Here is a 144,179-nt window from a genome sequence, read left to right on the forward strand (position 1 = left end):
ATAATTCAGAGAGCCCGAGATAGTCCCGTGTAAACATAGTTTAAGGTGTCCCGTACTGCGCCCCGCTGGCCCCTAACAGAGACGTGGCCGAGGGGGCCTTGTACCGGGATATTCATGGTCCTCCAGACCGAGAACATTCGGGTTCTGAGTCGGAATGAGTGAAATCCGATCGGCCATCTTCCAAATACGGCTGGAACTAAGGCTCAGCCCCGAGAGGGATATGTGTTGCCGGCGTGGAGTTATTGACACGATCTGCAGAGTAGCGAAATCTCGTAAAGTTCGGTACATGTAGACACTGTATAAGGAGATCGGTTTTTGTCCCAATCAAGAGCCTTAACAAAGACAAACTGGGACAGTTCGACAGACACTAAAATTGCGCAGAACTGTAGAAAGATAAAGTACCGCCAAATGGTGTATCGATATTAACACAAATTTATTTAATGTACAATACATATTAAAGTAATCATGATTACAAAAATATAGATGTGTACTCATTATATTTACGATTACACCTAAATATTTTCGGATAAAATTTATGTAATATTAAAAAGTACTAAACTATTCAAAATTTTGCTGGTTTATAAATTTAGCATGCCAATATTTCAGATAATGTATTTATCAATTTCATTACATTGGGATAAAATTAAACTTCAAACTATTAAATATTTTACACAAATCTTTCTGACAAATTCAGCTTGTGAAAAATTGTAAAACCTCTAATTCAATATAGATAGCAAAAACTTAATTAGTCACAATTAAAAAAACTAAGAACTGAAAAAATTATATGACAGTAAATTTATTAAAATACTCACATACAAATTACTGTCCAAATTATAGTTTGGTCACCCCTTATGTTCCATGCTGGCAAGTGAGCCCGTATTGACAAACATTTTGAAAACTCTTTCGAGTTTCCTCATGTAAGAACGGATATTTCGTCTGAAGAAATATCCAAAATATATTTTGTTTTTGTCACAGCCACAGTACTTTATCCTGTTTGTAAGAATAATAAAGTAAAGATTGTGATGTTTTGTTTATCGCAGCTTAGTAATAAGCATCTCAGCATATAATATTGAGGATCAGTTTCGTATCCCGTTTCAGCCAGTGCAATTTGAAAAACTAGTAGTTATGTAAACAGTAACTAAATAACTGAACATTGTAGCATAGGTTTTAATAAATTGTAGAATGTTTTACCAGTGCTCAAGCCACACAAAAGCGGCTCAAAAAAGGTGAAATCTCCGGCGCCCGTGCAAGAGAGAGTGGGGGGATTTGCCGCTTAAATGAGTACTTTCCGTTTGCAAAGAACGAAATATATTATAATATAGAATTAGGAGTAAAATTTCAGATTTTTATCAATGCCTTAATGAGAGTTTTTATTATTTATTCAAAGTCCATGGGGACGTAGAAACTCTTAATATTGTGAAATAGAGAGTTACTCTGATCGGCAGAAAAGTAAAAATATAAAAGCTAAGCATTATTTGGAGTCGGAAGACCTAGAGACACATCCAATGACAGCAGTGCGCGAGTCCCGCGCCAGCCTACGCTCTCTAACGTTGAATGATCTTGAAATTTTATCAGTTGGGTCGAAATTGGTTAGAAGCATTAGATTTAAGTCTACAATTATTCAAAAATTTGCCGAAGAAGAAAGAACAGCGTTGGTTTAACTCTAGTCTGCTAATGATATGTTAGCCTCTAGTTAGCTTAGTAGGAACATCAGTTTTGCCTTTCTGCACTCAAAGTGTTTCTAGGTTTGCCATGATAAAAATAATAAAAATTACTATTCATTAAAAATAAATTTAAAACCATGCCAAATTACGAATTAAGATTTAAGCAAACAAAGATATCTACTAGGTCATAAGTAACAATATACTAATGTGCATTTAACTTATCGTTGTTTCCAAAATCTATGCCCAATGTTTTTCACATCGTAATGGTAAAAGTTCCTACACTTTTGTATGTTACGCATACTGTACTGCATAACAGGTTAATTGTACAGTAATTTTATCGTAGTTTTGTAATGTTCATTTTTGTGTTTCACACTTTTACAAACCTTAATACGATGTTAAAGGAAGTTGTAAGTAAACATGTGTGCTACTCTCGGATCAAAAAGTATTAGTATCCGAGTTCTAAAATTAACTTTAAAATAAATAGTAAAGCTAAAATTAGGGAGGTACATTAACGTTTATCCTGTTTATTTCTGCCATGCCTATAAAGCAAATAATTTACAAATAATAACTTCAGGTGTTTTCGTCGGTAAAAGTGAAATAAGGTACCAGTTTTTGAAGCTTCTCGTCCAAACTGCAGCTTTGAAAATTCGTAACTCTGAAACTTTTGATTCTATTAACACCATATTTTTATACAAGATAATATGCTAGTGCAATGTTTTAGCATGTATTTTTTTAAATATATGAACAAATGTTTTTACAAATTACCATTTTTACTTTAATTCTCAACCGAATTGTTAAAAAATTCGATATTGGTCACGTTATGGAACTGTTTTCGAAAGTCGTTATCTTGGACGTATAATTATGCAAACTGCAATTAATATTTTAATTTTTAATATATGTTTAATTGAACAGGCCGATGCCTGTTTGTTGGAAAGCGCACACCACAAGACTACCAAATGTAGTGTTGCCCCGATCGTGTACTCACCCTCTCCCCCCTGTAATACCTGCAAGAACAAGCCTTATTAAGAATTTAATAATAATGAATTTTTCTCAAATGCCACACCAACAAATTGTTTAATATGGAAACTGTAGCAGTTACCAATGAAATTACGGTTCTTTACCAACGGTTTAGGACCTAATTACAAAGTACACTTATTTTAGTAGAACATGAAGAGTTGGTAGATAACAATAGATTTACAATAAAGTGGGGGACATTTGCCGGTGTTTTGCGCCGGAATCCACCCTGACTTTCCGTGGCGTTACAGATGCGTCTTCAAAAGAAGTAGAAAAGTCAAGGCAAATTTCATTTAATTCAAAATTAATTAAAATATTGTAATGTTTATGTCAGAATTTAGGTTTTGGAAATATTGCCTATAACTTTGGACCACAGATAGAACATTCACAAAAATGTATTCAAATTAATGTAATATCACAAACAAGTTTTACAGTTTTACCTAAATGTTTAGAGAACAACAATTTTTGATCCCAGACTATCTGAAAAATATAGTATTGATATTATACCATCCATAGTGCAACATTTGGACTTTTTAAATATTTTTCTTAAAAGTAAACTCAACACGCATTCCAAACTTAGTAATTCGCCTACGTTCTCGGCAGTTTGAAAATTACTCAAACCAATCACATTGTTTTTTATTGAATTTTCGTAAATGAGTGTGTATTTAACATTCAAAAAAAAAAATTATTTCTCATGAACATTTACACGTATCAAGAATAGCCAATACCGTTATACATCAAGGAACTAAATTCTAAACGTAATCTATAAAAATGTTTATATTATTAGTATAATATTAAACTTGACTGTCTAATTTCAAATTAAGTAACAGGTTAAAGCACTGTGGCAAATAATTTACTGGTATTGGTCAGTGGGGTTAAACATTCTACATAATCTAAAAAACTGTTTTTAAATCATCTGGAAATTTATTATAAGTATTAGGTCCTAGATATTCTACTAACCAACTCTAAATAATCACGGTCGCAGACGTTTGGGGGGGGGGGGGGTTAATAGTGTCTTCAGAAAGTCCGTAAGGGCCTCAGTAGACCCCTGATAGTCTCTCTCTAAGTCCTCTGATACAGAGTAGAATAAAAGTGAAGGGAATGGTTAGGATACGTTCTCGGAAAATTACCTGCTGACAGATTTCCTGACCACCCAGGCCAAGCACTAGACGAATAGCCCTCTTTTGCAATTTATTTATTTATTTATATACGGCATACACCATTTTACAACAAATGTTAAATCCGATTCAACAAGAGATAAATTATCTTATAATACAGTACAACAAGCAATAATATATTTAAAGATAACAAGTAACAAATAAATAACACCAACTATATGAACAATTAAAAAATTATGGCAATAATCACAGCAACGATTTATGTGTGTGTGGGTGGAGGGTGCGTGCGAAGGGGGTGTGAGGTGTGTGTGTGCGTATAATATATGTATGCGTGTATAATTAAATATAACCTGCAGTAGAATATGAAGTTTCGACAAGTAATAAAGTATCTTATAATATATAATAACAAGCAATAAATGCATTTATAATATTTAACAAGCAATAAAAAACAAGATAACAAGCAATTATAAAACTTCTTATTACAGTACAATCACGATGCCAGAATGTGTAGAGAAGAATCACTCATGCACTCAACTTTTGTCATCACACTGATATGTGACCCTCTAAAGGCGTCACCAATCACTCATCACTAACTCCATCATTTGCAGTAAGAAGGCGCACAGCTTGGCTACGAAATCGAGCCACACCAGGAGAGAAAAAGTCCACAGATCCACTTATCTCATTGCCGAGTTGTAAAAGGCGTGGGAGCGTACTGCGTTGCTGGTATAACGTAGAGTACTGAAGCCTCTCAAACAAATCCTGGGATCTTGTACGACCAGGAATGTGAAAAGGAAGCTCCTGTAACAGCTCAGGGCAGCCCACAACACCATTGATCAACTTCATGAGGAGAACTGAGTCTTGAATCCTTCTGCGAATGTCTAAGTCATGAAGACGGAAGTGAGACTTCAGTAGTGGTACAGGGACTTCAAGGTAGTTGTATCCCATTCGGCAGCCAACAACTCTGATGAATCGGACCTGGACTCTCTCAATATCCGATATGAGAGTAGATTGATACGGAGCCCACACAGAAGAGTTGTACTCCAGGAGCGGACGCACTAGTGTCTTATACAATGTTACTAGAGAGTCAACATGCAGCCCCCCAGAGAAACGAAAGACGAAGCCAAGCGTGGAGTTGGCTCTCCTGCAAATGAACCGCACATGCTCATCGGGATGGAGAGTTGAAGTAGTTATGACACCAAGGTCCTTCATCTTCCAGACTCTATGGAGAAGTTCGCTGCCAAGGTAATAGTCATGAAAAAGTGGATTCCGAGATCTGGAAAAGGTCATAACTGAACATTTAGATATGTTCAGGTCCATAGAGTTTTCAAAACACCAGTGCTCCACTGCCCTTAATGACGACCTGAGACGGTCCACATCATGGCCCGAGGATGATTCCAGAAAAAACTTCACATCATCAGCAAATAAAAGATGTTTGGCGGTCAGGGCATCACCAATGTCGTTGATGAAGAGGTTGAAAAGGAAAGGTCCCAGATGTGACCCTTGAGGAACTCCTGACTCAGCACTAATGGGGTGAGAAATAGCAGTACCACACCTCACACTCAGCGTTCGACCCCGAAGATAGGATTGGAAGAATTGTGTAGGAGAGAACTGGAGAATCCTAGAGAGTCCAATTTAGCCAATAGGTGTTTGTGACTAACCCGGTCGAAGGCTTTTGCGAAAATCCAGATAAATGCAGTCCACCTGCCGACCTCTTGCGAATGCTGAGGTTATGTAGTGTTGAAAAATGGTGAGGTTAGTGGTTGTGGATCTCCCGGAGCGAAAGCCATGCTGCTGCGGCACTACTAGGTGTTTTTAGCTCAAATTCAAGTCCATCTAACACCAGACTCTCAAATACTTTGGACAATGTGTTTAAAATAACAATCGGTCTGTAGTTCGATGCAAGGGTACTATTGCCAGATTTGAATATGGGAACTATGTATCCTGTCTTTAAGCAATCTGGAAAAATTCCTTTAGAGAAGAATATGTTGAAATAAATATATAAATGAGGAGAAATCACCACACTGCAATATTTAAGCACCGATGGAGGAATGGAATCAGGACCTGCCCCTTTGTTTGGATCTAGCTGGCTAAGCTTACGCTCAATGGCCTCAACTGAAAGGCACCAGGTTGTTTAAGACTTTGAACTCTCGAGGATGGTAGACAGGAGGATCTTCGTGAGTTTTACTAAAAATAGTAGCGAAGTAGCTGGCAAAAAAACACGGCAAAATTTCTTCAGGATCTTCCGCTACCGATTCCCTCATGACGAATCATCCTGGTATGTTTCGATGTTTTCCTCTGTTGACTGACATAGCTCCAAAAACTTTTAGGGTTGTTCGACACTGAATCATTGATGCGATCCAGGAGCTTACGACGACACTGAGAAACAAGAACAGTACATTGGGCTCTAAGTCGCTGGAAGATCGCGTAGTGAGTAGGATCAGAGGTTTCCTTGAAACGTTTGTGAGACAGCTTCTTCTGAATAATCAGTTTTTTCAAATCAGTGGAAAACCAATGAGGAAATGAGGTTGTGCCTATTTTCTTGTATGGACAATTCATTAGAACAGCATTTCCTGAGTTTCATCACAGAAGTGACTGAAAAGCGTTTCCGCATTAGTAGTATCAACCAATGGGTAAGACAAACTGGCTATATAGTTGAATACAGCTGGGAGATCGCAGCGTCTAAGATCAGGAACAAGTTGCAATTTTCCATTTGAACGGCCACTCTCAGTGCCTATGTTCATAGCCAGAGCTGGATGATCGTCCTCCAAAGGAATCAAGACATCATGAGCTGGTTCAATAACACTTGAAGAGTCAGAGGAGAAGATCAAATCCAAGATAACGCCGCCCCTCTTATTCCTGACAGTATTTAGCTGATGAAGGTTCCAGAATCGAAGCCAAGTCCACCAGAAACCCGGAAGAGCTGCTCAAAAGAAGATACTGGATGACTATCCCAAACTGTAGCTGGCTGATTGAAGTCCCCAGCAATGATTATTTTATCGAAAGATTTTACCTGATGACAAAATTTCTTCCGTAGCCAAACTAAACTCCTCATAGACTGAGGAAGAGGCATCAGGTGGAATATATACAGTGCAAAGTAAGAAAGAGGTAGTATAGCTCTTCATGCAGACAAAGACACATTCGAGAGAGGTGAATGAGGAATGCAGTCGCCAAGATGGGAAATCACTGTTAATAGCTATCAAAGAGCCGCCTCCAGATTTTTTGGAACTAGTGTGTATCGATATCTGTCTTGACGGTGTACATTGTAGTTAGCCAGTTCAAGTTCAGAATTAGAAATGTCCTCGGAGAGATTAGTTTCACATAAGCAAATTATATCATAAATGCAAGTATTCACGGCTTTCTTGAAAGTCTCCCCATTTTAGTTCTGAGACCATTGACATTCTGATAGTATAATACAATATTGGAAATGCCGTGAGAATCTAATCGTTTTTTGAACTAACCACAGTAATAGTAGGAAACACCGTTATTATACTTAATGGTTAAATTTGTTTCTCCACTGTCGACTCTCTTCTTTAGTTCATCTCGGAGCTTCTTCAGATGATTTCGCTCTTCCCGAAGTAACGATCTCTGGTAACAGCAACTGAAGATAGTTCGGGATAAGCATTCTTCACAGCATTTCTCTTTATATTATTAGTATAATATTAAAACTTGACTGACTAATTTCAAATCAAGTAGCCTAACAGGTTAAAGCACTGTGGAAATAATTTACTGGTATTGGTCAGTGGGGCTAAAACATTCTACATAATCTAAAAAATGGTTTTTAAATAATCTGGAAATTTATTGTAAGTATTAGGTCCTAGATATTCTACTAACCAACTCTAAATAATCACGGTCGCAGACGTTTGGGTGGGGGGGGGGGAAATAGTGACCAGAAAGCCCGTAAGAGCCTCAGATGTTTCTAAGGTGGAGTAGACCCCCACTCTGACCTAGGATGGGTCTCTACAACACTTTTTCAGCTTTGAGAGCCTTTGTTAAACACCACACTGACTCGTCTTCTGGACTTAGAGTTACAAGATAGTCTCTCCAAGTCCTCTGATACAGAGTAGAATAAAAGTGAAGGGAATGGTTAGGATACATTCTCGGAAAATTACCTGACCACCCAGGCCAAGCACTAGACGAATAGCCCTCTTTTGCAATTGAAGTCCCTTAGACAGAACAAACCCAAATTGAGTGGGTTTGACAGAAAAAACTCAAAACAGAATTCCTGAGTAAGAACTCAGTGAGTAAAACATGAATAAGACGTTGGAATACTTTACTGGTGATTGGTAAAATAGATATGAGACTGTATTGTTGATGACTGCAGTCTTTCCTGAAAACCGGAATTTTCTTAAAGAGGTTCATATCCGACGGAAACTTTTCCTGAAGAACAGAACGTTGTGGCACGCCTAAATCAGGAATCACAACCACCATGGTGTTTGTCAATTTCACTAACTCTAAAAACATGCACTTAATAAAAAACTATGCACAAAACTAATCATTAAAACTGAACTACAGAATACAGGTCACAACACGTCTGCATTCGTCTACCAACAACCTACGACTGACCAGAGGGCACTAGCCAATGGCAATCGTCACGGCAGACAAAAACAAGATGGCGGAAATAAAAAGGAAGGAGGACAGGAATGGGCCCTTTTGTTATTATTGGTTCATGCTGTTATTATTTTTACATATCTGTTTTACAAAGTTTTCAGACACAACGGTACATACAGTTTTCGTAACATTCTTACTTTTATTCAGATGGTTTCTTACCTGAGATGTTTTAAGAGATATAATTAGAAGCTGGTAGTTTTTCTCGTTGACCTCATACAATATCCAACGTTGTTCGGAAATAAAGTTACGCTGTAAAATTTACAGGTTCTTGAGACATTTCTCTAGTCATCAGAGAAGGCTGTATAAACCATCCATATTAGGTAATAATTAGATTAAACTTGATTGTCGTATTTAACAGGCGATACTTATTTATTATAATAAAATTAAACAGTAAACGTTTAACATTCACCCTTCATGCACAACTTTCCGATCGCCATCTTGAAACAGAACCTGTAATCAAAATTAATTACACATATGTCGATTATTACACAAACCTCTATGATTATGGAAAATGTAATTCTCATAATTGTGTTGCTTGTTTCCATGTGCTCTTCTTGAAAACTTGTTTTATCTATTTTATACTTGTCTGTAATTGGTAAGTTTAAATGAAACACTTACAATTGACCTAGATGCCCAGTAGTGATGAAACTATTGAGCTGATATAATACTATAAATGTAGATTATTAATGAGATACAATCTGCTGTCGGTATTTATAGTTTTTAAATAAAATGGTGACCTCAACCCTTTCAGATGTGTATCCAGGACAAGACAAATGCAATAAAATGTTGATTGTTTCACTTTGAGAGATGCTATCTGAAGTAAAATTTAGTCGCATCTTATAATCAGTCCTAAAGAAGAACTGTATTACTTTTTACAGCATACATTTTACAGAAACGTTTTTTGAAGAGAATAACGTTTTTTTATTTATAAAAATACTTAATTTTCTAAAGAAATATTATTTAAAAACTTCTTAGTTTGTTAACAATACTTGAATAAATTATGATTTATTTATATCTATCTTCAGTGAAGCTATCTTAAAAACTATGACTATTTTATTAATATTCTAATCAATAACTGATTATTACATCACTTTAAGCCAATTTTGCCATCCAGTTTTTACTGCAAAAAGTAGACATTGTTCAAGATATAACTTATTTACAAGATACCTATTTCAAACTGTGACCAATACCCGTAACATACATTGCATTACTTCACTTTTTATGGTATTGGTCGAGTTCGCAGATCTAAACTAATATTTTTAAAGAAAGCCATTCTCGTTCAGTCGGAAAAAGAAGATAGAATTTGCGACAACTGAAATATTATTAATGTATTTCTCATGGAAATTATGTGAAATTAAATCTCGAAACCCATTAAAGGTACAAACATCGTTTATTAGCTTCTTAGTACATTTTAGAAACATTTCAAAACAAATACCGGAATAATAAATGTTTGTAAAATTTAAACAGCTGACACGTTGAAACAAAATGGCTAGTCAAGAGATTCATAAGATCAAGTTTTGTATCAATTTTTAACTCGCTTGAGCTTTTGGGGGGCAGTTATCGTGTTCACATACCTTATTATATAGCATATAAATAAATCAAGTAAAATACGAAATTTGATATCTATACACTTAACAAGTACAGAGAGGAGAACGTACTTTCGTTTATCTATTTATATGGCTAAAACATCACTGTAAACGTTTCCTCAAGGTTAACATTATTTCATGTTTAAGACTGCAGGCTAAATATTTGGATAATCCAGTATAAATTGCGCCAAGCTCTAATTTTACGTTGGTTACAATTTTTTGCTATCGTAAAGTATCAAAAGTGTAGTGAAATGTATTATTTTCTAAACAAATCGTACAACGTATGAGTCTAACCAAAAAACAAAAGGTGCGATATAAAAGCTCTTCAAGGACATCCGAAGATGCTCGTTATCTTGATTTGTTCTAGATGTACCAAATTGGCGCTAGGAGGTGTATCAACCCACCAGGGGAGATGTTATCAAGAGTATTTATCACGAAGGTGCAAGAGTCTAGCCCAGGTCGGAGAATGTGGCCGAGAAGATGGTCTCTGATACGTGTCCGTGCTGTGAGACTGACTACATAGTTTCACTCAGACAACTCATTCACGATGTATGAAATACTGGCGACCGGAGAAAGTTACGATTTAAAGGAGGAGTATTTTTGTGCCTCCAAGTCACTTTATCTAACACATCTGGCCGTGTTCCCATATTTGCTCTAACTTATGGCTTAAAAAGTCACTTTAATGAGTGTTCAGGATATTTATTTTGTAGTAAAGAATCTTCTGGTTTGTAGGTTTTTGTTGGCATTCTTTTAAGAATGTTGTAATCTTAATTAAAATCTCTTCACCAATCTAGAAAATTAATTGTTTTAATTTGTTTATTGTTTTGAGCAATAAGTAAATTTTTAGATTCAATAGGTAAAGTAATGGTGCAAATATAATAAAGGTTAGGAAATATCACGTTACGCTGAGATTGAAAAAGTCAGAAGTGACTTATTTCAACCCAACATTGTCATTATGTCCTTGCTTAAGACATTCTATTGGTTCTGCTGATTCCATAGTATTTCTATTGACAGTTCAAGATATTGAAGTTTTTACCAATTAAGTAAATTGTCTGAATCTGTTATTTTGATCCTACTCATAACGTTTAGGGTTACTATTCTGACAGTTAGGGAAACACAACACTCGACTCCGAATAGCTAGTTGGTATAATCGAATCTGCCTTCCCTAATAGAGGCGAAGTTATCACTAGCTTTCGGTCACGCTATCAAAGACTTTAATAATTACACTGACCATGTGCAGCTCGATGAGTTCAAAGCTGCACCGCAATATCGAATTTATTGTAGAAAGTAGCATACTATAAACAGCTGTTTTTACTACGTACACGCGCGCATAAAAACTCATATACAATTTAACGATGGTGCCTGAGAAACAGACCACCTTGCAACGACTCGGTCATTCAAGCCATTTCGTAACTCGCAGTTGTTCGCCGGGATGTGTCGGTGACTGGATCGGTACGCACCTCGCGGCACGCGCCCACGTTATCATCGGCTCATCGATAAATACGCTTTACAGTGTCGTAAAACAAGTTCGAATCCCAAAGTAATTATCGCAGGATGGAGCGGCACGGAACTGATCGCCACGGACAGCACCCCATTGTCCGGGCTAATTGGCCATTGAGGGAACTGCGGCGACAAATTCTGCAAGAGTTGTTTATGCCAGCTGAGAAGCTCGGGTCCCATTCACAGACTGATGGAGGACCGCGAACCTCGTATGTACACCCAATAGTGCTACTTTCTTTTCGAGTTTTTGCCGCCCGTTGTTTTTGCTCCCCGATTCTTCGCGCACCTGCGCGCGGTTTTCACCTAAAACAAATTGCCCCACGTCTTCCTTAAATTGATTCCCACGTCTACGTGAAAGTATGGCTTGTTGTTCACCCCTTGTAACATGTTGAAGCGGACTGAACTCGACATCCTTGAAATAATCAGCTCTTGACATTGAATATTACCCTAAAACACTGTATTAATTAACTGAAAAATAATTTTCAGTTCAATGCAGAATTATTTAATTTAATACGTAAGTAAATAATTAACTTCGTACAGTAAATAATTAATATTATATAGATCTTTATGGTCTTCTGCAGCAACCTCTTCATCTTCTGCTCTAATGCCCAGTCTATTTGTTTTGGATACCTCCTGTATAATATAGATTATATTCGTGGTTTTCTACAACAGTGGTTCTCAACCTTGGGAGAGCGCCCCTTGGGGAGGCGCGAAAGATTTTCAAGGGAAGCTTCAGTGTATTATAATTATACAAACGTGTTGGGAAACACGGCTTGGAAGTGATTCTCGTAATGCTTACGTGTCGGTTTGTTTATTGTGTGATTGACGTAAACAAACGACGTTTGTATGCATTGTTAATAGTGTAATACAGTTCTTTGGACCAGATACATTAGAAGTAGGCCATACAAGTTGTATGTGGTTATAGCAGAAATAAAAATGGCCAAATCACTGTCAAAGAAAAGATTGTATAGTGACCATAATATTAAATACAGCTTAATTTTCATTGACAAACACTGTAAGTGCGTTATTTGCATGTTTTTTCTAGTAATGATATGCGGCCTAGACGTTTGAAATCCTACTCTGCTGGAAGTTTTCAATTGGAAAACAAGAAAGACTATTGAAGATACATCTACCTCTGTAGTTAAATAACAAATTTAACTTGTATCACAGAATTTGTTATAACTTTAAGAAAAAATTAGTAAAGTTGTAAAAATTAAGTTGGACAGTATTTTTCAGATGTTTGGACAGAGAGTTGGAAATTAAAGTCGACAAGAGATACATTTAAGATCGATCAGATGTACTTCCTGACCACATTCATATTCAGGAATAGGCAATCGACATAAAATTTTATTTTTGAGCATTAGTAGAATTTCAAAACATTGGTGTTGTAGATGTTTGGTTCAGTAAAAATAATAACAAAATAGTAAATAAATAAAAGTTAAATAAATAATAGTTAGTGTAATTTTCATCCTCATACCCCTGCGAGTTGGATATTCAATAATGGCTTATCTAAAATAAAATTATCAAGTAAGGATAGACATCGAAAGTTACTTGCGATATGCTTTCTCACAGTTATAATCATCTAATTACAATGAAAAAAAACTAACATCGCTAACCTTCTCTTAGTTACACCGTGACTTATTTAATAGCGTACTTAACTGTTTTTTGTATATTTTATAAAATAATATTTTTTAGTTCTTTGTTTCTTTATTTAAAAATACTTACTAGCAGCAATCATGGTAGGTAGTTCAAGAAAGATATTTGAGATAATATTAAATGTTTTGTAAAATGTATATCTAATATTTAATTTTAAAACATCGTCTATTCTATATTCTAACGTACAAATTGAAATTTTACTAATTCTGTTGAATACACAAAGTGATTATGGTAGGGGGAGGCGTGACCAAAATTTCAGTTTAGTTAGGGAGGTACAAAACCGGCCAGAAAGGTCGACAACCACTGTACCAAAGCATTCCTACTAGTTTGATGCCATCATATTGCGCAGCAACCACCCTCCGTTAGCACGTCCAACAACGTCCGTTAGGTGTTTTGGGAACGTCTTAAAACATCGTATAGACCATCATAATGATCTTATGAAGCTTTCCTGTTAGCACGATGTTACCGAATAGTGCAGCAGCTCCCTCATCCTCTGCTGCCACGTTCTCTCTAGGTATTTGTGTACGTCTTGTATCATATACGTGACCTCCATGGTCTTTTGCAGCAGTCTTATTTGCATGGTGTCTCCGAATCGTGGAACACCTTCCTTATCTTCTGCTGTCATGCCCTGTCTAGTTGTTTTGGGATTATCTATATGGGTATGATGTGCCTTAAATTCGTAATTTGAGTTAGATGGTCAAAAATTATGATTCCATAATAAATCCGGCATATCGAATAAGTATAAATCAGTAATTAGCTTTGTATCAATAAAACTATTATTAAACCTAGAATTTCAGTCGGCGTCATTACAGGTTACCAATATAATCTATTATATATCTATCTTATTGCATTTAGGTTAACCTATTTCACTGAAGCTAAGATAACTAGGATAACGAAGTGTACATTTTCTGGGCTATAATCAATACCAAAATAACAAGGCATGAGTACGTTCGCCATATTTTGCGTAACAGGCTTCGGCCAAGGTTGCATGCAAGATTTGAAGCTCATCTCATTCTTGAGATGTCCTGCGGTCAGATAGAAAGACAGATAATCATACAGAGAAGAAGTTTTTACATCCCCAGGCAGACAAAAAAGATTGTGTTTATCTACTAAATAATACGCCTCAATGACGCTCAGCCAAATTCCAAGGTTCGATTGCACCATCATGCAACTTATTCTTGTCTATGTCGAAACTAAGTTTAATTAAAACTTTTAGTCCACATATGACATATTTCTCGAGATATATTGCTACCATGATACATTTACATTACATTTTTGGGGTAGTTAGACCACATGCGATAGTATGTCACATGTTGAATCTCCTATGATTGGCCTCATTATAAATTTATTTATTCTGCTATTTTTAGCCATAAGACCAATTTTTGCTAACGATCAGTTAAGTGCTATGAAGTGACATGCATGATGACGATGAGTTCGATGGAATTCAGTGTTGCGTATACAGAATTAAATGAAAAATTTTAGTGTTTATAAGTCAGCTCGTTTTCGAGATATCGTGTGGACAGACAAATAGAAATTAAATTTTCCAGCCCCTCAAGTGATAGGCTTCGCTAAATACATCCATTTATTTTATTTTAGGATTGAAGTTTGTATGACTGTGTGGTGGTTATTATTTAAAGAGGGATATTGTAATGCATAATTGCTTGATTTTCGAGACAGGTTACAAAATCGAAAAATAAAATAAAACTAGATTTGAGATGCAAGAATAAATATAATAGAAGCTTTTTATGTTTTGCCAATATTGTTCACACCGTTCACAATAGTAACATCTATCTACTCGAGCTGGTGAAAACATTGAATTTCTATGTATTAATATTAAGCACAAAAACAAACACCGAAAAGACAATTTTTGTTTTCTGTTCATGGAATAAAATCATGAACAAAGCTTTAACAAACTTTTACCACAAATTAGTTCGTTTTATCTATTACCTGATTTTTATTATAGAGATATAGAGATCGATCGTTTTATAGTCAGTATGCTTATACACAGCGGTGTGTATTAATTCACATACAGAAAACTATTCTACAATAACATGTTTTGTGATAAAAATATATGTGATTTATCTTTCAAAACTCAAAAATACGATTTGAGTACTAATATTCTTATTAAAACGCAATCCAAACCAGCACTTAGAGAAGCTTCTTATGGTGTTATTTTTTCTCAAACGTCACATATATCAACTGATCGTAATAAGAACGCAACTGGTTGTGAATTTGGTATCCAGTACATATATGGTATTGAATGATCCAGTAATAGTGCTCTCGTCGTTTATTGGAATCATAGAAAACTAATAACTGCATGCCCTCCTGACAAATGATGTCAGAAAAATATTATTTGTATTTTTCAGATTCGTATAATCGCTTTCTATAAACAAGGTAGGAGTACGCCACACAACGTCTAGCGTAACGAACGCACTTAGCCGAGGTTGCATTCAAAGTTTCAAGACTATAGTCCATTTCATTTCTTGAGATGTCCTGCTTAAATATAGATTCAGATAGTAACCGTATGAAAAAGAAAAGTTTACATCCCCAGTAGACAAAAGAAGAATTATACCAGTTTACTAATTAATGGACTTCATTGACGCTCAGCCAAATCCCACGGGTAGATATGTACCACTGCAGAACTTATTCTTTTCTATGTAGCAGGTAAAAGTCTACTGACGAAATATTTCTTAAAATTTCATGCTACATGATAAATCTATATGTTTATTCATTCAGTTAAGTTGCATAGTAGTGTTTAAATAATAAGACACCAAGTGGTGATGTTGTTTGTATTAGCGTAGTTGGGTTACATGAGTTACTATGACACATGTTCTGATTGCCATATGATTGCACTAAGTTTATTTACAGATTATTTGTTCGGCGAATTTCTCGTTGTCATTAGCGTTACCTACCTATAAGGCCAATGGAAATGTTTGCCAGCGCCGCGATAAATCTCATGGAGTGACATGCATTATAAGTTCTTCGCTAACGATCGGTCCATTATGGATATACTCTACTCATTTCTTATCTGAAACACTTTTGTCTATGAATATCATGTGAATCAAGTGAAAAGATACAGGTCGTAGATTGATATGTATAAATCTAAGTAGTTATAACATATTTGATAATTTAAACGTATGAAGGCGCGTCTAAAGACTTGTATCTCTGTAGTTTTACTATTATAAATATAATTATTATTATTTTACTTGAATTTATTAGCAGATAACAGCCATTAGGATTTCTCATCACAAATCCATTGTACAATAATGCACTTTTCTCTACCCGTTCATATTGATGTATACATAGCACGACAAAATATCTTCAGAGACGTGAATGATTTTATTTTGATTTTGTTAGAAAATTATATGATATAATATATACATAATTGGGTTAATGGGATCAAAAATTATTTTTCATTATGTGGCACAGGTTTATTAAAACCACTAAAGGCGTATCCAGATTCATAAGGGAAAAATCTGTATATCGTTAACCTGTTCAGAAGTTTTATAAAACTTGTTATGGTTAATCATTTTTGTCGATAAGTCCATTTTCCTGAAAAATATTAGACACATTTCAACATTTTAGGCTAGGCTTTTGAAGTTTTAAAAATACAGGTGCGTTTTTAGTTTTATGAAAAAAACAGGCATAACCTATAAACGATATAAAATTCATTCAAGTATAGTTTAAAAAATTTACATTTCTCAAAAATGCTGGACTTTATTTCTAAGTGTGTTTGCTCTGTTAACTACATCTAAACACTTTTTCAAAATCCAAAAGCATTTTACTTTTTTAACTTTCTTGATTTGGTAGTTAGCATACTTATGTATATTTAACAACCACTCTCATCTAGTTTGAAAATAACTGGCATATTTTTGGCCGTCTCTTCCTGCATGCCGTTTGGTATCAAATTCCCTCGGCGAATAAATTCTAAATTTCATGCTCGTTAGAATTCAAACAACTTCATCGGCATTAACAATCTTCTCTAACCCGCTTGATATCCTAGAAACGAATTCCTGTAACGCCAGAACCCTGCCCACTATAAAATCAAGAGCCGTCTTTTATAATTCCGCTGTCATAACCATCACATACCTGTCACGGAAAACCTGTTAGAAAGTTAAAATCTCGTCCGTTTTAATTTAAATGTTGTCGAGTTTATTGGGACAAGTAAACACATTATTGGCAGTATGTAATTAAACGGGTGGTGGTCGTAGTGCGGTGGGCTGGCGTGGCGACCATAAACCATGTTTAGGGTGTCCGGTCACCGTTCTGATCAGGGACCAATTCATCAAGAGCTACTGTAGATCATGTAAATGGGGCTAAACAACCTCCGATTAATTGCACTCGTTTGGGTCTCATTTTAGAGAGCAGTCAAACTGGACTAAGGAGATGTTCTTTGTTTAAAATTCAGTTCGAAGCTTCTTAAAAGGATAATTGGTTTGAGAATGTTTGCTGACCTCTAAAAACGATAAGTAATGCAAAACACTAAAACTCTAAATTGTCAAAGATATAAAAAATACCAGAATATGTATTTTCTTATTTCTTCAGTTGTGACTTCTAAAACATAACGAAATGTTTCACAAATCAAGAACATAACAGTCAAGTCAGAACAGCGTAAGTCAAACTTAATATAACAAAAACATTTAAAAACCTTGTCTGAAAGCAACAGCATTCGACTTTACACTTTCATGTAACAACACGCTATCCTCTTCAACATCATGTTACTTCTTTTTTCAAAGTTCCATACTCGCTTAATTAATGCGTTTCATTTTAAAACTTGACATACTTTACCACATAAATTATTTTAACCTATGTCCATGCCTCATTGCTGCTTCTTCAAATGCATTTCATGTTGATCCACCATTATGAACGGACACAATCGGGTCAATGATAAAAGATGAGTTCAACCACTGAAAAATTATTAAAGCTAAAGGTGTAGTGTAGTATTTACATGGTTATAAAAATTGCGATTCGAGAGTCAAAGGAACTTTATGAGGGAAATTTTAATTTAAGTGATCAACTTACACGAATATTTATAAATCAAATTAGATTCTTTTGGCAACTGATCTATTCTTTTTGTATTTAATTAGTGTCTGTGTTTTCTCCAAAGGTTATATACCATGAACTCGATATTACTAAACTTTTCGGAATTATACATTAGTGGTCTAAATTGGAATTTTAGTGAGTCAATGTCGACTCAATTTAGTGTCAATGTCCTAATAATTATTAACCGTAAATTAATATATTTAAATTTCGCAGAATTAAAAGATATACCTATTTTTATAAATAGAATGTCGAGTAGAAATTTAATTTACAAATAAGATCGTTTGTATTCGTAATATTTTGTGATTCCAGGCATCTATTACTAGACAGCACATTCCCTGACCCTTATGATTGTCTTAAACATGTTTTGTATATTTTTGTTTTAAAATTCAGTACATTAATCCATGTCACATTTTGGTCAGACATTTTCATAGCATAAATTCATCGTACATTTCTTGGAGATAACAATCATACTGTTCGCATTGCTCATTCTTTTACTTTTATTTGTAATGTAGTTAACATTGAAATATATGAACTTTATTATGAATAGTAACAAATTAATTGTACACAGCTTCAAATAATCTACAAAAATAATAGTCACTGAAGGTGATTTTAAGCATTTCCTAAATGTTTGCAAATTCAAACAGTATTCTGTTTGAATTTGGAGGGAAAATAAATACAGAATCAAATTTTTTTTAATGTTACACAAATCAGATGTAACTCACTTTAAATGTCGAAATTGTTTTATCAAATGGATGTATTATTTTACGAACTTACAAGTGTTATATTATGAATGTAATTTGAAAATGTAGTTCACAGAATAGTTGCTGGAAATTTCTTTACCTCTTGTGAAAAGAAGAATTAAATCATAAGAAAATGAGCCACTTTACAGTCGAATGAATAGAGACTGTGGTCTTGTTAATGTAAAGCATAAAGAAGTAACTCGATTAAAGAAAACTATACTAATATAATAATATAATATAGTTATAATTTTTATTAAAATACTAAATTCGTTGAAACATAAACACATAGCTCATCAAAAAGAGTGGTTATAAAGATGAAAATTTTGAGATCCTTCTGAATGAATAATATGGAAAAGCAAGACAAATGATGGTGAAGGTCTAATATTTTGAGATTTTCTGAAATCAAGGGAAGTAATGCTAACCAACACATTTTTAGTAACTCTTGCCTTTTTGAATGTTCAATTTACAATATCTATGTCAATATGAAAAACTCAATCACTGAAATATCCTTAATGTCCTTCACTTGTATTATATTTCCCGTAAGAATGATATGAGCTATAACAACAGAAAGTACGTACATTTTGATTTTGTAACGTAGTTCAACAATAGATGATTCTTGTTCCAAATCTAATTGTAATTCTTTCTATCAACACCGCCAGAAGTGATAGCGCATCATCAGAGATTCAAACCGTCCTACCATTAACTCGCTATCTCAGCGACCACGGACTATCTCAGCATGACATGTAAATGGCGGTAAGGGGTCACAAGTCTCCGCGGAACCGGCCGTATGCGCGTCATGTATCGTAGACTTCCACTTGGTATTCCAGCGGGGCGACCCTCGCGTTCGGCAGCCCTAGGCTCCCTCACCTCTTCTAATTAGACTTCAATCAAGCGCACTTTATTGTTTCGTTAGTGGAAGCCTTTTAAGGGGTCCCGTCCCGTAATTATTGTCCGGGATGGCCGACAGAGAGTTCGTCACAGCCTCCAGAGTAGAGCATCTCGTCTGCATTTGAATCAGCGGTCGATGGCGTCTGTCGCTCCTCTTTGTCAGCTGACGGAATGGACTTACTTTGATCATCCGTTGTTAATAGCCGGCGCGGACCGGTAAATTTGTGCCGGGAAAGGTCCGGGCGGCCGTTCGGACTCTCTGATAAAATTATCACCCGCTTAAGGCAATGAGTTCGAGCAAGAATGTTCGACAGCTACATTGTAGTCCTTATAGAGTACGATCCTGCCGACAATCTATACGAGCTCTGGAAGAGTAGGCTTTGATATGTAGTCTTGTCATTACAATTATTAAGGTGTATCCAAACGAAGTTACATTACATCACTTTTATTTTATACTATTATACACGTAGCTCAACACTCTAAAATCTAATTATGAGGATTTATAACAACAGCACCAGCTTCGATGTATGTAGATGTATGCGATGTATGCAATTAGTTATAAAATCTAGTTATCTTGACTGTATAATGGGAATATTTTGTTGTTGTCACATTTAAAAATCATGTTTTATTTCAATTTCGAGGTAAAATACATTAAGTCTTATATATAATTTAAACGTTGATTCGCTGTTATTTACGTTCGATTTGCGACCTCCCATTCCATTGCGTGGTCATCATTAAAATTCTGCATGTTATGCCGCAGCACAATTCAGAGCACTAACCATAGGCCCATCAATCATGCTCTGCCGCGTGGGTCGAAGACGCAGACGCGGATGATCCTAATTAAATCAGGGCTATACGACGTGCGCTATGCTATGCTATGCTAATGCAGGCACACAACACATCAATAATACTCCGCACATACTTTCTCTGACGGCGGCGCGGCGCGGTGTGCGCTATTTATGCCGTGTCCAGTCAGCATCTTCCGCCGGTACTCTATGCTCTGATCTGGCACTCAACATTGTCTCTTGACGTACAAGGAAGGCTCTCCGCCGTGACATACAAGACCCTGTCTCCTAGCGTGCCTTGCCTTGCCAGCCGGGCTCTATTGATATTCATTGTATTTAAATTGTGACAGAAATGTCATAGCGCAATCGGCCTCAACAATACAAATGACTGCATGGGATAATACGATGAGGCTATTTATCTCGTGTGAGTCCCCAGCTCTGCTGATATTTACCACACGACCATCGCAGAGCTGCGAGGCGACCTCTAGGCCTTCACTACGCTCACTTTTCACCCTTATCACATCATTGGCTTTAAAATATATAAATATTGAGGGAACACGCTTATAAGCCTTTAAATGCACATTAAGTTGTATAGATGTTTTAATTATTCATATAGATATGCGACAGTATCACCATTTGGGGACAGGTTAGATCTGAAGAGTACTAATTAATTATTGATTTCTATAAGAATTTTAATTTCTATGTTTTTTTATTACGACCTTTTTATAATTAATTTAGCGAACTTGTGAATCCAAGTAATCTGAAACAGTTCTGAAACAAACAAGTTTCAGAACTTTTCAGTCAATTAAAAACCATCTCGTAGATTACTATAAGGACTCAGCAGTGTGTGAATCTTATTGGTAAAATGAAAAGTTTTTTCTGCCAATAGTGTTCTTTATTTAACTATTGAATGCTTGGTTAAATTTCATATATGTGTGTGACAATTGGTTTTTAAGCGTTAAGCTGAAAAAGTCATACATAATGAAAAGTATAGCGTTCGGTAATATTAAACTTTTCTATAGTTTTCCACTTCTTTCTCGATGAGGAAAAGGGAGGATGGCGATCGATTTTCTTCTTTGCAGAAATTATTTAACGACTTCAATCAAACTATGTGACTGGCTTATACTAACTAAATTATCTAAGGCTCCCAGTTAAATATTAGTTGAATATTAGTTTTTCCACCCCAAAAACGCGCCAGGATGAGGAACTTGTCATCATGCTAGCCCCTGGATAGCCTCCTCAACTCGTCTTAACTAAATTAGTGTGAAACTAGCAAACAGTAACGGTTAGAATGAATGTTGTTAGTTATTTTAGCCGTCAGATATGGTTAGCTGTCTCCACCTCAGGTTTGTTACTTAACGAGAGTGACTAGTCCATAACGCACATCTTAGCCTTTAAGTAACTTGGTTTTGCCAGCTTTCGAGGTTGGGCAGGGCGGCTATCTAGTGTTTCTTGAGTTAGATCCCTTAGATTAAAGATATGCTATGGCCTATAGTCTCGAATAATAGTCTGCAGTAATAATCCCCAAGGCTTTGACTTTGTTGAGAGTAGGAAGTAGGATTTATAACTCTAAATCTTATCATACTTCAAACAACGACCCCAGACTGCCCGTGGAACAAATTTAATAGCTACAGAAAGGTCATGCGGAAGACATGTCTTCAATAATGTCGAACTGTTACTAGTGGTTTAAAATCGTCATAATTTCCTCTTGAGTGACCGTCCTAATGTACAAGATCTCGCGCGTAAGATGACAAATCTACAAAGAGACAAATTAAGCACAATTGAAGGTATTTAACAAACAATAGATAACCTTGGCCATGCAAGATTTAATGACAAGGAAAATTATGATAAAGGATCGACTATTATTGTACTATGTTAACCTCATTATCTTTGCTGACTCTTCGATGGCGCTCTCTTAGTGTCTGCGTCGAAATAACGAAGTCTACGATGGTCACAAGGAGTCACAAATCTATGGAACTCAGTATTTATAATACTAAATAAATATATAGCATCCAAAATGGCCTGTTTATGTATAGGAATATCCATATATATCTTGTATCACGGATTTAATTGAATTTCAACCATATTTTTTGACATACAACAACTCTAACTTAGCTCTAAAATCTGAACTTGAGAATTCAAAAACTAAATAGATTTCAAATTAACAATATAAAATAATGTTCAAAAAAATAAACTGGATTTGAATAGATTTTTTTAGTTAACATTATTATTAATTAGCCTTGTACATAACGTAACTTGATTGGATTCCAAAATAACAAGATTAAGTCAATCAAATTGTTAATGCAGATTTAAGAAATCCGAATGAACGTAAAAGATAGTAAATAATTACTAATATTTCAATACACAAGAATATCGTCCGTCAAATGCACTACTTTTTTTACGGGAAACAAACGAAAGAATTCAATTATTGAATTATTTTTTGCACTATATTGCTGAATAAATTTTATTTTATATGTGTGCATTTACTCTCAAAACTCCATATAAATAAAAGAAATTAAACTAATGTTGAAACTCACTTTTTAAGAATAAAATGCATTTAATGTTCTAAATAAACCAAGAATCATAGAACATTATTAACGTTATGTTTTCTCTAAATGAACTTTAAAGACAATCTTCTTGTAAACTAAGTCTCAACAGTTTCCAATTTTATATCATATTTAGATCTGCTTTAAAAGGTTGAATGGTATACACCTTATTCTTTTGGAATAGCCTGAGAAGTTCTTAGTATAAGTTTATCTTTAATTGTAAATAGCCTATGATGCATAAATATAAATAAATATTAATCTTGTCAACGTGGTTTCTGTAATTGTCTTGATCTTATTATACTCGTACTTTACCAGCCAAAGGGATTGCACTTTGGCCCTTTGCTAACATAGTCCTGGGGTTGTGGATATCTGACAAGACTTCAAATTCTTGTTTTGAGGAATACTACTCAGAATAAAATTTCTGTTCTTAATTAAAAATAATTATTTTAAGAATCCCAATTTTCATACAAATACCTTGAAAACTCTTATACCTGTTGATGAATCTTCACTTAATTAATGATTTTATAAATTTTGAATTTTCCAAATTATACGAGTAGCATGTTTACTCATAGGTATCTGAACCTCTTAAGAGGACATAATAAAATTGTTGTTTTATTTATCCTTAACACATCCAAATGATAAAGACAGGGAGACACTTTTGGGGATAGTCTGCCAGCTACCCTTACGTGCAAGTCTGCAATGCCTCCGATTACAAAGCCCTCAGCAGTTACCAGCGCCCACAAACTAAGTGCAGGTAATGTGCACGTGTGTCTAACCAAGACTGGCCCACTCTTGGCACAACGGAACGTAATCCGACCCTGTAAGAACTTGGATGACCAAGTGACAAAACAGAAGTTGCCGGTGGAGCGGAACAGTATCGGGACGCTATGCCGCACCGTGCCAGTGGCGCCCGCACACGGTCGCTATTTGCATCGGTAATTATGCAGAGTTTATGGGAGCAGCACGGGTTATTTCATACTACTGCGGGTAGGCTGCCCAATCAGCGTTCATCATACCTTTGTTTACAAGGCAGCCGCCAGCCACCACACGCTTCCAACCGGCACGTTGCACGTTACTGTACTTCCAGCGCTTGTTGAAGATGATTTCAGACACTTGCCATGTAGACTGTTACTGGCGCTGATGCGATTTATGCGAGGATTGTCATTCAATGTATAATGTAGATGATGGGTTACACACAAAAAATTGATTATTAGATACAGTTTAACCGCGTGTTTCTATAACACAATTTCCCTACAACTTAACTTTTAACTGTAGAAAAAAGCTGCTCTGTAAAATCAACGAAGTTATTTTTGGTGTGTGGATATCTGATAAGATTTCAAATTTGTGTTTTGTGCTATACTATTAAAATCCCGATATTTAATGAACAAAAAACGTATTATAAGAATCCAAATTTACATAAAAATACCTTGGGAACTCATATACCTGTTTATTAATCTCCATTTAAATAATAGTTTTACAAATTTTGAATTTCCAAAATTATACGAGAAACATGTTTACTCCTAGGTATCCGAACCTCTTAGGAGGACATGTTCAGATTGTGATTTTCTATATTCATAACACATCCTAGTGATAAAGACAGGCAGAGACTTTTAATCTCAGAAACCATTAAACTTGTGCCTATAAATCCCTCACTTTTATTCGTGATGCCTCTTCGTCTCGCTAGTAAAGCAGTTTGCCTTCCGATCCCAAGGTTTTACACTAGTGGTCTTAAATTATGGTAAACTGTTTGACAACCCATAAAATCTCAGAAACCCACAGAAAAAATGACATTTTATAGTCTTATTACCCCATTGAGGGTTGTCGTAAATATATATATATATATATATATATATATATATATATATATATATATATATAGGGTCACATCAAGTGTTTTCTGGGTAGTTAAAGCATTATTTCCCTCAATTTTGTTTAATGTGTTTGTGTATGTTTTTCTTGTATTTAATTTAATCGGTTAATATACCTTTCCTGTATTTCAGTCAATTGGTTAGTGTACTATTTTTCTAATATACAGTGTAAATTTTTATAAATATTACAATAGTACATTCCTGTATTTAATTTCATTACATAGTATGATTTTCCTGTATTTGAAAATCTTATCGTTCTTACAGCAAATAAATCCCGAGATTAAAAATGGATATATAGGTTAACTTTTTCTTAACATACACTTTTTTATACACTAAATATGCAATAATATGATAAAAATTTATTTTATTTTACGCCATAAAATTGTCAGTTCTTACAAGCATCATCTTAGTTTTGTTCATATTGGAAATCCAAACCATTTAAAATATTTAAATGTTTAGTTATTTATTTGGAGACGTATTGAGTAGTAGGCCTACTCCAAAAATAGCTTTGAATTTTTGAAGAAATTTTACAAATATTCTAATTTACACAATATACAATCTCAAACATTCCCCTTTTTATACTTGCCAAATTAAGATCATTTCAAGTTTTATAAAAACAGGATGGATTTACTGGGATAATTAACGCATACGATAAGGCGCAAAATTCTACTACATAACTTATTTTTAGCATACGTTTTTAATTAATTACCTCATTATTGCTTTGCCAGTCCATAATTATCCCCCTTTTTCCCCTTCTACATCAGATCACATACGATGGTAATGACGGTTGTATACTGCCTTCTAAATAAGCAATATAAACTTTAACAGATGTTCTTACATCGATTTGGATATCATTCTCTGGATTCCACACTGCTGCCAGAGCACTTACAGTGCCACAATCCGCTCACAAAAACGTTTAATGATTTGTAAAATACAACTATTCATACTGATGGACGTACTAACACATTCATTGATGTCACACTGAATTAAAGTGTGACTATTGGCAGTAAATCGTCTACCGCAGTCAACCATGTTCAATTATATAGTGGGGACTAAAAAAAGGCTAATAAAATGTGTTACTGCAGTAAAACAATGTAAAACCCAGTATTATATCAATGCATATAAAGAAATCATATTAAATTTCAACTGGTGTGAAATAAAGATTCTTTTTTGTATAGTTTCAAAGATAATTACTTTATAACTCGAGCCAATAATGCGTTTTATACATAAACTTTTATTTCAGTTAAATCGTTTAAAAAAACTTGGTATTTGTAAAATTAGTTTATAAATTAAAACTCTCGTTAAAGTGTTATAATGTAAAGGCTAAATTAAACACTTCGAATCTAATACTGAACAATCATCCACAAAAAAAGGTAAAATAATAACACTTGTTGCAAAAGACACACTGAGGGAACACAAAACTTTCCATAAAGTATATTTTTTAGAATTTTTGTTCTATTTTTAGGCCCCGTATCTATTTCAAAAGTAATTATCACCTTCCACAACAGAGCCTTTATCAACTTTGGTTTATCTAAGGACAGATGTTACTATATCTACTCGATGGCGAACTGTCCTCATCACTTACCTTTCTGATGACAAAAATGGATGAAAGTAGAAGAGACGTAGACTGCGGTTGCAAGGAGATTAACCAAACCAGGTCACCTGTATACGCCTTGACTGTACTCGGATCCTCATTTACTTGTTCGTTTCAGTCTAGTGAACCATTATTCCTAACACATCTGTGTATTGGTTCGACTTGCCAAAGGAACATTCATGATCCTTTATTCCAGTAGTCTAATTTGTATTCTGAAAAAAGTAATGTTATTTCTAGACATCTTGTGTGGTGTATATAAAAATAAAGTCATAAAATTAAATTACAATTGGAAATCTAAAACACGAACTTATTGTGCAATACATATAATTAAATGTGAAAATCGTAAAGGAAACGTCAATAACCTTTGTAGTTTAAACATGTCACAAAAACTACTTATAATTTAAATTCTCATACAACGTTTCGTATTTTTAACACTGTTATTGTAGGTTATTCACCTACAAACGTCTTTGTATCCATGTTGGAATGAGATTCATACATTAACCAGTAATGTCCTTATAGCAGATATTTTTGCCAATTAAAATTAAAATGGCCTAACTGCTTTTAGATATGAATCAAACTTTGCAGTGGCAAACGCGGAGAGTCGAGCGAGCACAGCGAGCAGATCAACCCTTGGAGCGGACAGGAGAGTCCTTTGGATCAGTATCAGTAATAGAATCCGTTAAACATTCTTTACACAGAATTGCGTACTAAAATATATAAAGCTCGTCTACTTCAGTAAATACAACAACAAAAACATATTTAAAATATTAACAAAAGTATGATATTCTTTACCTCTCATCCATATTATTGGAGTACAAGCAATCTCACTCCAAGTAGTTTTTCGTTTTAAACTAGTAAGTCGTATATTTTTTTCATATATTTAGCTAGTAGTATCATTTATATGATGCTTAAATGTGTTTTCATTAGTGACATATTATCTAGAGTGTAATTGGTCTGCCTCTTACCTTTCCTGTAATTCACTAGAAGGACACAATTCTTCCCGTATTTTTTATGACTATGAGTGACAGTTGCGTTTGACAACAATGACTTTATAAATACCTAAAAATTATACAGAAGTCGTTATGTGCTCTGATTGTTGAAGGTTGGATGTTTGTAGTTGGTATTTTTTGGCATTGAGACATTGAAATTTTTTATTACTAACCAGTACAAAAAGATTGTCCCCAAATACTAGTTTTGCAAATATAAAAGCAGCCATCGATTTGTTCAGTCATCGTGTTTCGGCATTTCCTGTTCCCACTAGACTGTACGAGTATGGGCATTACCAAGGATATTAGAAAGGATTTTGAAAAATGTCTATGAACCTCAGCCAGTATGGCATAACATTCTACTTAACAAACAAAATGAATCAAACGCATAAAGTTTAATGTTCAATCACATACATTAGGATGCATGTGCTAGGGCAGTAAAATAAGGAATGACTAAAATCGATACACAGTGGATAATAACGATGTAGACTATAATCGTAAAACAAGTATATTATAAAACATATTTCAACTTCTAGTCAAACAAACGCAACTTTCTGTTTGTAAATTATTTGTTAAAATGATTATTTCCTGCCTTCAGTACAATTTATAAAGCTAAAAGTGAATAATTTACCTTGTTGATTTTATTCTATATTTTAAATAAATAACTCTAATAGTTTAATAGGTGAAAATTTCTAGTTATTTCACTTTGGTCCAATGCTATGATGCACCTAACATTATATTTCTTTTTAATTTTCTCTGATGACCCTAAAATTATCAAACAATTGTTCTTGCTGTATTTTTTAATGGTATTATCAATTGTTACAACTTGCAAAGTAATGTTTTCGTGTTTGCCACCTACAGGCAAACCCCGATGATAGAAATGTGTCCAGAATCTGATAATCTTGCATTTAACTGCTAAGAAATGTCTGTGTTACGTATTTGTTATCAATGGAGCCATTGTAATAGTTTTGTCAACGATGACTTAGGTAACTTTCCATTATGAGACCCAGCTGTTCTAGTCGTCATTTTGATTGGTTGATAAGAGCAATATTAAACCTCATACTTTTACGACCTTATCTTTAGTCGTAGAACCATGTGATCTCTCGTTTTAAACACATAGTTTTATTAAATACGTCCAAACGTTTTTTTTTAGTTTTTCAACATTTCTATACGTTATTCAGAAACAAATAGTAAACTTTTATGAGTTCCATTGTTTAAAAATTAAAAATGTACACTTAAAATTATAAAATAACTGGAAAAGTGCATATGTCATTTAATACTGTTTTTAATTGGGAAAAAAGCTCAAAGTCGTTACTATAACTGGCTCTTAATGGATTTGTACCACTTTCTGCAAGTCCTTTACACGATATGTTTTAAAGTACTGATACGTAAGTATGGTGTCCTTACTAAACAGGGTACATCGATGGATTTTAAATATAATTATAATTATTTAATAGAAGCTACCACCAATTTATTTTATATTCAGTGTTTGCATTTAACTTGTTGCATCTATTAAAGTATTATTTTTGTTGAACGTTTTTACCATTTGTACTTAAACGCAATAATTATTATTATCATATTAAATAACATTTTACATATATTTTAATGAGCGAAAGAATGAATTCTTTTTAAATTTAACTATTAAGATCTTTATCAATAAATATAATAAAAAATTATTTCTAACTAAAAAGAATTAATCTCAAAAAGCATACATACAAATAAATTAAAATTAACTTACCGACTAAAAAGTTTTATAACTTTGTTCGTGTTTGAATATATAGTAATAGTATAGTGCATGAATATGAATATTATAAATAAAAATGAACAATTTCGTCGTAAAAATAAAAATTACTACATATAATACTTGCGTACTTACTTTAAAATAACTTACCAATGACTACTTTCAGTACGGTACACATAGGGTGTAAAAATAATAATAACAGTTACAAAAAAAGTGAAAACATTTATTTACATTAAATTAAAAAGGAGAAGAGAAATATATATATATATATATATATATATATATATATATATATATATATATATATATATATATATATTGTCATACAATCTTCATTCATTCTTCGTGTCACTTACCAAGGCTATTTACTGGTAAGTCTATTACTGGTTATTGACCCTAGTAGTCATTCACAGACCAGTGACCGCGGTAATCAGCTGTAAAATGTAAATCTTAACCGATCATGACTCTCCAAACATTTTATTGAAATGGAATAGTGTTCCACGTAGGGCATGCAGTTACGACAAACAATTATTATTTATAATTGAGATGTGATAAGTTCTTGTGTAATTGTTCAGACTAGGTGCTAAATGTGTATCTACAAATCTTATTTACTTTAAGTTGCCTACTTTCCTCTCACTCGCTTTATATCATTTTTCAATTTTCTACATAACACAAGATGGTTGGTAGAAGGAGAGCAAGATTTGGTAGATAACATGTTCTTTGGTTTAATTATAATTAAGCCCATAGTAGACATTGTTTATGTTATTAATGTGTTTCACAATTAAAACTGTTACTTAACGATACATAGCAAAGCATGAATCTTGATCAATATATTAGTTTCTTTGTACCGTAAATTAGTTAATTAAATTTCATACAATGTAAATTTCGCAACCTAATCAGCCAGTATAATATAATATTATTTTTACATCCAATGTTCCGGAACTAAATTATTGGGCGGAGTAACTACCTAATTGGCACGCGTATGAATTTTTTTCTTCTAACCCTTTGTAGCAGCCCAACTACGTAACCGATAAGACCTTGCGCGCTTTGTCCGTAAGTAAAATTTATCTTTTCGTATTATTAAATTAGCCCTTTGACGCCAAACGTATAAAAATGAATGTAACGTAAAGTAAAGATGTGAATAGTAAAGTAACTTACCCTTGAAGATCTTTTATTTGCTTGATTGAGATAGATAAAGGTTGTGGCGTCGTCCTTATGGCGACGAGCACGTTGTTATAAATAGTAATTTGTATCATTAAATGGCTAATACCGTCGCGAATTTGTTTTAGGCGAGTTTACGTAGCTGATGTATATCTCACGTGTTGTTTGAATAGATGGCTACCATTTCCCAACAACTTCTACTCCTCTTCTAGAAATAACCGTTCTTAGACTACAGCTTCAATGTCTCGTGCCAAGACGCCGACACCCGGGTTGTGAGTCTACCTATTGCGAAGGGAAGTGAAATATTATTGTTTTGTAAAGTAAAACGTCGTACGCATAATTCAATAGAACATTGGATATTTTAGGCCCACCTAGAAGATATACTTTTTAGTTATTATATTCTAATTGGCAGCAACGTGGCATTACATAACTTTTCCTTTACCATCTAAAAGTGGTGCTTTTAAGTTTTTCGTAATTAAACTGAACTTATAAGTAAACTTTGTACTTCTAGTATTTATTACTATGACCTCAGAAGTCACCACCCCCATGTGTTATCGTCATACGGTACACAATAATATTGCGCAACTCTTGCTATTGATGTGCCTACTCTGCCATCAACTGGGTGAAACTGAGTGAAAACGCCACAATGCCTGCCATTAAAATAGAATATTTGTCTAAAGATGAGTTGGTATTTGAACTGATATCTAGAGGTATTAAATTAAATAGTGACAGTACAGTAAAATGAACTCAGAAAGTCCTTAAGACAGTGTTTTGAGAGAAACAATATTTTACCTACTCCTAGTAGCCTATTAAAAATAGACCACAATCAGGAAGTAAAACTTCTCAGTGAAAAAGTGATATTATTAGAACATGGGTGCAGTGAATTGAACAGTGCTAGTTCACCTTTAGAAATCACCAAATTCCAAGAAAAGTGTAAACATTTAATAAACCGTTTATTTTTAGACAACCAGCTAGAACTAAGTTCTGTACATAGTGAAACTTTATCAGCTTTAAAGTGTAGGCTAGTAAATGTTGAACAACAGTTAGCTAAAAACTTAGTACCTACAGTGAACCTAGAACAGCTTAAAGTGTTAGAAGCCAATTTAAATGAATCATTAGAACAAGATGAGGCTATGGAACAGGCAGTGAAAGAACAAATAGGCCCTATTTCTGTACAACCACCAACAATATCCACAGCCTACTGCCAGTACCCCCACTTTGCCTATAATGCCTATCTATAATGCAAACAATGATTGTATTAGTCAACCTATGTCTGGTTTAAATATGTTTAATAAGTTAAACAACCCTGTAGAATGTTATTTACAAAATTTTACAGTAACAAATGGCTTAGTAGTACCTGAGCTAATAAACTTTTTGAAAACTTTGTTAAAACTAAAATGTGAAACTAGCCTATCAGAAAATGAAATTTTAGCATTGTTACCATGTTATGCAAAAGGTCCACTTTTAGCCAAAATAATACAGTGTAAGTCTGTCATGCCAAATGTCAACTATCTACACAGGGAATTAATTAGTGCTTTTATCCCTGTAGGCCTAATTGAAAGGACTGAGACTAGATTTAGTTTATTAGGCCACAAAGGTTTGATGAGCCACTGTATGAATACATCTATTGACATCAAAGAGCTCAGTCAAGTTTATTGTGTAACATAAGTGAACAGGACTTGGTAACTTGTATATAAAAAGAGGTATTAAGCCTACAGATAGAAATAAGTTAATTTTTGAAAACAATCCCATTTGTTTTACAGATTTGGAAAATGTGTGTATAGCTAGTAAACAATATAACCTTTAATGATAACTTAAGGGACAATTTAAGTAAGACATTTGTTAACAACATGTATCCACCACATGTTGAACTTAGAAAAAGTAGGCCTACTGTCAAAAACCCAAAGTTATGTTTCAATTGTAATAGGCCTGGTCACTTAGCAAAAAATTGTTTTAGGAATCCAAAAAACTAGTTGATAGGGGAGTGGTATTACACACAACACCTAAAAATATCCCTCCCCGGTTTCATAAGTTTAAGAATAATAATTTTATAAATAGTAATACAGTAATTCAGTAAGAAAAGAAAAACACTATTTTATGAGAGGTCTATGGTAAGGTAATTAAAAATTGGAGTAAATTAAACTATAGAAAACCTAATTTAAGACTAAATGTTAGACAGTGTAACAATATGCCTTTAATTGAAGCTTATAGTGGGTAAAAAATGTTAAAAACAAACTGCTTATTAGATACTGGTGCTACAAGAGATATAATTAGTAAAGAATTTTATGATAGCCTATTATTGAATAAAAATGTTTCTAAATTAATGAAGTCAGATGATAGAATGTTTGCTGCAAATAACACTGAAATAAAATGTTTTTGGTTACTGTTATGCTAAGATAAAAATTTCTAAATTTTGTTGGAAAGTAAAATTTATTGTATTGGATAATTTAAAATGGGACATTATATTGGGGAAACCCATTTATATCTAATAGCAAATTAATTTTAGATCTTGATGGAGATTCATGTTATTTTAAATTCAATTGTAATGAGAAAATAACTATTGTCAGACAACAGCCTTTTGAACATGAAGTAAACAGCATTGATGTAAAAATAGGGTGCACTAGAGCTGAGGCTGAGATACAAAAACCTTATAGGGGATTTTCCAAATGTTTTTTACTCCAAAATTAGGAGAGGGCTCTAGATTTGGAAGTGAGATTAGTTCTAAAATGACCCCACACCTGTAAATATTAGGCCTTATTTTATGAGCCCTCCTACTGTAAATAAGATGAAAACAATAATACAGGATTGGTTGGACCAAAGGAATAATTGAACCCAGTACTTCAGCCTACTCCAGTCCAGCCTTTTTAACCAAAAAGGACAGACTTGTAGTCAATTATACCGAATTAAATAAAAAGTTACAGAAAATTGATATTTTCCCATTGGTGATTTAAATAATTATTATCAACATCTTAGTGGAGCCAAATATTTTTCAATAATAGATTTAAGAAAAAGTTTTTTGCAATGTCCATTATCACCTGATAGTCAAGATCTTACCTCATTTTAGCACTATATTTGGTAAATATAAATTTAAACGAGTACCCTTTGGTTTACATGTTGGTAGTGCTGTATTGTCCGCCTATCTGGATAAAGTCCTAGACAATATAAAATTTAAATATGTGATAAATTTTTTGTGATGATATCTTAGTGTACAGTAAAGACTTGATTCGCATTTAGTACATGTCAGAGAGATTGTAAATAGGACTAAGCAAACATGGCTCTTCTTAACGGCAAAACCTAGAGAAAGCAAAGTTTTTGTTTTGAGGAAATCTCCTTTTTGGGGAACTTAATAAAAAATAATACAGTAACTATAGATCCCGAGCGAACAAGGAGTATAAGAGAATTTATGCCGCCTAAGAACGCCAAACAAATTTCACAGTTTTTAGGTATGACCAATTTCTTTTCAAAATTTATAAATAATTATGCCGAATTATGTAATCCTTTAAATCGTTTATTTTAAGAAGGAAAAAACGCTAAATTTGTTTGGACAAAGTGAATGTCAAGATTCGTTTGTAAAGTTAAAAGAAGCTATAATGAATCCTCTGTACTCCAGTTAGCCGATTTTTCAAAGCAATGTATAGTAATGACAGATGCTAGTGGAATAGCCGCAGGTGGTTGTTTGTTACAGGAAAACGACCAAAATGAATTATGCCAATAGCCTATTACTCTAGGAAATTTACTGATGCCGAATTAAAATATACTGTTTATGAAAAAAGAAGCTTTGAGTGCACTAATTTGCATAGAAAAATGGCACGAATTTTTAGAAGTAAGAACCTTTAAATTAATAACTGATAACCAAGCTTTATCCTATGTCCTCAATCACAAAAGGAAGGTAGGAAGACTTGCCCGGGTGGATCGAGAGTGATTTTGCATTGATTTGAATTTGAGGTTGAATTTAATGCACTGGCAGTTCCTATCACGTTTGTTGGGCGAGTCGACGGGAACAGCTTTATCCTATCACGTCAATCACAAAGTGGACTGGGGAACGAGTGAAGGGAACAGCTGATCCAGGATTTAAAAATAGATTGACTGCCGGAATTTCCTGACCAGGATAAAAATAATTCCGATAGATATTTCCTCTGCCATTCAAACTCCTCCGAAGGCAAACATGTAAAACGAACATCTAATGTAAAAGCCTAAAATGCAGATAAATAATAAGTGCAATAACAAGGATAATTTGTGGTTGTTAATTAATGATTTGCCATTAGCGTTTAAAGATTTAGAAAAATATCAACTTCAAGATAAAGAAACTCAGTGAATCATTCAATCTGTAAAAAGCAATAGTAACAATTTATGTTATTTTATAAAAAACAATTTACTGATGTTACAAAAAGGAATGTAAAAAGTAAGAGTAAGATATTTTTGCCTGTACAGTTAATTGATTTAGTATATGAATTCTTCCACCGTTCTTTAATAGGAGGTCATTTAGGCATTGCTAGAACGCAAAGAAAAATTAATCAGTATTTTTTATAGACCTGATTTAGACGAAATTATAAAGGCAAAAGTCAAAGAATGTAATGTTTGTAAAATGAGTAAAGTGTGCCAAAGAAAATATGAAGGCGAATTAGTATCTGTGCCATTAAGAACAATATGGATTGTTTATTCATAGATCTTTTAGGTCCCTTAGTGAGAACTAGAAACAGCCAATGTATATTTACTTGTAGTTGTAGATGCCGCCAGTAAATTTCTATGGCTAATCCCTTTGAGGGAATGTAAGAGTGCTGAAATATGTAATAAATTAGACCGCATAATTTTTAACAACTTTTCTGTACCTAAAATAATAGTGTCAGGGGACAATGCCGCATATTTTACATCACTGTATTTTAAGAAGTTCTTATTTAAGAATTTTATTGAACACCGTAGGACTAGCGCCTTACAGGGCCAATGGAAATCAATCAGAAAGGCATATTAGAAACATATCTACATTATTTACGTAGTTTCTATCATAACTGTCATAGTAATTGGGATAGATGACCTAGGCTATATACAATTAAGTTTAAACACCGCCCATAATGGAAAGCACAGGTTTTGCTGCCTTTGATTTAATGTTTAATCATTCCTGTAATAATGCTTTATCTCATTTATGGAAGCTAAATGAATCTAATTGGTGAGAATTTGTCCAAGGAAAACTGTTGTAAACAATTTAAAGAGAGCTGTGGTGAATGTAAAAAAGGAGTATATCACATAACAGTAATAGACAAAAGTACTCAGAGCAAAATGTAAAACATCCCTTTAAGTTGCATTCCTTAGTATGGATTAGAACCCACTATTTTAAGCAATAAGGTAGAAAAGTTTTGTGCAAAATTAGCACCAAAATATGTAGGAATTTATAGAATTTTATATTTTTTAAGCCCTGTAACTTGTATTGTACAACACACTGAAAATGTTTTGAATGTAAAAAAAGGTTCATATTGTAGATTTAAAATTAAATTAAGACCTGTTCTGTATAAAAAAAAAAAATTTGTAGCATCCTAGCTTAAGGAACCGCCTTGCTGCCAAATTTAAAAGATAAGATAAAATCCAGGAAGTTAACTGTTTGGTGAATTCTTAACGAATGTGTCAATGGAAATAAAATATAGAAAAAAGAATTTGTAAATAGACTTAGTATAAAGAAATGAGACAAAGTTGATCCTGACTGTTTGTAATGAGGGAAACCAAATATGAAAAATTGTCTGTGTTTTGTATGTATGCCGAAATGTTGAATTTTGAATTTTGTAGATATATTTGAAGTGTTAAAATTCATGTAGATGTAAGATGTATAGGATGTTGTATGTAAATATATATATAAGAGTGATGCAGTATTAATAAGAAATGTGAGACTTAGCTTCTCGTGAGGGGGACGTTTCATTCCAAAGTATTCGATCCATATTGGTAACTTGTCCGCAAGTCTCAGGGTATTTAATGGCAAAACACTATACACAAAACACTGGTATGAATGCAAAAAAAGAAGTATGAATGTGGCGCCTATATAACAAAACACTACACTACACTTGTTTACGATTTAATCGCCTTAAATGCCCTTATTCTTGCAACGACCCGCAAATTCTAAAACGCTGCAACGTGCACTGCATGAAAATAGTTTGCCTAAATTGATTTTCTATTTTTGGTCCCTAAGCGAGCAGTCATAGAAACTGCATTGGCATGCGATCTAGCGGATTTCATAGGAAACTTTTGAAACCCCGCGCTATCGTATTGTTATGGTTGAATTTGAATTTATGTAATGAATAAAAGGTTGAATTAAGTTTGTTATTTAGAATATATGTTTAAAGTAAAGCGACTAATTAGGTTGCGAAATCAAAACAGGGGGGATATTCTGTACCGTAAATTAGTTAATTAAATTTCATACAATGTAAATTTTCGCAACCTAATCAGCCAGTATAATATAATATTATTTTACATCCAATGTTCCGGAACTAAATTATTGGGCGGAGAGTAAACTACCTAATTGGCACGCGTATGAATTTTTTTCTTCTAACCCTTTGTAGCAGCCCAACTACGTAACCGATAAGACCTCGCGCGCTTTGTCCGTAAGTAAAATTTATCTTTTCGTATTATTAAATTAGCCCTTTGATGCCAAAACGTATAAAAATGAATGTAACGTAAAGTAAAGATGTGAATAGTAAAGTAACTTACCCTTGAAGATCTTTTATTTGCTTGATTGAGATAGATAAAGGTTGTGGCGTCGTCCTTTATGGCGACGAGCACGTTGTTATAAATAGTAATTTGTATCATTAAATGGCTAATACCGTCGCGAAATTTGTTTTAGGCGAGTTTACGTAGCTGATGTATCTCACGTGTTGTTTGAATAGATGGCTACCATTTCCCAACAACTTCTACTCCTCTTCTAGAAATAAACCGTTCTTAGACTACAGCTTCAATGTCTCGTGCCAAGACGCCGGACACACCCGGGTTGTGAGTCTACCTATTGCGAAGGGAAGTGAAATATTATTGTTTTGTAAAGTAAAACGTCGTACGCATAATTCAATAGAACATTGGATATTTTAGGCCCACCTAGAAGATATACTTTTTAGTTATTATATTCTAATTGGCAGCAACGTGGCGGCATTACATAACTTTTCCTTTACCATCTAAAAGTGGTGCTTTTAAGTTTTCGTAATTAAACTGAACTTATAAAGTAAACTTTGTACTTCTAGTATTTATTTACTATGACCTCAGAGGTCACCACCCCCATGGGGGTGGTCCATGTGTTATCGTCATACGGTACATCTTGAAAAACGGGTTGAAATAAATATATATAAAACATTGTTACCTGCAAATGTTCTGCAAATTATTACTTTAAGCCATAAACTCCCTCCGCTATCATAAAAGCGACGATCTCAGTGAAGTTAATTTTCATACTGAGATTACTAATAACAAGTTGCCTAAAAATTCAAATTGATTCTAAAGCTCCTGATTACCTTCTTATTTTAGTAACTATACAAATCTATTATTACCGAGCGGCAGACGCCTTACGACCCACAATTACAGTGAGAGTAGTCGGTCTCTCTCAATGTAGACCAGCAGTAAAGGTGTTAAATAACAGTGTCTGCTAATGGGGGCTGTCGTGAAATTGGCAGAGAAATTTATCGTCAGCTCCGATAGTTATAGTAGGGTCAAAATAAGAGTCTCAAAAGAGTAAAGTATAAAAAATGTACTTTTCATATACCATATTTAAGCATTACATACTTAAACCCTAAAATTAAAACATTATCGCTATCTTCCAACGTACTCGTAAGTCAATTAAGTTCTCCTTACTTGGCAAAGGTTACTTCGTTGTCTATAAAGTCAAAAAACTATAAGATATGCTATCACTTAACACAGGGCTGTATTACATCACTGTTACCATTGGCTACTTCCTCAAGGATTTATATACTGGAATTATGTACTGAAGTAACGATTTCATCTGGTTGCAACAGTGACACTACCATAGGTTGAGCAAGCTTCCAACCTATACCAGTCAGTGTTAAATTTATGTAATTTTGGGAGTGATTGATATAACTTAGACTATAGTAAATATGTAACAATACCGGCAAATAATTCAATAGGCCAGCAAAACATTTATCCACTTTAGAAAGAGTGAATTTTATTGAGAAGCTCCTCGTCATTTTTGGATTTTGAAATGTCATACCTTAATAAGCGATGTTATACTTTATCACCATAAACTGAATTGCTAATTTCAAAATGTATTAAAATCTAAAAAGGGATGGTGATTCTGTGGTTTAGATAACAAAAAACAAAGAAAGGAAATGATCAGTATCCAATTAAGTTTTACACGTTTTTCTACCCCTGAGGAGACCAGCAGTAAATTCGAAAATTTAGCTGCACCAGTATAACCACTGACATTCACTTATATACACTCTGTTCCATCTTTCGAAATATGCTGTCCTGTACTTCCCAGCTCTCTATTTTAATGTAGTATTTTATGTGCACAATCACTTGGCGCTCTAGTGAGTGTGGTTTTAATAGTAGATGTCGGAAGCTTAAAGAAACCATGGCTAAATTTTGAACGTAAGGAGTAAGATGACTATTACAAATTGAGAACTCTGAGTAGTTCAGACGGTAAATTTACCTATTCCAGGTTTGAGCTCTCACGTACTATGATTTCTTTCCCATCATTTATATTCACTTTTATCGCTGTCCCGTTCATGTTGCTAGGCATTGTATAAATAACCGTTGCCGAGAAATAATGGGCTTCATTAGGTCAGTTTAGGTCTGAGTGTGCCGGTTATTGTTTTTGACTCTGGATGACTCACGTTGCACCAAACGTGAGGATATTTGGTTCATCAGATACAATCGTAGTCCATCAAGTAGGATGATCCAACTTCGATCTTATCCAACAGTATATCTTTATAAATCAGGATTGCAGATACGATCGTTCCATCTTTATCCAGTAAATTGCAAGGTGCTTCCAGTGTACGCCGACCAGTGTATGACGTCAGACATGACTCAAGTGCAATTAGAGCAATCGGGTGGCCGGCGGCTCTCGGCTGGTGAAGACGCTTTCTAGCCGTGATGTAGGCACTGCCTACGGCCGACCTACGGTAGAAAGTGCGGCGTGGCGTGGCGCGGTGCGGGACACCCACAGAGTTGATCTATATTCGCTCCTCATGCAAATCAGCCTCGAGTGCAAATGACAAAACAGTGTGGGTCGACGGGCACTTACCTTGGGTGCTTCCAGGCGGACTTTGCGTAACTCGATACAGACTCCCATCCGGCGGCGCGGCGCGGCGGTTCAGCAGACGAACTTTCCCAACTCAGCGTTCGCCTATTACTCAAGTGAATGTTTACTTAAGTTTTTGCATCAATCTGTCCCTCTTCAACGCTTATACTTCCAGACAGAATTCCTCGTGTAGCTTAGGAGCACTGTCATGATTGGAGCAAATTTCCACACATTTAAAATTATTGCTTCTCGCGCGTTTCCTTACCATGCAACAATGGTTATCATAAACAATTTGCTCTTAAATGACTCCTGTTTCACCCCATGCTTCTTTTACTGCTAAATTTCACATCTTGAACTGTTCCTGAACCATAAACTGTCGAATTTTGCATGTTCTGTAGGAGGAAGGACACTTCTTTTGTGTTTACTAGATGGCATGAATATCAACAGATATCTAATTGTATTTGCTTAAAGTAGGATTCAGGATTTTACTGTTGTTGATAAAATAATTAACACTAGTGAGGTAGAGCCTTGAAATAGGAAACTTATGTTTAATTAGAATGTTTATGAAGGTTGACACTGAATTTGGTTGAGTGGTTTCCTAAGATTTCAGTACTCTCTATAATAACACCAAGTGCGTGGATCTAGAATCACAAACAATAACCATTACTTAATGTGCATTTATGATTCCGCATGAATGTTGATCTAAAAGTTAATATTATTAATTTATATATATTATATCAATCAGAAACGCCAGAGAAACGACTAATACTGCCTTATCCATACAAGAACCATATGATACTATTTATTTTGGGGCATAGCATATTGTTTGATTCTGTAATTCGGTCATTTCATTTGAAATATTAAATATCGATGGGGCTCAGTAAAACTGTAAAGTAGTGCACGAAATGTATGAAAGGTTAAGAGCAGTTCGTACAGCCATAAACTAGATTACCAAGCGGCCTTAACATTGTCGTGTGGTAAGAATAAATAAACATTATCCTGTAGAACATCTAAATGTTTATGGACATACTCGTAGAAAAAATGTCATTGTACGGTCTGAGGACTTTTAAGAAAAAAAGTAGCACAAATTGTCACTAACTGGATTTGAATTACCCGTAGTGTAACCGTCTAATGATAATATAAACATTTCCCATACAAATAAAATGCATTTATTTAATTTTAACGGAATACATAAAAACACTATTTTAAATGTTCATAGAAGATATTTAAAAATTGGATAGTACCTATTGAAGAATTTGGTTTTAAATTGCTATATTAAAATTATTATGTATAATCGTGTGAAATTCCCTAAAATTATAGTATGCGTAAACGATTATACTTTTATAGGATAAGTATACATTAATTTAAAAAACCATTCATTTACATTTTGTTTACATGCGAAACAAAACCGTATAATGTGGCTAAAAATTTTCATTAACAATTGAATTTGATATTGTAGGACAGGGATATTTTCAAAGTCTAAGAAAGCGAGTAGTCCTAAAGGTTTTTTTTGTACATCTGTGTAACAAATACTTCAAAAATGTATCTATATATTCGCAGAGTTTCATACGGTGCCATTAGGACAAAAATTGAAACATTTCCTGTACAGGATGGTTAAGGAGCAAGACATAATATAATGTTATTTCATTCGTTACGCGCACGTATGTTCGTAACGGGCAATAATTGAATTTGTAATTGATTCCGTTTTAAAATTGCCCGCATCAAAGTATAATTACTGTAATTCGTGTGCACTAAGTATTTCATATTGTAAACGGGGTGTATTTAGTTACTTAATCTTGCACCAAATTATAACAGGTTATCTTATAAAAATTCTAATATTTTACATTGAATTAAAAAATTAACTTTTATTCCATATTAGGATATTAAGTCGTTTATAATTGACTAAATTAGATGAATATGTATTGTGCGTTAGTTTTTTTTTCTTAAAACATAAAGTTAAGATAGAGTAATTTCATCTAATGTTGACACTCATATAAATCCCAAAATCTGTGCACTCAAATGACTCAAACTATAAGGCATCGTTAAATACACCATTGCCCATGGCGTATGGTTCTCTATTTTCTTCAATGAGACGTGTGTTGGCAATGAGACGGCGTAAATAAAAGGACAGATAAAACGAAAGCGAGAATTTATAAGGCGTACATCATGTAAAATGGTCCAGCCTCGAGAGCTCGGTGGATGGAGATGTCCTATGTGTGATAGTATCGTGACAAATATCGGCATGAAGCTCCAGTTGCAAGAATGCCGCCTGGCAAAAACTAACAAATAGTCCCCATGTTTGATATACAGCGGCCGCGTACATCGCTGATCTCCCGCTCAGATGGGGCTCTTTAACAAATCGATTCTGACTTTGTTATCTCTGTTTGGTTCCGACATACCCGTGGTTTCGCCATCTACAGCGATTCCATTACTCACCTTTCGACTGTATCAGGCATTCAGTCTTTCTAAGGAGAATGTGGTACTATCAATTCCATGATCCTTAATATTTTCGTGTCAAACTATCTATTTGAGAAAGGAACTAGTTTGAAGTGTGGAATTATATATTCAAAACTGTTGGTATCTGCTGGAACTGCACTGCATACTAGAGAAGCCCGATCATTAAGAAGACATTATTAACAAAGGATGGCGTAACTTTTCTGTTTTAAGAGGAAATCATTTTATATCATGCACAGATTTCCTTGCTCACTTATAATGTTAATAGATAATAAAAAATGTGCTCGTATACTCGAACTTTGCTCTAAACAGAGATTAGGCGACAGGAAAAAATGTTATTATTTCCCATTATGAGTTCTGTTCAGCCCAGTCACTGCTACATTGTTTGTTCTGAATGTTATTTCAATGCCTATATACTGAATTTCAAAATTAATCATAAAACACCTTGGCACATCCTGTAAATAGATCCTGAACTGTTATTTTGACCAAAATGTCCAATGTAATGTGACCTTTAAAAAGTTGTAACAACCTATGTTTACATTAAACAATTTTCTGAAATAACATCCCTACCCTAAACTTGGCCACTCTTTATGGTAACATAGTAATTTTATTGAGTTTCTTGACGTCAAACTAGGGTTTATAGAGAAAGAAATGGTTGTAAAATGTTTTGGTATGATCACTAAATCACATCTGCCTCACCTTATATAAGGCGAAAGTACTTTCCTACATGTCCCAATTATTTGCAGCTTAAACAAACTGGTATATTCTAAAAATATATAGTACAGCTGCTTATTATCCCTACGGCTTTTTACATTTATGACTTAAGTACGAACAGATATATTTTCCTCCAAAAGCTTTATTCGACAGGTACAACTTCCCTTCTAAGAACTTCAGAGACCAATCCCTTATTGCATTCCATACTGCCGCCTCAAATATGTTTCTACAGTTCATTGAATGAAAATTATCAGATCCACATTCGTCCATAACCATATTTAATTAGCCAAACATTTTTTATGGATTTTATACTTATGTATGGTTTTTAATGTATGATGTTAAATATTTTAAAATTAAAACGGACAAAACTCATTTTCGAATTTTTATAGTTTTTCCTAAGAATCGAATCCGTGGTTTTCGGTTACGCAGTCATGATTCTAAGCTTGTACAATTCTTTGACTTACTCTTTAGAAGTACCCAATTTCGAAAGTATTGAAGATGTATTTAATATCAATAAAGATGCGATAAAAAATGCGATAGTTGCTAAATACGAATATGTGTTATTTTTACGTTCACTATCTTAAATATCTGTAAATCGATTCATTCTAATGTTTCATGAAAATTCCATAAAGTTCACTTAACCGAAGTTCAGTAATTGATCCAGTACTCTGTTGATGGTGTTCATAATTAATTGAATTCATACATACACCATGACCAGTTTTTAAACACTAAATTCGCTTTATGGCCTAAACGTCCTAAATGCATGATTTTGTAATATTTAACAGACACATTACGAGGTCCTGAGTTCCGAGAAGGCGTCTGACAGGAATCCGCCTATCAATAATGTCAATTTTGAAATTTCTCTTCCAGATACAAATCAAATCGAGTCGCTCAATCAGTCAGAACACCTGCGGTCTCGCAGATCAGTCACAGTGCTGTCTGAAACTGTCTAGAGACTCTCCCTCCGCGCCACCGCGTCCCACACTCGCGGCGGCGGCACTATCGACCGCATCTCCATTAGCATATCCCATACGTCGCGATGTACAATTCAATTTAGTGACAGTCATGGCGGAATTTGTTGTCTCCATTTCAATAACGATGACAAATACGGGCGTCACAACGCATCGCACGCTGGGGATCATTTGCATGGCCGCAACAATGGAATATATTTGATTGTTGCGAGAACGGAGGAGCGGCAGAGCAGTCGGATAAATCTTGACAAGCGTGTAATGGGTCGAGCCTCACAGATCGTAGTTCCTGGTACTCAGTTGCCTCGTTGCGGCTTTCCTCTATAGCTCGTGATGTAGAGCTGTAATCCAACAACCCGAAGGCCAGGTACTTAAGAGGTCCGGACGATGAGATTTGACTCGGAGAATTGTCAATGTACCTTGCCATGCTGACCCAGATACGAACACTCTCGTTAGTCAGAACACGTCATTGGGAATTCCTGAAGGTGACTTGGAGAATCGACCTTATCTAATCTAATACCTTATCCGACCAATACAATCTGATCAATACCATTTCCTACAGTTACCCTGTTTATTGACTTATAATTGATTCTTTTCTGGATCTTCGTGATTCAGAAAATATTCAGACTTGGATCTGGATCACGTGCTATTAAGACCTACTAAAGGATAAAACTATGAGGAATTGTTAAATAATAGGATAATCTATGCAACAATGTATCTATTAATATTAACACAGAGAATATATCACGCACCTACCAAGTCAAACGCGTCATCATCCGCATTGAATTAGACCTCTGCCTATTCTTTGCGGGTAGCAATTCTTTTACATCATCCGCGCATTGAATTAGACTTCTGCCTACTCTTTGCGGGTAGCAATTCTTTTACACAGGACATCCAAAACCACTTCAGATATTTCCTTGTCTCATACACAGACTATGGACATTATATTCGGAAAAAATATTTAACTTGTTATTTACAAAAACAGACATAAAAAACTTGTTTTCGCTGGCAAAATAGAGGATATTTGTATTTAAAACCCTAGGTAGTCTTAAGTAGCTTCCAAAAATCACATAAATTTTGTTTGGTTGACTGTTGACTATTCGGTTATATCGTTCTAACCACCAGTTTAGTCACTACGATTTGTAATAAACCAATTTCTCTCTTTGGCAATAAATTACAAATTATTGGTTAAATATTTTGGATAAAATAACAATTCAATTAACTCCACCGGAATGCTTCTCTTGTGTGCTCTCTTGAGTTCACACTGGCGTCTACATATGCTTACATTTAAACGCAACGGCATACCGCGGCATGCACAATTTTAACTTGAAACGAAGCTATTCGGGGTATATTTTTGTGGTGTAGTCTGATGATTAATATCTCCGAAACATATACAATAACTGACTGATACTATATAGTTTTTTTTTTTTTATTTGATGGAGATGAAACTAATTGAATGGCGGATATAAAAATTATAAACGTCATTTTTGTTTTATAAAAACTATTTTATATATCCTGGTCAATCAAAATATTTACTAACTTTTTTCCCAAAATAATAATTTAATCGTTATGTTTCAAACATTTTACGAAAATGTACTCTATCAGAAAGAAACCTTTTTGCAGCAAAAACAGGGTTTTCGTTCTCAATATGACAAACAAATATAAACTCGTTCTGGTGAGTAAATAGTAAATCTTCAATCTCAACCAGCTTATTAATATCTTTTCGTTATGTCAAATATATTGTAATTAAGTAATAGTATAACGATCATGATATCGATTAAAATCACTTTTGAGGTTGTAAGGCAATACCACGCCCATACGTTGGTCTCGTAAATTAAAGTACAGTTAGATCATGAAACTTAAGTTTAATAAGGCGGCCATTTTATTATCCCACAATAGCTGACCGATGCAGTCCATTCTCCCAATCTGTGTAACTGGCAAACCAGAGTTCCTAATTCAAATCCACTGGCGTAATCGTATAGGAGTTTTACGTATTCGATATTAAATGTTTAGTCACTTTTTGTCGTATCTCCAACGGTTGAACCACAAAACATCCATCATAGACAAAACTTTGTTAAAATCCAGAAAAAAAGTAAACACTATTGTGCTTTTAATTCTCTGGCAAACCTTATCTTCAAATTCAACTTATCACAAGAATTCACTCATCCCTTGAATTTTTTTAATATAAAATAAGAAATTTATATCTTTTAGGCGTTTTCTAGTGGGTCACGGTCCAAGCTAGAATTTTTCTAAATTTCAAGTTTCTATTGTACCAAAAAGTGGGCATGACTTCTATGCTCTAAGTAACTCACTTGCACAAAGAGTCTTAACATAAAGGTGCTTGGAATACCTGAAGAAAGCTTGATTAAACACGGTAATTTTTATCGGCCGAATTAGATGGTCAAGGAGTTCTATTTCATCTAGAAAATATTCCCAGGGCCAGTAAGGTTACCGGGGGTTAAAAAACAGGCACTTCTTTACTTGAGGGAGTTGAGTAAATCCTAATCCTAAAAATATTATAATTGCGAAAGTGCGTTTCATTATTTGTTTTGCTTATACGCACAAACTATTCAACCGTTTGTACTGACATTATTAGGGCCCTTGGGATGAGTATAGGCCTATTCTTATTTCAAAAAGTTCTCCGGACTACGGCCCATTGGTCCCTGAAACATCAAAAAATCTCATCTTGATCTTACTCTAAAATTGTGTAATATGAATTGAAAGAGCCTGTTAAATGTAATCAACTTTTCTGTGTTAACATTGTATTATTATTACGGCTATATCTTATATTTAATGGATTTAACCAATAATTTCAATTTATTTACATTTATAGAGTGAAAGCATAACAAAAATAACAACACTTTATATTTCATCATCGTGGCAACAAGGCAAACCAATTAATTACGGATTAATAAACTAAATCGGGATTGCGTACATGTAACGTGTAAGGTATTGAATTTGGTTTCGTTAGACATTGTGGAACGGCATATTTACAGTAGATGAAGGATCAAAAACGTAGGGACTAGTCATTAGCTTGATTCAACAAACCATTCGCTTCGTGACTACTTTTAAAGGAAAAAAGCGAGCGCAGTGAGCCCGTGATTATAGCAAGTGGAATCACAAAGCAATACACGAGACACTAAATGCAATTTTTATGATAGAAAATCGTCATCCATCTCTAACTGATGAGGTTTACGATACTGATTACGTATAAACATACTGATATAATTCCTACACTGAACCGAGGAAATAGTATGATATTGCGAACAATGATATGAACAATGGTATGATATTGGGAAGCAAGAATACTCGTATGTACTTTACTGTATCATGTATTGTCTTTACATACGGATTACAACTGTCATAAGTAAGTGGTTTGAAATATGTAAGTATTATGGGTGTTAGTTTTTAGATTTTAATCTTCAATAATATCTATATCCATAAAATTTAGAAAACTACTGTTTTGAATCCAACCACATTACAAAATTATATGTAAGACTATTTATATTGTTTCTTGGGAAAAAATAGCAAAGTCTAATTTTGCGTTAGAAATATAATTCATTTTAACTAGAAGTGCAAAACCTGAAATAAGAATTACTCGTAGGTTTTCTTAAATTCTGGTCCTCTGAAACACTGAAAAATGAGTACCTGACGCAAGGAATATGACTAATTCTATTTTTTTAAATATCACAGGACCCTAGCGTACTGCATCACAAATTCTCATCCTAAGAAAACTATGAACTTCGACTTAGACAATGGAATTCTTCTACATTGATATAAAATAGTTCAAGTGTTACTGAAATTGTGGGAGAAGTTAAAACAAATACACTGGATGTTGCATAGAAATCTTGGGTGAAGCTGCAGGTATGTGCTATTTATAAGAATAAGTACACGAGGAGGATTGGTTCATCAAAGGCTGAGTTTACTGGATAGCTAACTTAACCAAGGATATAATCATTTACCAGAGGAATACATCTACTCGAGGCAAACTTGTCAGAAGTTTACCAAATGTTTTTCTTGGATACGAGCTTGTTAAGAAGAAACCTTTGTGAACATACTTGGCTACCAATGTCTCATCTATCACTTTTTGACCACAGGGTTAAGTTCATAAACTATTAATGTATCTTCAAGTTGACAGCCTCATGTGAACTCTACCTTTCTTCCGACTGATATGGAAGGTATATGTCAAGTTAATTTTAAATTTGCATACAGTTATACTTTATTTATTAAGTGATAAATCTTCCACCTACCTTAATGTTATACCCCCAAGCCCATGTACGGACCGAATGTTTCAAAACAGTTGCTGATTTTGATGGTGTTAAAAATTTGAATTATTTTGAAACAAAATCCCAGAAGTTTATAGCAATGTTCGGGGACCACCTCCTCCACGGTTTTATTCAGACATCTCCCCGGATGTCTTTATGATGCCTCGATCTTTACGATGTTGCACAACAGCGACACGGCTCTTTCAGCGGGAGTCCCTGCCAGTTTTGTGATACTTCGGGAAATGCTCGTACTTCGTGCGTGTGATTTGTGGTGCCACCGCCTGATGCTCGCTCAGTTTATGGCCGTTGTAGTGTCAGCACAGCGGTCCTGTAATGGAAGGTCGGTTTGACAGAGGGCCGGTCAAGGACACCGGGTTCAAATTTGGAGGTCAGAAGCCGCTGGGCGGGGGCGGTTCTCATCAGATGGTCCAGATATGGGCATGCGAACGGGCGCGGGCGCAACACCTCGTCTGATAGTGATGTCTCGCCGAGATCCTCTTGGCTGCTTTCGCCTCTTGGGCTTTACAGGCTTTAGACATTTAGGAAGTAATAAGTAATCAAGATGGCGTTGGAGTCATCGACTTCTAACGGAGCACTTTACTCCGTAGTTAGTTGACCAGATGTCAGTATAATTCATTAGTCTTCATTAGTCCTCTGTTCATATTAGATATCTGGCACTTATTTTTTAAGAACGGTTCCCTGATTGAGTTACTTACCATGAAATGAACTACTTGTTGATTTCCAGTGATTTATAAAGGCAAATTTCACTAACATAGCATCAAACTAATATGAATTAAAAATAATAGAAGGGAAAGGCCACAAACAATATGATTTGGTGTACCTTTCAAAACACGATTAACAATGGATTGTTTATTCATTACAGTATGTCAACCAAGCAGTTTAAAGTTAAATTACTACCAAACAGTGTTCAATAGAATCAATTTATAGTGAAAATAATCAACATAAAAATACTTTATTAGTGAGTTTAGTTAGAGAAAATGTTGAATTATTATCATTAATTTTGACATCGATGAAATATTAATCGTGGCCTTCAGTACAGTTCTACAAAGCACCTCAGGATAGTTACAGAACTATATGAAAATAACAGCATAACTCGTACATGGGATAACGGGATGTAAGTGGGAGAAGATTATATTAATAGAGAGTACGTAAATATGGAAGATCTCGTTAAGAGAACATCTGGAGAAGAGATGTCAAACAAGATGGAGTATAGGACAATATCACAAAACAGAGGACCAAACAAACACAAAAAGAAAAGGACAAGAAAGACGTAGACAGAGTAAGAGAGAATAAACAAAGTGAATACATTAAGGGTTTTGGGGAAGAAAGAAGACAAATACAAAACAAAAGACCACGATAGTTGATTGTAGTTTTATCTCTCTGCATAAAAAGGAGCTATCGATGGTAATAATAATAACAACAATAATAGGGAGTATGCTTATATCCACAACAGTTCAAAATAGCATTACCTCATTCAACGTGCTCCCACAATTAGGATAGGGAACCTAATCTCGGTTTAAGGGATGCGCTTGCATCTCTAATAGTCATCTTGTTCCACCCACTAAAGTTCATGCAGTTCAGTCATGAAAAAATATATCCGGGTTTAGTTATGCACTGAGATCGGACAAATCAATCTTATGATACTTTGCAATTACGGCATGGTTAACCAACCCTCTTTAATACGACTTGTTTGTTAACTACTCCATTTGAATTCTGATAGTTCAATACTGTGGCATGGGATTATCTAAAAGTTAATCCATTATAGAACTAGATATGAACTTCGTAATTTATTTGTTTTCCTTATTCCCACTAAAGAGAACTAGTCTGTAAAGCCTAGAGAGAATCAGTGAAACAGTTGTATGTCCTCCTCTTCACCATTCACTATTTCCAGTCGCAGCCAAATGGCCACTCTGTCAATCAAGTTTGCTTTGTCTGAAGAGTCTTGTGTGACGTTTATAATTGGCTGGTAGGCGACGCGAGCTAGTACAGTGTGAACAATTGCTCCACAATTACCAACCGTGGGCGTTCATCGCCAGATAGAGACATTATCCTCTACAATTACTCCATCAGGTGAGCGTTAACACTATACATCGGTTCTTATTTACACATCTCAGTCTGACTGTCACGTGTTGAACAGTTAGCTAAACTACAGTTTTGAGGTTTAGAATTTTAACTGCCCTTTCGATAAGGTATGAATCAGCCATCGCATCTTTTCGGTTGAAATCCACTAGGAACCTTGTTCCGATTCTGAAGGACAAGAAGCTGAAAATCTCGATTCACTTCAACCTAGAATATATTATGTTAATATAGGTACCCGATACTGAAATGACAAGGTATTAAGGATGTCTATGAATGATTTTTGTTTGCTTCCTGCCGAGATCTCATTAACCAGAAATCTTCAGTAGACCATGAGATCATTTAAAACTCAGGCATCCCAAATTCGAAAAAAGGACAATCAGTATTTTTCTGAAGCAGATAGAAAAAATATGGTCCTCTGGGTTTAGGTTTGCTAAAGTTTTTTGACAGTAAAACCAGTGAAAGAGAACATGTTTTCGGAAAAAATTGTTCTGTGTAGTGAACGAACACGTCAAATATTACCCCCCTCCTCTTAGTATCACGATATTCGCAGCAGCATCAACATAACAGATATAACGGTAAATATCCCGAAGTCCACCATTCAAGCTGTAGCTGCCTCACGTGCTCATGTTTCCAACAAGTATGTGTATGTGAGTAATAAGGTCTTTCCTGATATTCTCAATATTAACAGAACTATACAAAAGAGAAGACAAAATAGGAAATATTTGCACGTTACCGGCCTATGGTAAAATTCCCGAAGAAAATTACTCAATATGATCTGGTGGGAAATAATAGTCATAAGCTTTAAAAGAAATTATCTACTAGCCGGCCATTTAATATATATGTATATCAATATTAATATCCGTATAAGCAGGATTTTTTGTTCTTGTTTAGAAATTGAGCTTGAAAGATAAGGAGGCAGTGATGCGGTTCTGGACATGATGAGTCCTTACCTTAAGAATAGAATAGAATAACTTTATTGATCTCAAGGACATATACATGCATCAGATCTTGTCGGTCACACTACAGATAAAACAACGATACTACAGATAAACAACATAAAACAACAGTACATTTCATAGCGTGCAAAACAAGTCAAAAACACAAGCAAATAATATCTAAAAATAACAACAATGTTTATGCAAAACAATTCAAACGTACAAGCATTAAAACGTATCTAAAAAAAGAGGATAATTACACAAAGCGTACATCAGCAACATTTGATTCATAAAACTTACACAGCCTTTAGAACGGATTTACAATCAAGCAGGAATGTATTATTTTCTTAAATCTTATAAAACTAACATGCTGAGCACTCTTAGACAAACCGTTAAAAAGCTTTATATTTACAACCTCATGGGCATTTAATACTTTTTAGGGCCTGGTGAAATGTCTAGCAATTTTGCTACTGTTTCTTGTGTTATGTATATGTACATTATTGTTTAGTGTGGTGCAGGGCAGGGGTTTCTTTACATGCTGCAAGCAGAGAAAAATAAACATATTAACAATAGTCAGAATACCCTCTTGGATAAAAAGTGATCTGCATTGAGATCTGAAATCAGCCTTTGCAATAATTCTGATAGCTTTCTTTTGTACTAACAAAATACTGTTTACTGTAAAAGAATTTCCCCACAAAAGCAAACCATATGAGAATATACTTTGAAATAAATCGTGATATACTATTTTTAAATGGTCTTAAATGACTTAAAAAATACAACTCTTCTTAATCTTTTTAAAATATGCTCTACATGCACATGCTAGGATAGCTTAGGATCCAACAAAATCCCAAGCCGCTTCGCTTTGAATAAAATCACATTTCCTATCATTTACAGTAAATAAAATACCCGGGACTTGTCATGGTCTAAATAAAACAAATTTGCTCTATACCAAACATCAGCCTGCTCAATTAAATTAGCAACAGTTTCATCAGTTCTAGAAGTCAAAAGAGTGACCTCATCCGCAAACATTATAGTTTTACAGTTGATGTTTTCGTCAAGATCATTTATCATAACAAGAAACAATAGTGGACCCAACACCGGTCCCTGTGGTACACCAAAGGGTTTTTTCATCATAATCTGAGAAACCGCCTTTTGAGTAAACTTTTTGAAGCCAATTGCTGAGGTAAGAGTTAAACAGTGAATTTTCACAGCCAATCATACCATAGTGTTCAAGCTTTTTCAGTAGAATATCCCGGTCAACGCAGTCGAAGGCCTTAGAAAAGTCGCAAAGCACCGCAATGGTGTCATATCCGCTCTCAAAACTGAAGAGCACATGGGATACTAAATCCTCTACTTCGTCCACCGTGGACAGTCCAGATCTAAAACCATGTTGGTAAACAACTTATTGTGCTCAAAAAAGTGTTCAACTGCAATTTTATTACTGATTCGTAGACTTTACCAAAATAGGTACCAGAGAGATCGGTCTATAGTTATTTACCTTAACCTTATCACATTTTTTAAAGATTGGCACAACTGTAGAGCTTGGAAAATACCTTCAAGTAGACTGGCATTAATGCATAAGGCTACAGAAAAAGAAAAAAAAAATCAATTACATTCTTAAGTACTACAGAAGATAAAACACACACACACACACACACACACACACACACACACACACACACACACACACACACACACACACACACACACACACACACACACATATATATATATATATATATATATATATATATATATATATCACAGCTTCTATTTGGTTTCATTTTGACTACTATATTATATATGTCCATAGAAGAAGCAGTACTCCATTTGAAGGAAATCTCAGGGGTTGCGACTTGCACGAGATCAGCTGCCGCAGTATCCACTTGAGGGATACTTTACCTCACATTACTTACGGCCTCAAAAAAGAAGTTGGCGAAAACATCGGCAGCTGGAATATCGTAATAGACACTGTTTGAGCCCAGCTCGCTCTTCACAACCTACCAAGCAGCTTTACATGTGTTGTCTGAGTTGAGGATAAAGTCTGCATAACTACTTTTCGTAGTTTCATTCATTTCAGCTTTATAAAGCTTTTTGGCTTTTACGTTGACGTTTCTGTCATAGAGTAGACCAGTAGTAGAATTTCGTCTAAAGGAGCTCATAACCTCATCTTTCAATACGACCAATTCTACTGTATACAATTGTTGATATTTAGTTTTTGGGATGTTAATGGTACTTTTCTTATATTTTACAGGCAAAAAAATATATAACCCGTGAAGGAATATGTTTATTAAACATATTTTCACAGCTAAGACCACCCAACAAAAAAGCCCAATCGAAGCCGTTCAAGCACTGTTTGAAATCCATGAGCTTCAAAAGTAGAAGCTGTCGAAAGCTAATTTCATCAAGAACCTCATTAGCGTTATTATCTGGTTTAATTTGACACAACATAGATATTTCAATACTCAAACTCTAATGTTAGTGACAATATAGCCAATACTGGCTAGTCCTCTTATTGGTTTGAAATTTTTGCAATAGAGCCCAGCTGTTCTTAACAAATTGTGGAGTCTAAGAGTATTCTGTTCATTGCCACAAGCTTCAATGTTAAAATCTCCACACAGAACAATACTACACTTAAATTTTTGCAAATATTCCAAAAATAAATAAAGTTGGTATAGGAATATTCTAACATTACTACCGCTCTTAACATTACAATCACAATAACCTTAGTAGTAAAATGCCTAATGGCACATACCTCTAAATTCATTTCTATGCAAAAAGTGCTAACATCAAGTTTATAATACTCCAAGGTATCTTGCACGTAGGTAGCAGCACCACCATGCATTCTCTGCGGCCTACAATAGATTGAGGCCAGCTTGAAACCAGCTAGGTACAAGTAAAAATTGCCCTAGTATAGCCAATGTTTATTAACACACAAAACATTTATATTTTCCAAACTGTAATAACTTCTAAATCAGTCAATTTTTTGTAATGTACCTATTGTACATTACCATATAATATCTTCAGGCTGTTTAAAGAAACACGACTAGGTAGGCCTACATGGTCCACTCCCCCAGATTCGGCTAAGTTAGTCAAAAGGCTAAGTCCTAGCTGTGGCCTTTCGGTACATTAGAAGGGCCTAAACACTCGGGTCTTAACATAATTAATAACTCTACGGCGGTGTAACTCTTTGATTAGGGTTCCTTCAGGCCAGAACTCTGCATTCAAAACCAACTCCAGATCACAAACACGGAGGTCTATTTTGAAAGACTTGGTCTTAAGCAGTTCACAAATAGCGTACTCAACATCATTGACACTCAAATACCTTTTCAAATGTTCAGTAGTACATTCTGGGGCAAATCTTGACACGAACACCCAAGACTTCCTTTCAATTGGATACCTAACTACAGTTTTTAAGTTGTTATCACCTTCACTAGCTCTAGCCTTGGTAACAATAAGTGGTGCAGCAGTTTGCCTTACTTGTTTCTCAGTAGGCTTAAAAGTGTTTGTGTTTATTGCACTAGATTTTGATGCCACAACAGAAGATTAAGTTGGGCGTTTAGCTTCCCGCACCTTGTCCAGAGATTTGGATGTAGATGAAGGTCTAGCCTAATAATATCCATGTCTTGGTAGCTTTCGTTAGATCCATTTGTTACATCTAGGTTTATACCCTCATTCACAATCACCTGTCTATCTGTGGGTTGCTCTAAATCGATAGTCACAGCTTTGACAAGAGATTGTTTTTATTTTAGGTTAACAAGTTTGGTCACCTAAACTCTCATTTTGACTAACGACATGGTCAAGTTTATTATTTAGGTATATCAATTTTGTCTTTGGCAAGTCCTCCTACAATACTGAACAACTTACTAATTAAACTGTGTACATTGATTAGATCGTCAACTTGATTGACGTTACGAAACAAATCATCCAGCTTACCATAGCAGAGAACACAAAACCAGTGAACACACTTTAGCTCCCCGACTTGAAAATATTCCTCGTCTCCAATATCTACACAAGATATATGATTCCACTTTTGACAAAATCCTTCACATTGTAAAGCTTTTTCATCATCATCGACCTTAATATTACAATTTGGACACAATTCAGATGATAACTGACGACGTCATAACCTCACTTGCAATGACAAGGTTAACTGGTTCACTGTAAAGCTCTGTAAAGTTTTGATGAGTGCGTGGTATTCTAGCCTAAGCTTGTTAACTATATTCCCCAAGGATTGGTTTTGAGGCCTACATTTTTTTGAAATGATCAACGACTTCTACTCTTTTTTCATGTCTTCTGTTTCCTGATGAAACCACACTCTATTCATGAGGTGAAAATCCTAGTAAGCTAAACAAAACGGCAGTAACCTCAATTTTAAGTGCTATGCTTGGTTCTCAACTTCAATAGTAAAGTGCAACAAAATTTCATGACATAAGACGTGGTAAGTGATTGCAACCTCAGTCGGCCAAACTCGTCTTTATTTGGGTAGAATCTGTTAAATGTTTGTCTTTTCTTCTTTACTTAAATCTGACATGATTGACAACTTCCACACTATAGTTGTGAAATCAGGAAAAAGAATATACCTGTTCCACAGACTCAGGAGGCATGATAAAAAGCCCTTTCTTCTAACTATGAACTATAAATTGTTCTATAGCCACATTGACTAAGGAATCTGAATGTGGGATCGTACTCTCGCTTGTCAGATAAAGCGTAATGCTGGTAAAGAAAAAGACTGTTGGGGATATTAACATCAAATAGACTGGAACACTTTCAGTAGACTCATTCAATCCAGAATTCTTACATCCAATAGGTACATGTTCAGCTGACTTTTGACCCGCCAAGCTGCATAAAGCAGTTTGTTAAGAGAAAGCAACTGCACTCCTACAATATGATAAATGGAAGACAATTGAATGCTAATCGATGCAGGCTGTCGAAATTAAGAGGTTATATTTCTACTATTCAGTCATCTAAATTGAGATGTGTAAGAGATTATGTTTGAAATCAATACAATCAACTGTATTCCAAACTCAATCCGCATGTTAATGTGAATGAATAAATGATTATGTGATAGTAATATGTAATGTAATAACAGTAGTACCTATGTTGTTAATTTTTCATTAGTGTAAATGAGTAGATTGTTAATACAAATAAATAAATAATCAACTTTGAATATAACTTACTATATGTATTATTATATAATTTTGTTGTGTAAAGGAAATAAATTTTGTAGTAACACTTTGTACAGTATAATAGTTGGTTTAAGGTAAAATATGTTTAGCATTAAAGCTGTTGGATAGTTCTGTTGGCTATTCTGATAAACAGAATTTCCAGATTGGTCTGCTATGTGGGTGGTCTAAATCGGTAATTTGAATTCGTGTGTGGTCTCATGTAGTGTTTTATATTTATTTTGTATGTTAAAAATGCTATAAATATAGTGTGTATCGTTACAATAATACTTGATTTACCTACTTTAAATGCTTTTAGGTCAGTATCAATGTTAGTCTTTTTAATTTTAGATTGAGTTAATATATTTGTTTGGGTCTTTTTGTCTTTGTTTGTAAAGGAAGCTGAAGTTTGTTTACTTCTGTTAAAGTCTTTTATGTACTTATTTTAATCCTTTTTTGAGACAGTTTGTAATCCACAAATTAATTAATAACTTAATGTAGTAAAATATTTTATAAGTTGAGAGGGTAAGACTAAAGAAATTGCATCGGTCTAGGCTAGGCCTACTTGACTTTATTAAATGATTTTGAGATCCAATTTTTATATTAGCTCTTTCCCCAAAATATGATTTACTAAAGTACAAGTTTATCAGGTAAATTATGTGTAGAGTTTTATTTATTTATTAGTCCTAGTGGTGGTTATTGCTGAATATTTGGTTATAAGATCGTCGATCAAGAACTAATGCAAGATATCCGATGGTATGTATGTGCTTTCAGGTAGGGTACGATAATCGGACCTGATTTTTTATATCGAAATTGGCAAACAATATTACTTAATCATAACCATCGATATAATCAATCGATACTGATTAATTATTTTGAACCATTAACTTACATAATCTACATCAACAACAGCTGTAAACACTTTCAAATAATACTCGTAATGTAATATTTCAATTATTTATAAGTAACATTTTATTATAAAAAATGAGAGTCAATTTTAGAAGACTAAACAACATTGTTTTGAAAGATAATAAGACATGTTTTTTGTGACTTCAACATGTTGGACTCGTACCGAAAAACCCATTTTGTGAAATTTGTGGGAAAGAAACAACTGTAACTGTGAGAGGAGCAAATATGGTCATTTTCAGTTTTCCTAATTTTGGTTATAATAATTTGTTTGATCACTGTAAATATTAAATTCATATTTTAATTTAAAACATATGATTGTTATTGAGGACTATATAGATTATATTGATTGATAGTGTAGGATTTGAGATGCGAATATTAGGTGTCGATGATTACATTCTTCGATATAAATAACCGGGTCCGCTTATCGTACCCTACCCATGCTTTCTTTTGTCACTCATGATCTGTGCATAATTTGTCAATCTGAATTACATTATAGACATTTCAAACTATAGTATAGCCTTTTATAGTTCAGCTATTTTATTATATATCTTAAAAAAAAACTAATAATTTATTGATTAACTAAAAAATATTAAATAAATGTGTATTTATTAAATGTAACAAACAAACCAGTGTAATACTTATTAATTTCTTATTATTTTGTTGGATAAACGTGTCTCAGATTGTAACACAGTAGCCTATGATCATGGCCATTGTACTTGCGGCCATTACTCAAACACCACACAAATGATTTTGCTTTGTTTGTATTAATTTGACACAATATATTGATTTAATACATTCTGAAAAGCTGACAATAACTATTTGAAATGACTGTTATGCCTTTGTATTTGATAGTTTAGACATTTCTAATTGATACTTTAGTTCGCTTACTCGATTGTCACAGTGGCCACTTATTATACCCCTGCCTAGGGTTGTTTGGGTTTTATTTTGTTCTGCCGACCAACATGGGATAGCAGGAAGAGGAAAGTGTCCTCGAGTGACTTGGATTAGAGCTGCTCTTCCCTTGTATATGTTGTACATATTGTGAAATACTCGTGTGTTAAACAAGTGGAAAAAAATGTTTTCAAACAAATACATCAACCATATTCCTCCTCGGGTACATAAAGGGCTGACAAAAATTGAGGTGTTAAAGGATAAAGTAAAATTACTACTTTATATTGTTTAGGCATAGTACATGCAATTTGATTGGCTAACTGTATTAAAATATTAAAGTAGGCTATTTATTCCTTACATCCTAACAAGAATTTATTTTTGTTTACGTTATTATGTCACCTAAAAGAATCTAGAATAACTGTTAGGCCTAACAATTTCTTATAAGAATTTCTTATTAGTCTACTTTCATTTCCACAAAAAAACTGTTAAATGCTCAAAACATTGTTTGCACAACTATTTCCTACACTTCATCAAATATCCCACCTAGCCCAGTAGTCTGAGTCCACATTAATGTCAAATATTTTCTAAATATGTTGGACCAACATGTATCAAAATTTGGAGTGTACGCTCTTGTATCCTATAGTACATATTTGTTATCCACACATATGTAGAGTATTACTGATTTCATTCAAACATTCTTGCTAATTTTGTTCTATTTCAGTTTGTAAAGGCAATTACCAGCATAGAACTATCTTGATGTCTACATATAAACAACTATAATTTAGAGAAAACAATGACAACAGCTATAATAAATAAGAATGAATAAAACAATAAAGTATTTCAGATATACAACATTGAAATAAGTGGACAGTTGTGAGTTCAATAAAGAAGTCTTATTGTGAGACAGCTCAGTGGTTAATGATTTCCTTTAATATTGTAAAGTCTATTTGCAGAGAATCAACTTAAAATGGAACTTAAATTTCAAAGTGAAGGGATGTAGGTAGAAGACTTGCTATGGGTCTAATTGTAAAGTGTACCACTGAAACACTTGTAGCTGAGTAGATTTGTTATTCTTTCTCCAGGAGGTCCTCCAAAGTCGATGTTTACAATAGCCCTTTTAGCGATTGATAATCCTTTATAAGATGGTGATATCTCTTTGTAGTTTCAGTATTTACAGAATAAGATTGGCAAATCATGATAATGCTGCCATATCTTGATACTTACAATGTTTGAAATTTTCCTCTGCACAGCCAGATCAGAAAAATACGTGTATATTTAATCTCTTTTTCATCAGGATAAATAAAGGATTTTTATAGTCCGTGGATTATTGAATTCTGTGGTTGCTAGAGTAATGAAGCCGATTAGTCTATTAGCTCGATCAGAGAGCTGTAGCCTTAAAACCCCTAAAATACTGTGAAATTTCTGTTTTGGTACAGACACTGACAAAACATTTTTGTTTAGATGTTTTTAGTATATCAAAAGTTCGATGTCTTATCAAGGTACCGTGTTTGTATAATGATGATTTATAATGAATACCTTATTGACTACTTTACAGTGCTGACCTTCAATTCTTCCTTTGTCAACGCTCTAGACTTCTGTTGCACAATGGGCGTCTACATTGAAAAATGTGCTCAGTTGTGTATTCCTACCCAGAATGACTATAAAATTTCTTTACATTTCTGCGCTATCTAGTGGCTTTACTATGCTAAGCTATAAATACCGGCCTGTAGTACAGTAGGTTTTTACTTATCAAAATACATCTGTATATTTGGACTAATGTTAGACAATTGAAACATTTAAGTAGGCAACATTAAACACTTAATACCCATCAAACGCTTTCAGAAGAATTGAACTCTAAGTTTGCTACAGCAAATTGTTCTTTTAAAGTGTTTAAAAATCTTTTTACATTTTTTAAATTTTTATTTACAGAAATATTTCAATTCTATTTAAAGGGATTCGTTTAATATAGGCCTAGCACTGTAATAATATAAGCCTATTTTGGTTTGGAGTGGTTTTTATCACATACAAGCCAATAATTTTCATACACACATTTCTAAACTAACCACAACATTTTCATTTTTTTATCCTAGATAGATGTTTCATTATTTACATTCCTAAAATATTAAAATCTTATTTAAATTATTTTATGATAATCCACTATACAAAACTATTTCATAAAGTATATGTGAAGGGAATGTGTAAAAGCACAAAGGAGCATACATGTTATCTTTTGTGTGACAACCTCAGCTCACTGCCCTATATTCAGCTTTAAGTCAAGCAGAACACATTTGAGGTTTTTTATATATTTTTTGGCAACAAGTGCAATATATTTTTACATTTTAAACTATTATTTAATATAATTTGTTTCAAAATTGGTAATAGTAGTTATATACAATTTATTTCTAAACCAGTAAGTTAAATAAATTGAAATGGTAACCAATATAATTCATGAGCTCTTAATATTTTTCAGAGTAAACCCATATTTAGAAGGATGCAACATATCCGGTTGATAATTTTCTTTTATCTACTCCACGCCCATGATGGGATGTCGTTACCAACTGACTTCAGTAATACAAAGCTTGGTTTCAATGACTCGAAGTGGTACCGAGAGTTAGACTTGATCCATGGCTCATCACGTAGATTTAAACCTAACGACATTGAAAATCCTGTCTTTTTGCTGGATCGATTGTCAGCTGCGGATGGTTCAAGAAGTTTGCCGTATTGTCGTCGCAGTGCCTCTTGTCAAACTCTCAACTATACCACTTGTTTTGGAGCTAAACTTCCGTATACGAAAACTACTCTGGAGCTGGTCCCCAGACTTGAAACTCAAGAACAAATTATGGTAAGTTCAATGAGCTATTGTTATTTATTGTTACTCTACTTACAAAGACATAATCACCTTGAACAAAATACAATTAGGTTCACCGCTTCGCTATAATATTAGAAGGGTCATCCGCAAAGTAGGTCCGTTTCGTGGTAACTATTCAAGTAGCGAGCGAACAACATGATGCATCTGCTCCCAGCATGCCTAGTGTACAAAATGATGCCATTTGCAGTGAAATCAAATCTTTTTACGGCGTGAATTTAAAATGTTCGAAACAATTGATCAACCCGCCGACTGTGAAATACGATCACTTATCCAGTTTTTGACAACAAAGAAGTTTCAGCCGCTGTATTCTTAGACAGATAAGTGAAGGGTACTTCCCTAATGCGATAAGTTACAGCAAAATGCGGAAGAGGGTGAGAGCTTTCAAAGAGGAAGGGAAAAATATCTGTGATGAACCTCGATCAGTCCGGCCATCAGTGATCACAGAAGATTTGGTCATTGTCGTTGATGAAAAGATTTGTAAACATTAGTGATTTACCATTTCATCATTAGCATTGGAACCTCCTACCATAAGTGAAACGGCATTGCACAAACTTGTGTCTGAACATTTGAAATTTCACTAATTGTACTCACATTGGGTTCCCAGGCTGCTTACTGAGGAACACAAAATGAGACAAATGGGTTGGTTTTTTGGTCTGATGTCATGAGGAAGGTGATACACATTTAGAAACATTGTCACATATAATGATACATGGGCTTCTCACATAATTCCAGAACGAAACCCCAATCAAGGGAATGGTGTCACACGACATCACTGGTTAAAGTTAAGGCTAAACAAAAAATCTCAACAAGCAAGATTTGGGCGGCCATGTTTTGGGATAGACATGGAATATTGTTAGTAGAGTTCAAGGAACAAGGAAGAACAATAAATGCAGCAGCTTATTGTAATATTCTAAATAAACAACATGGCCTATAGACATCTGGTATTTTCTTTTTGCATGACAACGCCAGAACTCACTCTGCCATTCAAACCCAAAATCTCATCAGATCATTTTGTTGAGAACTTATTGACTACCCGACTTTCACTTGTTTCACTACCTAGAGTTTCTCAGCAGTAAGCCCTTCAACACTGATGAGGAGGTGAAAGAAGCAGTTAGATTGGTTATCCACACAGGCGGTAGACTTCTACGACACCAGCATTTAAAAGCTTGTAGAACGTTATGACAAATGTTTAAATAAAAATGGTAACTATGTTGAAAAATATAGAAAGATGTCAGGAATCAATAAAACAAGTCTCTTTTTCTAAATCTGTAGTTATTTATTTATTTATTATAAGAAATAGGACCTTACTTTCCGGATGACCCTTGTATACTGATCAAAACATTATTTTAGCAAAAATCTTCCACTTTATTAAAGAATGACTTTTCTTGAATGTATATTGAAATTTCAATGTTCCAGTAATCAGTAGTGCTGTTTGTTAATTCGAGCATAGGCTTAAATTGAATTATGCATTGTCAGAATTAAAATGTAGATTTAAAAATTAAAATATAAATTAGTTAGTCTGCTAAAAGGATTATCCAATAAGTATTAATTCCTGAATATTTCTCCCCAAATCTAGAGAGGCACCAGTGATTGCTCTGTTGGGGATGTCATAGTAGGCAATGATGAATGTGAGTAATAGTATATGACCCAGAGGTGTGAGAGGAGTTGATGGGGGAAGAAATGGTCCACATCACATATTAGAAGATTTGGCATTTCCCAGTTACTTTAAAATTTGGTTGAACAGCATTATAGTGAGGTGGGCAATCACCCTACTCAGTTATTAAGTGGTCAAAGCTATTTCTTCAAGGTCAATTCCAGAATGTTATTACAACCATGCTCAGGAATACAGCCCCAAACACAGGTTTTTGTGTTTGGTAAATGGCTGGCCAAGAAGGAAAACCAGCTGAATGTCGGAAACATTGTGCCTAAGAATGAAACTGAATAACTGCCATGATTCGGTTGGATTACGAGAACAAAAGCGAGATATGTAGTTACTTGCGTCTAATACCCTAACACTTTATGATTTGAAATTTAATGTAGGATGCTTAAATGCTGTATCTCCCTGAACTGTAATACTACTCGGTAGTTCTACAGACTAACTGGCCAACTGTTCCTCAGTTACAATACTGCTCTAATATTATTCATAAAATTACAGTACCTGTTTTATTAATAACTAGCACATACCCGTGGCTTTGCTCAAAAATTTTTGTGCAACATTCCGCTTGCAGATTTTTTCAGCTCCACACAATACTGTAATTAATATGTAAATATAGGTATAACTGTAACTAGAATAATTTTGAACAACGTACATTATTTTTACAGAAATATGGTAATGTTAATTTTCACGACATAAAATGGACTATAGTTTATAAATTTTCTTTATAAAACTTATTTAAAAACTGAATTTCAGGACATCTTGTAATAATTCATTATGGCACCGTATGTAAAATAAAAAGACATACGAGACAATACCAGTTCTGGAAAGTTAGGCTCTACTCTAGGTGGGCAAGAAGTTGTTTAATAGATTGTCCAATCCTTATAAATCTAGGATGAACACACACTGTTGAATTACAATAATTATTATTAGCGTTTCCTATATACCACCTGCTGTTAACTTCATCAAGAACTTCTTACGTGGTTGGTGTAGACTATCAATGACTATCATTAAGTTATTGATAGTCATTGAGAGAACTTAACATCTCAGAACCATGTTCTGTTTCTTTTAGGCCTCAACAGGGATTCCATCAAAAACCCTGACACTAATAATTAATAACAACAATTTTAGGATAAAGAATACTTTAGAAATATAGTTTCCAAGCATTACAACTCTAGATTTACTACTGATTTATTGAAATTGGAACATGTAATTTGGGCCATTGGGTTGGATTCCTGGAATGGCAGTAAAACACATTTTTAAGGAACAACTTTAAATATGAGTAAATGGTTCATTAGTTTTTCAATATCGATTGATTGAAATCTTAAAGAAAAGCAATTAATTATTCAGGTTCAAAAATCATGGGAGAAAATAGTTGACATCCTTATAATGTTTATTAAAATGTAATATAATAGATTTATTGAAGTATTTCAACTACACTGTATAAAACTTTTGCAGTACCATTTTGCTGTCTGGAAGGGTCTCGTCCATCTGCCAAGATGTTGGGCAGTCATTCAGCCATTTCTCTGTTCCCTCTATATGCCCAAGTGTGAAAATGACCAAGTTGATCTTCCTTCGCAGGTAGGAGATACTTTTATAGTGATTTATTAAAAGTGATTAGTTCACATTTCATGCTTTCTTTTCATTTGCAATTATGGATCATTAAGTGATGAACAGAAGGTTGTTAATACTCAGGTTCTTATATTTCCTGATCGGTCATTGCTAGATGGTATCTTTTCTACCTCTTAAATCATATTTTCAGAAATACAAATGTCACTGTGATACAGTCTCAAAATTTGTTTACCCTTGAATCTTTTAAATTTATTGTGAGATAAGACCCAAGATTATTGTATTCAACCAACGCTGGTCTGTTGGACATTCAATAGTACTTTTGTCATTTGTTTAAGCAATGTCAAGGCAGTTTTTTGTGTTACATTAATTTCAGTGAAATGAACAAAATTATAGGCTATAGGAGATTTAGGCATACTATTGATTTCCGATTACTACTGTACTGGCTTACTCCCAGCTACTGTATCTAGCTTACTACTAATAGTAAGTAATACTACTTACATATTAGTTAGAACAGACATTATGTACAATAATGATTAGTTAATTTTAATCAATTATATGATAAAAGAACTACAATCTTATAGGAGTCACAATCTTGAGTAATAGAGATTAAATACAATGCTTTTTTATAATGTTGGAACATTTAAAAACCTAGTTTTGTCTTTACACTAGTTTTATTTTTCTACTTACGAAAACAGTGTCCAATGAAAATCACATTCAGGTAGCCTACATTAATTCCTTTACTTTGTTGACTCTTTAAGAGTGCACACGTATATGTACAAGTATGTTCCATAAGAATCGCACTAATCATGCCATACAGTATTATCCATATTGTATTATTTTAGTTTATTGTGTAAATTAGAAGTCACGAAAGTGCCAGGAATGTGTAAATGTATTTATTTATTACCATCGGGAAACAAATTAATAACCAGTGCTATTCTTCTGTATCTTTGGATTGTGGTGCGACATACAGACATATATGTGTACTGCTTACATTTGGAATGCAGCCACCAGTATCAGTAGATCTTTTTTCATAAAATATTTTTATTATTTCTTCTTCCAAGAAGTACCAACAAAAATATTAAACTTTGGCACAAACTGAATTTTTATAAATATCTAAATGTATGTATACTATTTGTACCCAGGCCAAATTTTCTTCAGCACTTTAAGGGTTAAATATGGCAGAGGTACCTGCTATTACTCCAATTATCTTTGAATCAGTATGTGTTTCATGCAAGTGATGGTTAACAACATATATTCCAGCTAAAAAGTATAATAGTATAATACATTAAAATTAAATATGGCAAACGTATCAAGCTATTACTATGGCTATTTCCAAGTTTATACATGTCTCATTCGTCAGTATAAGATTAGCAATGTATACTACAGTTAAACAGTATCATAGTGTAACACATAAAATATGGCGGATGTATCTAGTGATTACTATGGCTATTTCCAAGTTTATACATGTCTCATTCGTCAGTATAAGATTAGCAATGTATACTACAGTTAAACAGTATCATAGTGTAACACATAAAATATGGCGGATGTATCTAGTGATTACTATGGCTATTTCCAAGTTTATACATGTCTCATTCTTCAGTATAAGATTAACAATGTATACTACAGTTAAACAGTATCATAGTGTAACACATAAAATATGGCGGATGTATCTAGTGATTACTATGGCTATTTCCAAGTTTATACATGTCTCATTCTTCAGTATAAGATTAACAATGTATACTACAGTTAAACAGTATCATAGTGTAACACATAAAATATGGCGGATGTATCTAGTGATTACTATGGCTATTTCCAAGTTTATACATGTCTCATTCTTCAGTATAAGATTAACAATGTATACTACAGTTAAACAGTATCATAGTGTAACACATAAAATATGGCGGATGTATCTAGTGATTACTATGGCTATTTCCAAGTTTATACATGTCTCATTCGTCAGTATAAGATTAGCAATGTATACTACAGTTAAACAGTATCATAGTGTAACACATAAAATATGGCGGATGTATCTAGTGATTACTATGGCTATTTCCAAGTTTATACATGTCTCATTCTTCAGTATAAGATTAACAATGTATACTACAGTTAAACAGTATCATAGTGTAACACATAAAATATGGCGGATGTATCTAGTGATTACTATGGCTATTTCCAAGTTTATACATGTCTCATTCGTCAGTATAAGATTAGCAATGTATACTACAGTTAAACAGTATCATAGTGTAACACATAAAATATGGCGGATGTATCTAGTGATTACTATGGCTATTTCCAAGTTTATACATGTCTCGTTCTTCAGTATAAGATTAACAATGTATACTACAGTTAAACAGTATCATAGTGTAACACATAAAATATGGCGGATGTATCTAGTGATTACTATGGCTATTTTCCAAGTTTTAGACATGTCTCATTCTTCAGTATAAGATTAACAATGTATTATACTACAGTTAAAACAGTATCATAGTGTAACACATAAAATATGGCGGATGTATCTAGTGATTACTATGGCTATTTCCAAGTTTTATACATGTCTCGTTCTTCAGTATAAGATTAACAATGTATACTACAGTTAAACAGTATCATAGTGTAACACATAAAATATGGCGGATGTATCTAGTGATTACTATGGCTATTTCCAAGTTTTATACATGTCTCGTTCTTCAGTATAAGATTAACAATGTATTACTACAGTTAAACAGTATCATAGTGTAACACATAAAATATGGCGGATGTATCTAGTGATTACTATGGCTATTTCCAAGTTTATACATGTCTCGTTCTTTCAGTATAAGATTAACAATGTATACTACAGTTAAACAGTATCATAGTGTAACACATAAAATATGGCGGATGTATCTAGTGATTACTATGGCTATTTCCAAGTTTATACATGTCTCGTTCTTCAGTATAAGATTAACAATGTATACTACAGTTAAACAGTATCATAGTGTAACACATAAAATATGGCGGATGTATCTATGTGATTACTATGGCTATTTCCAAGTTGTATACATGTCTCATTCGTCAGTATAAGATTAGCAATGTATACTACAGTTAAACAGTATCATAGTGTAACACATAAAATATGGCGGATGTATCTAGTGATTACTATGGCTATTTCCAAGTTTATACATGTCTCGTTCTTCAGTATAAGATTAACAATGTATACTACAGTTAAACAGTATCATAGTGTAACACATAAAATATGGCGGATGTATCTAGTGATTACTATGGCTATTTCCAAGTTTATACATGTCTCATTCTTCAGTATAAGATTAACAATGTATACTACAGTTAAACAGTATCATAGTGTAACACATAAAATATGGCGGATGTATCTAGTGATTACTATGGCTATTTCCAAGTTTATACATGTCTCGTTCTTCAGTATAAGATTAACAATGTATACTACAGTTAAACAGTATCATAGTGTAACACATAAAATATGGCGGATGTATCTAGTGATTACTATGGCTATTTCCTAAGTTTATACATGTCTCATTCGTCAGTATAAGATTAGCAATGTATACTACAGTTAAACAGTATCATAGTGTAACACATAAAATATGGCGGATGTATCTAGTGATTACTATGGCTATTTCCAAGTTTATACATGTCTCGTTCTTCAGTAATAAGATTAACAATGTATACTACAGTTAAACAGTATCATAGTGTAACACATAAAATATGGCGGATGTATCTAGTAATTACTATGGCTATTTCCAAGTTAATACATGTCTCATTCGTCAGTATAAGATTAGCAATGTATACATACAGTTAAACAGTATATAGTGTAACACATAAAATATGGCGGATGTATCTAGTGATTACTATGGCTATTTCCAAGTTTATACATGTCTCGTTCTTCAGTATAAGATTAACAATGTATACTACAGTTAAACAGTATCATAGTGTAACACATAAAATATGGCGGATGTATCTAGTAATTACTATGGCTATTTCCAAGTTTATACATGTCTCATTCTTCAGTATAAGATTAACAATGTATACTACAGTTAAACAGTATCATAGTGTAACACATAAAATATGGCGGATGTATCTAGTGATTACTATGGCTATTTCCAAGTTTATACATGTCTCATTCTTCAGTATAAGATTAACAATGTATTCTACAGCTAAGCATTATCATTGTGTAAATATGGTGGAGGTATCTAACTATAATTCTGCATGTTCTCGAGTTGGTAACATGTCTCTTTCTGCTGTGAAGTTGTTAATAGTAAGACTATTGACCTCATTTTTTACACTACTTTTAGATTAATTATTAACAACGGCATTAATCATAAAAGATGAAGCTTTTGTTAGCTACATTTTTATCTTTATTGGCTTCTTTGTGTTGTAATAATAAGTATCATAGAACTCCGACCATATTTTGTTCTAAAATTCTTTTTCATGCAAAAATTAATTAAGAATTTTATTTTAATATAAATAGAGAAATATTTTTCAGTTTATGTATAATATGAATCAAGCAGACATTCTTTCATTGCAGGAAATGTGTAAGGTGCTACTTGGCCCATGTAGAATCTTGACTACAGAGAATGCTTGGCCGATGGCTTTGCGTTGTCACAACACTACTGACTTCCCTAGTGGTTGTAAGGTACGTTCTCGACAAATATTATAATTCCTTGAAGAGGCACACTCAAAATATGCACATTAGGCCTTTTTTTTAAAGTAACATCTCTATTTACATTCTGATACTATAAACCTTTAAAATACTACATATTATTCGATAAAATGTACATGATTGTAAAAAAATCAAACAACTAAATTCCCATTTATATTAGATTTTACAAGTTGTTAAAGTTTGTTTCTGTTTCCTCCAATGTTCTAATGTTATCTGCTGGTTACAACAGCTGCAGCTATCACATATATTACTGTATTTATTTCATTGTGTTTGTATTCTAGTTGCATTAAAAGTAGGCCTAATTATTTCTAGATAGATTTCATTAAGTTCTTAATTGAATAATAGCTGTAAAACTTAATTATGTTCTATAATTATTATACTGAAATAGGTCCCTCAAAAAAGAAACACTTTTTAAATTTACTATGAATCGTAAATTACAATTACATAAAAATTATATAATATATTTTTTACGTTCTGTATGAATTATATGATCTGAAATCAAAGAAACATGTGGATAGAAACAAATTTTTTCTTTACACACTTAAAATTTTACAAAATGGAATGTGGCAATAAATATATTTGGACATTTTTACATAAAATGTATAATAGGTTTTAAGTCATACCTATTACATTTTTTCAATGAGAATAATACGTTTATGTGGGATATTTTCATTAGATGTTGTACTAAAAACTTTGGTTGTGATTAAAATATGTGAAAAATAAATAAATAAATTAGGTGTAACATTTTTTAAAAAGTTACATCAATTTTGTAAGTTTATAATGGGGGTTATTTTAAAAGTAGGTATAGACTAGTTTTGATAATGTTAGGCCGCATTCACATTTTATACATTCTTGGACAGGTAAAGTGGGAGCTCACGTAAATGTGCTTATAAACGTCTGTGTATTATTGACATTGGTTACCACTGGCTTGTGTCGCTTTTTTCAAGAAACAAAAGAACTTTTTCTATAGTTAACCGTGCTCATTCCTCTAGGGGGTGGGTAACACAGTAACATAAGCTATTTATGAAATTCTAAACTTATTTCATTATTATGATCAAGGTATTCAACTTCTAATGATCATATAAATGATCTTATTAGTAATAAATGAGTTAAGGAGTCATGGAATAACAGGAATGTTGTTACGTTGTTTTCTTCAAGGTTAAAATGTTGTGTTTTTGTATCACACCATGGATTTGATAGTAATGTTTTACAGCTGTTTCTGATACCCAACCGAACAGATACCATTCTACGCCAATTCAAATTTTAGGCTCTAAAAAGGGTTTACAATTTTTATAGGCTTTCCAGTGTAAATATAACTATGGTGTAGTATTCCATTGAATGTTGTTAATGTAATGTTAGACTTAAATTTATTTAAGAAGACAGGTGATCAATCCTTTATTCCTCCCTCCAAATCATAGATATTGGTCTAGACATGTAACTGTAAGTAATGTGTAATGTGACAGAACGATGTGCGTGAACTCAAATTCAACACGACGGGACGCTGCCAGGAGCCGATGGTGCCAACAGACTCTCCCAGCTCCTACTATGACGGCATGGAGGGCTGTGGTGTTCAGTGTGACAACCCCATGTTCACCCCAGATGAGCGCTACCAGATACACCGCTTGGTTGCCTGGGCCGCCACCACCTGCTTCTTATTTAACCTCTTTACAGTGGCAAGTAGAGACCAATTATGATTAACTTCGTGTAACTTGTTTGTTTCAAAATCGAATGTTTTATATTATTTTATAATAATTTGAATAAGTCTTTTTTTCAGTTACTAACCAGTAAAATCGTCCACTAGTACAGAAAGCTGCCTTCCTTCCATTCATTAAAGGTCATTAAATATCAATAGTAAAACAAATGCTTGAGAATAAAAGAAATCAAGAGCTCAATATAAAAGCCATACCTGCACTCACAAAACTTGTAACTATTCCTGTCACACACAACTGATGTAAAAACCGCTATTGTCAATTTCAAATCCAAAAATTCTGCAGGTACTGACGAAATATCTTCCAAAATGTTGAAGTTGTGTGCAGATGAACTAGTTATAAATAACTTTTACAGACAGCCATCTTCAATAAGTCATTCAGAGAAGAAATTTTTCCATCAGGTATGAAAGGAGCCAAGATTTATCTCAAACTCAAGAAAGGAGATTCCAGCATAATTAGAAATTCCAGACCTATCTCGCTTATTTCTACCCTATCTAACTACAGTATGTAAAAAATGTGCTTTGAAATCATTGTACCCAGAACAAACTGCTGGTTCACAACCAACTTGGTTTCACAACGGGTAAATCAACTTCTACATCAATGACCACACTGGTTTAGTGTATTATTAATAGCATAGAAAAAGACAAGCTGACTACAACAGCTCTTCTACTTGGCCATAAGCTAAGCATTTGGCTGCCTCAGTACGAATAATAAAGAGTCCTTGGGCATGATTGATACGGTAAAAGAATGGATCAAAAGCTACTTAGAAAGGACAAAATAATTGGTGGAACTCAAAGACACTATTAAAGGAATCATAGGAGAAGTACTGTCCTGTATCAGTACAGTGAGGCATGCCACAAGGGTCTGTGTTGGGAGCAGTTATATTTATTTTATTTATAAATTATATGGACCCAGCATATAAGAGGTGCTTTGTATTCCTTTCTCGTATGCAGATAATACCCTGCCACATGAAAGGGCAGCAGACAGGCAGTGAAGCTCATACATAGTTCTGAACACAGTATGTGAATACCGTTCTAGGCATGACCTTTTGGCCAATCTATCAGGAATTAACAAATTAGTATTTGGGATAAGAGACCCAGCTATCCCTAGCATAGAAAGACATTTCTAGGAATAATATTTTTTTCTCTTTACTTTTTCGTCTCAAATAATTAAAACAGTATTTTAAAATGCATTAACTTATTTTTAAATGAACCATATTCTTATAAACCATTCTATATACCCTTTGGTATAAATTGTATTATAGCCAACTTAAAAACTTTGCACAAAATCGAAATGGTGCCACCTTAAAATTGTCCACCCAATGAGGTTGGCTAAATTAATTGTATAATGCATATCTATTTACTATTTCCAGCCTATTTGGGTCATTTAGAAATGCTATCCTAATAATTAAACTACCTCATTAAATTTCCTTTCATTATTGTCTTTTAATTAATGCTTTGACACTGTATAATACTGTATTACAAAAAAATTTGTAATCTTTTTTAAGATTAATATGTACGTTTTACTGTTTTATTATACATGTAAAATATAGAAATACCTGACACTATCTCAAATTGGAAGATGTTTATATATGTACACATAACCAATGTGTTGGTGTGGGATTTTGATTACGTCTGATGTTATAATCATGAATACTTCTTCCCGTTTAAAATTTCTTTTAAGAGCGAGCTATACTGATGACCATCTTGATTTTGTTCCCATAAAAAAAAAAATTACACTTATATCACCTTATTTTTAGTCGTACAAGTCTGAGAGGTGTATCATTTTAAAGTTATGATTAATACGCATATAAACGCTTTTTAAGTTAACATACCATTATTGTTTGACAACGCTTATTTTTGTAGTTTTATTGGTTTCATAAAATATTGTAAAATTATTTTTACTTCATTGTATAAATGTTTAAAAAGTGATACAAGAGAAACTACAAAGTATTTGTATAATTTATTTTACTCATTAAGTTATTTAGACATGATTATTAGTAATTTTTTTTTATTCCCTGTCTTTCCCCCATAAATGAGCTCTGAAACTCATCAAAGCAGTTACCCAATTCATTTATCCAGTAGAATAAATGGGGATGTATTAGTCCATAATAAGCTATTCCCTATATGTTTGGCAGTAATTGCAAAGGGTTTACTTAGTCATAAGCCTATATTTCAGGCGATTGATAAGAACCATAAATGTAATTTTTTTAAATTTATATATCAGGATAAAGTAATTTTTTGCTGAGATATAGTGTTTTGTCATCAGCATATCATAAATAGATTTTATATAATTTTTTGTTGATGTAAGTTAGGATAAGTGTGGTAGAGTCTCTGGAAACTACATTTAAATTTCTGACTATAAATTTCATTTGTAAGAAGTTTTTTCAGTTGTATGGCAGTGTGTAACTGCAAAGAACGTTTATAAGAATTGTATCATCTAAACATTGAACATTCCTAACCTACATTTGATACTTTCAGGTGACATTCATGATTGACTGGAAATCCTCCAGCAAATATCCTGCTCTTGTCATCTTCTACATAAACCTCTGTTTCCTTATTGTTTGTCTTGGGTGGCTTGCTCAGTTTTTGCCTGGAGGCAGAGAGGACATTGTGTGCCGCAAAGATAGAACATTGAGGGTCGGTGAGCCAAAGTAAGTCTATATCCTTTAGGTACAAACCTTTTTTCCTAATAGTTTATCTAAAAGGATTAGTACATAATTATATTATTTTTATTGGGCTTTTGATGTTTTCCTTTACAAATGTTGTGAAACTCACTCTTCAATGAATTCTAGTAAATAAATCTAGAATCAAGAATCTTTATTGTCATCCCACATAACAATGTATTGACAACGTCAGAATAGCACTAGTAGGCCTAAATAAATATATAAATATGACCAACATATAGGAGCACATAAATTAAAATTAAAATAGCCTACAACAAAACAGTTTATAAATCACATGACACATAAAAATCAACATAGCACAATTTACATGAAAATGCAATCACTTATACTACAGGAATAAAATTCTTCTACAGAATAAAAAGCTTTCTCTTTTAACCATTTAGTCATTGAATTCTTAAAATCTTTACATGAAATGTCTCTTACAACTAATGGTAACTTATTAAAGAGTTTTACGCCTAAATAAAGATATGCACCGTGTGTTTTAGATAGTCTAGCAAACGTCTGATCAATAGAATGTTGGTTTCTAGTATAATGATTGTGGAAATCTATTTTTATAAAGTAAACTATTAAAAACTATTAACCGTGGACTTACCCAGATGTTTTTTTATGTACTACATTTTACTCTGAAAAAGTTTATTAAATATTAATTTCTTTTGAAAAGACTAGTCATTCATTAACATTTTCTAATACAATGAACATGAATGATCTATGGTACTTATGGAATTGAATAATGATCTCGGATCATAATGATTATAATCTTTGGTTATAATGTCAAAAATATTATTAAAAAATGTTGTTCTTGAATCAACTACTAACACAAGTAGTTGATAATAATATTAATAATTTATAAGTGATAAATAAATTTTGTTATTTTGTTGTGGAACAGTTTGAAAATGGTGTCCCTTGACCGCCGTTTTCACTCTTGGAAATAAAAAAATCGTACAGAGCAATACCTGGTGAATAAGGTGGCTGTGGTAGTACTGAAATTTGTTTTGAGGTTAAAAACTGTTGTACAGACAGAGCAATACGGAGTGGCACATTTTCGTGATGCAGAATCTAATTATCAGCAATGTTGGCACAGACTCAAAGAACTTTTACGAAGTCTTTCTAAAATTGCTTTGTATTAATATTGGTCAACTGTTTGTCCAGGAGGCACCCACTCTTTATGAACAATTCCCTTGGAATCAAAGAAGCATGCAAGCATGCAATTCACTTTTGACTTTGACATGCAAGCTTTTTTTGGTCTGGGTGATCCCTTTGAGCAACTTTGCAAACTTTGGCGTTTTATCTCTGGATCGTACTGAAAAACCAACTTTCATCACCAGTGATAACATGGATCAACAGTTCTGGATTGATTTCCATTTGTTCTAACAGATTGGCTGCCAAATTTTTCCGTGTTTCTCGCTGTTGTGGTGTGAGATTTTTGGGGACCATTTTTGCTCATCTTTCACATACCAAGATCTTCAGTTATTATTAGACGAACTGTTTCTCGATTAATGTTCAGTTCTTCTGCAATCATTTTCATGGATAATCTACGATCAAATCGTACGAGTTCACGAATCCTGGCCAAGTTGACATCCGTCTGTGAGGTTGATGGTCCGTCCACTGCGGTCTTCATCTTCAACATTTGTTCTGCCTTCACTTAACATTTATGCCAACAAAAAACTTGAGCTCTTGACATAACTTCCTCTCCAAAAGTCTTCTGAAGCTTACTGTAAGTTATCGTCGCGTTTTCACCCAATTTAACACCAAAAGAAATGGCATACTGTTGAACAATATTATGCAGTTCCATTTCTGTGACGAGAGACACAAACACGTTAACTTATTATAGCACAACTCACGACTGAGCAGTTGCATCGATGTGCTGCTTGGACTAAAAGCAGCTTATAGATCAAGATCAGAGATACTGTGCCTACGCAAGCCTGCAGGGTTGCCAAATCTTGCAAGGAAAATCAGTCTCATTACTTTATTGTCACACCTCGTATGCACATATATACATATACATTGTATGAAATAACAATTTAGTCGAAATATCAACCTATTACAGGTGAAAGACGCGCTACACGTCTGACTGTCCAGTGGTCCAAACACCGAAAAATGTGCTACACGGTTTCTGTTCACCATTTAGTAATTACTGATTATTTTGTGCTTTTTCCACTAGAATTCCCTCGAATTCTCTCAGTTACGTTTGATATTGTGTTTTTTTTTCGCAGTAGTACCCTACAAATAATAGCAGCTGGAGTGGTATCAGCTGTTACTAACATAATCTCCACGTTCACTTTGACTTTCTGTTTTGTTTGGAACAAATGGCAGTTGGTGGCGTTTGTTGTTTACAATGGGCAATAACCTGTGTTCATCAGAACTTGACCGATTGTTATTAGAAAGTTGCAGTGACATAGAATATGGTGACAACGATTTTTTTGACGATGAGTCAGTTTGTATTTGTCTGCGAATATTAGTGTATAATCCTGAGCTGTGCAAAGCCTTTGATGAACAAGCTGAATCTTCAGGCCAGGTTGACGTTCAGTCTGATTCTGATCCAGATACACTACCCTTCCCTGGAACACCAGCCAGATGTTAACTATAATAATTATCCAGTAGTAATTTTTAAGAGTGAAGAACCTTGTCCAAGTCCGTCATACTATTCTAGTAGGCCTACTGATAGTGATCGTATTGAGTCTCTGCCTGATTGTACTGTAGGAATAAATGTTACAGAAAGTCTGCATTTGGATTGCAGACTTTCTTGTATAACTTTCTTGACTAACTTAAATTCTTGTATTGTGATCAGTGCTGGAGAGAACCTCTCCTGTGTGGTGGTGTTTGTCCTGGTTTATTACTTCCTCATGGCTGGCATTGTCTGGTTTGTCATCCTCACCTACGCCTATCACATCAGCTTTCAAGCTTTAGGTAAGAGTCAACCTCTCAAATAATTAAACAAGACTGTATTTATACTTTAGGTTTAAATAGTTATAGAATATTTTATACTTCTCAAAGCTTTGTGCGTTTACCGTCTTGAAACCTAGCAATATACAGGGTGATTCATGAAGTTCTCCCCCCACTTCTACAGCACATTGTACTAGTAAAAATAATGAAAAAATGTTATATAAACATAGGTCCGAAAACGCTTCGTTAGCGAGTTACAGCTAGCGAAAGATTTCGCCTGAATTCCTGGGTAAAGAGTAAAATAAAGCCATACTGAACTTTTGGAAAGGTTAATTAAGTAAGAAATATCATGGATTCTTATGTATTTTTACCTGATAAAGCTAATAAAATAGGTTTCAGAACTGTACCTGTAGTAGTTTTTGAGGGATTCAGGGTTAAATGCAAAAAATTGGGGCACGAAACAATGTTTTTTTAAGTTTGATGTACAATAACTTTGTTAAATTGGTAATAAATACATAAAATTAACAAACATTAATTGTAGAGAATTTAATTCTGAGAAAATTGATACAATCAAAGTCTAAAATAAAACAGAAATAAGTACCAAAAAATCGATTTTATTCAGTATAATACATTACTAGGTTTAAGCAAAATTAATCAGGTTGGGCCAACCGTACGCACCTTTTTATAATAGATGTTCGAAAATGAGGCCATCATTATCAATACATTTTGCAGCACGTTTGTGTATTGCTTTTGTTGTGTTTCTTAATTTTTCAGGACTTCCCTGTATCTGCACAGCCGAATCCATAATACGGGCAATTAATTCATCACGAGAATTCACTTTTGTCTTGTATACAATGTCTTTCATCCATCCCCAGATGCAATAATCCAATGGAGATAGATCTGGTGATCTTGGTGGCCAAGGGTGAGGCCCTCCACGACCAATCCAGTGTCCAGGAAATTGATGATTTAAGTAAGCAGAAACGGCACGTGAAAAGTGGGGAGGTGCTCCGTCATGCTGGAAGTACAAATTTTGTCTGAGATGTAAAGGAACATTCTCTAACAGCTGCGGCAACTCTTCTTGAAGGAAATGCAAATAGAACTCAGCATTTAGGCGTCCAGGTAATATGAAAGGTCCAATCAGCCGATTGTGCAAAAGGCCACACCAGACATTGACGCTAAATCGGTGTTGAAAGTTCTGTTCCACTACCTCATGTGGATTTTCTTCTGCCCATGAGTGTTCATTGTGCAAGTTATTGACACCATCCCGAGTGAATTGTGCCTCATCCGTAAACAAAATACGCTTGTAGAGTTGATTATTAATATTCAAAAAGTTACAAAACTCCAAGCGAAGCAGACCATCCCCTAGCTGTTGATGTTGAACCTTTTGTTTATGAAACGGATAAAATTTGTTTCGATTAAGTGACCTCCACACCGTTGACTGCGAAACTCCTATCCGCCTAGAAATACGTCGTGTACTTACACCTGGACTGCGATGAACAGCATTAATAACAATATCATCATCAAGTTGGACAGCTCATTCATAATTGGTTCTAGTACTTGGTAGTGATCCTATTTCCCGAAGAGTACGAAAAGTTCCTGAAATTGTTTTGGTATCTGGAATCCTCCTATTAGGGTAACGTAGTTCATATTCTTCTACAGCAGCTCTAGCATTACCATTACAGTAACCCAAAATAAAAACCATATCAGCGTATTCCTCTGATGTAAATAAGTAAGGCATTTTTTCGCTGAATAAACAATCGAATTATAACTCACAGAAAAATTTCATTTAATAACACGATTCACAGAACCCGATCTCCTGCTGTAGCTTGCAAAACACCACTAATACACAGTTCTAACGTAACAGTACAGAATACCATTGTTGATCAGCTGTTATTCGTGCATTACCAACTTAGAAATTAATAAAACAAAAAACTGCATTTCTATGATTAGTAAACAATAATGGGAAAAATGTTTGCTTCATTTATTTTCGAACATTTGATGTAAATTTTTATTTAAAAAAAATACAACGTAATAAAACATGATATTTTTATTTACAAACAAATTTATTTAACAGTAATCTTGTTTTCTCAATTTATCTCATCATTAAGGAACAAACATCATTTTGTTTTTGTTTTATTTTAACTAAATACCGTACGGTATTTCTTTACAGCTAGTAATGTATTATACTGAATAAAATCGATTTTTTGGTACTTATTTCTGTTTTATTTTAGACTTTGATTATATTAATTTTCTCAGAATTAAATTCTCTACAATTAATGTTTGTTGATTTTATGTATTTATTACAAATTTAACAAAGTTATTGTACATCAAACTTAAAAAAAACATTGTTTCGTGCCCCAATTTTTTGCATTTAACCCTGAATCCCTCAAAAACTACTACAGGTACAGTTCTGAAACCTATTTTATTAGCTTTATCAGGTAAAAATACATAAGAATCCACGATATTTCTTACTTAATTAACCTTTCCAAAAGTTCAGTATGGCTTTATTTTACTCTTTACCCAGGAATTCAGGCGAAATCTTTCGCTAGCTGTAACTCGCTAACGAAGCGTTTTCGGACCTATGTTTATATAAAATTTTTTCATTATTTTTACTAGTACAATGTGCTGTAGAAGTGGGGGGAGAACTTCATGAATCACCCTGTATAGAAAAAACTTATATGAATTTAGGTTGTTGTGAATGACCTAAGAACCCTTCTGTTTGTGCTACAATGCTTAATAACTTTGATAATACCTCACTGATGTATTACTGCAAAAGTGTTTAATTAATTTTAATTTAATTTTAAGTGTGTTATTTGGTCCATAAAAAATCTGAGTATTAAAAAATCCATTTATAATTATTTAAATTTACATAAACGTTAAGATAACTAATCTTTTACGAGCATTGAATGCGCCACTATCTTGGAATTTTTTGACATTGCACAGTTAATCAAGATAATCACAGGTTTTCTGAAAATCTTTAGGGTAATAGCCCTACATTTTAATAAAATAACCCAATAATGTTTAACTGCATAAAAATGTTGGTTGTTTCACAAGTAATTGATAAAAATGCAAGAATAATAATAATACATTTTATGCAAAATAATTAAATGTTATTTAATCTTTATAATCAGCAAAGCAAGGTTACAACAGTTTTACTGTATAAGATAGATTTAAAGAAATCTTGTATCATATTCTTCAAATGTTCTCCACGTACAGGGAAGATCCAGGAGCGCATGGACAAGAAGGGAGCCTACTTCCACCTTGTGGCCTGGTCTCTACCACTGGTCCTCACCATCACAACCATGGCACTGGGAGAGATTGACGGCAACAGTGTGGCAGGTGTCTGCTTTGTTGGCTCTATCAATCATGAGTACCGTGCCGTCTTCTTCTTGTTTCCAGTATTCGCTGCTCTTTCTATAGGTGGCTACTTCCTCTTCAAGTGTAAGTATACTAATACTAACATATCAGTTTAGTTGTATATTTGGTTTTAGAGTTTACGAAATACTGGGTATTATGTTAAATAATACTTAGTGAGAGAGATAGAGCTCATGATTAAATGCTTGTACTTATAATTAAATGGTAATTGAGAAGAAAGCTCATCACATAATGTTTTTATATTTTTATTTTAAATAACAAGGGATGGGGCATGAATATCTAGCCATCAAGTTAGTACTTTGGAACTATTTAATGTCAGAAAGATTATCAGTTATGAAATTTAGTCCATTCCCAATTATCTAAAGTAATAACTAAGTTGGCAGTAACCATAGTTAATCGAATAATATGTAAAAAAATGTATAGAAATAATGTAAATACTGTGGCATAAGCCACTACTGAAACTTTAAGTTGAATAACAGAAAATTACTTTTGTGTTAGAGCAGGTAAATTAACACTTGCCAATAGGATTTTTTCACCTGGTTTCCCCCTCAGCTTGTATTTACATTAGCATATTTTCAGTGAAAACAAAAATTTAAGCAAACTAGTGGTTATACAAGTATATATATATCTTTATATATATATTTCTTGTGTGCGTGTGTATGGTACTGAACTCCTCCTAAACGGGTGGACCGATTTTAATGAAACTTTTTGTGTGTCTTCAGTTGGATCCGAGAATGGTTTAGATTCATAATTCGGACCAATTTTAATAGTTTATTTAATTAATTTTTTAATAATAAATTGTTGTTGATGGTGGAGTGTTTTACATTGGATCCGCCAGACTGCGCCACGACACGTAATACAAAGTGAACTGTTACTTAACAACTGTGAATATTTTCAGCTGAAGTTCATCAAAGAGGCAGAAACATTTGTTCACATTTAAAATTTAGAAAGTTCATATTTTAAATTTGTAAAGTGCTTGATCAGTAGTGTAATGCAGATTGCAAAGATGAAGTTTCACCAATTGTTCTACGTAAACATTATAATATTACAACACAGGCATAATGTTTTTCTATTTTAATTCCAGGTTTTCCCGACAGTTTGTGCTGCTATCAAATTTGTGCGTTGTTTTGTAACATTCTGTAATTATTGTGTGAGTGCTAATTGTTCTAATACATTAATAGAGATTGAAGATGTTTGAAGTGCATAAAAACTATAGTTATTTATTAAAGTTATTGAACTCATTTTGCAAATTTATTGAAGTGAGTATATTGGTCGCATACCTCAAATAACCTAAGTAGCATACAAATCAAAAGGTTGTGTTTCTATGTGTGAATATTGTTAACAGTTTAGATAATCAAGTTTTAAACTAATTGGATTTAAAATAATTTGTTGTAATTTACATTTTTTAATCTGCAGTCAGAATTGGTCACTAAGTTCAAATTAAGTAGCATACAAATCACATGTGTGAATAACTACTTATTGTTAATAGTGTAGGAATTGGTTTTAAATTAAATTCTGTTGGCCAGTTCCGATATTATACTGTAATTTTAAATTACTAATTTTATAACAAGTATATTTTTTTAATTTACAACTTAATTTATCGTAATGCTATTGAATGTACAATATTTTTTATTAATACTTCAGGAGTGTACATAAACAAATTAGATGGTTTTCCGATAGGGCTGAAGTATAATAAGTGGCCTCCATCACAATCGAATTATTGATATTTCTGAATAGCCTATTCAAACTACTATCCAAATTGGATTATAGTTATTTAATGGCTGAAGTATAATAAGCAGCCACCATCACAATCGAATTATTGATATTTCTGAATAGCCTATCCAAACTACTGAATTTCATTATAGTTATTTATTCGGTCAAATTTAATTAAATTTTTAATTATAAATTGTTGTTGATGTAGGAGTGTTTTATATTGGATCCGACAGACTGCGCTACGACACGTAATACAAAGTGAACTGATACTTAACAGCTGTGAATATTTTCAGCTGAAGTTCACCAAAGAGGCAGAAACATTTGTTTACATTTAGATTACATTATTATAAAGTGCTTGATCAGTAGTCTAATGCAGATTGCAAAGTTAAATTTTCACCAATTGTTCTATGTAAACATTATAATATTACAACACAGCCATACGTTTAATCAATAATAGTCTTGAAAGCATAGAGTAAGCATAAACATATAAAAATAACACCACTTCTTATTTCAATATATTCTGTACTCACTTTGGAGGATAGAGATTATCCAGATATAAAATTGGAAGTATATGTGCTGCTATCAATGTGTGTGTGTTGTTTTGTAAGGTTCATGTTTCAAAAGTAAATACGGCAAATAACATTAAAATATAATAGAATGAAGTTATAAAAAGTGTACTACGTGGCCGCGTTATAAGTTTAGAAAAGCCAACAGGCAAAAAGAAGAAAATAAAAAATAAAACATCGTGTAATTATTGTGTGAGTGCTAAAATTGTAATAGTACATGAATAGAGATTATTGGTCGCATTACCTCAAATAACCTAAGTAGCATACAAATCAAAAGGTTGTGTTTCTATGTGTGAATAACTATTGTTAACATTTTAGATAATCAAGTTTTAAACTAATGGATTTAAAATAATTTGTTGTAATTTACATTTTCAATGTGCAGTGAAAATTGGTCAGATAAGTTCAAATTAAGTAGCATACAAATCACATGTGTGAATAACTATTGTTAATAGTGTAGGAATTGGTTTTAAATTAAATTCTGTTGGCCAGTTCTGATACTATACTGTAATTTTAAATAACTATAATGAAATTCGGTAGTTTAGATAGGCTAATCAGGAATATCAATAGAGGTTATCCAGATATAAAATTGGCAGTTTTAGTAAAATACACTTTTAACTGAAATTCCTAAATATTAAGTGTGCAGTGATTGATCAGTTATTTTTTTGTTTATAAATAAATTGTTTTTTATCTTGGTATGTTTTAAATTGGATCCAGCAGAATGCGCTACGATCGCAGTTTCGAATGTTTTTCTATTATACTTCCAGGTTTTCCCGACAGTTTGTGCTGCTATCAAATTTGTGTGTTGTTTTGTATCATCGTGTAATTATTGTGTGAGTGCTAATTGTAATATTAAATTAATAGAGAATCACATGTGTCAATAACTATTGTTAATAATGTAGGAATTGGTTTTAAATTAAATTCTGTTGGCCAGTTCTGTTACTATACTGTAATTGTATATAACTATAATGAAATTCAGTAGTTTAGATATGCTAATCAGAAATATCAATAATTCGATTGAGATGGTGGCTGCTTATTATACTTCAGCCTTTAAATAACTATAATCTAATTCGGATCGTCATTTTAGTAGTTTAGATAGGCTATTCAGATATATCAATAATTTGATTGTGATGGTGGCCACTTATTGTACTTCAGACCTATAGGGAATACTTATTTAGTATATTAGATAAATTAAATTCTGTTGGCCAGTTTCGATACTATACTGTAATTTTAAAAAACTATAATGTAATTCAGTAGTTTAGATAGACTAATCAGAAATATCAATAAGTTGATTGAGATGGTGGCCGCTTATTATACTTCAGCCTTTAAATAACTATAATCTAATTCGGATAGTAGTTATATAGGCTATTCAGAAATATCAATAATTCGATTGTGATGGTGGCCACTTATTGTACTTCAGACCTATAGGGAATACTTATTTAGTATTTTAGTTACCGTAGTCTACGATGTTATACATTTTTATCTAGAAGTTACTTAATTAAAATTACATATTCAATAAGTTACTCATATTCATTGTGTACTATTATACAGAATTTTATTTTTACAGAAAAATGCCACGTCTTCGTGGAAGAGGACGAGTTATTCAATCATGTGATTTATATGCTACTTAATTTGAACTTATGTGACCAAACTGTTAACAATAGTTATTCACACATAGAAACACAACCTTTTGATTTGTATGGTACTTATGTTATGCAACCAATATACTCACTTCGTTAAATAAATTTTCAAAATTAGTTCAATAACTTCAATAAATATCTATAGTTTTTTATGTACTTCAAACATCTTCAATCTCTATTAATGTAATATTACAATTAGCACTCACACAATAATTACACGATGTTACAAAACAACACACATATTTGATAGCAGCACAAACTGTCAGGAAAACCTGGAATTAAAATAGAAAACATTTGAAACTGTGATCGTAGCGCATTCTGCTGGATACAATGTAAAACATTCCAAGATGGTCCACCCATTTAGGAGGAGTTCAGCTCCATACACACGCACACAAGAAATATAAATATAAAGATAATGAAATTCGGTATTTTAGATAGTTATTCACACATGTGATTTGTATGCTACTTAATTTGAACTTATCTGACCAATTTTCACTGCACATTGAAAATGTAAATTACAACAAATTATTTTAAATCCATTAGTTTAAAACTTGATTATCTAAAATGTTAACAATAGTTATTCACACATAGAAACACAACCTTTTGATTTGTATGGTACTTAGGTTATGCAACCAATATACTCACTTCGTTAAATAAATTTTCAAAATTAGTTCAATAACTTCAATAAATATCTATAGTTTTTTATGTACTTCAAACATCTTCAAATGTTTTCTATTTTAATTCCAGGTTTTCCTGACAGTTTGTGCTGCTATCAAATATGTGTGTTGTTTTGTAACATCGTGTAATTATTGTGTGAGTGCTAATTGTAATATTACATTAATAGAGATTGAAGATGTTTGAAGTACATAAAAAACTATAGATATTTATTGAAGTTATTGAACTAATTTTGAAAATTTATTTAACGAAGTGAGTATATTGGTTGCATAACCTAAGTACCATACAAATCAAAAGGTTGTGTTTCTATGTGTGAATAACTATTGTTAACATTTTAGATAATCAAGTTTTAAACTAATGGATTTAAAATAATTTGTTGTAATTTACATTTTCAATGTGCAGTGAAAATTGGTCAGATAAGTTCAAATTAAGTAGCATACAAATCACATGTGTGAATAACTATCTAAAATACCGAATTTCATTATCTTTATATTTATATTTCTTGTGTGCGTGTGTATGGAGCTGAACTCCTCCTAAATGGGTGGACCATCTTGGAATGTTTTACATTGTATCCAGCAGAATGCGCTACGATCACAGTTTCAAATGTTTTCTATTTTAATTCCAGGTTTTCCTGACAGTTTGTGCTGCTATCAAATATGTGTGTTGTTTTGTAACATCGTGTAATTATTGTGTGAGTGCTAATTGTAATATTACATTAATAGAGATTGAAGATGTTTGAAGTACATAAAAAAACTATAGATATTTATTGAAGTTATTGAACTAATTTTGAAAATTTATTTAACGAAGTGAGTATATTGGTTGCATAACATAAGTACCATACAAATCAAAAGGTTGTGTTTCTATGTGTGAATAACTATTGTTAACAGTTTGGTCACATAAGTTCAAATTAAGTAGCATATAAATCACATGATTGAATAACTCGTCCTCTTCCACGAAGACGTGGCATTTTTCTGTAAAAATAAAATTCTGTATAATAGTATACAATGAATATGAGTAACTTATTGAATATGTAATTTTAATTAAGTAACTTCTAGATAAAAATGTATAACATCGTAGACTACGGTAACTAAAATACTAAATAAGTATTCCCTATAGGTCTGAAGTACAATAAGTGGCCACCATCACAATCGAATTATTGATATTTCTGAATAGCCTATATAACTACTATCCGAATTAGATTATAGTTATTTAAAGGCTGAAGTATAATAAGCGGCCACCATCTCAATCAACTTATTGATATTTCTGATTAGTCTATCTAAACTACTGAATTACATTATAGTTTTTTAAAATTACAGTATAGTATCGAAACTGGCCAACAGAATTTAATTTATCTAATATACTAAATAAGTATTCCCTATAGGTCTGAAGTACAATAAGTGGCCACCATCACAATCAAATTATTGATATATCTGAATAGCCTATCTAAACTACTAAAATGACGATCCGAATTAGATTATAGTTATTTAAAGGCTGAAGTATAATAAGCAGCCACCATCTCAATCGAATTATTGATATTTCTGATTAGCATATCTAAACTACTGAATTTCATTATAGTTATATACAATTACAGTATAGTAACAGAACTGGCCAACAGAATTTAATTTAAAACCAATTCCTACATTATTAACAATAGTTATTGACACATGTGATTCTCTATTAATTTAATATTACAATTAGCACTCACACAATAATTACACGATGTTACAAAACAACACACATATTTGATAGCAGCACAAACTGTCAGGAAAACCTGGAATTAAAATAGAAAACATTTGAAACTGTGATCGTAGCGCATTCTGCTGGATACAATGTAAAACATTCCAAGATGGTCCACCCATTTAGGAGGAGTTCAGCTCCATACACACGCACACAAGAAATATAAATATAAAGATAATGAAATTCGGTATTTTAGATAGGCTAATTAGAAATATCAATAATTTGATTGCGATGTTGGCCGCTTATTATAATTCAGCCTTTAAATAACTATAATGTAATTCAGTTCGTCATTTTAGTAGTTTAGATAGGCTATTCAGAAATATCTATAATTCGATTGTGATGGTGGCCACTTATTATACTTCAGCCCTATACGGAATACTTCTTTAGTATTTTAGATAAATAAAATTCTGTTGTCCAGTTCCTATACTATACTGTAATTTTAAATAACTATAATGAAATTCGGTAATTTAGATAGAATATTCAGAAATATCAATAATTCGATTGTGATGGTGGCCGCTTATTATACTTCAGCCTTTACATAACTATAATCTAATTCGGATAGTAGTTATATAGGCTATTCAGAAATATCAATAATTCGATTGTGATGGAGGTCTCTTATTATACTTCAGCCTTATCGGAAAATCATCTAATTTGTTTGTGTATACTCCTGAAGGATTAACAAAAATATTGTACATTCAATGCCATTACGATAAATTAAGTTGTAAATTGAAAAAATATACCTGTTATAAAATAGTTTGTTTCAACTTTTTTACCTTCAGATTAAGTAAGTTTTCATTTAAAACATCCTCTACATTTCACATCACTCATGTTATACTCACACACTATCGGTTGGTCGAAGTGTGATTAAATGTACATGTGATGAAGTTATATATTGTAATAACTTTTTAATAGACATTTTTATCAAAACAGCCCCGATTGTTACAGATTAATCAAAGTTTAAAATTTTTGAATTAAAAACGTGTGTACAGGACAACGTCTGTCGGGTCTGCTAGTATATATATATATATATATATATTACTATATTTTAAATTTAGTATGTAGAGTTCTATAAGAATGATACTTATACTATCGATTTTTTAATTTTGACAGGGTATGATGTATTTAAAATATTCTGCAGGTTCAGGACCATAATTTTTAAGCAGGTTTTGCAGTACTAAAAAATTTTCCTTACAACTCATATGTCGAACGTCGTCCAATATTACAATTTAGCTGTTTCACTTGTATGTAACCAGTTCCCAAACCTATTTTCTGACATGTTCACATCATTAACTCAATATTTTACTGATATTATGTTTATGTCAATATGTTGTTATCAAGCACGTCTTTTCTCTCTGATTTTCAAGTTATTACTGAGTTAGACAATAACAATGTTTTTAGTAATAATGTAAATATACAAAGTGACGATGATGACGTTGTCTTACATTGGAAACGTAATGTAGGCAGTGACAGTGATAATAGCACAGGCCTAGGCCCAGCAACAAATAATAGTGGTAATGATTATGATTTAGACAACAGTTGGTCTGTTTATGAAGGATCTGATTTTCCTTACTCACTGTTAGGTGGGTAATGACTTAAAACATCAGGAAGGCCACCCGAACGAGAAACCAGGGGAACAAGCCAGGAATCTTCCTGTAGAACCAGGAAAATCTTGAAAATAAATGTTCTGTTTCTAAGAACTCACAAAGTCAAGAAGTAATTTAACACTTCCTTGAATCAGGATTAATGTCATGGCATCGTATTTAATGCGACATGATCTGTAAAACTGTAAATAACGATCTACACATGTTCACGAGCTTCATCTGGCACTGGTTACCTCCACTAGTGTAGTGAAGTTTATTTTGGTTGGTTCTACCTCTGTGTTGCAGCAAGTCCCCAAACACGTATCAACCAATTAAAGTCGGTCAACCGAACGTATCAGACCTCGGCCACTATACAAGTGGTAGCTGTAAGCGGCAAAGCCGTAGTGCCCGTTATACAAACAGTGTTTTTCTGTTTGAGTCTTATTCGGTCTCCAAAATGGATCTCCGAACGAAGTTGTCCAACTCTTATTCTTGAGTGAAAACATTTTGAAAAGACGTTTGTTAGACAGATTTCACAGGCCTAAACTGTCAGGGTTCACCCTATAAACAGACTTAGGATTCAGTTTGGAATATATTATCATCTGATTACACCCAGATCTGGGTCTTATACCCAGTTTTTTGAGTACACCAGAATGTCAGTTGGATTTTTAACAGACATGATAAATGACACGTTCTTGAAGAAGAAAATAGTGGATTTGCGACAACAAGTAAAGCAGAGAAGGAGGCGTTCGGGTTCAACATGATGCACATCAATGGTAGAATGAGCTGAGGTCTGAGCAGCTGGAAAAAAGTTTAATGTGTGGAATTAGTGACGGATCAGTGACACCGTGTGGTACTGCCATGCTGCTCATATACGTCGTGGGCAGTGTTGAGTATTCTTTGTATGTGAAATACAAACATTGAACTTTAAATCACTGTTCTAACGCTTACCGCCCATCACTTACTGTTCGTATCATGGCCGAGGTGAATGAAGGATGCTCCTCACGCACATGTTATGGTTGGACTTCAGATTACATTGGTTGAAACAAAGAAAGTGTTGTTATTTTTTATATCATGGTCACATCCAAACCTCAACTGATCTAGCTATGTTTACACTGGCAAAAAGTTGTGCATTCGACAGTAATAATCGCTAGTCTAAACGGACGCAAGAGCTCTCGTAACCACTGCCGCAACCAGTGTTGGACAGTTGCATGAACTAGAGAGCAGTGTTGATCATTAAAATTTCAATGGGAAATATTGTTGAGACATCACTGCCGTGTGTGAACGAATACTTTTCTCTTGGACAGTTCTCGCAAGTAAAATTATTTATCATCACGGCTTATCTTGTTCACATTATGCGACAGTAGTTAGACAAATTCTCTTGCAAGTTTGCTTGCAGGTCTAAACGCAGCTTAATATAGTCGCTAGTCTGCAGACGGCCAGCTGACTGAATCTAGCAAGCACTTGAGTTTTCATTATCACAACAGCTGGACGACAGCTGGTAGATATCAAATCAGTTCTCTGGTATTAGTAGTAGGTAGATATCAACTATTAATCTGAGCAACTTCCCCACACATGTGACTAACGGTTGGACAGTATTCGCACTAACCAAATAATCCAATGCATATGAGGAGCCTGAGCATCATGTTTCATAGTCCATGACTATAATCTAACGAGCACGTTGTGATTCGAACCAAAACCTTTCTTGTATTTATTTACTTTGTAGTTGTGTTTACTGTGTACTAGTTCTACAGATCTATTCTACAGATCCTGAAGTAACTGTACTTCAGTAATTTCTGTAGCAGATAACTTTCTGAAACATTTTTCATATATTGGCCGGCAGTGGGATATATTCGGAAACACGATACTTTAGTAGACTGTAACCAGGACTGCCAGTAACTATGAGAATCTAGAAAAAAGTTAATTATACATGAATTTTGGGCCCTGGAAAATCATGTGTGAATTTTTATAATGGTACTGGAATTTTTACTAGGGATGAATCGATTCCGATACTTGATACCATTCTTCTCATTAGATTCCGATACCAACAAAGTGCTTAAGATACGCTCGAAAAATTATTATTTCACAATATTACAACTAGTGATGTGTTGTTGAATTTTGAATCCAAATAAGTTTGTTCATGGACGACTTCAAATTATTGCTGATTGCTAGCACATTTTACGCTTTCTGTTTGAAAAAATTTAGTTAAATAACCAAATTTTCAAATTACTGTAAATTTATAAATTTATTCTAATTTGTTACTTAATTTAAAAAAAACTATTTACAGATCTAATCTCACAGAACACAGTATTTTCAATTAGCTTTGACAATAGAAACAAGCAAGCACCTTGATGTGAAAAAGTTTAGACAAGTCAAAATAGTATAAATATTTTCTTGATAAATTAGGTGGGTTAGTACCACAAATGCGTGAAACTGCTATAGCTACATTGCAATGGAAAGAAATATAAATTAAACTTGTTCTGGATGGTACTCTTACTTTACTTGGCTTTAAGTAGAATGACTTTTTCTTATTTTAAATGTAAAGTTTTGTATGTTTTGATCATGCAGTACACAGAAGATGGAAGGATGAATGGTATGTTCTGATTTAATTTTAATCGCTTGTTTTACTTGATGTTGTAATTTTTTGTGTGGTCACAAGATATATATTAACTACATTCTCTATTATTTCCAACCTTTGATCAAAATACTGATACCGACGCCTAATTATATTGAAGCTGATTGAAATGTTTATTTCTCATTTGTTTACTGTGTGAATGTTGCTAAAATTGTTCTTTTAAATCAAGATTTTTTGGCATTAAAAAATATTTCAAGTATTGGCTTTTTTTATTTATTTTTTTATACAGATGGTATTTACTACCATTATGGATTCTGAAGTGTCCCCACTGTCATTATTTAAGGGTCTTTTTGGTTTTATAGTTGTACTCTGATTACAAGTTTACCACAATAATGTAAACCTTCCAATAATTTTTAGACAATACATACAATATTGTTAAAAGTTAATCAGTGTGATTCTCTCAAGTTCGAGTCACAATCACTCAAAATATCTTATTTTGATTCCACCATCATTAATTTTTATATGAGCCTATACAGATTATTAAGATATTAAAACTGACTCTAAGAGATATCTAATTTTTTATTGTTTGTAGGTCTTTTGAAACTTATAAAGTTGAAGATAAGCAGCCAAGAAATCATTTCAGAACGTGCAAGTGCCAAAATCAGAGAGACGATTGTGCGCATGGGTTTCTTCTCTGTCTTGATATTTATATTTGGCTTCACCACGTTTGTGTGCCACGTTTACGAGTTTCGAAACTCACCTCTTTGGAATGCCAGTTTTCGTAAATACATTGTGTAAGTATAGTTTGTTTTAAACTCTATTAGTTTTTAATTATTCTTATATAATACCATTCTGATACCATTTTGGCTGGTCAGTGTTTTGACTGATAACTGAAGGGACACCACATTGTCCCTGCTGCTGAACCAACTGAAGTAATTCTCCTCTGATAAACCCTTAACACATTTGCTGCTGTCACAATACAGAATAAAATAGACCAGTAGCATATGCACCATACAATTTTGTATCCCTAACTGATAGGAATAGTCAGTTTCTTTTCATACTTATCTCCATTAAATTACGTTCAACATTATGTTTTTGAGTGTTTATAAGCTTTTATGTGCACTTTTCCTTATTCCAATTATATGAAACTAGATAGAAAACGCAGAATTGTGTATGTTAACAGTAATTAAGCATATGAATAGTGGCTCATATTTGGATGCTTGCTCCAAGGCTTTAAATGAGGCATTAAAGTTAATCAACCATCTTGGATGTTTATACCATCAATATAACTCAAAATGCTTATTATAGACATATTTATAATGTTATTGTAATTTATATATACACATTTGCTTATTTATATATAAGCATACTTCAGTAACATTGTATAGTCCATGAGCAAAGACTGTACTTTTAATGTTGTCTGTAGTAAACATCCAGATCACACTGTTCAATAATAAAAATGAAAATTGGGTAACGTTTGGTTGAGCAAAATAAAATTATAACTAAATCTAAAATTGAATATAGCTATTGGAAGTAATAATCAAAAAAATTATATTTCCTTAGTTTTAATCTTTAACCGTTCAATGTCCACCATACATACAACTGCTCACAGTTCAGCCAACTTTGTAAGATTTTCAGGATTATTCTTAAACAGTTTGCTGCAAATATGGCTTCAACTAGCCAAATATGTTACAACTATGCTAGGCCAACCGCTATGACTATCATAATGAACATTGGTGTGGCAACTTATAAGAATTGTACACAATTGCCTTACTCTGCTTGCACTCACTATTCCATTTCAATAAACTTCACACAGTTGGCGATTTAAATTGGTTTATGGTTTTTTGCCAACAAAAACCTAATCACTGAATACACTTTACAAGTGGTGGGATTTTCAATTGCAGCACACATTTTAATAAATCACAGTGAGAAGAGTAAAAGAGATACAGACTGCGTGCGACTACAGCTCGATATGTACTGAATGCCAAAGTGCTTTGGCAACAAGATGGTGACTGTAGCCCCTTCCACTGCCGCACCATTCAAAAACGTCTGTTACTTTCTGGATAGCCCTCATAGTCTAAATTTATGTTACTTGATAGGATATTAAAAAATGTGAAATGCTTCATGACCAACGTCACTTAATACTACACTTCGTACTACAGTGGATTTTCAAGCAATATATATATATATATATATATATATATATATATATATATATATATATATATATATGTATATATATATATATATATAGGTTTCAGAGCAATATTTACTCTATGAAAAAAAGTTAAATACACAAAACTCAACTTATGCGTTATGCAGAAATTCTTTGCATGTGGAAGAGCTATTGCTGCTTGAGCAGTCTATATTTTGTTCCCATAGCTGTTATTCAGTATAATTTGGTAGCTAAAAGAAAAAACAGTATGCGGTTTCTACTGATACAATTATACAAATACAACACATTTAGTGAAGTATGGACAAATTTATAGTAAGCAAAGTCTGATTGCCTATACATCGGCCATAAACTTTTTTGTTTGCATTATTGCTAATGATGCAATGTCAATGGACTATAGGAAGTGTAGAAGATAATGTTAATTTACATAAATACAAATACAAAAAAAAATAAAGAATACTAAGATTCTAACTTTTTGGTATTTATTACCTGTTACTGGACACTTAACTCCACTTGTATGTGTTCTTAAATAAAAATGTTATCAGTAAGTAAAACAGTTGTTATAAGTAACACTGTAACAAGATTCATTAATGCTTTGTTTCAGGTGTCGGCTTGTCTACGAGACATCGGAACAGTCCCAGTGCCGCATGGAGACACGCCCCAGCCTAGCCATCCTGCAGCTCCATCTCCTGGCGTTGTTTGCTACTGGTATTGCCATGTCCTCCTGGGTCTGGACCAGTTCCACATTGCAAACCTGGAAACGTTTCTTTGCAAGGTACTGTTTACTATTACCCACACTCTGTACGGTTTTCAAAATGTATGGATTTTATGTAATGTAACTATTAAAAATGTTGCAAAAACTTAGCTGTTTTATCTGCAGCATAATAATTATACAAGTTTTCATCATAGTTATTACAAATGCTTTATGTGGAAAGAATAGGTCTCTTGACAAATATTAAAAAGGGAAAACTAGCTCTATCAAGCAAACCCGTGTTAGGATGTATGTGGTCATTGGCTTTATTGCTACAGTGTTGTAATTTTTACAATCCATATATGTTGTGAGGCGGAGGGAATCACATGATAGTATTAATTTATATAGTTCCACACACTATAATTGCCAAGTGTGAAATGAAACATTCTTAATGAACTTGGAGGCACTTTAGCATTAGTAGTGAGTCTTCATTGTACAGTATATTGTAATGTATATGTATGAAAAATAGTCTCAAAAGTTTATTTTATACGCTTAGGTTCTCAATGACTTTTTGATATTGGTAAATGGAATTACAAAATTTTAAATATAAAACATTAATAACAGTATTTACAATTCTATTTTTAGGCTCACAAACAAGAAAACAGAGGAGGCTCCGGTGAAACTGAAGAAGCACAAGGTGATAGCCCAGGCTTTCGCCAAACGTAAGATGCTCAACAGTGCTGGCCGCTTGAGTATCAGCATCCATAGCACCTACCAGGATCCAGTCGGTATGTGGATTTAGTGATAACATTAACTCTTTTCACTCGGGCCTCACCATATATTGTCCAGAGAGTTACTCGCCGAACGTACAGGCAGACAATTTTAACCCTTTTAGCCCCGGCGTCTGATATATCGGGCAGAGGTGGTCTAGCTAAAATGCCCAACGTCCGATATACCGGATGCCTCGAGAATTTAATGTAGCTGGCTAATAATATGTCCAAATGCCATCAGTTTCGGTATAGTAGTCGGTGAAGAAACGGACTACATGCAAAAACAATAAACCTTCCAATTGGCATCGTATTTCGTCGTCGTTGAGCATAGTTTATTTGTCGATGTCAGCTGTCAGACGACTTCAGTTGCATTGTTGTTGTATGCTGACTTATAACCTCAATTAGTTTGCGTGATTGAAAGCGGTTGTTTTTCGTGTGATTTATTGTATTATTAGTAAAAAAACATGAGTAAACGTCGTAGAGAAAAGTTACCAGTGAGTGAAAACACTTTGATTAACACTATTATTGGTACTTTGGGATTATACCTACCACACCCAGACATGAATCGTTATTTGACATTTTGCTTCTACTGATTACTAGATTAGCGTAGAACAATATTTCGTCAATATAAAACAGGAATTGTCTTATCGCAAACCCCTCCCCATCCTCAGACAGAGGTCAAAGTCGAGCGGTCTAGTAGATAACGTGATTGCAGAGTCTCGCCGCTCGTTCAGCTGGTGCGTCGCTTTGTTGTACTTCTGTGTTTTACCTCTACATTTCTCCAAACACAAAAATTCAATAAAAACAAACATGATCAAACTAAAACTAAACTCTTTATTGAAAAAACACTCAATACTTGTTTTTATTCTTGATCACACTCCGCCACCCAAAATGCGAGTGCATGCCTTCGCGCTGATGTCAACGATAGAAAAACATCCCTCGAGATAGTACCTATCAGTAAAATATCAAATTCTAGAGGATCTGATCAGAAATATAAATTGAATTGTAATGGAAAGGCAATTATGTACCGTGCAAATCATGTGATGCCGCGTGGCCTGTCGTAATCGGGATTCTCGAAAAAGATAAGATAACAGCGACAACAATACCGATCACAATGCCTGGAAATGCTTGTAAGTTTGTAATTTTGTAATTAAAGAGTTGTTTTTTTGTTCTATCATGTTTGTTTCTATAAATTTATATTTTTGTGTTCTTCATACTGGTGTGGTCGGTATAATCCCAAAGTACCCTATTATTAGTGGTGAATGTGCTATTTTTGAAGACAATGAATTGAGTTGTTTATATAAAATGTATATATTGTAAATATTATTTCTTTTACTTTTTTGAAAAATTAAACAAGTTTTAGTCTTACAAACCATTACAATTAGTTTGTGTTATTTTACAATTGTTATTATTTCAAAAGTGCAAAAACAAGTATACATATCTGTATACTTCTACTGACGTGTATGTGGAAATATATGAAATGCTTATGCAGCAATACAATTAATTGGATATATCTCCTGCATTTATCAAGGAAAGTTCTTCAAATTTTGTGTGTGTAGTAAGAAATATGTGTACAACAAAATTGCTTCATTTTTCAGGGGATACAATTTTTTTTCTACCCTTTATGTATGTCTAAACTATAAAAAATATAAAAATTTTTTATGTATAAATACGCTAAAAAAAAAAACAAATCATTCTGTAAAAGTACTTTTTAACTATTACATCTAAGAGTACACTTATTTGTGAACAATTTAAAACAAAAACCTAAAAATTATCTTCAAAAATAAGAAAACTAGATGTATTTTCCCTCAATTCTGCACTACGGTCCCTTATCGCCATGGGCTTTCTGGCAAGTCCATGGAAGAATGGCTGGGGTTAAAAGGGTTAATGTCCACTGATTCCATGTTTTTAAATAAAGTATATCAACTCAAGGGATGTATATATATATATATATATATATATATATATATATATATACAACATTTTAAATATGAAACATTGATAACAGTATTTACAATTCCATTTTTAGGCTCACGAAAAAAAAACAGAGGAGGCTCCAGTGAAACTGAAGAAGCACAGGGAAAAATTACTAACATTATAACAAAATTATTATTTATATATATATATATATATATATATATATATTATATATATATATTTTTTTATAGTATTTTGTAGTTTATTGGCAATTTAATAATCAAGATAAATCATCTATTTAAAAGTCTTTGACTTTTTTATTAAAATTACTAAATGTACTGAGTAGGCCTAGGATAGGACGTTTTTCTTCATTGATCAAATTACATTCTAACAAGGTGAAAACTTGTTAGGTTTGATCAAATAAGGGGATCAAATGTGACAGGAGTAATATGAAAAGATAAAGAACTGTCTGTTTTCTTTGCATTAGTGGAATTTTGCTTGTACATATTTTTAATATAACAATAAATATATACATTTTTTTTCTGAAATACCACTCAAGTACTGTGTGTAAGATTTCATAAATCATTCATCTCTTATTTATAATAAATATGGTACAAATCACTTAGGAATGTAATAATACAAACCACGTTTATATATTATCATGTTCATGTTAAGACAATTTTATTGAAAGTTAATTTTGTTTTTGTTAAATTAATTTTGTGTTCATTCACCTCATTATCACGTCTTAATTTTGAGTTGTTTTAAAATTGAATTCATAATTAATTCATTTTCAATATTTTCCCATACAAATTCTTTTTAACCAATATTGTGATGAATGTAGAGAAAACAAGAAGATTAGAAGCAAGAAAGCTGTGTACCATAACATTGTTGAAAACTGCCACTTGTGTTGCTTATCACCTCATCCTTCTTCTCTCAACATAAAGAAAATTTCTTGGCAAATAACAAATCAGCTAATTAATATAAATCTTCTTTGTTAACAGTAGTATAACTTTGTAATATAATTACTTTTTTCATCGTATATGTTTATTTAGATTATTGTATACTGTTACATTACAAATTTTATTGCTATAATATTTAACTTTGAAAAAGTACTTTTTATAACAAATTTTCTGCTTTGGAAAGCACTAGATCCAAAAGAAGCAATTTTTATGCTTATCTAACGTATTTATAACAGAATGTTTAATCCACTATTCAGTTAAAATTGTGCATGTTTTTTTATTACAGGATTAAACTTTGAACTCAACAGTATGGCATCGGGTAACCTGAGTTCCACATGGGCTGCAGCATTACCTAAACTGGTGACCAGAAGGGGAGCTCTTGTGGGAGTCACTAATTCTAACTCCAGTCAACGAAGAAACTCTGTAGATTCAGAGATAAGTTACAGTGTACGCAGGTGAGCAACACTACACAATAACTTGAACTTTAAAGTCTATTAGTTGCAGTAGTTTAGTAGAAAATTAATAAAATTTGTGAGTTATTATTTCAGTTACAAAGTATCAAATGCAATGATAATGTATAATGACAGTAACATTGTGATTCTATACTTTAAGAGTCATAGCTCTCTCCTCCACTAGATTTACAGTATGATACACCATTTGACATAAAGGACAATTGAATATTTAATTTGCCATCCTAACCACAATTAAACTCTTCTACCTGAAATATATTACAATCTCTTAGTGTTTGGCCATATTAATGAGCACACAAGCACCCCATTCACTCACAGTTTACTATCTCAAAATTCTTACAATTTGCTAGCATACTCAGGCTTAAATTTTTGTTCATTTACATAACAGTATACTTTGTTTTTTAATAAAGTAATTAATTTTGAATTCAAGTGGAATATTGCTTAAAGCTAATATATTCTTTAATACTTGTTAACTAAGAGCACTTAAACGAACATTTCTTTAACACGTTCGCTACCACCATGTTAAGAAAAGTCGTATACCCACAGACCAGCCGGCTCAAATATTAGCCGCACGGTTTCTTCCCGTGCACCGGCGTCCCAAATATGCGCCGCTCGGGCACCTCAAATAGACTGACGTCCCATATTTGCGCCGCTGTTTGCATGCCACTATTATTGCCATGAAAAATCACTGGTCTATTTTAGAGGCTTGATACTTTTGTATTGGTTTATGGGGATGTCTGGCTCACATGTGGGACGCTTGGTCTTTGGATATCTTAAAAATTACGTCCCGCACAGTTCGTAAACTTTGTTCATTTGCCGCCTACACTGTTCTTGTTGTAAACCTCACACCATGGGCTTCTTTCTTCTGAACTACGGTTGAGGTTATGTTTTTTTAGTGAATAGAAACTATTGTAGAACAAAATGGAACGAAATAAGAAACGTAAGCCTGTGTGTACTGACAGTGAAATAGATCGTGAGCTGAGTAATAGTAACTGTGAATCTGAATCAAGTTCTTTGGTTTTCATCGGATGGACAGAGTGAGTACGTTCCGAGCTCTAATAGTAGTGATGATAGTAGTGTAGTAGAACAAAATGAATTGTTTGACATTGAGGCTAATGAAATTGTAAATAACTCCAACATTGTCACAGATGAAACTTAACAGTCTCAAAATACTTTGGCAGATGACTCTTAACGTGCAGTTCGTAACAAATGAAGTTCACAATGCCTACGTTAGTTCAGTTGCTTGTTGGACCAACACAAACAATATTCCACTAGTTCACGAGTTTACAGGTAAAAGAAGAAATACACTTACAAACAACAGATCCCGTTGAAGTTTTTGGTGCTATTTTTTGACAACGTTCTCCTAGAAAAAATAGTCACTTGGACAAATAAGAGAGCATCAATCATTCAAGGAAATCCTCTTTCTAAACATGCATCATTGAACGTTTGGGAGGATGTAAATATAGAAGAACTTAAAAAGTTTTTGGGTTTGTGCATGTTGATGGGTAATGTAAACTTACGTCAATAAAGCACTATTAGTCCCAAAGATAGCCTATACGAACATCCTACTTTTGGGCGGACAATGTCCCGTAACCGTTTTGAGTGCATTTTAAGATGCTTACGGTTTTATGATCCAGACACCGACAACACAAACAACAGCATAAAACAAACGCATACATAACATAACAACAAATGCATAAAATTGAAAACGTACTAAACCATATCTTAGCAAACTGTGCTAGACTTTACAGCCCTGGTAAGTCGCTTTCATTGGATGAAGCTATGGTCCTCTTTAGAGGAAGACTGTCGTTTCGGCAGTATATAAAAAATAAAGCAACAAAATATGGGATAAAAACTTTACGAGCTGACTACATCAGAAGGATACATTATAAATATTATAATTTATCAAGGGGGGACTCTGATGGACACAGATAAAGGCCACTCCTTTGAAGTGGTCAAAAAAGGACCACATTGGCAAAGGCCACATACTTTTTCTTGACAACTTTTACAATAGCGTCGAGTTAGCGGAGTATCTCATGAACAACAAGACCAACATGAGTGGTACTTTGAGGTCAACTAGAGCTGGTAATCTGGAGGTTGTGGTTCAAACAAAGTTCAGAAAAGGGAGTCTATCAGTCGCCAAAAGGGAGATGTTACAGTTATGAAGTGGCATGACAAAAGATATGTGTTAACTATTTCAATATCGAATGGCCCTGAGATGGAGTTGGTAACAAACAAAAGAGGGGAACAAACAATGAAGCCTAGCATGGTTGTCCGTTACAATAAAGGCATGAGTGGGATCGATCGCATTGACCAAATGGTCTCGTATTATTCCACTTCCAGAAAAGTCTCTTTGCGATGGTACGTCAAATTTTTTTTTCCACCTGCTAGACGTCTCCCTGTGGAACGGTGTCTACATTTTCTCAAGGCTTGCCACCAAAACAACCTACCTGAAGTTCAGGGACATCGTAATAAAACATTACATTCAGATAGAGCCCATGCCAAGGAATCCTCGCTCCAGCTACTCTTCACAGTCTGCCCATACTCCCGTGAAGCTGGAAAAGCGTCTGAGATGCCATTTTTGCAGAGAGAGAGAAACCAGAAGAGGAAGCAAACATTTTATACCTGCTCCATCTGCAGAGACTCAAATAACAAACCTATGCATGCCAACTTGTTATAACCAGTGGCACAATAATTAGGCTATGAATATGTGAGCACTTAAATATAATGTAACGTGGTACATTCTAAATATTTGTGTAAATTTAATAACTTATATAAATGTTCACTTACTTTGTAAAATAGTTATGAGATATTTAATGGGTTAACAGTCGTGTATTATGTCTTGTAGAGTAAATAGAATCCCATTTGTGTCTTTGTACCATGAAATAAAATAAACTTTTTTTTCTACTTTATTTTCTTATAGGCCTATTCTACTTTTTTAATTTCTAAAATTAAAATTCTTGAAGGCCTATAGCCTAATAAGGTATGTATATAAAACAGTCGTGTATGATGTCTTGTAGAGTAAAAAAGAACCCCATTTGTGTTTTTGTTCCTTGAAATAAAATAAACTTTATTTCTACTTAATTTTCTTATATTCTACTTTTTTTAATTTCTAAAATTAAAAATTCTTGTAGGTCTGTAGCCTAATAAGATATGTATTAATAATACATTCAATGAACTTGTATTTATGACTCTGTTGTTTGATCTGTTGTACCATGAATCAAAATACTCTCATATATAAGATATGCCATGTTTTGATTGAAACTTAACCCTAAAAACCTACAGTAACTGAGCAAATAAATAGTGGACTCATATATGGGACGCGTGGTCTATGTTAAGATTTTGATGCTATAGACCGAGCGTCCCCACAAATGCGCCGCCGTAAAAATTACGCAAATCAGCAATATAAGCAAATTAGAACAGTACAGTCGTACAGTTTAGGTTATTTTGTTGAATTGTAGCTCAATTCAACAATATTTTATCCTTGGTCTGTGGTTAGTCACACACCAATTATTCTCGGTCTGTGTAGAACAACCACATTTTGTAACGTTGGGTCTGTTACGGTGACCCGGGCGGCGCAAATATGCGCCGCCTGGTAGCGAACGTGTTAACAAATCTAAAAAATTGAAACCATCTTTTATCTAGATACCAATAAACAAAATCAACACTTCTGACACTTCACAGAATATGTGATTTTTTAAATGTATTAAAACTAATTTTGTATATCAAAACAATAAAAATGGTATTATTTAAAAAAAATAGCTACTAAAGACTCTTATTTTATTTGTACACTCCAGTAAACTATAGATAGAATTATCTATAAAATCAATTATTATTAAATCACTATTATTAGTTTTCAATTGAAGACTTTTATGCAATTCATAAGTTAAAACTGTGAAGTTTTGGTTATGGTCCTGGGAGTCACAATGCATTGTTTGCAGTCTATTAGTTAAGTTTTAACCTTCAAAACATTTGACAAATTTTAGTATAGTTGTAAATATTTATCCTGTTATTTATGTCTATGCCAATTTTTTTAGCCAGTAAGAAATTTTATATAAGATAATATGTATTTAACAATCTCCAGTAACTCATCATATTGACTTGTTCCTCAGAGTATCAGTGGAATCACGCCGCCACTCGTTAGACTCTGCAGTGTCAGTGCAAGTGGCCGAGTTAACCAAGACAGTACGCAAGGCTCGTCCATCACACCGGGTGCGACACAGGCGGCGGCGGCGTAGCAGGCATGTCGGATCTCGCAGAGGCAGCTCCACCTCCCAAGAGAGTCAGATGGATGCTCAGGTCAGTACATTATGTTAGTACAGTTTGGAGAAGTCCTCGGTCACCTTTCCTTTCAATTGGGCATATTCCTTGTCATAAAACAAGTTAATTTTGTATCAGCTGGACATAAGGTTTGTTGTACCACATAAATCTAAAATAACAGTGCTGATAATTTGGCCTATTAGTAAGCACCTCTGATTAATCTGTTACAATCACACAAAGGGCATTTAATAATAACCATTGAACTGCAAAATTTTCTACATCAGTATCCAGTAAGATAGGTCTACACGATTATTCCACCAAAATAGTACTATTATACAGAACATTCTGCAATGCTGTTTGTTAACTTTCTTACACATATCAGGATGTGGTCACATGTCCATACAAAGTCAGATGAATGAGTGAACTAGTATGCATTGAATTTATTTTCAGTTTGTACCATCTCATGGGATTTTTTTTATTTTCAGCCATATTGTATATTGGATGACTCTTATTACTTTAATTTTCAATCATGCAACTTTTATTAGTTCAAAAAAATGGAATCATTCTAAGAATCTTGTAATAATTTGGTCCAATGACTGTTTACAGCTATTTCTGTAGAATGCTATGAACTTTCACTCTCTGTCAATGAAATTTGAATTCACTACAATGCACTGAAAACCATCGTAATTAATATTATAGATTAGAAAGTGCCTTTGTTTGTTTGTTTTACTTTCATGCACAAAGTATTCAACCAATTGTGCTGAAATTTTATATGTACATTCTTTTGGTCCCTGGGAAGAATTTAGGCTTATTGTTATGCCGAAAATTATTCCGGGCTACACCCCACTGGCCTTTAAAGTAGCGAAAAATCCCATATTGGTCCAATAATAATTAAAAGAGCATACTAATGTAATCAACTGCACTATGTAATTATTATTTGTTATTTTCAATTTGTTTACACTTGTAGTGAGTACATTCTCTAAGGTATAACAAATATTTTTAACTTTGTTTTATATTTCAGTGATTAGGTAAGTAATCATCCAACTTCCCAACATCCAACAAAATTCCCTATAAGATAAGATGGTAAGAATTTGACACCGAAGACTCCCTTTGAAGCAGTTGGCATGAACTATACTAGATGAAAGTTCACTGGACTGTGCTTTTGAATTAATGTACCAATTCCAGCTCTAAATTTTCAAAAAATATTAACAATATTTTTCAGTTTATAAAGAAACAAATGCTTCTGTATAAACTTTTAACTGTACATTTTTATCAAATATTAAGTATTAGATCTAAAAGACAATGTTACTATCCAAGTTTTATTATAAATTTAAAGACTAAAACCCATTACTTTTGACAGAAGTAGGCTTCTCTGATCTGTGATATGTATTTTCTTGATTCTGGCAACAAGACAAATCAACATTGTTGTCGAAAATATAATTCACTCGAAGCAGCAGAGGACACATGCAACACCTACTAAATTGCGTGGAAAGGGGTGGCTAACTGCTAGCAGTGTAGATATAAGAGACAATGTAGTTTAACTTTTACGTTACATTTAAATACTGTTATCAAACAAATTGTCTTTTAAAAAAACCAGGCTTCTCAGAGCTGTGAATGTATATATATTTTCTTGATCAGGAAAGTGGTAAAACCAGCTATGGAACAAAAAATATAACATCAAAGTAAATTACAACGTTCATAAAATATATACTTTTTTTAACATATTTTCTTAATCATTGCTAGAGGGCAAACTTAACATTGGCATTGGAAATATAATTCACTCGTACTAGAAGTGCTCATACAGGTGCAAAACCTATTAAATTGCATGCCCAGCCGTGGATAACTGCTTGTTTGACAATAAATTAAAAAGATATGCATTCAGTTGCATAAACGAATACCTATTTTTTTGGACCTTTTTGCAATCTAGTGCTAAACACAGAGTAACAATCCAATATGGCTGAACATGGTGTCAGTGTTTTCCAAGTAATAATACTACTTTAAAATAACTATGATAAGTAAAATGATCACCCTTATCTATTTAACTGTGCATTTGCCAAACTGCTTATTCAAAACTTTCTGTTCAATTTGGAAGAATTTTATCAAACTTTTTTGTTTTGAAGATGAGTGAATACAATATAGATATGCACTATAGTATGTTCATAGACAATAACATTTTAAAGAGTACTATAAGTAAACTTAACCCTGGGTACTCCGACATCAAAAATCTTGGACGATTTGAGAATTTGCCAAAAACTTCCATGTCAGACATTTGATAAAGTGTGTTTATTGGCTATACAAATGCACCTAACTTGCCATAAATGCGGTCTGGATGTTTGTAAAATATAATTATGTAGTAAACATTGATACTTTATGTTTTTTTTCCATCAGTTATTAGCTGCGGTTATTTGTGAGTGCTTTTTTACATTATTATTTGTTAGTATACTTGTTTAGTAAAGTCACTAGAATACTCATTACAATGGAAAACAAAAACTTATAATTTTATCACTTGTGCGATAACTAATGTGCCAGTATACAAATTGTGTTGAACTGCTTGTCCTGCTATAGTAGAATTGAATCAGGCTAGAAAATATGTTCGTGACAAAATGGAGTCTGGAGCAACAGTCATAAGAACGTCTATGGATTTTTTGCTGAAAAAGCATTGTTTATACGATTTTTATAACCACTGAATACACATTTGTTACGAATTCTGCTACCCACAAGCTGTACTCTTTGTGACAGTAAGGATGGCCCAAAACCAGAAGGCAGACCAGGCTCAAAGAGTTACACTTATTTATTTATTTATAATTTTATGGCCTACATTGGACCACTTTAGTCACTTTATATTTTCTAGTCTTTCTTCTTTTATCCACCCAATATTTCTTCATCCTTTCCGAGCGTAATTTCCTTTCCTCCTCTGGAACCACTCTTCCTATTCGTTGTTTGTTTTTTTTTCAGCTGTAGTGTAGAGTGTTTGTCATTTAATATCTTTAATGTGTTTGTCTTGTGTTTTAAATCCTCTACTGTAATTTGTAACTCTCTCATATCTTCCCTTAATTCTGTGATCCATTTAATGTCACTTTTACTATACCACAGTTTTTCTACTATTTTCCTGCTAATTCTGTTTTCAGGTGTTCTCAACAAATGCCCCAGGAATGATATTCGTTTCTTTTTAATTATACTTGTAATAGGTTCTATATTTTTGTAGACTGTTTCATTGGAAGCTAGTCTCCAAAATCCGTCTACTTGATAGTTTTTGTTTAAGCAAGTTCTGACTATTCTTCTCTCCATCTTAAGAACCTTATCTATTGCAATAGTATTTGTTGTTTTAAATATTGTTTCACTTGCGTATGTAATTTGTGGCAGAGCAACTGTTTTGTAGTGTCTTAATTTTGTATTTATTGAAAGACATCTTTTATTATACGTATTCTTAGTAGCATGTTTAATCTTAGTTAGTTTGTCTATTTTACTTTGCCAAGATGGTTTTTCATTCAGGTTATAAGTGATTACTTCTCCTAAGTATTTAAATTTCTGCACAATTTTTATATTGTGGTTGTCCAACCTTATTTTATTTGCAAGTGGAGGCTGCATTAATAAAACTTCTGTTTTTCAAACAATATCTTTAAACCAATTTTCTGAGCTATATCTTGTAAAGATTTAATTTGCTGTTTTGTTTCCTGAATGTCATTGGCCAAAAGAGCTAAGTCATCAGCAGACCCCAAACAGTTCAGATTAATGTTGTCCCTTTGATATCCAATCTTTATGTTTTTTTGGTTATTTCTTTCCCATTATTAAGAGTTACGCTTAATAATCAAGCACAAGTATTAAGCAAAAGTACTACCACAAAACCAACTTCAACAACATAAAAGTTGTCACATTAATCATAATATTACAATATGAGTATTAGTAGTAGTACAGATTATCTATTGTTAAAAGGAGTGTTGTCAAAATTCTGTAGTTCAAACATAAACATTTGAAAAACACATCATAAAATAAAATATTAATAACGGTTTGAGTGTGACTAACTCTTTGTAACAAACACTAAAATCTCTTTGAGAATACATTGTAGGTATTATTTTGAAAAGGATAAGAGAAATGTAATGGACTTAAAAGCCATATAAATACTATAGATTCTTATGGTAAACATGGAAACATCAACCAACCCTTTTGGTGCTGATCGCATGATATCCAAAATGCAATCAACACCGAAAGTATTGATTCATATTTTACCGGTAAAAGCATTATTACCGGTCAAAGACCTTTAGTCCCTCAATCAAAACCTATGAGTTGTTTTTAATATTTTTTGGTCTCAAGGATTTTCTTTTATCCTGTTTCTAGTTGCTAATCTGTGTGGATTCCCAGATGTGATTTTGTTGTTAAGCTCTGCAATGGTTTATATGGTTTATATACATATAATTTTCTGCTTTGTTTGGAAGTTTTCTTATTCAAATTGATCAGTTTTATCATACACTGTTGATTATAATAATTCAGAATGGATGATCCTTTTAGAACAGAATGGTGGTAATCTTAACATACTAATGGAATCGGACATGACTGATTAGAGTATGAAGTACTAGTTATTGTATCTTGTTTCATTTATTTTTTGTTAATTTAAAAGTAAAAAACTGACTTATCTACATCAGCAAACTTCATGAAATAGTAAAAAAATACATTACTTTACATGAGAGTGAATTTTATTATGTGTATTTCATTGTGTTGCTTAGAAACTGCAAATGAATAAAAATTAACCCCCTTGCACTTTTCTCTGTTAACTAAAATTATTACCATTTTTATTTCTGAGTCCTATAAGCCTATAATATATATGATTGTATTAACAACTAAATTTCCTACAATTTGGCTATTGAACTTTTGAAACATCTTATGTTATTATTATAATGTAATGTACTTTTGTATGCAGTAATATTTTTTTACATGTCAAATAATAAATACAATATATGCTGTAAAAAATATATTTTTTACTTCAAATTATGTAGTTCTATTCTCTGATTCGTACAAAGAAAAATCATATATTACACTTTATACACATACTACATATAAGATTTTGTATTTTGTTTGAAATTTACAAAGAGGTCCTGTAAAACCTACAAAAATCAGTGCACACTTTAACATTTTCCTAGATTAAACTTGTTCAAAATGTCAATACATTACAAAAGAAGTTAAGACAAAGAATGTATCCAATATTGAAATAGTAACAATCATGATATAGAAATAAAATATTCAGTAGTACTTGTGTATACACATTGCTAAATGAAAATTTATGAAGTTCTCTAAATGCCTTTTGCAAAAATACAAAGCCAGAAAACTAACTTTAGTCATCCTAGTTGACATAACTGTAAAGAAAAGAAAACTTTTGTCAAAATATTCAGGAATTTAAATGCATGCTTGCTGGTTATAACATGGTAAGACTACCTGTAACATTGACCAGAATAACCCACATCTTCAGCTCCATTTACTTTGTAGTGTGTAAAATAAATTTCTCTAAAATAAATACATCTGAGTTGATAAGACAGAAATATGCAGTTTTATATAATAATGAACAAAAGATGGCACTCTGAATTCTCTGGACTCTAGCAGGAAGATTGTGCTTTATTTAGTCATGATAGTCAAGATTTCAAGATCCTGTGAATTAATAAAACTTACTTGCATATTGCAATTTGTTTTATAAAATTACTATAGCATATTTGGAATGAGTCTCAAATTAATGTGTATGAATGGCGTCAAAAGAAAATAATCTTAGTTAGGGTAGCCGCAGGAAAGAAAATTCGGGTATCGCCTCAGCTCAGCTTTCTTATGATGCTGCTATATACGAGACATAAATTGTAAATGAAGACAGTTTGATTTGTGAAATTTCAGCCAATAAATGTTGTCTTATTGTATGTTTAATTTTACAGAAAACATATTTACCTAATTAGTGAAAACATTTCATAAAATTTGTTCTTATAGACTTTTTTTTATTTTCAGATTTTATCAGCATTGACTATTGGAGGAGTCAATATTCCACCTGTTTCATCTCTGGTACATAACCAGAATAGAAGACAAGCAACAGCAGGACTTGATGACAGCCTGAATCTGCTAGCAGAGAAGTTGTTTGGAAACCTGGCCGGACCGTTGGGTTTATCCCAGGAGAGTGAAGGTAGTAGTGATGAGGAAGTGACTCAAGTCAGGGAGACCCTCATTACCGGCAGAGTCCACACAAACACCAACAGCGGCTACAGTGAGGAAGAGAGGGCACCAGCTGAAGACGAGGAGGAAGAGGAAGACAACAGTGATGATGTCACCCAACCATTAACTGTGAGCTATAAAAACAAACGTGACTCCGAAGTTCAGATCAGTAAAGTGAGTTCAAGAAGCAATAGAAGAAGTGTTAATGGAAGTGACAATGACAACGATAAAAGAAGTAGGAAACGTGAGAGTGAAGGTAGGAACAGCAAGTTGAGTAATAAAAGTGACCAAAGTCGAACAAGCAAAAGGACTTTTGACGGTGATGTCGAGAAGAAAAACAGCCGAAAGGAGACGAGAAGAGAGAAGAGAGTGTATCCCAGTTGCAGTGACTTGGAGAACTGTACAGACGACGCTAAGTGGATACAGAGTGAAGGAGAAGGGAAGGGCAGTTGCAAGAAGATAAATGTGGGGGGTAGCGACTGATTGCTCCCTTAGTCCTGAACAGCTCCATTACACTTATCAGTCAGCGTCGGCTGTGTCGGTGGGCGGACATCCTCAACACGGCAGGGAGATCGGCACTCAGACCAATGTCTCTTTCAACAACAAGGAAAGATCCTCCAGTGCCAACAGCAAGGTTAAGCGGAAGAAAAGTAATGCTTCTCGGCAGAAACCTTCATCTCCTGACTCCTTGAATTAGACTTGGTTAGTCTTATAAAACTATAATATATGGTCCATCATGTATTCGTGTGAATCATCATTACACTATATTAGTGGTTTTGTAAATAACATTCCTTTTTTTACATCATGACGTCGTTTGTGCTAGAAATAAGTAGTTTTCTAGTTATAGTGTACTGTGCCTTATTTTGAATAGTTTTGATATTTTTATATGATAGGTATTAAATGCTTTCACCACAAGACTGATATGGTAGCTGAAGTCATGAATACACTTTTGACTTTACAAGAACAAATTATTCATGTTCCAAAAATATGCATTTAATTGTAAAGTTGGATGTGTAATAAAGAGAAATTATACAAAGTTACAGGTCCAAAGTAGGAATCAAGAAATTATGTTATTACTCATTATCAGGGCTACCTCTTCGTTCTACATTACAGTAGTTAATGTAATTTTATATTTGATAAGTTTTAGCCTATTACCTGCAAATTTGGTTACAATTAATCAGCAATTAATACCATATGTAAATATTCACTAGATGAATGGTTTGCTGTCACATTATATATAGATAAACTAATTGTTATTTTTTCTTTTTTTGTTATAAAATATACTTTTCTAAAACAAAATGTTAAATTCTAAAAATAGTATAGGAAATTTTAAGATTAGGTCTGTGATATAATTAATTATTTGATATTTAACTATAAATTTAGGCAATTAATCTTATGGAACTTTTCTAGATTTGGTTTATTTTTATTCTGTAAGTGTTGATTTATACCACAAAATATTAAATTAAAATTATTATTCTCAGTTGTTAAACTTTATAATCTATGTTTTCAATTTAAAGTTTTGTTATAGCTCAAGAATATTGAAGTCAGTTTCAGTTTAAAATATTTTTATGTAGGTTTTTTTTAAGTTGGTGTATATAAACATATTCAGCCACTTCTTGTTATTTGACCTACAACTAATTGGTTATTGCACAATAAATTATCTAAATTCATTTGATTATATTTAAATAGCTGTAAAGCCTAGGTATTTAATCATAGCACTGATCTATATTCTGATTATACTCTAAAAGATTATATAAAGGGACAAGTTAAAAAAAATTTTATTTATATTTTAATTCCGACATTGTTGTCTTGATTATGAATTTAATTATATTCTATAAAAGCAATATGGGTCTATTTATCAGATTCAAACCAGTTTTGGATTTTGTCTTGATTTCATATCATTGTGTATTAATTGAATCCAATTGTCAAATTTTAAATGTAGTCATATATGGTCTCATTAGTGTATTTCTTGTGTATATTTTAATCTTATATGTTGTAAATTGGTGAGTTTGTTTTAATTCCACCAATTAGTCCAGTTCTGCATCAGTCTGCCGATTATCATCCATGGTGATTTGTATTTTTTGCTTTTGTGATCTTTTGTTCCTTATCAAAAACCTGTTTGAACGAATCACAATACAAAATTATTCATTAATCACTGTTTGATATTTGCATATTTTTCCATGGTGATTCATTTAGCAATGATTTGTATCTTCACTTATCAGACTGTGTTTTAATGACATGATTACAATATTCTGTTTGTTCTGTGTCACACTTTAGATTTCTTGATTAACTTTCATATAAACTTTCTATTTTAGTATGTAGACATAATGTGTTTCTGTCTGTTTCAATGATTCTTCTTTTCTGACTTTATATGTTCAAAGAAGGATGAAATTTTAACTGAACATTTTTTCTGCTCTCTATTGAACTCTATTCAGCTCATTATGAAACTGTGTTAAGACAGTGAACAGGAATAGGAAAAATAGACTATAAAACACACATCAGGTAATTGTAGTATGTTAACTCTCTATCTCTCTATGGGCATAACAAGTAGCGCAGCAAACATGGAAAAAATAAAATAAACTACTATTGTAACATAAAAGAAATAAACAACCATTACCGTTATATACTTTCCAGGTGTTGGCCTTGCATGCTGGAAGATTGCAGCAGAAAATAAGATTCTAACCCTCCTGTCTAGCAGCGATTTTAAAAACTACTATCCCCTTTAATGATTTTTGTTCACTTTTGTCGAAAGACAGCTTAGATAGATTTCATAACAGTCTTTAAAATTTTTGTAAAAGTTAGACTACATTGTCTCTTCTATCTGCACTGCTAGCACAGTTACCCACTGTTTTACACGCAATTAAGTAGACGTTGCACGTTTATTTATGACCACTGCTGGTTTGAGTGAATAATATTTCCGGTGCCATTGTTGAGTTTGCCTTGTTGTCACGATCAAGAAAATAGGAATTATCAGGATTATCTTATTAGGATTATGCATAAATAAGATATTTTCTGAATATTTGCAATTGCCCAGTGTGATTCAAGAAATTAATATAATACATTTCAATATCTGTAATCTGATCTCTTCCTCAGGTGTATGAATAATCTAACACATAGCTACAATCTTGGTCAAAATAAACAAATCATACCAGAGTGTTGTGAAACGCAAGTCGCAAAAATATTGTGTTTCAACTCTGTGCACACCATCTTTAAAACATGCACAAAATAACAAAACGCTAATTATTAAAACTAAATTAAATAATACAGGTTACAGTAGGTCTCCACTGATCAACCAACAACTGAAAACTTACCATAGACCAATAATAAATGGAAATTGTCATCAAAGAAACAAGATTGTGGCAAAAAAGGAAACAGGAGTGTATTATTTTATCATTAGTTTATTGTAGAGGTTCCCATTGTATTATTTTGGCTTCATCCTAATTCATATGATGATATTTGGACTAACAATGATGTGCAATTTTAAAATTTTCTGTTACCCCTTTCTCATGGTTTTTGTTCTGTTATCCTAACGTTTAATAGTCTTTACGTCTTGCCTATGTATTCCCATCACAATATAAACACAGTTTATTTAAATCTTGTGTGCCATTGTTTAGTTTAGTTTTTATGAGATGTCTATGAGTGTTGTGTGCTTTTAACGTGATTCTAATGTTGTACTCTTCTATTTTTTCTGATACTGCCAGTACATAAGGGATTGGTATAAATAATATGATTTATACTAACTGAGGAGTGACCCTTCTGTTTTGTTTGTTCTTGGTTTATTACTGATTGAGGATATCCATTGTGTAAAAGGTCCGATTCAACTTTCTTAAATCCCTATTTCATTCTGAGATTTTAGAACCTGAGATTCTCAAAATTCTCATTTTTATTTCTCAAAGTCAAAGTCAAAATCTCTTTATTTACAATTTTCGTAGAGAAATGTATTGGCGTCAAAATACACAGTGTTAAAGTTAATATAAGTTAGAGTTGAGCAGTCTTGATGTCTAAGATGCTCATGTTTCATGTAGATATTCTTCCAGCGTGTAATACGGCCTGGTCACCAACCATCTGTTCAATGCCATCTTCAGGTTCTTCCCATTCTGAGTCTTTATCTCGGTTGGCAGCAGGTTGTAAAGCTTGCGTCCCATGTATGACGGCTTCCTCCCATACAGTGAAAGATGGTGTGCAGGCAGGATGAAGTTGTCAGCATGTCGAGTGTTGTACTGGTGTACATCTGTTCCCCGAGGAAGTTCATTCATGTCGGCAAAAATAATCACTTCCTGGATGTAGAGGGCCACAACTGTCAAGATGCGAAGATCCTTGAGACCTTCACGACAGATTTCCTTCGGTCCTAGGCCTCTAAGAGTTCTTATTACTTTCTTCTGGATCAGGAGAAGTCTCTGTAGGTTAGTGATTGTAGTGCCTCCCCATATAGCAATGCTGTACCTCAGATGAAACTCAAAAAGGGCATAATAAGTTGTTTTTGCAGTGTTTAAATCACTGATGTGGTGAATTAGCAAAAGCAAATTACATTTCTCAACATGTGTGGTGGCATTTAGAAGTTCTCAGTTGATGAAAAGTAAAAAGTTCCTTATAATTTGAAAAGTAACATAATGTTATGTTCTGTAAGTTTCTGATTATAATAATTTTATTAGAAAGCTATATATTAGTTGCATAAGAGGAAAATTTGGAGGTAAGAGTACTGCAGGAAATATTTATACTTATGTGTTTTGTAACCTAGTCTGGACCTAGATGACTATTTATGTAAGAAATATGAGTGAGAAATTCTAAGAATAGTCTTAATAAAAAACAAAGACCTTGAATTTTCACAAATTATAGTAGTTAGACATGGCCTACGCTACTCTTTCAACAAAAATCAAAGATATGCTCTGCACTTTATCTACTTAAAACACATTTTAGAAGCAAATAATATCTCAAAATGATTTTCAGAACAAAATTTAGCTAAATTTTCAAGGAACAGCAGTGTCCAGAAATAATATTCATTTTAAGCTCCTGTTATGTGTTCCTTGCTGGTTATTGATTTATTTTAGGAATGTTTATACTTGTTCGTAATATTATTTTTTAAATTTTATTTACATTGATTGTAATATTTTCATACCAGTACTGGTTATAGGTGCATTTTAAATATTTTAAGTGTTTCATAAGTTAATTGTACATAACTTTTTATATTTATCAGCAGTGTATGCTAATTTGTAAACCTATATCACTGGATGCCTTATTTTAATGTTGTAATGAAAATTATTTATGTCAACATATGACCCTGTAAACTTATGTTTCTGCCATGTAATATGACAAATTGTATAATAGAAAATAAATAGTATCAGTAATCTGAAATATTCTATATTTATTTGCTCCTCAGCTTTACATAAATACTTTAGCTTAGAATCTTAAAACATTTTTAAGAGTTTTAAATTCTCAAAAACTTATTGCTGAATGAGTATTTTATGTTGGGGTGGATTGTAGCCAGTGGGATTTGGGTGTTTACTGGAGGTTTTAGAATGGCTTTCTAAGTACCCGAGAAACATCAAGTTCATGTAACCCATTTGTGATAAGAGCAAATGTTATGGTACCGGTATATAAAAACTTTGACTATCTAGATGATTCTGTTATGAATATTCTAAAATCTTGAGTACTGATTTGTTATTATAACCTGGTATTATATGATGTAAACCATCTTTAGTGTTTTTCTTTAGTAGCTTTACAACTTGCTACCAACCGAGATAAAGACTTAGAAGGAAAAGACCCTGAAGATGGCATTGAACAAATGGCTGGTGACCAGGCTGTTCTACATGCTAGAAGAATATCTAAAGAGGTCACATGACCATCTTAGACATCAAGACTGCTCAGTTTAACTTGTATTTTGTAAATTTGTAACCTTAACATTGTATCTTTAATGGCAATACATTTATCTATAAAAATTGTAAATAATTATTTTGACTTTGAAACCAGTGCCTATTTTACTGTTTGCATTCATGAGTATAGACCATATGGAATTGCAACCATACAACAAATTACAATTCTTCTCTTTTCTGTATAGACAAAATAATTATAAATTTACATTACTGAATCAAAACATACATTTTTGTATTCATTATTAGATTTGTTGCAATTTTATTATTTTGAGTTTTAAATGGATGTAGTATTTTAATTGCATGTAAATAATAATTTATAATTGAAGTAACATTTTCATAAGCTATTGACATTGTTATTTTTTATTTCATTATTCCATGGTCTGATTTTTTGATTCTACACAAGAAAAATTATATTGATTTTTATGTGGTCATCTTGGTTTATATAATCAATATCTACTGTAATAGCTAATTTTGCATTTCAACAACACAGGTATACAACAAAAATAAAAAAGTTTAGAAATAATTTATCCATACTCAAAGTTTAGTTGGTGAAGTTAATTTAATTTCCTTTAGCTATAGCATGAGAGTAATAATTAAGTTTTTTTTTTTCATAAAAACGTCTTTTTCAAAATCTTCCAGAGAATCTCTGGGTCCATCACTGGGTATACAATAGTTTATTTATGAATTAATAAATAAAATTTTGATGTTAAAATAGAAATCACATAAACCCCATCAAACAGGTTTTGGAAATTATTATAAATATATTGGTTAATAACTTCAGTGACCAATAATTTGACCTCTGATACTGATATTTGAATCATGTTCAATCTTCTTATTCAAACAGACAACCCAAAGCTTTTAAACAACCTTCTACTAAACAATATTTCATATGATATGTTGCATTAGTTTCATCTTATAGGAATGTAATCTTGTTGAATGAGCTACACAATTATATCACTCCAGCTGTAGATGTAATTAATGTCATGATGCATGAATAGTACTAATAACGTGACATAATTGTGTAAACACTGCTCTCAACCACATTATTGATGTAGTCTGTACTGATGTACGCACAGAAGCATCAACACACCACTATTACATATTATATTAACAACATGTCATTATACAAGCACAGAGTAGGACGAGTTAGAAACTAACTGCAATAATTAATGACAACTGTTGTTGTCAGACACGTTTGGATTGCTGGTGGTGTGTTTGTTTGTTTTGTCTGCACCATTCATTCAAATGCAACATTTCAAATATTGTCCAATCAGCTCAAGCTTAATTTGATGTTTGGGTTTGTGTACAAATTTGTAATTGTAACTGTTTAACCATTTCAAAGAACAATTAAAAAGATGGCATATTTTTATTTTTTAAATGTTATAATATAACACTTATATTATAAATTATTTACTTATGTTTATTTAAAACATAATTTGTAATAAACAAAACGTATTACAGTGTATAAAATATAACACAAACAAAGCTTATTAAATAATAAACTCATTACAAAGTTATTGTTATTCTGTTAAGAATTATTCATTTATATAACAAAAACACTGCTCAAAAAATATTAACTTAAAAAAATTCTCTAAGAGATTTTTTGATCTGACAGTGGCAAGTTATTGTAGAAACATATTCCTACGTATTAAGGTAATTTTTTAGTAAAACGTAATTATGTTTGTCAGCTGACATTTTTAAGGTAAGAGATAGACAAAAATTGTCAATACAAAATATTTCTTTTAAAAATGCCTTTTATATGGTATACAATGTATTGTACATTGCTGTTTGATAATTTGAGTTGTAGACTATTTTTTATTATTAGTTTGAGCATTTTTTAAGTTTTTAAAATACAACGAAAGTGCCCCTACCACACTTTTACCTAAAGAATAGCGCAATAATAAGCTTTGGGGAAAAGTTTTGTGCTGTTGTATATTTAGTTAGGTTAATACATTACTTAATTTTAAGGTTTATTTTAAAACATTTGGTACACCCTGTAAATGCAGTTATAGATTTTTGTCTTTTTTGTGTTAAAATTCACATTTTAAGTATATATATATATATACATATATACCTTTAAATTGATCTACCACACAACCCATATTTACAATTTAAAATTCTCTCCAAATTTAAAAAGGTCCCCAACTCCAGATTGGGTCCTTTTGTGTAATTTTTCAAAGTAAATAGTTAATAGTCTTATTGGATTATGTGATATCAAACTAGAAAGATAAAGTTAGTGCAATGGCAATATACATACCTGTCAGTTGGTCTGCCTCACCCTGTGTGTATCATTTAGATGAGATAAGAGCTGGAATATAGAAGGAACAATATTTCAAAATTCTTGAAACAGGTTTAAGGGCTCCATTTTATGTGTTTCCAGTGTGGGGTAGAAAATTTAGCTCCAGGTTAGTTAATGAGGGAAGATCTTTAGCCACATAAATGTACTTTAACTCTCTATGTCAAGTCTCAAAAGAAACATTTTTAGTGGTGGGTTGTATTTCACTGAGGTTCTAAAGTTTGTTAACTTTCTTGTACACTTTTGTTCCTTACAGTAATAGAAATACTTAGAAAATGGTAAATTTTTAAATACTGCATTATATATAAGATAGCCCACACTTGTAACTGATTTACCAGCAACACAAGTCTTGACTGTAAAAACTGTAGAGGTTTGTCTGACAGACAATACGAAAGCAGTGCTTTACTTGTTCAAATACATGAAACATTAAAATGTGTCATTGTTGCAGTGACATTCGCTTTGCAAACAGCAAATATAAAGAGACGAGACGTATTGTCCTCTGTGGACAATAAAGGCATTGATGAATTATTTAGCCAGTTAAGTTCGGACTGAGCAAGGCTGCATAAAACATTCTTGTGCTCTCTGTTGAGAGAAAAGTTCTTAAGCCTACCGTTACAACATGGAAATTATATGGGTTACAGAAACTATTGCATTTTAAATTTTATGACTCATTTCGATTTTTGATTAATTTAGTCCTGATAATAAGTCTGTATATTGATTTTATATTTTAGGTTTTTATACAATGAAGAATAAGGAATCTGTTTTTGTTTGTATTGTTTTCTTGTTCTCATTTTATAATTTCTATTACAAAAATCTGTAAATACTAGTTTTAATATTAAGAATGGTAGGAAGAACTGCTATATATACTAGGATGATACAAGTACAGCTACAGGCAACACATTGACTAAAGTAGTTGATCTTGTAGGAATCATATTTAGCGCAATCAATACAAAAATAATAAATCCACTGATATGAGTATATGATTACTAATTACTTTAAAAATAAATCAAATTGTTTATCTCATATGCTTTTAAATTCAAAATCCCTATTAAAAATGTTGAATTAGGAGATTACTAGAGTTGCATTATTCCTTCAATCATACCTAAGCCTGGGATGAAAAACCCTAAGATGATAGCCAGACCATGATAATTTATAGCAATATCAGAGTAGTGTTGTACTTTTGACTCATATCTCTTATCGTGATAACTATTAAAATAGTAGTTATTTAAACTAAATGACTTTTAATTGGAAATCCTCACGTTTATCTCCAATACCTAAGAAGAAGGCAAGAAAACTGACTTGTCCCTGGGGAGCCAACCCCAGGGACACAGTCCAGTGGTGACAATAAGCGTTTCTTATCAGCCAGTGACAGCCTGGTTGCTTCTAACCACTTTTCTCAGTGTAAAAGTCCAATATTATTTTCTCTTTTTTCTCCTAGTTAAGCCATAGCAAGTGTGGTTTTGGAGCAGAAAATCAATTTCCATTTTTGTGTGCAAATATTCATTGGAATGGGTGTGGAAATTCTATGTATAAAATAGGATAAGTGGTCACAGTAAGAAAATATAATCATTTTTGGTGCCAACTGCAGATATAAAACGTGTAAAATAGCTTAATTTTCACCAAAACCAAATGTCAATATAAATACATATATAGGTTTTGTTAATGCCCAGATCTACCCTATTCTCTAAATAACTTAAATACATGCATCCAAAAAGTCCCGGGACGGTTAAATAATTTTGAAACAATTTAAGATTGAACTTCAAAACTTGGTAAAGACTTACTGGATAAAAAATCTCATTTAACACATATCCAGTGGCATGCTACTTCATTAGTCGTACAGTCAAAAGAATTCAGAAGAAAAATTTAAATTTATACATATGTTGTTATGTACATCAAATTAAAGGTCTTTATTAGTAGAGTACAATGCCACAAACTTGAACTCAAACGAACAAGCGAGCTGGATATGGCAATTGATGATTGCTGATTCCTATTGCAATGGCATAATCTAGGGATGAAATGACAATGTTCAAGCATGAATAGTTTATTATTTACATTGCTTCCTGAAAATTTAAGCCATCTTTGAATGGCTGCCTTTTCCAGCTAATTTGTTCGTTTGAGATAAGTTTTGTGGCATTGTACTCTACTAATAAAGACATTTAATTTTATGTGCAGAATAACCTATGCTTACATTTAAAATTTAATTCTGACTCCTTGTGGGCCGTACCACACTGGTGAAGTAGTGGGCCACTGAATATTGTTAAATTGGATTTTTTGTCCAAGTGTTTTAGCTCTGTCTTAAATCGTTTTAAAAATATTTAACTGTCCCGGAAATCTTTTTGGACACCTTGTGTACACAACTAAAGATTGGTGATACAACCTGTACATGGCAGAATATAGTGATGCTTAGTCAAATCCTCGAACAGCTGCAATTTTTATGCTTTAAGCGATTCTTCTCATATGTTCTTTGCATCGAAGTAGTGGGCTGAGACAGCTGTTAAAAATTTGACACTCTTTAATTATTTCAAGCAGACCTTGATGTACTAAAAACATGTTTTAAAATCTCCCTCTCACACCCACTCCTCACTTCTCATTTTCACTCCTCAATTAGAATGATTTTAGCATAGTGATTTTTTTTATAAAATGGTCAATTCAGAATTCCTTCTATAATTCTTTTATTTTAGTTCTGTTACTGAAGTTTTGTTACATCAACTTAGTTTTGAGTTGGACACCAAATGATTGCCACATATCCAATTCTGAGAGTATAGGAGTAAACAAATTTAAAATATTAAAATAGCCTTCAAACCATTATTGAGTTATTTATGTAAAGAAATTTAATTTATATTCAAAGATTAATTTCTGAAAATGTTTAGATTTGAGATAGAATATTCCAAACTCTACAAATTCTCAAATCAAATACAGAGAGAGTGAGTATAAGAGCATGGGTTGGGATGGAAATTGAATGGAAGGATGGGGAAATCGAGATGATATTATGGGATGAGAGAAAAAGAGAGATAGTTTGAGAAACGTTTTAAAACAGGTTTATTACATGCAGAAACCAACCATAAGTCCAAGCTCAAAAATCGTGAATTAATCTTTCTTCAAAGTTAGCACATTGACTGCAACATACCCCAGTGCCCTTGCTGTCTTATTAGACTATTTAGGATCACTCAGGATAGACCCGTAGTGAAAGTGTTAACTACATGTGCTATAGTTATATAGTTATTGTACAGTAGTTTAACAAGTTGACTGTAACAGACACCACAGTGTGTTTACTGTCTTATTACTATAATAGGATTACTGAGGATAGACCAGCGGTGAAAGTGTTAACTACATGTGCTATAGTTATATAGTTATTGTACAGTAGTTTAACAAGTTGACTGTAACAGACACCACAGTGTGTTTACTGTCATATTACTATAATAGGATTACTGAGGATAGACTGCCAGTGAAAGTGTTAACTACATGTGCTATAGTTATATAGTTATTGTACAGTAGTTTAACAAGTTGACTGTAACAGACACTACAGTATGTTTACTGTCTTATTACTATAATAGGATTACTGAGGATAGACCAGCAGTGAAAGTGTTAACTACATGTGCTATAGTTATATATAGTTATTATACAGTAGTTTAATAAGTTGACTGTAACAGACACCACAGTGTGTTTACTGTCTTATTACTATAATAGGATTACTGAGGATAGACCAGCAGTGAAAGTGTTAACTACATGTGCTATAGTTATATAGTTATTATACAGTAGTTTAACAAGTTGACTGTAACAGATACCACAGTGTGTTTACTGTCATATTACTATACTAGGATTACTGGTGATAGACCCCCAGTGAAAGTATTAACTACATGTGCTATAGTTATACAGTTATTGTACAGTAGTTTAACAAGTTGACTGTAACAGACACCACAGTGTGTTTACTGTCATATTAACCAGTGAAAGTGTTAACTACATGTGCTATGGTTATATAGTTATTGTACAGTAGTTTAACAAGTTGACTGTAACAGACACCACAGTGTGTTTACTGTCATATTAACCAGTGAAAGTGTTAACTACATGTGCTATGGTTATATAGTTATTGTACAGTAGTTTAACAAGTTGACTGTAACAGATACCACAGTGTGTTTACTGTCATATTACTATACTAGGATTACTGGTGATAGACCCCCAGTGAAAGTATTAACTACATGTGCTATAGTTATACAGTTATTGTACAGTAGTTTAACAAGTTGACTGTAACAGACACCATAGTGTGTTTACTGTCATATTACTATACTAGGATTACTGGTGATAGACCCCCAGTAAAAGTATTAACTACATGTGCTATAATTACTGTATAGTTATTGTACAGTAGTTTAACAAGTTGACTGTAACAGATACGACAGTGTGTTTACTATCATATTACATTAGACCATTTAGGTTCACTCAGAATAGAGTCACAGTGAAAGTATTAAGTGTTGTTTTAGTAGTTTTACTTAGACAAATTTACCAGAGCTTCGTTATAAATACCACGTGTTTGCAAATTTCACTTACTACGTAACAGGACATTTATCATTTGAAAATTTAGTAACAAAATGTGTTTGTAAAATTCCCCAGTTCATAAACAAGCGAATCCCTTCTATAAAAAAAGTTCAGGGTGCTTAAACATAAACACTGCAAGAGTACGTAAGCAGTTTCAAACGACAAAAGTTTTTAAAAACTTAACTTTTTGCTCAGCCGAACATTCTTGTCTCCTTCCTTGTAGTAGCATAACCTAATTCATATCCAAACTTTGTTGTTAGGCCAGAATTCATTTGCTGTGACACTAGTGTTAGTTAAGGGGGTCTATTTGTAGCAACCATACAACAGATGCAGTAGTTTATTCACCCTAAAAATGCCTAACTTGTAGGGAATAATTTTATTAGGATTATTATAATATACATAATTGTATGTAAGACGTCACTATAACACAGATATTTTTAATGATTACATGCTAAGCACTATTTCTAACACTAAGAACTACATATATTTTAAATAATACTTATCATAACATGTGTGCAGTGATATTATTACGAATATATATATTTCATCTTTCGATGAATCAGGTCAGCCGGGAAATTTTTAGTTCACTAATATTTAATGGAACATTTTAACGATAATAATTAAATTTAGTGATTATGATATATTTATCTGAAAATGAACAACAAATTTGTGATATAGTTACAAATCATTGTGAATGATAATTTGCCGTGAGAAGGTCGAAAACCCTAATAAATTATTTAACCACATATCTTGGTTTTTGTTCAAATAACAAGTAAGCATCTCCGAGATCACATATGAGTTGTAGAAGACGCAATATAAGCACCAGAGCTGGAGATACCACTAGGTGTTAGATAACTCCTAGATATTTCTAGATGCCTTGCTGACTTTTGCATGCTTTGAATCTATGTCCCCAACCCATATACCGATTACATCAAATGTTTTGTGAATAAATTTGTTTCTTTAAGTTTTACTTAACTCTGTTTTAATTTTTATAATGGTTTATTTAAACACAATTTACTATACATAGGGATTGGTAAGGCAATATGAAATTATTTATTTATTGATGTTCAAAAATATGAGTGACGCTGCGTTTATTTTTATTTACGTTATGTTACAAATACAGTAATATATTTTAATGGATAAGTTACTACAGTAAATACATCCAGTATTGATACCTCTTTGAATTCACGTGGTTTGCCTTAGTTTGCCTAAAGCCCAAATAATTGCCCAAGATTACTAAGTAATGTACTAGTTAATATGTCTATATTCCTTCACTGTTTGCTGCACGAAGTCGACATTTTAAGGACTCTAGAATAAATGTAATTTCTTCATAATTACACAGACAATCAGATATCCCAAGAGATTCTTTACATGGGAAAAGTTTACTGAAAGAATCCAATATCGATCTACACCCCCATACCTTTATATACCCAGGCCCATAATCTTGTAGATTTGACCATAGATATCAAAATGAGACGTCATCATTTAATGCGGAACCACCCGTGAGAGTGTCAAGACATTTGAGGAATGAAACATGAATTACGTTTCATAACGCAATGCACTCAGCATCAGGTAACTCAATATAACAACCTTACACACACATTAGGGCCGACTACATAGCTCACTCGTTATGAAGAACGTGAATATGATCGTTAATGAAAGCAGAGAACGAGGAGTGAGAATTCAGTACCGAGATAAAAGCCTGAATTGACGATGGAGTAACGCATAATGCGTCCAATATTATAAGAGTCTATATGTACAGCATTATCGGCTCGCGCAGCCAGAGCCTATCCTCTCAAGTCACATTATAGACCGAGAGCTGCAAGCCAATTTGCATTGTTTAACAACATAAGCTAATCTTTCGTGAAATCGTTAGAAGAATAATTCTCTTGAAAAGAACTCGTTCTTCAGTGACACTAGATATAGCGGGGATAACAATAGAAGCACAACGAAAGGTTAAAAAACAAAACATAACTTTTTGTAGCTTGTAATTTTTAGCTTGATTTTCAAATTTTAGAGTATAACATAAGATTCGAGAGCTAATGTGCAATGTCAAAGCACAAAATATAGTTGTTTTCTTTAAAATCGAAAGAAGATTTTTGAAAGTAATTAATCGTCACCCGCGCCAACATTGATGGAGGTAGAAGTGAGATAGTACTAAAAGATATAAAAATATGAAACGAAAATTTGTCTCACTTTATATTTTTCCTAACTTTATACACATTAAACTCGGCCGTCAGGCACATAAATAAATGTTAAATCATCGTTAGGCAACTATCTTAAGAGACTGAGACTCGCGACTTTCAGGGCCAGTGTCTGGTTAGTAACGATGATTTAACATTCATTTACGTGTCTGAAAGTTGGTTTTATTGTGGTAATCTAAAAAATGTATAATCAGAGAAAGAAATTACCCATCAATACCTTTAACTTTTTCATAGGTACCCTTTCATTTCGGCCTCCACTAGAACTAGCACGGCTGATGATAAAATTTCTTTTCTTAGGAGAAATTTCTCTATCGTTTTCAAGAAAACATCCGGCTGTGTTCTTATACGAGATACAAAGTGGCTCTCGGCCACTGGGCTGTTATATTGACGTCAGGCAACGAGTTAAAGCTATTAAAATTACCTGAATACACTTCCAATCTTTATCTCGTTGAATACAGCTTATACGAGTAGCACTGTTTTTAAGTGTCTGAAGTAAAAAATGAGATCTGTAAAAAATTAAGCTATAGTTTGTTCTTTCTAATCCTTTTGGTGCACTTCCATTTTGTCGCATCACAAAGATTGATGATCGAGTTGTTTCTTAGTTTAAATTACTCTATCGATTTCATGAAAAACTAGGTTATGTTCTTACACAATATACTTGGGCTGTTACCTCCAAGCCTATAATCGATTCCGTACTTGTCCTCGAAACAGTAGTTGTTTTGGGTTGACATTTTAAGCCAAATTTTTACGAACCTAAATTGTTGTATTAATAATAAACATAGTAATGTATATTGAGTTACGATTATTTAATTTGTCCAACTTTCTTGTTTACATGTTTAATATTTTAGTAATAACTTACCCAAATCGCGTTGGTTAGAAGTTAATATGTTGTATTCTTTATGTTGTCAGTCAATACATTTTACATTGTCATGGCAATAAAATTGTATTTGATCATAATATACTTTTAATTATAAGTGAAATGATTGACATAATAATTTGGACTGAAAAAGTAATGATCATCCATCGACAGTCCATCTTCCTCTTTATGTAACAGATTTATAAAAAAGCATACAAATATTCATTTTCTTTGTTTTCAAAAGGGCCCACCGTTAAAGGTGAAAGGTAATATTTTGAACCGGAAAAATCTATAAAAAATTAATGAATACAAATACCTTGTTCCTTTCAACCTTAGCTGTACCTTGTGTAAAATACCAAAATTTAAAGAGTTTTACATACAAACTATACAATATAAAAAGCGTAAAAATTGGTAAAAGACTAAGTATGGTAAAGAATAAGTTTAAGTTGCGAGGTATACTATCTCACAATAATACAGTCATTTTTATTACGTAATCAGAGCGTCACATTATCTCGTTTAATCTTTTTATTATGACAGGAATAATAGCAATCTAACAATATATTTTAATGATCTTAAAAGTAGCCTAAAATGACTTTAAAAAACGACCAATGTCACAAATAATTAGATATAAATCGTAGAAGATTCTAAGTTAAACAGCATTTAAAGAAGAAAGTTTCCTATTTAGTGTCTCAGTTAATATAAATTCCAGATAATACTTTAAAAACATAGAAAATATAGTGTGAATTCGTCCAGTGGAAGTGACAGAAGTTTGCAATTCAGAAAACATTGTCGCTTTCAGAGAGACAGATATGACTGTCCATTATCCAGAATTACGTCACGAAATGTCTCCAACGGATTGATTCTCGATGTTTCTGTTAACCCCGATATTGTCTTTTTACCCACAATTTTTATGAAAGACACTTCTTTATAAACTTGGAATATTTTTTAAAATATAATTTATTTGCGTTGTATGAGGAAAAGTGATTAGAAAATCAGCCTGTTTTAAAATACTGTTTTAACTGAATAAATTAAAAAAATAATTCAATAAAAGTGGCGAATGTGTTACTGCTGGCCGTTATAAATATTGTAAATCTAATTCTCTATAAATGGAAATAATTATATTAATATTTAGTTCTTGTCGAGGCAGTTGATGATATAATATATTCGTTATAGAATAACTTTAATGTTTGTAATGCCACAGTCTCGTGTGAAGTGTGAGAATAACGCAGATATTGTTAAGCAGTGTGCGATTGGCGTTTTTTTTATTCCTATGTAAAATAAGCCACCTTTCAACATCAGTATAAATAAAGGATCTTTCCGGAAATTTACCATCGTTCAATGAAAAAAACACAGTAACACTATGTTTCGAGATCTTTAGCTGAATAACTAACACAGATTGTAGTTAATGTTAAGTTAGTTATTCACCTTAATTTTGTTACTGATTTATTGTATCACTCTACTATGGTAAATGTCTGGAAAAATACTGTTTCCTTCTCCGGAAGAAAAAATGTTGATGTTTAGCGTATAAATAATATCGGAAAAAATCTTCACTATGGATTTTTGTAAGAATATACTATTTTTTAGAATTTTTGTTTCCCAAAGTTTCTAGTACTGACGGCACAGACTTGAATTGAACGTCGTTAAGCAGAGACAAGTTAACGACAAATTAACATCCTAACTTTACTTTGGTAAAGTGACAGCTTTGGGATTGATTATCAGTAATAATGCCCTTTACAGAAAATGGATCCAAAGTTAAACAGAAATTTAAGTTAAATAATTTCTAATAAATAGTTTGCTATTTTCTTTATACTTTAAACTAAGTTAATTAAATTATAATCTTTTTATTGTACTACAGACTAGCACAATTCCATTATTTTTTTAGTTTATTAAAGTCAGTTAATTCGTTTTTTTTTACTAATAACTAGAGTAGTAAGATTAGTAATTTCAATTGTAGAGATACATTATATAGTCCTTTCGGCTGAGCCAAAAGAACTAGGTACATTTTTTATAATTTAAATGGTGTTAATTTCTAATTGGATTTATACGTATTCTATTTCTCTAAAATCGTTCGAGATTGAAAATTTGTTTGATTAAAAAGTTTAGAATATGTTATATCGTAAGTATTCCAGAACACTTAAAAATAACGGAGTTATGAATTTTTTAAATTTGAACGTCCACCTTAATGGTCGAAATGGTGTTCCAAGCTGACCAACAATGGTGGATATTTATAAGTTTGAACTTTTTCAGCACTCCTTTCGTCAGTTCTGGATGATCGAAAAAATCCTAAGGAATTTACATACAATCAATATCTTGAAAAACGATTCGAGATAAGAAGTTCTCTATTCACAAAATGTTTATGAAATGTTATAAACATTCCAGAATACGTTTGGTTTTTTTTCTCTGGGTTGGTAAATTAAATAACGAAGTTGTAACTTTAAAGTTTGCAAGACCATAATATTGAAACAAAATGAAATACCAACCTGGCCCACGAGCTTAGCCGAGATATTTATAATTTAAATTTTGTATCAAGTTTCAACTTATTGGGCTTTATTGGAGTAGTTATCGTTTCCACAAGCCGCATTATAAATATTTGTGTTTTGGGCTCTAGGATGTTCGTTGAAGTTATGCAGATATGTTCAGTAATTGCTAATACGAAGACGAGCTGATTGTGTATACAAATTCTACCTAAAAGTACTAGACGCCAATGTTACTATTTCTTTACAATATAATTTAGGAATGAATTATAACTTAACACTTTTTATGTTTATGGATCTTATGGTCGTCAGTACTAGAATTCTGGGGTTTAATAGGCATATTAGAAAGTTTATTATAAACAAAAAATCTTTAACCAAGTGTTTTTTAAATACGGTATTTTATATTTTTAGTTTTACCCTGAATTTATTTATTATAGCAATGTGCTGAAGTAGAAAAACCTCTCTTTTAATTTCTTAGAGATGGTTAGTTTACGTAATATTTATACGACTTTGGTAATTTTTTCATATTTTATGTAATGATTTTATTTATAACGAGTATACAGTTAAGAATGTATTAAGTTTAGATCAATAAAGAATTATTTTAGTCATTACATAGTATTTAAAGATGTATTAAATTAATTTGACAACAATTTGTTCTTAAAATATAGAACTGAATAATGTACATGTTACTACTATGAAAATGGTAGTTTTATTTGTGCCTATTGTTAGCTGCACAATTAAACACTTCAACATTACGTTACAATACATTACGCTTAATTTGATACTTTTTAAGATGTAAATTATCATTTGTTAAACCATGTAACATATTCAAAAGATTCACACTCGTTTTATTTTGCACTTTGACAATTATAAATTGTTTTGCATCGTTAGTTTTTAAAAGTTAAAACTCGAATAGTTACATTCATCCATACTTACAAGCAAAACACACAATCATTCAGTTTGGTACATAATGCGAATTGCCTTTTTTGTAGTCTAAAACCCCTTTCCAGTCTTTATGAGGTACAACCTACCCATAACTCACTCCATTTAACAGATGTGGGTAAACCAGACCAAAATAGGCCGTTTTAAGATATCAAGGGAGCAATACCTAGCCAAATTACGCAAAGCATAAATTCTTCAGACACCTTTAGTTCAGAAGCTACCTGTATTAATGTGGTCGTTACAGGTTAGCCCACAATCAATGTGTATTCCCAAAAACATGGTGGATCCTGTTTCCTCTAAGAGTACATCATCCATAAACTCAGTTGGTATAAATTATTGTTCATGTTGTCTAAAACTAAATTTAATCTTGAATTGTTTTACCTAAAATACAGAGAGTCGTATCGTCAGCGTATTAAATCATCTCTCCGGATCGACGAGTTCAAATAATTATTAACATAAGTAAGAAATAGTACTGACCCAAGAATTGATCCTTAAGAGCTTTCCTAAGGCGTTCTAATGTTTTTGAGAGGGCGTTTTGCAACCTGTACAAATTGATCTCTGTCACTTAAATATAGGCTCCAATACTGAGGCAAAATAACAATTTTATAATTTTTAAACAAAATAGAATTATCCTTTATTTTTATATGTAGTACACAACAAATCCTAAATATAAGTATATTTAATAACTCAAAGGACTAATATAAAAGTTCATGTAAAATTAATGTTACCATCCTTAAAAATAAATGAATAAAAGAAAATTTTAGCATAGTAATCTAGCCACGGTCTCCCCTACCACTGTAAATGCGGCAGGTGTGACTTTTTAAAAGCACCATATAAGTGTCATAAAGTATCACATGTACTACTACAAAACAAGGCACGCCGCTAAGAATACACACTGAATGTTAGGGAGGCATTGAAACATTTTCTGAAGTTTCAGACTGAAATATTCCGGAGATCGGTGATAAAAGCCCAATAGACCTACAACTTCTGAAGATCCTCGGATTTCACAGTCGTAGAAACCTTTTTTACATAAATCTAATCTTAAGATATAAATCTGAAACTTACTTTTTTGGTCAGTAAGTTGATGTTACGAAGCATATCTGAATAAATAAGGTATCGTTTTACTAATTTGAACAAAACATCGTTTTCTCTTATTAAATGTTTTAAGTTTTATACTGCTCCTCCATCTTTTCCATTGTATAGCCTAGTTTATTCAAGTACCCTACCTAATAATGCTGTCCATCATCTTTATCTGACTTCCTTGAGAGGGCAACTAGAGTACCTAGCCATACTCAAGGACAGGTCACACTAGGGACTTATACAGAGTATGAACATCTTCAGGATCTTAAGTCTCTTGAGGATCTAAATGTGAGAGAGAAATTTCCTTCAATGTTATATAAGTTAAGTGCTCCAGAGAACTGAGAGAAAAGGTTATAATCACTCCCATTCTCGAACTGTACTGAGTGCGAAACGTTATAAATTACACAGGCAAACACATTTATATTGCTAATTTTAGTAAGCTACTCCATTATAAGATTGCGTAAATTTATAATCATTATATAAAACAATTTAGGTGAAAAAGTTCAATTCTTCTTGAAATTAAACATTACCAGCAGTTATTACATCAGCTGATTATTGAGTACGGTTACTTCATTGTGATTATTATATATAAATATTATAATTTGATTTTTAAACAGTACATTTTTGAAAATGTTAGCAAATGATGTTTTGTGGTAATTTAATATGGTAACATTTAATTTAAATTCAAAACCACATTTTTTGTGCACAACATGTTTTTAATAATTAACAAGTTTTTATATTTTCATTAAAAACGATCTTGTTGACTTGTTAAATGTTACACACACTTTCTTTATTTTTAGGTTATTCAGAAAAACAGTATAACAAAAAATACATCCAAAGAAATGAGCATTTTATGTCATAAACATTTATGGGACCCTTTCTTCTTTATTTTTTGTGTTAAACAATTTCCCGAAATGTGGAATCATATTTTAGAATCTCTCTGTATACAGCACAAGCAATAAAGACTAATATTAGATGCGTTTTTGGCTTGCATCTCATTATTTAATAACTGAGTACATTCTAATTAAAAGGTTCTTATTTAAATATCGTCTTGAATTATTATTACTATTATTGTTCGATTACAAATATAAACTTATTGTACTTGGTGCATTATTAAGATTTATATTCTTCAATGAACTTGTAAATTTTGTAAACTTTATTTGTAAACTAATACATCAAAATTCCATAGTGAACCCAAATTGATGGGTTCGACTGGCAAATACTACTCATATTATTATTATACAAAGCACACATATACAAAGAATATCTGTGCAGCTATGAATGTTAGTAATATAATAAAAATTGGACTAGGAGCTTAGAAGTGCTAGTGTGATTAAGGCAAATTTCTAAATTATATTGAATCTGAAATTGTTTTGTATGTGGAGTAGGATCCAGACTCTTGGAGTAAATAATGGAAAGAGTGTAAAACGTTAATCTCAAAATGCCAAAATTTGACTATGACACACTCTCACTGAGTGGAATTTTCCATTTCAAATCAGAAATCTATTGATTGTCTATCCATGAATTTTCAAATTAATCGATAGTACAGTAAAAACTAACTCTATTCTATTGAATATTTTTAGAAATTTTTCTCCAAATGGCCAGTAATCATAGATTCCTTTTCCGTTCATTGCTATACTATATAACAAGTGTCAGTAAGTTAGGAGGACTGATACACACTATTATAATTACAATATACAGGGGGTTTTACAATACGTTAAACAAAAATGTGAGTAAATATGGCAGTGTGGATAAATCACGCTTATATTAGATAAATTACAAGAACTTGACAGAACGTAATAATAATTAATCGTATTAATTTATCATAACAGCTGGTAAGTGGATGTTGTGGGGCAATCAAATACGAGGAGTCTTGAGTAGTATTATTTCGGTGTTATATTCACCTAAGGCCAAAGAAGAAAAAACTATGACACCGTTAACCATTATAGAGACCCAACCCCGTGGTCGTGAGGGGGGGGGGGGTTGGTAGTTTATAACCAACCCCGATCTAACGCAGTTAAGGCTTTGTCTCTGTAGAGGGAAAAATCAGTAAACATATATAGTAGAACACGTAGTTTTGTTTCAAATTAGGACTAATATTGATAAGATAAAAAACTTACCTTGTAGTATAAAACCTACATTTTTCATAAAGTTAAACTTTAAATTCAGTTTTCTCGAAAGCGGTTCAAGTTAAAGGGGCTCTTCTTGGTTTAAAAAAAAATTTTTTCTTTAATTTAAATATAAACATAAAAAATATATACTCGAACAATAAAGTTTATAACTTTTTATAACTCGAAAATTTTTATAACTCAGTGTTCCCCACGCACGATATGCTGTTCAGATTTTTTCGTATACGAACCTATAAAAAATTACTAAGATAAGAAAAATGCGGTAAATAAATCAAATATTTTTAATGTTATGAGTAGATTTGACTAATGTGATATTCATCTTTTTATGATAATTTGACGATCTGACGAAAGCTTTTTTCCATAGATCTCGTTAAAAATAGGTAATAACAGATTATTATGATGCAAGTAAGTTACAGTGGATGTAAACAGTCAAATTGTGCATTTTTTAACAAGAGGCCCTCGACTGAAGGGATATACTCGTACCGAGTATAAGATTTATGACTCTTACACAACCATAACGTTTTATGCCGTAAAGAATGAGACCGAGTTTAACTTTTCTCTCGGCAGAGTGCATGTTTTATGCAACCCTTACTTCCCGTCTAGACTTATAACTGTCTCACTAATTCATCAGCGTCTTTATTGTCCACAGCGGAGCCTTATCTCGTTTATTTTTAAAGCCATTTCTACATCAATATTGTGACAGCGCATAAATTACACGTTCCTAACTCTTATTGGATAGAAGTACTTCAACAGATAAAATATTCGGAGTAGGGTTATCACCACAAATGTTTTACATTTCTTTAAATATCTATATACCACTTACGTATTGGCGAGCAGCAGAACTATTGAGTATAAATATTTTATTTTTCCACTATTCATTTTTGGTAACAATCTTGCATACGCCACTGTATTTTTTCAAATTAATGTAGTTGTAGTGACTCACAATTTCCTAGACAAAACATAAACTAATGTTTTATACTGTACACGTTCCCACAAACCATATTACCTTACCATTTTTTTGTTCTCAGTTTATTGGAAGATGAATAAACGAAATTTTATGACTTTTTAACCAACTTTCCTAGAATTGTCATCTGTGTTTTGACAGTAAACATTCATCAAGCTTAGTTAGTACGAATAATAACCATTAAAAATCATAATTACAGAGAAATGTAGAAGAATTATTATCTTAAAACTATGTCAAGAATAACAAAATATGTTAAAATTACCTTTAACCCACAGTACACAATAGAATTGCAATGTAATATATTTAATTACTGTAATAATACTAATTATATTCTTTATTAATACATTAAATTTGTACAACGTATTTCATATTTGTGAATTTCAACATCTTGTTATGTTTATAGATGGTTAACAATATAATTCAAATGTAGGGGGCGGGAACATTAATATGAGAACTATACACCTGATAACACTACAATTTCCATAATCAATTATCTCCACTATACGTTGGTTAGGTGTACAGACTACTTGACCCTTACAGCCTCTACAGTATTGAGATCATCCAGCTGTATACTGAAATTCATACCTCAGAGAACTCTAGTCATGATTTGTATTGATCGAACTCTAGCGTCGTTACTTTTTTTTATATAACCAGCACCGTAATTGCACGTTTTACTATCTGTGATTTGTACCTTTGATGTGGAGGGAATTATTTCAAAATAAACAAACAAATTTCAAAATAAAGATTCTGAACATTTATTTTTAAATAAAAAAAACAAATATTTCTTCTGATTAATTGCATACTCTCAAAGAAAACCAGACTACAGGACCACGTTCTATATTATCTCAATGTGTCTTTTTTTTTAAGTAAATCTTTTTATATCAAAGCTTTCGCCTACAACGTTTAGTTCCTATAAAATATATTTTTAAATCGGAAAATTAATTCAAACAACACAATAATGACACAAAATATAACTTATAATATAAAATAAACTAAAATAATTTTTAAACGATTAGACCAAAAATGCAGGAAAAGTCAACTAAATTATCAAATATTTTATTAAAACCTGACAATATAATAAGGTTCACATAAAAATAATAAAGTCACAAAATGGAAAATCGCTCTGGCAATAAATGATAAGTTAATTGATCTATTTAATTAAAGCTTAAAACAATTTTCCAGACTTTCAAAGGTCGCTTCACCTTGATTTAGTCCAAGTGACTATGATATTTAAAGAATTTTAATTTGAAAAATAAATATTAAAATAGATTTATATGGAATTAAATTTAAATTGAACCATAATACTATCGGTTGTAAGCTGATACACTCAATCCGAGGATGAGTGTATCAGCTTACAACCAGGTCATAGATGATTTATAGTATACTCAAAATATCTCGAGGAACATATCCGTCCACGCTCGCAATTACTTCGAACTGCATATCCACTCATTCATCCCATAACTTCCCCGAACTGCATATCCACTCACTCATCCCATAACTTCCCCGAACTGCATATCCACTCACTCATCCCATAACTTCCCCCGAACTGCATATCCACTCACTCATCCCATAACTACCCCGAACTGCATATCCACTCACTCATCCCATAACTACCCCGAACTGCATATCCACTCACTCATCCCATAACTACCCCGAACTGCATATCCACTCACTCATCCCATAACTACCCCGAACTGCATATCCACTCACTCATCCCATAACTACCCCGAACTGCATATCCACTCACTCATCCCATAACTACCCCGAACTGCATATCCACTCACTCATCCCATAATTTCCCTGAACTGCATATCCACTCACTCATCCCATAATTTTCCCGAACTGCATATCCACTCACTCATCTCATAACTACCCCGAACTGCATATCCACTCACTCATCCCATAACTACTCCGAACTACATATCCATTCAATTACCCCACAACCATCCCGAACTGCATATCCACTCAATCACCCCACAACCATCCCTAACTAAATATACACCCAATCACCCCACAACTACCCCTAACTGCATATCCACTCACTCAACTTGCTATCATTACCGGTGAATGTGGGTATGTACGAATCTCCGTTTAGGCTGGGGTCCGGAGATATTCCCTCAGAAGATAAATAATAATAACATTACAATTTTGGGTTTGACAATCTTCTATAATTTAACCCTCCAACTGTTGTTCATCAAAATGTTGATGGACACAACCCATTGTGGATTGTTGTTTGTCAAAATTTTGATGAACAAACATTCCCTTGCATAATCACTCATTACAGTATATTCCGGCAACGTATCGATTCGATTTATGCACCATTGGATTCGGGAAAAAAAGCCTAAGGAATACTATAGTTTTATTCCTCTTTGTATTGTAGTTGCAACGTACCAAGTTCATAGTTTGGAACGTAAAAGAAGATGATGCAATTCATTGTGAGCGCCATGTTGTCGATGCCGTCTGAGTTGTTGATGTGACGAGTCGTGTTTATTAGTAAGTTTTAGTAGGTTTATTTGTGTTTTAGTGTTGTGTTTAGTGTGTGGTGAATTGTTAAATATTGCAGTAGTGCAAATAAATATGTTTTAGAATAAATAAATTTCTCCGAAAATTTTTCGCAAAAGTTTTGAGTAATGACAAAATGAAACTTTTTTCGACTCTTAAAAAAAAAGTTATGGAATTTATTTTACTACTGCTGTATAGTTTACTTCATTCTGAGTAATAAAATATGCAATATAACATGTATTGAAGTAAAACTGTATTAGTAAAACTTTTATTAGCAAACTCTTACATATACACCCTATTTTCACAATTTATGGGCATCGCTGCTTTTTGTTATATAGTGTTATTATAGTTTCATAAATTTGTATAATGCTTATGTGTTTCTGAAACTAGAATAAATTTGACACACAATGGCTATCTCACTTTTATAGTTTTTTTTACGATAACTTGGTTTGCTAGGTATGGTCCCCCCCAAATAAAAAAAAAAAAAATGTAAATTTTGAATTTCATGGAAAAAAATTTTTAGTAAACATTTTTTAAGGCCAAATTTAAATACTAATATTATTATATGTTTAATTCTGAACACAAAAATATATACTTCTATATATATTACTTTTAATTTATATTTTTAATACATTTTTTAAAAAACCCTTGCACGAGGCTCGAAAACATGCCGCCACTACAGGAAAAAATGACTGCCAGTTGGAGGTTAAGTGAATACTCAACCGTTTGCGGATCGCTCAAAAGCAAAATAAGGCAAAATAAACACTACATTAAAGATATTTACAGACGCTCTGGAAAAATACTATAGCTTAAGAACTACAATTCACATTCTTTAACTATTACATTGCATTTATTAATCATAAATTGGGCTTTCAAAATACATGTATTTTACTTCAAAAATAACCGCATGTATTTGCATTACTTAAACAAATCTGTATTGAATATCTTTGTAGCGAATACTTTTTGGCGGGTAATGTATGTATGTATTGCACGGAGGAAAATCAAGACTTTATTTCAGAATTTTTATATCTTGTTCAGTTATAATGAGCTTATAATTTCATTTTTTGTATATAATTACAATGAAAATAAAAGAATTATTTTGTAAATACAAAATTGCTGTGAAAATGAAACTGTCCATATTATAGAAACTAATACAAACGATAATAATGAAAATGAATAAAAAAGTTATTACTTTAATATTAAGAAGTCAGTTACCATTGTAATACATAAAATATGTATAAAATAAATAGCAAATAGAAAGAATTGAGTCTGTTATATTATTTTGAAATATTTAAATAACCATTTAATAATTAGTAAACGTAAACTTTTTCAAGATATATACTCACAGACCGTTGTTTATAAGGAGTAGTCACTTCTGTCGGTGAGATCCACGACTGCCTTTCCATTTTATTTTTTTTAAAACCATGAAATCCCTAGAAAAATATGTGAACCTGAACCGTCATATATTTTTATATAGGATTTATGTATTTATTTACAACAACATAATTTTTACATATGAATTGAGGTTCATTTTATACATATGCAAATACTAGTGTTTAGTTATATAACTGAAACTTAAAATAACGTACAATTGTCTTCACTTCAGTATTACAACGTAATATAATGTTCAGTAACACAATAAGTGTACGATTTAGTAGCTAGTTTTACATTTAGAATGTAAGGTGTCTAAATGTAAAGAAAGTCGGGAAACTTGAACTGCAGTGTCTAACGACACCTACCATTACAGGGCAGACTGTAGTAATCATACCGACCGCTCAAGTAATAGAGGTGAGTTATCTTAATGTGTGACGATTATGTCGCGATGTTTAAGCAGGTCCTGATGTTTTGCCCACTTAAACGTTCTTAAATGGAAAAAATATATTCCTTCTGTCGTCTGGACCATAAATCATGCGAGGTTGCACTAGTCCCCAGTGCTATAGAGTGTCCACTGAATGAGTAATCTAAGTGCAAAATTCATTGTTTGCTCTTGTTTGCCTTAACTTTGCTCTTTTCGAGTAAGAAAACCCTCACGTGCATAGTTTGCTCCTCAATTAATTCATATACCTAGGCAATACAAAAAGGCTAGAGAAATAATGTCCCTTATCTAACGGGTCTTAAAATATATTTCCTTTACCAGTCCTGAAACATTTCTAATTGTATTCTTGATTTAGTTTGTAGTACCAATTTAATAGATATTTGTCTTTTCGTTCATTCTTCCCATTTTGCATCGACACTTTCTAACTCAAAGTCCATTTTAGTATCCTAAATTTGTGTAGAATCGGTAATCATTTTGGTACAAGTTGTGACTAACGCTCTATTCACCATATAAAAGTAAATCATGATACAGTACGTCTGTGTTTGACTAACAAGATTCTATACTCTGCAATAAAACAAGCTTATTGACATATCAGAAAGTATGTCAGAAATAATGTATAAACACGTTCAGTTCACAAATGTTCAGTTCACGCCACGTCGCAACATTGTTACACAGTTAAATTCCTGAAATATGTCGATCTCACGGTGGAGAGTCTTGTTCATCAACACAGGTTAAACCGAAACTGCCTATAATATTATCCGTCTGTACAGGTGGGTTTGAATGGTTTGAACTTTATCGAGATTGGCTGAAGCTCAACCAACCAACGATCCATACTTCCAACAGGATCTGCAGGTGAAATCTATGTTCAACATTCGTTTCCATTACGATAAGAACGGTTTTGTACATTATTTCACATTAACCTAATTTTAACTTAACCAAATCACCTAGGTCTCACAAAATTCGGTAATTTTAGCCTGCCATTTGAGGTTATTCTTTTCACCATACAAGGAAATTGTGACCACCAGTTATTTTCATAAGCCACTGCTCTGAAGAAGGCCTTCTATAACTCTCTGTATGCATTCTTAGTAAGGAATTATGTATGTTCTAAACGAAGTCACATAAAGGGGCTGATACAAGCTCAGAATTTAGTAGTCTGTGACTATCGTTAGTTCAGAGCTGAAATTATCCGCGGACTAGATATCGGCTTCACTAGCTTAACTCACTGATAACAGTAAGTTGACAAAAAGCCGCTGGGAGCTCTGTTGTCGCCAACCAACTCCCCCACACCACCCCAAAATTGTTTACATTCAGTTCAGTGTGGACGCGACCGAGTGCCGGGCAGGAGCGGGTATGGTACTGTATTCCGCAGCGTACGCATCTCGTTATATTATACGTGTAACAAACTTTATGCATTTATTACCTTAAATAATTTTTTTTATCTTAAAAACGTTTGGTGATATAATCAGTTGTATGTTCAGATATAAACTAACTTTAAAGCATTATACACAGTAACGGGTTTATACACACACAAATTTAAAAGGCTATACCTCAAAGGCAAATAGTTAATCAATAATTGTTTTAAACTTTTTACTTTAACAAAATGTTATATTTTGGCTAACTGTTCAATTTGTTAAACGATTCATAATTATACATAAAAAATTTTGGATTAAGTAATGTTTATTATTTATTAAGTAATTAGGCATCCATTACTGTTAATTAATATACATTTAAATAGAAAAATTGTACTTTATAGACAATTATAATTGTTAAATTTTAAGGAAGCTTTATCCAAAAAGGGCTAAACTGTATAGTAACTGTAGTAGCTGTAACAGTAGTAACAGTAACGTATAGAGATACGAGGTCTAAATATCACACTCCTCAAAAATTAAATGTATTATAATTATTTAGAGTTTCACGTCTTGAGAGATACCAAATACAATTCCAGCAAGTAAGAAGGTTGTAAAAGAATTCAAAATTTCTTAAAATGGATAGAATGTTTAAAATATGATTAATATCTCCTTATGGGTATTTCACATTTCTTAGGTATCGTTATTTTTTTAATAAGTTTTGTAAGAAAATGTAAACGCAATGCAGTTTTAAATTTTCTTGTCTTTTTCAGTTTTTTATGGACTATTTATTTGAGAAACAGAGTTCAATTAATGATGCTTAATTATGTAATAAGTGACAAGACCATTCAGAATATGTACGTATTGAAAAAATTAAATGTTATTTTAGTGAATTTTCAATGACAATTTTCAGGAATTGCAAAAAAATTTCTGTATCGAACAAATCAACTAATATTACAGATCTTTGTTTTGAACACAATTTAAGTACTAAAAGTTCTTTGCTTTGAACAAAAGTTAAGTACTTTGTTTTGAACACAAATATAAATAAATTGTGAAAAACATCAACTTATATTCTATTTAATTTTTAACGAATATTGTTTAATTTTTAAAAAATGTTGATATTTTACGTTATTTATATTATAAGTAGTAATAAGGTGTGTATGTACAATAGTTTAATCTTCCCAAAATGTTAATTTTATTACATGATGTTATCTACAAAATTTAAATTGCTTTAAAAATCTGTGTCTCGTACGGAATAACTAATGACGATTTCAGGGTTAAACTACTGACTTATGAAAGTTTTTGCACGTTTTCCGATCACGACATACTTTAATAAATAACAATATTAACAAATGAGATCGTTCTACACCCGCTCCAAATTAAGTTTGGATGAGAGGATTTTGACCCCTCCAAACCCAAATCATGGATATTTTCACTGCTGTTTTGAAAACGTTTTTGACAATGACAAAAATGACACCGATGTTTCTTTGCTGTGGTACACCAGCAGTTTGATACTTTGCTTTCGATTTTATTTTGCTTCGTTGTAAGTGTTATTTTGATTGCGGCTTTGCCATCAAATGTGGACTTTGATATCAAAAACACTAAGTTACATTTTTGACTTTCAATATATTTTTTTCTCTGGCCAGCAGTGGCGTTTTCAGACAACTTTACCATAGTTCAAATAAAGCAAGGAGGCATTTATTTTAATACGGCTATACGCAGCGTTTGATTTCCATTCATTAGAAATTCTCATTATTAGTCAAGTAAAGATGAGGACTTAAGTTCAAGAACATGAAAAGTTTGTTTACAAACCATATTGTTTTTTTGCTTGACATCTATTGGTAGCATTGATATCTCTATTCGTATATTGACTGGATATGCCTTTTTATTCTATTCCGTCTTTATTTCAGTTGTGTTTTTGGTGAAGAATAGTTGGGAAATTCCGTTTGCTTGATCGCATTGTTAATGGCTCTGTTTTGAATTCGTACTTTTTTATATCTGTTATTTTTACCTAATTTATATGATAGATTAATTTACGCAGATTGTATGCTTGAGGTTACAAAGAAATATGGTTTGTAAATTCTAACTTTGTCTCAACAATTAAATTTATTATAGTTTATAGTCTAGTTTGGTTGCGAGAGTTGTAGAGTTATTTTATTTAGAAAATAAAACGTTACTAAGATAAAACTTTGCAAAAGTAATCTGTTAACAATAAAGCATCTTTTATTTATTATAATACATTGTACGACAGGTTTGTGTGTTTTCTAAACTTAGACTCTATCCTCGAAACTACCGGTATATTGAACCTCGGGTACAATAAAATAATTAATGATTTTGCTACATTGTTAACTTAAAACATTTCCACATAGAGACATTTACTAGATCCATGGTTAATAATCCAGGAGTTGAGAGCCGTTTGCACTGTATAACTACTACGTAATGTTTTAGAAAACCAATGTAGGAATTTCTGCTAAGAAAGAACATTAGCCGCGTTATGTTTGGTGGGTTCAACAATTGGGATGTTTATTTGCTCACAGGCTACATTGATCAAACACGTTAATAAAAGTTAAATGAGACTAAGACTAACTCCGAGCTAAAAAAGACGACTTTCAGCAGACTTGGACTAACATATGCTGACCGTGGCCACGATTCACATCTTCTTCTTCGGTTATTGGCGCTAGTTGGGTACCACATCGAAAGGAGTGCTAATCATAGTACCTCGTTTTTTATTGGCTCAGGATTAATACTGTAATATTTATTTCAAAATATCAACTCTCAAAATAAATTCATGTGTCTTTTGAACATTAATTACAACCAATTGAGCGAAATGTTTACAAACGAAAGACGTTTACAACAGAAAATATTTACAAATTACTAGTTTTTGGTAATACAATCTGGTATTCACAAATATTAAATTTGAGCCACGAGTAAAGTACCAGAAAATAGTAGCTCCAGTTTTCTATAAGCTAGGATGGGTACTACAATGCGAGAGTGCATTTATATTAAGCTTTGTAATGACTTTTAACATTTGCTTCACTCAATTATTTCTTTCTATTTACTTTGTAACTTTCGGTCACCTTGTTTATGACGTTAGTGTACCAATTATTTGTCTATTCATTAATTTGTGTGTTTAGCGATTGCTTATAAACGAGCAAAACTAAAAAATAATTATAATCCATAAAAAGTTTATTATTTGGTTTTATAACCCTATCGAAACCTCTTATTCCTCTATAGATTTCACTAAAACTAGGGTTATGTGCTTATACATAGCAAATTTTCTCTCGTTTTGTGGTCTGGATGGCCTGTAATTAAAAATGATCACTTAAAAACTTTTACCTCCTAAATGTTAATTTAAATACGTTTTTGGACAATGTTTATTCTACAGCAGGAGGAGGGCAACGCAAAGTAATATTAAATGTGTTCTATTGAACTTCCGGAGTTAGCAGGAATCAATCTGGCATATTGGTTTTGATGAAGAGTTTTCAGTAGCAAAAGTTTAATCAAGTGGGTTATTGAAAGGATTGCATCGCTACGAATACAGATTTGTGGTCCTTTCAATAATAAACTGTATTAGGAAGAAACTTTCTTCTCTCAGGCGAGATATTCTGAAACTCAAGACTAAACTTTATACCATAAAATCTGCTACCAAAATAGCCTTCTATTGAGAATACCGTGAAGTTTATTTAAGCTTTATCCTGAACACAAACTTCGAAACGCTGCGGGATCATTGTTAAACCACCGGCGGGGTTATAGTCCTGCATTGTGTTAATTATAAAGCGATTTATATCTAAATTCTTAGCGAGTGGATTTTAAAGAAAAATTTTATGGCATTTTTAGGATTCACTATTATTATAAGGAATTTTGGAAGCCAACCATTTCCCTTTGTAAAAGATTCAATTGTTCTACATTCCGTTAAGATTTTATGAATTAATGGTAATATTTATCATCCAAGAGAATCAATTACCTTTAGTCAGGAATTTTATGATATCGGAAAGATTGAAATTGTTCTGTATATCTTAACATCAAACCACTAACGGGCATAGAAGTAAACAGTTCTCTCGATTTCAATTACTCCGACTTCCAATTTAAAATGTGTAAAATTATCTTATTAAATATTTCATTGTAAAATCATATCAGTTTGTATTACAATGTTGGAACCTTTTTACACAGGTACGACAACTTGGACCCATTCCATTAATTTCACTGATTTCAGTAATGCAATTTATTCTAGACTATATTTTAGCCTTACAACAAGTGATTTCCAGCTCCGATAAACTAACACTCACTAATAAAGCACGACATTTATTCCAATTGACACCTCTTCCCAACCGACATCTTACCACCTGTCAAACGCTATCGTGTGGTTAACTTAGCCTTTTAGCTAACTTCACATTCTAGTCTACTTACTCCTTGGTTAACTTAACTCCCGATTCATCTACCTCTGAATTTGATAACTCCAGAAATCTAACCCAACTGGATGATGAATCCTCAAATTAGCCGATTTCTCCTAAATGTTATACAAGTAGACTTGTATTTTAAGATAAGCTTTAAAATATTATGTACAGTAAATTTTTGTCATCGCAGGTCTAAAAGTACGTATGGCAAACAATGTATCAGCCATAGCAAATTATTTATAAATGTCTTCATTAACGAAACAAAGACAAGCAAATGAAGGGACAGTGCCAAGTGCAATAAAAGTAATTAAAAAATCCAGTGTTTTTTCTGCGCAAAGTGTAATAGCGCAGGGATTTGTGCCCACTCATGGCAGAAGACACTACATTTCCTTGTGGTGTGCGAGAATAGCCTTATGTCTGGTGTTGGTATGTGACCTCTGTGTGGTCCTCTGCGCCTCGAGATCTGTCAGGACACTCTCAGGCATTGTGTCGGGAGTAGTGGTTACACCACAACATCCCCGACTGGAGGCAGTGGAAGTCTTCAAGGGCCTGCCTTACGCGGCAACACCTAAGAGATTCTCCCCACCACAACCGGCGTCATCGTGGCGTGGAGTTAGAACAGCAGGGAGGTTTGCTCCAGCCTGTCCACAGAGATTTCCAGATATCCGAGACGAAGCGAAGGCTCTAAAGAAAATATCCAAAGGCCATCTTGAGTACTTGAAGAGAGTAAATCCCTTGCTGACCAGTCAGAGCGAAGATTGCCTTTATCTGAACGTGTATAGACCTCTGAAATGTAAGTAGCCTAATTAGCATTTCTTTAATATTTTAGAATTAATAGTACTTAATTGCTGTAATTTACCTTTATTAAACTTTAAGGTTAATACAGATACTCGATGGTAGTTATTTGGGAGTGCGGATGGCCGAGCGGTCTAGTTGTCGGACTTTAGATCTGAGTAAAATACAGCGCGGGTATCAGATCCTGTATGTGATCGTTGTACTTTTTATCAGTAATATCAACCTTGTACAGTACTAATACAAGGCTCTCACTCTTATTTTCTTTGATAAGGTCGTTGCACAGGCCGTGAAGACTAGCAAATGAAGGCTTAAAAGGTGATGTGCCTCTTCTTTTGTATTTAAAAAAAGAAAAATGCCTGCGGCTGTTGGTTTTTTCTTCTGGCATTTAAATTATTGTTTTTTGTAGCTAATTTGTCCATCGATTGATTATAATGTGCAACATGCACAGACGAGAATCGAGAAAATGTTTCCACGGATGTAGTAGTGACAAATAACTCTTATAGCGAGTTTATTTGGTACATATTAAATTTGAGAAGATTTACTGAATTACTGATGTATTATATACCAATAACTTCAGACTAATTATCTGACATTATTTTGCTATTTGAATTTGACGTTTTGGGTAAATTTTGGAAGAAATTGCTATAAATATAAAGTAAAAATAGAAGTTTAATAATAACATGTTTGCATACGATCTGATTGCTAGACCTAGAAACTACCATTGGCCGGACATAGTGTGTCACTAGCGCATTCTGTTTACTGATGTTAGTTATTAACTTCAATGAGACATATAGCTCTTTCTTTAGTTTCACGTCCACCACATTGTGAATAAACATAACATTTATTGAACTTCAACCATGTTGTAAAAATAAGTTAAATAAACGAGTATGAATGTAAACGTATCGTGTTTAGAGTGCTCAAAGAGATTACATGACACAGTATCTTACAAAGGTTCTCGTAGATTTGTTTCTCATTGTAAAATAAAAGTTATAAGAATGCAACTCTAGTGATCGGTAAACTAGGTGAGGTTTTGAGGATTTTTGAATGCTTTGACTTAAAATACCTGATGAATTTTTTGTGTGTGATTAAAAAACTAACTGCTAAGTTTTCTATGCGTACTCAGTCACCATTCACTTATATTAATCGCTAAGACTGTAGGAATATAATAATATTGTCCTCTTTCAGCTTCGGTCTCTACCAAACTTCCGGTGTTGGTACTTGTGGAGGGCGAAAGCTTCGAATGGAGTCCCGGCCACTTGCACGATGGCTCTGTCCTCGCCAGCTACGGTAACTTGGTTGTCATTACTCTCAGTTACCGCCTGGGACTAGTAGGTGAGTCAAAAAATAGAAAACACTGTCTTTTAGTTGTCATCATTTTTACAAACAACACTCACTGTTTAGACTGACTGAATGACATGAATTATATCGCTAGTTGTATCAACAGAACGACTTTTTTATTTAGAGAAACAATTTTATATTATCCAGTGTTTAAAGTGTCTTATCGACGATGAATGATTTAGTTCGATCATATTTTAAAGAATAACAGGCCTACTGATACTTACCATTGTTAACAGTTATAACAACAGGGCATGACATTTCGAAAACTGATATATTTTCCCTTCTTTGTCTAAAATCCTTAAATATAAGGTTAAACATGCAAAAAGAGCATGTTATGAACAAGCTATAGATAAATTTTACCGCCGTGGTATTTGTATCATATTTTTCAACGGCAAAACTGGATTTATGTTGCGTTGTGATATCTTTTTTGCGCTTCTCCTGGCTTGGCCAGGGTTCAGATGTATGTTTTGACTTTAGTGTGTTTCTTGATATGTTTTGAATTATTTAAGCACTATTATTTATGCATACATAACCCCTTATGTTATGGATTTGATCACTGACGAAGAATGCAGATATTACTTATAAAAAACGTGTCCCTGCTGTCATAACGCTTAACAAATGCGACCACACTGTTAACCTATGAAATCATCTTTCGTCAATAATACATAACAAAATTCAATGTATCTCCAAATCAAAGTCTGCACTGGAATATTAAAGTGATATACATATATATATAAAGTGTATACTACGCGTATGCCAGTGTAATAACTTTATGCACATTGAGTACTAAGCAATTTTTTTTAAATTCAGAATAATTAATCATTTACTAACATAAAATATTGCTGATTTTACAAATAAAAGAAATAAAACATACTGTTCACAGGATTCTTAAGCGCTGACCCCACTCGAAAGACTTTGGCAAATTTTGGGCTTCTGGATATAATCGCCGCACTCCGTTGGGTCCAAGACAACATTCAAGAGTTTGGCGGCGACCCTGAAACAGTCACGCTTGCAGGGCATGGGTCGGGGGCGGCCTGTGTACATTGGCTCATGACATCCCCTTCTGTTGCACCTGGTTCGTATCACTATTCAAGAACTTTCATTTTTATGTCATATTTTTAATTTATCATTCCTCTGCCCTTCTGAGAAGCTTTTCAACAAAATATTATTCGGTGGATACTCCGGAGCATTGATTTCCGATTTCAATGCT

The 144,179-nt window shown here is 33.0% G+C and overlaps 3 protein-coding genes across 3 annotated transcripts in view; 2 read left to right on the plus strand and 1 right to left on the minus strand.

Moving 5' to 3' along the window:
* Nucleotides 1-4,375: 4,375 nt before the first annotated feature.
* On the minus strand, nt 4,376-13,771 carry LOC124363530. Its single transcript, XM_046818779.1, has 3 exons — nt 13,613-13,771; nt 6,104-6,271; nt 4,376-5,404 (listed from the first exon to the last, which is right to left on the minus strand). The coding sequence occupies exons 1-3, from the start codon at nt 13,769-13,771 to the stop codon at nt 4,376-4,378; spliced, it is 1,356 nt and encodes a 451-aa protein (XP_046674735.1).
* Nucleotides 13,772-56,501: 42,730 nt separating this feature from the next.
* Nucleotides 56,502-109,585, plus strand: LOC124362443 (protein smoothened). Its single transcript, XM_046816952.1, has 14 exons — nt 56,502-56,635; nt 60,587-60,958; nt 64,098-64,220; nt 68,743-68,850; nt 70,341-70,550; nt 73,067-73,239; nt 76,061-76,179; nt 79,372-79,596; nt 90,606-90,807; nt 92,791-92,961; nt 93,523-93,665; nt 96,810-96,978; nt 101,106-101,292; nt 107,233-109,585. Exons 2-14 carry the CDS (start codon nt 60,608-60,610, stop codon nt 107,914-107,916), a joined length of 2,865 nt encoding a protein of 954 aa, XP_046672908.1. The 5' UTR covers nt 56,502-56,635; nt 60,587-60,607; the 3' UTR covers nt 107,917-109,585.
* A 31,191-nt stretch (nt 109,586-140,776) lies between these two features.
* LOC124363531 (neuroligin-1-like) overlaps nt 140,777-144,179 on the plus strand; it is a 13,202-nt gene continuing 9,799 nt past the window's right edge. Inside the window, exons 1-3 of the mRNA XM_046818780.1 lie at nt 140,777-141,629; nt 142,817-142,963; nt 143,853-144,044. Coding sequence (XP_046674736.1) covers nt 141,080-141,629; nt 142,817-142,963; nt 143,853-144,044 — 889 coding nt within the window. The 5' untranslated portion in view covers nt 140,777-141,079. The remainder of the gene's footprint in view (nt 141,630-142,816; nt 142,964-143,852; nt 144,045-144,179) is intronic.

This window comes from Homalodisca vitripennis, chromosome 5 (genome assembly GCF_021130785.1).
Source record: "Homalodisca vitripennis isolate AUS2020 chromosome 5, UT_GWSS_2.1, whole genome shotgun sequence".
NCBI lineage: Eukaryota > Metazoa > Arthropoda > Insecta > Hemiptera > Cicadellidae > Homalodisca > Homalodisca vitripennis.

Excerpts from the sequence above, each read along its gene's own strand:
- LOC124362443 (XM_046816952.1), top strand. The coding sequence starts at position 60,608 with ATGCAACATATCCGGTTGATAATTTTCTTTTATCTACTCCACGCCCAT. Across the intron at positions 64,221-68,742 it reads AAGTTGATCTTCCTTCGCAG|GAAATGTGTAAGGTGCTACT; the intron begins GTAGGAGATACT and ends CTTTCATTGCAG. Across the intron at positions 93,666-96,809 it reads CACCTACCAGGATCCAGTCG|GATTAAACTTTGAACTCAAC; the intron begins GTATGTGGATTT and ends TTTTTATTACAG.
- LOC124363530 (XM_046818779.1), bottom strand. The coding sequence starts at position 13,771 with ATGACAGCAGAAGATAAGGAAGGTGTTCCACGATTCGGAGACACCATG. Across the intron at positions 6,272-13,612 it reads GGGAGCTGCTGCACTATTCG|AAGAAGCTGTCTCACAAACG; the intron begins GTAACATCGTGC and ends CTGATTATTCAG. Across the intron at positions 5,405-6,103 it reads CTAAAAGTTTTTGGAGCTAT|TTCTCTCCTACACAATTCTT; the intron begins GTCAGTCAACAG and ends AGGATTCTCCAG.